The sequence below is a fragment of the Hemitrygon akajei genome, chromosome 20 (genome assembly GCF_048418815.1).
Source record: "Hemitrygon akajei chromosome 20, sHemAka1.3, whole genome shotgun sequence".
NCBI classification, from domain to species: domain Eukaryota; kingdom Metazoa; phylum Chordata; class Chondrichthyes; order Myliobatiformes; family Dasyatidae; genus Hemitrygon; species Hemitrygon akajei.
The window spans coordinates 65,979,147-66,123,325 of NC_133143.1; the positions used below are offsets into that span (position 1 = coordinate 65,979,147).

Genomic DNA, 144,179 nt, shown 5'->3' on the forward strand with positions numbered 1-144,179 from the left:
ATGGGTTAGGGATGAAAGGTGAAAAGCCTTTGGAGAACATGAGGGGAAACATTCACTCAGAGGTTGGTGAGAGTGTAGAACGAGCTGCCAGCATAAGTGGTGCGTGTGAGATCGATATCTATGTTTGAGAAGATTGGGTAGGTACATGGATAATAGGGGTATGGAGGCCTATCATCCCAGTGCAGGTCGATGGGAGTAGGCAGTTTAATTGGTTTGGCATGGACAAGATGGGGCAAAGGGCCTGTTTCTGTGCTGTAGTTTTCTATGACTCTACAAACAGTCCATGAGCTGGGTGGGTGGGATCCTTCATGATATTGCTGGCCTTTTTCTGCATTTACTGGGGGAGCTGCCCTGAATTGGATCATAAACTCTGCCACATGTATGTTCGGGTGCCATTTCAGATGGAACAGGTTATGTTTTTGGTAAATCAGGACCAAAAACTGTGCCATCCAATAATTATTTAATTTCATAGACGTAACTCGTGGCCTCCATAGTTCTAAGCATGTAGAATAAGTTCACTAAATGTCAGTCCTTAACAAAGGAAAGAAACCAGATGTTTTTGTGACAGCAGTACAGTGCAAAACATAAAATTACTACAGTACTGTGCACACTAACTATATGTGCCAAAGACTTTTGCATAGTACTATGTAGATATAAACTAAATAATGCAAAAAGTGAAGTAGTGTTCATGGATTGGTTCATCTTGCAGTCAGAGATCTGATAGTGGAGAGTAAGAAGCTGGTCCAACAATGTTGAGTGTGTCTTCAGGTTCCTGTAGAGATAGATTAAGCCCTTGAGTGGAAGATTAGCGGTGGGGTCCTGGTGCAATGCCATTCTTCAAACTATGGTTTTTGTTCTGCCCGCCCCTTTATAGGAAAGATTAGAGAAGGAGCAGAGGTAATTTACCAGGATGGTGCCTGGATTAGAAGGCATGGTTTGTGAGGGAGAAGTTGAGTAAAAAAGGGTGAGAAGTGGCTTGATAGAGGTCTACAAGATGTTAAGAGGCATGGATTGAGTGGATAGACAAAGACTTTTCTGGTGGAAATGGCTAAAGTGATTAGAAGAAAGTGCAACAGGGATGTTAGAGGGCAGCTTTTTTACACTGAGAGTGGTGGTTGGGTAGAGGCAGATGAGTAGACACATGTATGATAGAAAATTGAAGGGTGATGTGGGAGGGAAGATTAGATTAGTTAAAAGGTTGGCATAATATTGTGGGCTGAAGGGTCTGTACTGTGTTCTACTGTCCCATGTTCTGGAGAATCATGGCACTTGATGCTGTGGTCCTGATCCCAGAAGTGTCTTATACTTTCCTCCCACCATTGTGTATATGTAAAACCCTGGTAACGGTTTTACTGCTAATGTTATAGGCTCTTTCATTTAATAGTCTTTCTGTGGGAGCAGTGTTTGTGTTAAAGGTAAGGGATGCTTAGGAATGTGGGTCATCCAATCAGGAGAGTGGAATAAGGAGAAGGTTCTCGAGAAGGCTGGGGGAGTGGCATTTGTAACTGACGCCAGTGTGGGGCTTTGTCTTTATTCGGCGGGAGATGAAGAGAGAGGACCGGTCGTAATATTTGATCCGGTGGGAAAACGCATTTCGATGGAGCCAAGACACAGAGGTCTACCCAGAACCAGTGAATATGGCTTTTGGAAGACTTGAGCTCCAACCTGTGCATATTTGACTGTTTAATTATAATGGGCCCTTTTTGTTTTTTCTTTCTTTTCTTTACTAGCTCTTTCATTAACGTTCATAAATATACTAATTTCTAATTGTATGCAGCGTGTGATCTGTTATTTCATACCATGGGCTATTACAGGCGGTAAATCACACTAACTGGGGTTCGGATGGGTGAGACATCTCAATCTCATGGATTTGACAGGACCAAAGTTGTATACACCCTAGACATATGAAGCCGGATTTCTCAGCATTTATGTTAGCAAGGGGCTAATAAGCCACTTCTACATATCTGTCTTCAGTTTGTTCATTTACATCTCTTTTCTATTGCTTCCGTTGTGTTCAGGTCCTGCCATGTTTGTCCAGCCAACCCATAGATCCTGACTTCAGAGTTTGTCCAAGTTCCATTTTTTTAAATTATGAATGTTGCTTCTATCTTCTGCTCCTTTCCTTAATCCCAAATGTCCCCTTTCCCACCCCACCCTTTTTGGATCCTTGGCTCTTCAGCTAACTATTCAGTGAGTTAGCAAGCAGAGAAAGAAAGGCATTGGTTCGTGTTAACTCATGCAAATCCATTCTATCACAATCATTTGGGTACTGTACAGGAATTCTGAACCTTGCAAAAAAGTGACATACTGTACAAGGGCTTCCAGATACTTGTACTTCTATTGCGAAGGCTTGAATTAAATCTTGACTCACATCTACAGTGATGAAATGCTTTGAGAGGTTGGTCATGACTAGTCTGAACTCCTGCCTCAGCAAGGACCTGGACCAATTGCATTTTGCCTATCGCCACAATAGGTCAATGGCAGACGCAATCTCAATGGCTCTTTACACGGCTTTAGACCACCTGGACAACACAAACACCTACGTCAGGATGCTGTTCATTGACTAAAGCTCAGCATATAACACCATCATTCCCAGAATTTACAGAACCTGGGCCTCTGTACCTCCCTCTGCAATTGGATTCTTGACTTCCTACCTGGAAGACCGCAATCTGTGCGGATTGGTGATAATATATCCTTGCTAACAATCAACCCTGGCGCACCTCAGGGGTGTGTGCTTAGCCCACTGCTGTACTCTATATACACATGACTGTGTGGCTAGGCAGAGCTCAAATACCATCTATAAATTTGCTGATGATACAACCATTGTTGGTAGAATCTCAGGTGGCAAAGAGAGGGCGTACTGGATGAGATATACCAACTAGTGGAGTGGTGCCGCAGCAACAACGTGGCACTCAACGTCAGTAAGACGAAAGAGCTGATTGTGGACTTCAGAAAGAGTAAGACGAAGGAAAACATACCAATCCTCATAGAGGGATCAGAAGTGGAGAGAGTGAGCAGCTTTAAATTCCTGGATGTCAAGATCTCTGAGGATCTAACCTGGTCCCAACATATCGATGTAGTTATAAAGAAGACAAGACAGCCGCTATAATTCATTAGGAGTTTGAAGAGATTTGGCATGTCAACAAATACACTCAAAAACTTTTATAGTTGTACCATGGAGAGCGTCCTAACAGGCTGCATCACTGCCTGATATGGAGGGGTTACTGCACAGGACCGAAAGAAGCTGCACAAGGTTGTAAATCTAGTCAGCTCCATCTTGAGTACTAACCTACAAAGTACCCAGGACATCTTTATGGAGCGGTGGCTCAGAAAGGCAGCATCCATTATTAAAGACCTCCAACACCCAAGGCATGCCCTTTTCTCACTGTTGCCATCAGGTAGGAGGTACAGAAGCCTGAAAGCACACACTCAGTGATTCAGGAACAGCTTCTTCCCTTCTGCCATCTGATCTTTGCTATTCATTGAATCTTACTGACATTGAATCTTTGGACACTACCTCACTTTTTTTTAATATACAATATTTCTGTTTTTGCATGATTTTTAAAATCTATTCAATATATATAATTGATTTACTTGTTTATTTATTATTATTATTTTTATTATTATTATTTTCTCTGCTAGATTATGTATTGCATTGAACTGCTGCTGCTAAGTTAACAAATTTCATGTCACATGTTGGTGAAAATAAACCTGATTCTGATTCTATAGAAGCACACATAAAATGCTGGAGGAACTCAGCAAGTCAGGCAGTATCTGTGAAGAACAAACATCAACTATGGAGGAGAATAAATATTGGCATGGTAGCATAGCAATTATAATACTTTACAGAGCAAGTGAACAGAAGGTCAGAGTTCAATTCCTGCCATTGTCTGTAAGGAATTTATATATTCTCCCCGTGACTGTGGAGGTTTTCTCCGGGTGCTCCAGTTTCCTCCCAAAATCTGAAAAGACGTACTGGTTTGAGTTAGTAAGTTGTGGGCATGCTATGTTGGTGCTGGAAAATAGTGACACTTAGATCTTAAGTCAGATGCAAACAACACAATTCACAGTATGTTCCAATGTACATGTGACAACTAAAGCTAATCTTAAATATTAATCTGTTTATTCCACCTCATAGATGCTGCCTGACTTTCTGAGTTCCTCCAGCATTCTGTGTGTGTTGTTTGAGATTTCCAGCATTTGGAGAATCTCTTATGTTTATGCTTGACTACAGCAGATTGGTGGTGTGTACTTGGAGAGAATCCATACCACTCAGAGCCTGGAGTGTAACAGCCGACTCCAGTAACACCTGCTGGGAAAACCATTAGTTCCAAATATACAAAGATGGTTCTGAAAGGGTAAGCACTGAAATATATAAATATTATCAGCCAACATGAACAACATTTGATGCTCACTCAAATAGGAAGTTATCGTTTCAGCACAAAACTAGTAGCTGATCTGCTAGGCGAGAAGGAGTAGGAAGTATTTTAAATCAGTCAAATGTTACTGTGAATTAGCACTTCAGCAAGACTTCTGCTAATTTCTTGATGCAATTTCAGCAAAAATTAATGGAATCAAATTAGTTTAAGTAGCTTTACTGAACTATAGTAAGAAACTTGTCTTCAATACTGTTCATACAGATCAATTCATTACAACGGGGCATTGAAGTATAAGGGAAACACAATAACAATGCAGAATAGAGTGTTGCATTTACAAAGAAAGTGCAGTGTAGATAGACAATAAGGTGCAAGGCAACACACACAAAATGCTGGAGGAACTCAGCAGGTCAGGCAGCTTCTATAGAAATGAATGAACAGTCGACATCTTGGGCCAAGTTCCTTCTTCAGGACCAGAAAGGAAGGCGGAAGGGGAAGGCGCCAGAATAAAAAGGTGGGGTGAGGGGAAGGAGGCTAGCTAGAAGGTGATAAGTGAAGCCAGGTCGGGGAATGGGCTGGAGAGGAAGGAATCTGATAGGAAAGTGGACCATAGAAGAAAGGGAAGGAGGAGGGGACTGAAGGGGAAGTGATAGGTAGGAGAGAGAAGGTAAGAGGCCAGAGTGGAGAATAGAAGAAGAAAGGGGAGAGAATATTTGCTTTTACTGGAAGGAGAAATTGATATTCATGCCTTTAGGTTGGAGATGAAATACCCAGATGAAATATGAGGTGTTGCTCCTCCATCCTGAGTGTGGCCTCATTGTGGCAGAAAAGGAAGCCACGGACTGACATGTTGGAACAGGAAAAGAAGTCAGAAGTAAAAATGTTTGGCCACTGGGAGGTTCCGCTTTTGACGGATGAAACAGAGGTACTCCACAAAGCAGTCCCCCGGTTTATGACGGTCTCTCACCAATGTAGAAGAGGCCACATTAGGAGACCCTAGCAGATTTATAGATGAAGTGTTGCCTCACTTGTAAGGACTGTCTGGGACCCTGAATGGAGGTGAGGGGGGAGGTGCAGCACTTTGACCACTTGCAGGGATAAGTGCCGGGAGGAAAATTAATGAGGAGAGATGAATGAACAAAGGAATCATGGAGGGAGCAATCCCTGAAGAAGGCAGAGAGATGGCTAGCACAAGAGTGCATAATTTTAAGGTGCTGGGGAGTAGGTACAGAGATGTCAAGGGTAAGTTTTTTTATGCAGAAAGTGGTGAGTGCATGGAATGGGCTGCCGGCGACAATGGTGGAGGTGGAAACAATAGGGTCTTTTACGAGACTCCTGCATGGGTACATGGAGTTTAGAACTATCTAGGCTTACCCATAGCCCTCTATTTTTCTAAGGTAAGGACATGATCGGCACAGCTTTGTGGGCTGAAGGGCCAGTATTGTGCTGTAGGTTTTCTATGTAAAGATATATTTAGTGGTAGGATTCCTATGGAGATGGTGGAAGTTGTGGAGGATGATGTGGTGGGTGCAGAGGCTCATGGAGTGGTAGATAAGGACAAAAGGAACTCTGTCACTGTTAAGGCGGCAGGAAAAGTGGTGAGCGCGGATGGTTGAGAGACGGAGGAGATGTGGGTGAGGGCAGTGATGTTGTGGGGGTGGAACTGGACTCTCTGACGGTGGTGTCTGAAAAGAGGATGCTGTCCAAGTTGCATGCCATCTTGGACAATGACTCCCATCCACTCCATAATGTACTGGTTAGGCACAGGAGTACATTCAGCCAGCGACTCATTCCACCGAGATGCAACACAGAACGTCATAGGAAGTCATTCCTACCTGTGGCCATCAAACTTTACAACTCCTCCCTTGGAGTGTCAGACACCCTGAGCCAATAGGCTGGTTCTGGACTAATTTCCACTTGGCGTAATTTACTTATTATTTAATTATTTATGGTTTTATATTGCTATTGTTACGAATGTGCCACAGCTCTGAGTGGCCGAAGGGTGCGGGGTAGCCCCCTCCTTTGTGAGAATCGCAAGATCACTATTAAGTCAGTTCAGGGGACACAGGAAATGAGAGAAAGACATGCAGAATCCACAAAAGGGTTGGAATGTGTCCTGGCCTCCGAAAGGCGGACCCATTGATACCGTCTATTGTCTCTTGGAGACGGACTTGTGTATTGCATCCTGTACGATGCATCGAAGCCCCAGGCAATGAGCCGAGGGGGAGGTTGGTGGAGGGATTGCATCATCCCAACCTGATTGACACCTGAGACCCTGTGAGTCAGGATAAAAAGAGGGTCTGTGGGAACAGCCCCTCAGACGCACCAGAAGAAACGCTAACGATCCTGTAATAGCAAAAACCAGTGGAAGGCCATGTGCGTCCTTTTCCGTTTGCCCCGGAATCGGTGGGCCCTTTACCACGGCAGAACGGTTTTTAGCTAACAACGGGGAAATCAACTCCCAACGACTCTCGAAGGATTGACATCATAAAAGGAATGGGCAAGTTTTAACCCGTCTTTCTCTCCAACCCAAAAGCTGCAGCTTGAATGAACTGAGTGACTTTTATATTTCCATCGGACAATACATTATCCCCTAGACAACGATAGAGCTATTTCTTATTGATTACTATTAGACCCGCGCTTTTAGATTTAGTATTGACGATGTATATTATCTGTATGTTTGCATTGATATTATTTTGTGTATTTTTATCAATAAATACTGTTAAAAATAGTACCATCAGACTTCAACGGACCTCTCTATCTTTGCTGGTAAGTGACCCAGTTACGGGGTACGTAACACTATATTTCTACCCTATTCTTGGTTGGTGCGACTGTAACGAAACCCAATTTCCCTCGGGATCAATAAAGTATGTCTGTCTGTTTATCAATGGTGGAGGAAGGAAAACCCTCTGTTTGAAGAAGGAGGACCTGGAAAGGAAAGCTGCATCCTGGGAAAACTGCACTGGAGACAACGGAACTGAGAAATGGCTCGAATCTTGCTGAACTTTTGAGGAATAATTAGCAATTACTTCCCAATTGTATTGAGCCAGGTGGGGCTCATCAGCCTTGGACGGCAGCCCACATAGGAAAAGGAATACTCTTGATTTTAAACCTCATGGGAAAGGCTTTGGGAGTAAATCCTGAGGAAGAAATCTGGAGCCGGGGTCCCTAAGGCAGTTTGATGTTGTTTACAACCTCACTCTGGGAACCTCCGCGATGACACTGGTGCCAAACTGTATCGGTGCTTGCCCTTCCCTTGGACTACATCAGTGATGTGGAGAGGGGGATCCCGCTGCACGGGCAACAGCCAGTTCTTCAAATCTTCCCACCCAGGCTTGCGTTCTGGAGAGAGCACAGTCCACCAGAGGCACAAACCCATGATCCCCTGGGATCGACGGCTGCCTACTATGTATTGAGCCAGACTACTTTTTCATTATGTGGGTGAATAATTCCCATGTGGGCAAGATCAGAGGGGAAAGAAACATTTGTTCAGTTGTTAAGACTACCCATCCAAATCAGGGGAAGGGGTTAAGTTTTATTTCAAAGCTTGGATTAGCATACAACCATTAATATTGTAAAATATTCCAAATTTCTTCGTGCGAACATTATCAAACAAAATTTCACACCAGCTCATGGTTTAGATATTGGAACATATTAAAGGTGAGTTTTAAAAAGTATTTCAAAGGAGGAACCTTAAATAGACAGATGTGCAGAGGTTTTGGTGCAGAATTCCAGGATTTAAGGCCATGGCAACTATCAGTGATGTCATCAAAGTCGCGGGGGGGAGTGGTGCAAGATTCCCAAAGAAGCATCCCAACTTATCTTGCCTGGAAAGAAAGGAACTCATAAAATTGAGATGGGTAAACATGTTAAATAAATCAGTCATTTAATAATATTTATTACATTTTATTAAATGTATGTATATATTAAAATTAATTATTATATAATTAACAATAGGTAATAAAATAAATCACATTTATTAGTGAATAAACTCCTCTTGGGCTTCCAGCCAGGTGCAGGTATCAATTATAATTGACATTTTGATAACAAACTCTGCCATTTTCATGAAGAAGGCAGACTTTGCCATCGAAACTGTGGTTATAATTGACTGGAAGGCCGAGAAGAGTTTATTTGTCACATACACCAGGAAAACGCTAGATCCTTTTGCAAAATGTATTAACTTTAACTTTAATGACAGTTAATAATAAAACATATTAATTAAATAATTAAATATTCCCGATGAAGAGTCTCGACCCGAAGTATCAACTCTTTCCGTAGATGCTGCCTGACTTGCAACAACATAGCATGCCTGCAAGTCACTAACCCTAAACGTACATCTGGGAGGAAACTGGAGCACCCAGAGGAAACCCACACATCAAGTACTGACTTCTTACGTACAACAGTGAGAATTGAACCTGGTCTGCTGGCGCTGTATGGCGTTGCAAAGCCTGCTACACTTCCATGCTGCGCCCCGCCCCGCATTAGAAGGCGACTTAGAGAAAGTTGTGCCAGAGAAGCACAAAGTCTTCAGCAAAGTTGCACCACTGTTATTACTTAAAGCACTGAGACATAGAAAAACTCTCACATGTTGAAAATCACACTGGAAGAATCACAAGCCCTCTTCCAGGCATCAAGGGCATGCACTATAGATGTATAAAATGATAAGAGGCATAGAGTGGGCAGCCGGGGACTTTTTCCCAGAGTGGCAGTGGACAATATTTAGCACACATTATCTGTGAGCAATGACCATGGCATGAAGTATGTTTTTCCTGAACAGCATGCTAATGGAAAAGGTACAATGTGCTTAGTACTTACAGCTTCATATTTTCCATATTTTCACTGAAGCATTGGGCCGGCTGGTGTAGTGGCATCAGCACTGGACTTCAAAGCAGGTGGTCCCGGGTTCAAACCCAGCTGGGTCCCACCCTGGGAAGCAGCAGTACCTGCACGGAAGAAAGGCCTATGGACATACCCAGCAAAACTATAGGATAGTAACTACAACAGGATCAGTGAAAGATCAACCAGAGTGCAGAAGACCACAAACTGTGCAAATACAAATATATATTTATGTGCAAATAGCAATTAATAACGAGAACATAACACAATAAGGTAAAGAGTCCTTAATGTGAGATCATTGGTTGTAGGAACAAATTAATGATGGCGCAAGTGAGTGTAGTTATCCCCTTTTACTCAAGAGCTTGATGGTTGTGGGGTAGTAACTGTTCTTGAATGTGGTGGTGTGAGTCCTGAGGCTCGTGACTCTTCTACCTGATGGTGAGGATCTCTGATGATGGATGCTGCTTTCCTGTGACAGTATTTCATGTAGATGTGCTCAGTAGTTGGGAGAGCATTACCCATGATGTACTGGGCCAAATGTAGGGTTTTCCATTCAAAAGCATTGGTGTTTCCATACCAGGCTGTGATGCAGCCAGTCAACGCACTCTCCACTATAGATCTATTGAAGTCTGTTAAAGTTTTACATATCATGCCAAACCTCCACAGACTCCTAAGGAAGTAGAGGTGCTGCTGTGCTTTCTTTGCAATTGCATTTAGGTGCTGGACAGATCCTCTGAAGTAGTAACACCCATGAATTTAAAGTTGGTGATGTATACTGTACGTTGATAATAAACTTACTTTGACTTTGACTTTAATTAGGTACTGATCTGAACTATAGAGAAGCATGCAGTAAAACTGTCTTACTGATGAATTAATGTGTGTTGGATGCCAGTACTGGTCTGAGCCTAAAAGAAAAGGAAAGGTGAGGGAGATCAATAAGAAAAAACTTACTGATTTTTTTTGTATATTTTTAATTTTCGTGACTTTACACCATGATCCTGCCAGTGTTTAGCATGTGCCAAAGAGCGCAGTAACTAATACACAATGTGGATGTTGCTGTTTATTTGATTGTTAGTATATTTACTAGTAGCAAATATACCAAACAGGAAATATGCTGAACATGTCCTCACAAACTGTAGAAAATCAATAACAAAAGAATCATAGATTTCCTTATAAAATGCCAGATAACAGATTACTGGTACCTGTCTGATTTGATTGCATAAATAGTGTTCTCAACTACTGGATGAGGTTTTTATCTTGTAACTACAGTCTCTTTTTCTTTCTTTATTCCCTTTTCTAATCAAGATGTGTGGTAAGCTTTGCTTTGGACTGTTACAGATCACATGATTACATGAAGTATGTTAGTTGCCCTGCTAGGTTGATTTTGGCATATCATCCATATGATGAGCAATTAGTAACTGGAGTTTGGTAGCTTGTGGTTTCCATGGTAGTATACATTCAGTGGCCATTTTATTAGGTACACCTGTACACTTGCTCATTAATGCAAATATTTAATCACCCAATCATGTGGCAGCAACTTGATGCATAAAAGACATGGTCAAGAGGTTCAGTTCAAACATCAGAATGGGGAAGAAATGTGATCTAAGTGACTTTGACCGTGGAATGATTGTTGGTGCCAGACAGGGTGGTTTGAGTATCTCAGTAACTGCTGATCTCCTGGGACGTTCACGCACAACGTTCTCCAGAATTTGCAGAGAATGGTGCGAAAAACAAAAATTTTAAAAAATCCAGTGAGCCGGAGTTCTGTGGGAGAACTACTAGACAGGTATATGGAGGAATTTAAGGTGAGGGGCTATATGGGAGGCAGGGTTTAAGGGTCAGCACAACATTGTGGGCCGAAGGGCCTGTACTGTGCTGTACTGTTCTATGTTAAAAAGCCTTGTTAATGAGAGAGGTCAGAGGAGAATGGCCAGATTGGTTCAAGCTGACAATAACTCAAATAACCACACGTTTCAACAGTGGTGTGCAGAAGAGCATTTCTGAATACACAGCATGTCAAACTGAAGTTGATGGGCTACAGCAGCAGAACACCACGAACATACAGGAGATACGTAATAAAGTGGCCACTGTGTCTGTGTACTTATTCATCTTCACATATCAACATCCTAAACTGAAACAGCTTGTTACATGTAACAAACTACTCAAGGTGCTTTACAGGGACTGAAAAGGGGAAAATTGGGGAACTATCTGATTTATAGTCCTTCAAGAACTTCTATTTCTTACAATTTCACTTATAATTTCTATTAAAGAACAATGTTGGTGTGAAACAGAACCCTCCCACACAACGAAAAGACACATAATCTGACTCAATTTATCTTTCATTTTGAAACTACATGTATTATTCACCAATCATTATATTCAAAAAATGGGCTTTCATCACAAATACGAAGTGTTAAAACCTCTCTGAAATATTAGAGGAATGACTAAGATGATTTTCCATACAAACAGCAATGGCAACAAATAATAATTGTTTCCATTTTAATTCAACTTTCACAAAGAGTGAGACCAGTTTTAAAAGTTTAATCATAAAATTAAGTCTCTCCTGACTGCAGAAAGCATCTGTTTGGAAATTCAGTATGTAATATTTCAGGTTTTCCATGGCTTGTGCCCTAGAACAGAAAAGCCTAGAGAAAGTGATGGATGCACCTAGTATGTCACTGGAAAAGCCTCCCCCCCCCCCCCCCCCCCGCCACCGAGCACATCCACAAGGAGAACTGCTACAAGAAAGCAGCATCCATCACCAAAGACCCCCACCATCTAGGCTATGCTCTCTTCTCACTGCTACCATTGAGAAGGCGGTACACGAGCCTTAGGTCCCACACCACCAGCTTCAGGAAAAGTTGTTACCCTTTAACCATCAGGCTTCTGAACCAGTGTTGATAACTTTGCTCACCACAACACTGAATTGATCACTGAACACAACTTTAAAGAACTCTACAGCTCATGTTCTCAGTATTAATTAATCACTTTATTTATTTTTTGTACTTGTACAGATTGTCTTCTTTAGCATGTTGCTTGCTTGTCAGTCTTTGTGTGCAGTTTTTCATTGATGCTATTGTATTTCTTTGTCCTAATGCAAATGCCTGTGAGGTAATTAATCTGAGGATAGATGGTGACATATATGTACTTTGAACTTTGAGATCAAAGTTAAAGAAAATTTATCATCAAAGTGCATATATGTCATTATATAATGGCTTCAGATTCATCTTCTTGCAGATATTTACAGGAAAGTGAAGAAATACAAAGAAATTTACTAATGTATGGTCACTGAATTGTAAACCAAAGATCAGTGAGACCTGAACACCACAATATTGGCATGAACCTCATAGGTGATTGCTTCTCTTCGATGACTAGATCCACAACAGTCAGAATACTACAAATATTCTTGGTGTTACTACGCCTAGAAGAAGGAAAACAGCTGATATTCTCTGTTGGCTGGAATAAAGGGCAGGGCTATGGGCAAAAAAATTAGGATGGTGATGACTGGTACAACTATACTGAACATTAACAGATTTTTGTAACTTTATTAATGTGAACTTGCCTGTAATTTTTCCCTCCAGTTTCTGAATCTTATTCCCAGATGTTACAAATCATTAATGAAATTGTAATCCATGGTGCATGTCAGTTATTTGGCTAAATTTCTGTAGGTTGCATTTAACTGTAGATAGTGATTGTCAGTGAGCAGGTGAGAAAACAGAAGCTTTATGTTCAATACAGACAGCACCCTGACTGGCAGGCTTCAATGAATGAGATTGTGTGCTGAAATTCTGGAGTGTTACTTTCTCCCTAATTAAGGGGATGAACATTATTTTGTCCTGACATTCATGTTGATGCCTCAGCCAGGAAAGCTCACCAATACTCTACTTCCTCAAGATGCTAAAGAAATTTGTCATGCCCGTCAACCCTTAAAAAGTTTTATTGATATGCCATAGAAAGCATTCTGTCTCGATGCATTGCAGCATGGTGTGACAACTGCTCTGTACATGACCACTAGAAGCTGCAGAGGTTTGTAGCACAGCTCAGAAAACAGCCTCCCCCTCCACGGACTCTGTCTACACTTCTCGCTACCTCAGTAAAGCAGTCGGCGTAATCAAAGGCCCCACGCACCCAGGACATTCTCTCTTTTCCCCCTCCCAGGCTCAGGGGCAGCTCCTACCCCACTGTTATCAGACTGTTGTGCAGTCCTCTTGTACAATGAGACAGAATCTTGACCTTCCAATTTATCTTGTTTGGTTCTTGCCTGCACTGCACTTTCTCTATTACTGTTACACTTTATTCTGCATTTTGTTACTGGTTTACCTCGTTCTACCTCAGTAAACTGTGTAACAATCTGATCTGTGAACTGTATGCATGTTTTCACTCTATCTTGGTGCATGTGACAATAATCAACCGATACCAACCATCCTGGCTGTAATGGGCTAACTCACAAAAAAACTAAATTCCACTTGGTATTTCTGTTCATAAAATTATTTGAAGTTGATTAAGATTTTTAACTAATTATGTCAGTTCGAAGGCTAAAGGAATAAAGTTATATCAGCAATTAGATAAACATCCGCAACTCACATTACATATGAGAAACTGAGATCTTATTAATGTGGCACAAAATGCTGGTGGAACTCAGCAGGTCAGGCAGCATCTATGGAGGGGAATAAACAGTCTATGTTTCTGGTGGAGACCCTCCATCAGGACTGGAAAGGAAGGGGGCAGAAGCCAGAATAAGAAGGTGGGGGGGAGGGGGAAGTACAAGCTGGCAGGTGATAGATGAGACCAGGATGCAGTTAAGGTCAGAGGGGTTAGTTTCAAAGGATATGTGAGGGGGTTTTTTATACAGAGAGTAGTGGGTGCTTGGAACTTCCTGAAGAAGGGTGTCGGCCTGAAATGTTGACTGTTTATTCCTCTTCATAGATGCGGCCCTACCTGGTGAGTAACTCCAGTGTTTTGTGTGAGTTACTCTGGATTTCCAGCATCTGTAGAATTCCTTGTGTTTATGTATTGTGTGGAGTGGTGGTAGAGGCAGAAACATTAGGGACTTCCAAAAGACGCTTGGATAAGCATATGTATGTGAAGAAAATGGAACGATATGGACATTGGTAGTCAGAGGAGATTAAGTAGCTATTTGATTACTATTTTAATTGGTTCAGCATAACATTGTGGGTCGAAAGGTCTGTTCCTATGTTCTATACTATCCTAAGATTCATTTTCTTGCAGGCATTCATATTAAATGCAAAGAAACAATTGAATCAATGAATCAGAATCAAGTTTAATATCACTGGAATATGTCTTTGAATTTGATGTTTTGTGGGGATAACATTGCAATATATAATTTTAAAAATCTATAAATGACAATAGGAACTTCGAAAGATGTGTATATTGACTGGCTGCATTATGGTCTAGTATGGAACTACCAATGCCCTTGAATGGAAAATCCTACAAAATGTAGTGGATACAGCCCATTCCATCATGAGTAACCCCCCCCCCCCCCCCCCCATTGAGCACATCTACACGGAGTGTTGTTGCAGGAAAGCAGCATCCATCATCAGGGACCTCCACTACCCAGGTCAAGCTCTCTTCGCGCTGCTGCCATCAGGAAGAAGGTACAGGAGTCTCAGGACCAACACCACCACATTCAGGAACAGTTATTACCCCTCAAACTTCAGGCTCTTAAACCAGTGGAGATAACTTCACTTGCCCCATCATTGAAATGGTCAATCATTGAGTATGCCCGCAGGAAAATGAATCTCAGGCTTGTATATGGTGGCATACATGTAGTTTGGTAATAAATTTACTTTGAACTTTGAAGAAATATATATAAAAAAATAAATAAGTAGTGCAAAGAGGGGGGAAAAGTGATGCAGTAAAAAACTACACACGAAGACAAACAGAACAACTAATGTGCAAACATTGCTACACAAATGTCGAGAGGAAACGCTTCCCAAAATTTTACATCAAGCTGCCTTGATTGCTCATCACATTTTCAGAAACGTTTCTGTGATTTGCATAAAATGAATTACTGAGGTGCAGTGACTCAGTAGGCAAAAACAAGCAGGCTGAATTGAAGCATTTTCTGCCAAGATCTAATTAAAAAATATAGATTTCTGCATGTTTGTAATCTGTAAATAAAGTAGTGGGCAACTCTAAAGCATTTATCATGCCATTACTTACCTCTAGTGTAGATATTACAGATAGCTGCTGTATGTTAAAAGGTTATTTTGCAGATCTGATTTTCTTTACAGGTTTAATGTGCAATTTGCCAGGACAGCGCAAGCCATACTGTTGCATTCTCACACTTAGTATGCAGTGACATAGCTGTACATATTAAAGTTAAAAGCATAACTCGAGAAAGCAAAATTAAGAAGCCTGCATGTCAATTAATATCAAATTGCCAGCATTAATGACCAGAAGAAATGGAAATAATTCAAAATAATTCACTATTTTTAGAATACTTGTGCCATTGAGTCAAGCTAGAGTTTAAATTATTAAAATAAAATTTACATTTTGAAAAAAAACCATCAGATTTCACCTGTGATTACTTTTGGAAATGTTATCACGAGTGTTAGTGTGAAAGCTTAGATTTCACATGGAGGTGTTATTTAAGTGTAAATTTATCACTCTGAACAGACTGAACACTCCATGCATCTGCCGTACATTGCAGGTTTAATGTTGGGTTTCTATGTCATCCCCAAGCATTTTCAGATCAGTAGACAGATGAGTAACTTTTACACTTACCGGACATGCCAGCTTTAGTTTGAGGTAAGTTCATTTGATTATAATGCTTTCTTTAGGAAATGTTAGAACATCAAGGACATATATATATACCATGAAGGATCCCACCCATCCTGCTCATGGACTGTTCGTCCCACTCCAATCAGGGAGAAGGCTACGTAGCATCCACGCCAGGACCACTAGACCCAAAAACTGTAACTTTCCCCACGATGTCAGGGTGATCAACATCTCCACTCATTAACTGATCTCACCACTGCTACTTTATCATTTCCTGTCAGTCCCCTTATGTACAGATACTCGTTAACCTAGCGTCACTTTATGTGCATAAAATTGGTATATGTATGTATATAAGCTAATTTTATACATTTATGTTTATTGCGTTCTTTGTGCTGTTTTTCCATGTTGCAGCAGATACGGAGTAACAATTATTTTGTTCTCCTTTACACTTGTGTACTGATGAATGACAATAAACAATCTTGAATGTTGATTCATCAGCAATAAAAGTGAATTGACTTGCAACTTGGTGCATCCCCATACATACACTGTTCAATGTTCGATGAGGAAATGGTATCATGGTCAATCTTGTGCGATCGCTCATCAAGGAGGATTTGTGTGCAACGTCATGTTGAGGCAGGAAGGAGAAGCAGCCGTTCAGATACGAGCCTCCTAATTTGGATTAAAATGGTTCCCAAGAACACTTCTGCCTTCAGTGTCTCTGCCCCACCAATAATTCCCTTGAATAAATGCAGGAGATTCTGCATTTATTGTGTTTTTTATGCAGCATTGCATCCAGAGTAACAATTGTTTTGTTCTCTTTTTACACTTGCGTGCTAATGAATGACAGTAATCTTCATTTGACCTGGATTTTCCTGCACATTATTGACCATTTATTCTCACACAAACATCAATAAAATAAATACATTACACTATAGTGTTGGGTGGCATGACTCGGTGGACTGGAAGGGCTAAATAAATAACAGTATAGGCCTTCTACACATAATCAGAGGAAAACTTGATAAAAATCTCTGATCTGCTGCGTATTGATCTGATTTGAACATGGTATTATACAACTACATTCACAAGCTGACTCTCCTGTTTCTGATGACCAATGTGTGACTAATTTAGGGGAACTTCGAACCTCATCAGAAACCTGGGTACATGATAACAAACTGAAAGTTAAACAGAACTTGAATATCAAAACTGTTCTGGAAAAACACAAAAGTGAAAGCCATTTTATTCAAGTTTTTCTTATGTACTCATAATTGCTTTAGTATCAATTTACAATGCATATAGAGCCAACAATAGTCTTCAGATAAATCCAGATTCAGAATTCCAAAGCAATTACAGCTGATTAAATTAATTAAGATAGAATCCACTGATTAATACATTTAACTGAAAGAAATACTCTCCAACTCTATTATCAGGGGACTCTGATTGCAAGAAAAAAGAATATATGTGAAAAATGTTGTAACAGAACTTTAAAAAACCTCAAGTCCCAGTTGACAATTTAATAAAGTCTGCAGATCAAACATAACAAATTAATCCAGATTATAATCAATGAATTTTGTGGATGTATTCTTTCTGTTAGTTACTGATCTTGTGATGTGGCACGTGCTTGATTCTCCATGTTCAGCTACATGCTGCTCGGTACTTTCTGTTGTCTTTTCTTAGAAGGAATGCCAGTTCTTTGAAATTCTTCCCTTTCCTTCAGATATTGTTGCTTACATTCTTCATATAATGTTGAATCATTATAACTTAAGATGAAAAGAACAAGAAAAAACATTTTAGTGTAAAATAATATTCTAGTAAAATGTAATTGGGAAGCAAAACACATATATGTATTTGGTGAACACAGGAGATCCTGCAAATCCAGAGCAACACACACAAATGCTGGAGGAACTCCGCAGGTCAGACAGTATCTATGGAAATAAATGAACAGTTGACGTTTCTGGCCAGGACTCTTCATTAGGATTGAATATTTGATGCACACTGCAAGTAAATTCTTAAAACTAAAAATATTTAACAATGATAAAAAGTAACACGTTTTGGAAATTCATGTACATAATGAAAGAGAACAGTAATCTGACCACTGGAAGGACATAATTATTACAATCTAAAGATCAATATCCTAAGAAATAATTCTTCTCTTTCAGAAGTGCACGTGCATGTGCTAATAATTAGATTATAAAGCAGTCACAAAGTCCTTGAGGAACAGGCTTTAGGGTGGCTCTATACACAAACATGACATACCTAGAAGTGGGTGGAATAGATACTATCAGAGCCAGTAGGAACAATATTCTCTCCAGTGTAAATGCCAAGGTGTGTTTTACACAAGTATCTGCAAACTAATGATATCATTATTCTCCAGGTCTATACTTAGATGTAATAATATGTGTAACCTACATAAGCAGATATTGATTCCAAAATCGCTTGAGGCTAACATCTCATTCGTTTATTTATGAGCATCAGATGCCTCAAAGTTGTCATGCATTAAACTATGTGAAGTTCTGTATTCCTACAGTTGGGAATGATTTAAAATTAGAAGTTAATGCTTATCATTTCAAGTGGAAGTTTTATTCTAATAACAGTATAAATATTAATTAATGCCAACCAACCACTGGACATTAAATCCAGGTCTTGGCAGTGATGCCCAGACCATGAAATAATGACTAATAAAAATATTTTGATTCATATCCACATATTTGTAATTAATCTTACCGTGGAGCTTATGAACTTCCACTTAGTTGCTCACTGTTTGCCTTTTGCACTATTTACTATTTTTTAACCCATAGTAAATTTTATGTAATGCACTGTGTTGCTGCCACACAAAAAAAAACTTAACAATGTATGTTGTGATAATAAACCTGATTCTGATTCTGATAGACACGAGATTCTGCAGATGCTGGAAACCTTGAGCAACCCACACAAAGTGCTGGAGGAATTTAGCAGGTCAGGCAGCAGGCATCTCATTCTGATACATGAATTTGGATTCCATTTGTTCAAATTAAGGGTAGGTCAATGTTCTAAAATTACCTTTTAAACGACCATCTTATCACTGATAGATTTTGAAAATACTTAAAGATTTAAGACCGTTACACATTGGAGCAGAAATAGGCCAATAGGCCTGTCAAGACTGCTCTGCTATTCCATCATGGCTGATTTATTATCCCTTTCCACCCCATTTGCCCATACTAATCAAAAACTTATCAAACTCGGCTTTAAGTAGACCCAGTGAGTTGACTTCCACAACCGCCTGTGTCAGTGAACGCCACAGATTCACCAACCTCTGGTTAAGAAAATTCCTCCTCATCTCTGTTCTGAGGCTACACCCACTTGTCCTAGACTCCACTGCTATAAGAAACTGTCCATATCCACTCTACCTAGGCCTTTCAATATTTGATAGGTTTCAATGAGATTCCCCCTCATTCTTCTAATCTCCAGTGAATACAGGCCCAGAGCCATTAAATGGTCCTCATACATTAACCCTTTCATACCTGTGAACCTCTTCTGGACCCTCTCCAAAGCCAGCACATCCTTTCTTAGATAAGGGTCCAGAACTGCTCACCATACTCCAACTGGGGTCTGACCACTGCCTTATAAAGCCGCAGCATTATTATGTGTCTACCTGCATAAAGTATTCCCCAAACTACATTTGAGTATATTGCAAATTTTACCTACTGTTACTGAAAAGAACTTGGCTTCAACCACTAAATTAAACTGGTAAGGAAAATTATTTGCATGTAAGTAACGAGTTAATATTGCTGGTCGCTTTAAAGCACTCAGCTCAATGTGCTCCCAGAGAGAACATGTTAAGATGTTTGATAAAACTAGGCAGCAGCTGAGGCATAAGAACAAACCTTGACCTTTATTTACAGTCTGATTAAAGTGTTATTTTCACAGAGAGGAAAAACTTGTGAAAACTGAGCAGTTTATTATTTACAGGGCCAAATTTTCAATCATGTAAGCCAGCACATGTAATAAATCAGCAAATGAAAATTTAAAGAAAACCTGCAGATGCTAGAAATGTGAAATAGAATTTGTTGTGCATATGCTACAGGTCAGGCTGCATCTATGGAAAGGGAGACAGAGGTAATGCTCCAAGCTGGTGACCCTTTGTCACAGTTGGGAAGGAAAAGAGGAGAAGCTGTAAGGAGAGTGGAGTGAAGGGAGAACACTCGGGGTGACCAGAGGGATGAGTTATACACAAGGTTATCTAATCACTGAGTGAAGTTCGAGAATGAGAACACTGACAGTAGAGTGCAGCGGTTGCAAAAACATTCACTCATTTTGCATGTCATGAAAGAATAACTGAAATATAACTGATATAGAAACTGAAATAAAATTTAACAAAAGTATTTTGAAATAAAACTTATGAAAGTTTGATGAAAACTTAAAACTATAAAAATCATGTTTTAAAATATTAATTAGAAAATATTACAATCCTCTTGTTTATTTTCACTTCATTAAGGCCAGAAAATTTGCTAAATAAGAGTATACTGTTAAAAATTCACACATCATCCAAAAAAATGGAGGTATGTGTTGGGGAGCACTTCGGGTCCAGTGATCACAATGCCATTAGTTTCAATATAACTATGGAGAAGGATAGGACTGGACCCAGGGTTGAGATTTTTGATTGGAGAAAGGCTAACTTTGAGGAGATGCGAAAGGATTTAGAAGGAGTGGATTGGGACAACTTGTTTTATGGGAAGGATGTAAAAGAGAAATGGAGATCATTTAAAGGTGAAATTTTGAGGGTAATAGAATCTTTATGTTCCTGTTAGGTTGAAAGGAAAGGTTAAAAGTTTGAGAGAGCCATGGTTTTCAAGGGATATTGGAAACTTCGTTTGGAAGAAGAGAGGTATCTACAATAAATATAGGCAGCATGGAGTAAATGAGGTGCTCAAGGAATATAAAGAATGTAAAAAGAATCTTAAGAAAGAAATTAGAAAAGCTAAAAGAAGATACGAGGTTGCTTTGGCAAGTAAGGTGAAATAAATCCAAAGGGTTTCTGCAGTTATATTAATAGCAAAAGGATAGTGAGGGATAAAATTGGTCCCTTAGAGAATCAGTGGACTGCTATATGTGGAGCCAAAAGAGATGGGGGAGATTTTGAACAATTTCTTTTCTTCGGTATTCACTAAGGAGAAGGATATTGAATTGTGTAAGGTAAGGGAAACAAGTAGGGAAATTATGGAAACTATGATGATTAAAGAACAGGAAGTCCTGGCACTTTTAAGGAATATAAAAGTGGATACGTCTCCGGGTCCTGACAGGATATTCCCTAGGACCTTGAGGAAAATTAGTGTAGAAATAGCAGGGGCTCTGACAGAAATATTTCAAATGTCATTAGAAACGGGGATGGTGCTGGAGGATTGGCGTACTGCTCATGTTGTTCCATTGTTTAAAAAGGGTTCTAAGAGTTAACCTAGCAATTATAGGCCTGTAAGTTTGACGTCAGTGGTGGGTAAATTAATGGAAAGTATTCTTAGAGATGGTATACAGGTTCTCCCCCTCCCCCCATCCAAAGGTAGAGCGTTCCTATGAAACTGTTTGTAAACCGAAATGTCGTAAAGCAAAGAAGCAATTACCATTAATTTATATTGGAAAAATTTTTAAGAGTTCCCAGACCCAAAATAATAACCTACCAAATCAAACCAAATAACACATAAAACCTAAAATAACACTAACATATCGTAAAAGCAGGAATGATATGATATGATAAATATACACCCTATATAAAGTAGAAATATTGTATGTACGGTGTAGTTTCACTTATGAAAATTGGGAAGACAGCGAGCCAAAATCAATTTGGAGGAAAAAAAATCAGCATGTACACGCATGTGCACGTACACACCTACGCACTTACACGCATGTGCAAATAACTGCCCGCACAAGGTTTCACGGTCATTGTAGTCTTTCTCGGGGTAAACACACTTATAAAGCGGGCGTCTTTTTTTCGTAAAAGCGAAAATCCTCTTTGGTTAGCAAAAACAGGTACTAATGTAGGTCTTTCGTAACAGCGTGTTGTCGTAAAGCGAACATTCGAAAAATGGGGGACACCTGTATATAATTATCTGGATAGACAGGGTCTGATTAGGAACAGTTAAACAGTTAACATGGATTTGTGCGTGGAAGGTCATGTTTGACAAATCCTATTGAACTTTTTGAAGAGGTTACTAGGAAAGTTGACGAGGGTAAAGCAGCGGATGTTGTCTATATGGACTTCAGTAAGGCCTCTGACAAGGTTCCACAGGGAAGGTTAGTTAGGAAAGTTCAATCTTTAGGTATTAATATTGAAGTAGTAAAATGGATTCAACAGTGGCTGGATGGGAGATGCCAGAGAGTAGTGGTGGATAACTGTTTGTCAGGTTGGAGGCCGATGACTAGTGGTGTGCCTCAGGGATCTGTACTGGGTCCAATGTTGTTTGTCATATACATTAATGATCTGGATGATGGGGTGGTAAATTGGATTAGTAAGTATGCAGATGATACTAAGATAGGTGGCGTTGTGGATAATGAAGTAGGTTTTCAAAGCTTGCAGAGAGATTTAGAAGAGTGGGCTGAAAGATTTCAGATGGAGTTTAATGCTGATAAGTGTGAGGTGCTACATTTTGGTAGGACTAATCAAAATAAGACATACATGGTAAATGGTAGGGCATTGAAGAATAGACAATAGACAATAGGTGCAGAAGTAGACCATTCGGCCCTTCGAGCCTGCGCCGCCATTTTGAGATCATGGCTGATCATCTACTATCAATACCCAGTTCCTGCCTTGTCCCCATATCTCTTGATTCCCCTATCCATAAGATACCTATCTAGCTCCTTCTTGAAAGCATCCAGAGAATTGGCCTCCACTACCTTCCGAGGCAGTGCATTCCAGACCCCCACAACTCTCTGGGAGAAGAAGTTTTTCCTTAACTCTGTCCTAAATGACTTACCCCTTATTCTCAAACCATGCCCTCTGGTACTGGACTCTCCCAGCATCTGGAACATATTTCCTGCCTCTATCTTGTCCAATCCCTTAATAATCTTATATGTTTCAATCAGATCCCCTCTCAATCTCCTTAATTCCAGCGTGTACAAGCCCAATCTCTCTAACCACTCTGCGTAAGACAGTCCAGACATCCCAGGAATTAACCTTGTGAATCTACGCTGCACTTCCTCTACAGCCAGGATGTCCTTCCTTAACCCTGGAGACCAAAACTGTACACAATACTCCAGATGTGGTCTCACCAGGGCTCTGTACAAATGCAAGAGGATTTCCTTGCTCTTGTACTCAATTCCCTTTGTAATAAAGGCCAACATTCCATTAGCCTTCTTCACTGCCTGCTGCACTTGCTCATTCACCTTCAGTGACTGATGAACAAGGACTAGATCTCTTTGTATTTCTCCCTTACCTAACTCTACACCATTCAGATAATAATCTGCCTTCCTGTTCTTACTCCCAAAGTGGATAACCTCACACTTATTCACATTAAACATCATCTGCCAAGTATCTGCCCACTCACTCAGCCTATCTAAGTCACCCTGAATTCTCCTAACATCCTCATCACATGTCACACTGCCACCCAGCTTAGTATCATCAGCAAATTTGCTGATGTTATTCTCAATGCCTTCATCTAAATCGTTGACGTAAATTGTAAACAGCTGTGGTCCCAATACCGAGCCCTGTGGCACCCCACTAGTCACCACCTGCCATTCCGAGAAACACCCATTCACCGCTACCCTTTGCTTTCTATCTGCCAACCAGTTTTCTATCCATGTCAATGTCTTCCCCCCAATGCCGTAAGCTTTGATTTTACCCAGCAATCTCCTATGTGGGACCTTATCAAATGCCTTCTGAAAATCGAGGTACACTACACTACATCCACTGGATCTCCCCCGTCTAACTTAAGAATGCAGTAGAACAGAGTGATCTAGGAATAATGGTGCATAGTACCCTGAAGGTGGAATCTCATGTGGATAGGGTGGTGAAGAAAGCTTTTGGTACGCTGCCCTTTATAAATCAGAGCATTGAGTATAAGAGTTGGGATGTAATGTTAAAATTGTACAAGGCATTGGTAAGGCCAAATTTGGAGTATTGTGTACAGTTCTGGTCACGGAATTATAGGAAAGATGTTAACAAAATAGAGAGAGTACAGAGAAGATTTACTAGACTGTTACCTGGGTTTCAGCACCTAAGTGATGGAGAAAGGTTGAACAAGTTAGGTCTTTATTCTTAGGTTGAGGGGGGACTTGATAGAGGTATTTAAAATTATGAGGGGGATAGATAGAGTTGACGTGGATAGGCTTTTTCCATTGAGAGTAGGGGAGATTCAAACAAGAGGACATGAGTTGAGAGTTCGGGGGCAAAAGTTTAGGGGTAACATGAGGGGGAACTTCTTTATTCAGAGAGTGGTAGATGTGTGGAACAAGCTTCCAGTAGAAGTGGTAGAGGCAGGTTCGATTTTGTCATTTAAAAAAAAATTGGATAGGTATATGGACAGGAAAGGAATGGAGGGTGTTGGGGTTAATTCGAGACTGCCATTACAGGTCAGGAGTGGCTCACGTAACACACATAATGTTAGGAGGCCGGAATGCGAGGGAGGGGGGAGCGAAACTGGGGACCCCGCTACACCGATACTATTAGTGTCACGCGATTCAGTAAACAAAAGAAACAGGTAACTCGTGAGCATATGGCTGCGGGCCAATAAGATGGACACAAGTGCCCGATATTACCTAATATGTAGCGGGGTTGTGCTGGGGGGAAAAGGGGTATAAATAAGAGCAGATTGTAAGGGGAAAACAGAACGCCTTCTCCAGCGACTCCGTGGATTCGCTGTGCCAGTTACGAATTCTGCAATAAAGCCACGTTTTGTAATATTCCGGTGTTAGTTGTCTCTCTTCCTAAACGAACACAGGGCAGAATTTCAAGCCCAACAAGGGTTATGGGCTGAGTGCAGGTCGGTGGGACTAGGTGAGAGTAAGCATTCGGCACGGACTAGAAGGGCCGAGATGGCCTGTTTCTGTGCTGTAATTGTTATATGGTTATAAAACTACATTTTCAAGATAGTTTTCAGAGAAGAATATTTCATTAACTACATGAGGCCCTTGTTAGATCACTATTTTCATAAAATAAAACTGGAGAATTTTGCAAACGAACACTCTGTGAACAAAAGGAATCACTTCCAGCAACTTTAGCCGTGTTAAATATGTATTTCAGTTCTGATGTTGTTATAGAACATAGACTAGTACAGCACAGGACAGGCCCTTCAGCCCACAATGTGCCAAATCAATTAAATTAGCATCAAATGCCAAACCAAACTAATCCTATCTGCCTACACAATGTCCATATCCTTCCATTTTCCTCACATTCATGTGCCTATCTAAGCATCTCTAAAGTCTCTAATGTATCTTCCTCTACCACCACCCCAGGAAGCACATTCTAGGCATCCACCATTCTCAGTGTAAAAAAACTTGCCCTTCAAATCTCACCTTAAATGCAGGCCTCTGGTATTAGACACTTCAATCCTGGGAAAAGATACTGTCTGTCTACTCTATCTACGCCTCTCATAATCTTATAACTTTTTATCAGATTTCTCCTCAGCCTCCGCTGCTCCCGGCAACACACACCAAGTTTGTCCAGCCTTGCATTATAGCACATGCCCTCTAATCCAGGCAGCGTCCTGGTAAACCTGCACCTTCTCCAGAGCCTCAACATCCTTCCTATAATGGGGCAAGCAGAACTGTATGCAATATTACAGATATGGCCCAACTCAAGCTTTATAAAGCTGCCACATAACTTCCTGACTTTTGAATTCAGTGCCTTGACTAATAAAGGCAAGCATGCCATATGCCTTCTTAACCACTCTATCAACCTTTGTAGCCACATACAGCGAGCTCTGAACTTGGAACCCAAGATCCCTCTGCTCATTACCATCCTGTTAAGGATCTTACCCTTAACAGTGTACTACGCTCTCTTTGCATTTGACCTACCAAGGTGCAACACTTCCCATTTGTTCAGGTTAAACTCCATCTGCCATTCCTCTGCACACTCTGAACAGAAGGAATCACTTCCAGCAACTCTATCTGTATTTAAATATGTATTTCTGTTCTGAGGTTGTTCAAATGATGCTGACTTTCAAAGTGTAATGATAGCAAACACTCTTCCATCACCACAATTGCAAACTCCGAACAATGGTTCCCAGCAGTCCTCCATCTCAATAGCTACCTCTGTGTACATAAATCTCAACATTTATTTGAAGAAACTTCCTTAATTTCCACAATAACTGCAAATTTAAAAAACTGTCTACCGGGACAAATGTCAAATGCAACTTACTTACAGTGCAGGGTTAAGAGAACCACTCATTAACCCAAAAACAGGATTTGAATTGCATCCATATGATAGAGTTATTGAATAGGCTTAACGTAACAACAATGTTATCCACCACTCCTACTTGGAAGAAGGGAAATTGTTCTAGGGCACATAGTATGTTAGCTGGTGATTACAACTGAAGAAGTTAAGGTCCTCTAAAGACCCAGTCCGGTAGGGTGAAACAGGAGGAGGATTATTCTCCACTCAGTAGCAACTTTAATAGGTCCAGGAGTGTATCTAATGACGTGGCCCTAGGAGTGGGACCTGGTGCGGTCTTCTGTTGCTCTAGCTGATCTACTTCAGAGATGCTCTTCTGCACACCACTGTTGTGTCATGTGGTTATTTGAGTTTTGGTTGCCTTCTTGTCAGCTTGAACCAGTCTGGCCAATCTCCTCAGACACCTCTCATTAACAAGGTGTTTTTGCCCACAGAACTGCCACTTACTGGATTTTTTTTTTGATTTTTTTCCACCATTTTCTGCAAATTCTAGAGATAATGGTGCATGAAAATCCCAGGACATCAGCAGTTTCTGAGACACTCAAACCACCCCATCTGGCACCAATCACTTCACAGTCAAAGTCACTTAGATCATATTTCTTCTCCATTCTGATGTTTGGTCTGAACTTCATCTGAAACTCTTGACCATGTCTGCATGTTTTTATGCATTGAGTTGCTGCCACATGATTGACTGATGAGATATTTGCATGAACAAGCTGGTGTACCTAATAAAATGGCCACCAAGTGTATATTACACTGGGATTCATATGAGATATTAAAATGCAAAAGAGTTTTAATCCCAACAATGCAATCTCTCACTTTTAAAAATCCAACCAAGAATTGAGGACAGAAGGGAGCAAACTCACCCAAAAAGGATTCAAGGAAAGCATGGAAAAACTTTCAAATCAGAGGTCTGTACCATAAGACGAAGGAGAATTAGGCTATTCGGCCAAATGAGTATGCTCCACCATTCTATCATGGTTCATTTACTATCCCTCGCAACCACATTCTCCAGTCTTCTCCTTGTAACCTTTGACTCCCTGACTAATCAAGAACCTATCAACCTCTGCTTTAAATGACTTAATGACTTGGTCTCCCTAGCTGTCTGTACCAATTAATTCCACAGATTCACTATTCTCTGGTTGAAGAAATTTCTCCTCATCTTTGTTCCAAGTGGACAATGCTCTACTCTGTGGCTGTGTCCCCTGGTCCTAGACTCTCCCACTTCAGGAGACATCCTCTCCACATCCACTCTATTGAAAGATTTTGCTTAATGTCATATAAATCACATGAAGGCAAAAAAACATGCACATTCACCAATATTCAATCATCAGAGTATTTTTTTTTAATCTTTCACACCCTTCTCAAAGCTGCATTGCAGTCTGCTGCTGTTTGACACTAGCAATGCTCATTTGTCACGGTCTATATGCAAAATGAGACTTTTTTATTTTTTGACCATTTGCAGACAATAAGACATTAAATACATTTTTACTTTGCGTCTCACACCTGGTTAACTTATCTAGCATCTGTTACAGTTCACATAATTGAAAGTGGTAGCATTCCTTAAATCTTGTAACATTTCTGACCAACCCAGTATGCTTATTATTTTAACCTTTAATCTGCAGAATTGAATATGTAGAGAAAAAAAGGTATTAGGCAAGCTAGATATTAATTGTGTAATCCTGAGACAACCACAAAAATGAAACATGAAAAAGGTGTTAAAAATCTTGGTGTTACAGAAAAAATATTCATGAGAAAGATTATTGCAGAGTTAAGTACTTAGACTGTGAAGTATCCTGTAAACCCTTGGTCACCCTGCCCACTTTGCTGTTAGTCTGAACAACTAGGACAGTAGAGATGCCAGGCAGGATAGTTGAAAGCTCCTCTTGCAGGTTGCGGGAAGGCAGCGAGACCTCCAGTGTCCCTGATGACTACAACTGTGAGAAGTGCATCCAGCTGCAGCTTCTAACAAACTACGTTATGGAGTTGGAGCTGAAACTGGATGAACTCCAGATCATTTGGGAGGCTGAAGGAATGATAGATAGGACATATAGAGAGGTCAAGAAAGTTTAGTCACTCAGCATTCAGCATGAGGTAGTAAATTGGATTAGACATTGGCTTTGTGGGAGAAGCCAGAGAGTGGTAGTAGAGAGTTGGCTCTCTGACTGGAGGCCTGTGACTAGTGGTGTGCCACAGGGATCAGTACTGGATCCTTTGTTATTTGTCATCTATGTCAATGATCTGGAAGATCAAATGTTAACTGGATCAGCAAATTTGCGGATGACAACAAGATTAAGGGTGCAGTGGACAGCAAGGAAGGATATCATGGCTTCCAGAGGGATCTGGATCAGCTGGAAAATGGCAGATGGAATTTAATGCAGGCAAGTACGAGGTTTTGCACTTTGGTAGGACCAACTAGGGTAGGTCTTACACAGTGAACAGTAGGGGTACTGAGGGGTGTGGTAGAACAAAGAGATCTGGGAATACAGAAACATAATTCTTTTAAAGTGGTGTCACAGATAGATAGGGTCGTAAAGAAAGCATCTGGCACATTGGCCTCCATAAATCAATGTAATGAGTACAGAAGAAGGGATGTTATGTTTAAGTCATATAAGACGAGTCCATGCCAACTATTCAGCATCTATTCAGACTATCTTTCTATCTATCTATAGTCTGGTCCAATGAACCACATCACCCAGCCATTCACCTATTGAGTCTAGCTAATCACGAGACAATTTACAGTGACCTGTGACCAGTACGACTTTGGACTGAGAAGAAACCGGACACCCAGGCAAAACCCATGCGTTCAAAGTGAGGGATGCACAAACTCCTTACAGATGACATCGGAATTGAACTGTGAACTCTGATGCCCCAAGCTCAAATAGCATTGCGCTAAATGCTACACTACCTTGGTACCCCAAGTTTATAACAAATGTTCAGCCCATTAGAACATGGGAGAAAGTTGAAGCACCTGGACAAAAGTTATGGGGTCACAGGAAGAATGCACAAACTCAACATAGATAGAACTCAAGGTCAGGCCTGAACCTGTGAGACAGAGGCAAAGGATCTTCTAGCAGAACTGTTGTACCAAATAGTGTTTTTTATTTTAAATGCACTATCTTGTCCCAATCGACTATTACCGTTTGTGTTGCCTCATGAAACTTTTAAACAGCTCCATGAAATAACCCCATAATTCTGTGTCTTCTAATTCTGTCCACATATTTTTGGTGGGGATTTTTATCTCTTTACTCAAGGTGCAGGTCCTATCCCAGTAACTGGACACAATATACCAAACACATCACACCATTCCTTTAAGGCACAGCCCAAACATTCAAAGTCAAAGTCAAATTTATTAAAGTAAATATATGTTACTATATCTTATCTTGAGATTCATTTTCTCATTTATAGGAAAGTAAAGAAATACAATAGAATTTATGAAAAACTATACATAAACAAAATAAATGTTTAAATGTGCAAAAGACAAATTGTGCAAATGAAAAAAATTTGAGAACTTGAGTTGTGAAGAGTCCGTGAAGGTGTGTCTGTAAGTTGTAGAATCAGTTCAGAGTTATAGTGAGTGAAGTTATTTACGTTGATTCAGGAACCCGAAGGTTATAGGGGTAATAATTGTTTCTGAATCTGGTGATGTGGGATCTAAGACTTCTGTAATCTCAAATCTATTCTTGTAAAATAATTTGTTTGGATTTACTATTACATTTCAACTTTTGTATTCCATAAACCCAATATTTTGTTTGAAAAAGATGTGAGGGGATACAGAGGGCCACCAACTATGATTCTCCAAAAGGAAAATGCTGCCGATGCTGGAAATCTGAAATAAAAATGAAAAAAGTTGGAAACCCTCAACAAGTCACATAGTGCTTGGAAAGGTTTGGCAGATCCTTCATTGCTTCACCTGCTCCCTCTTTTCCAAACTCAAGAATATAACTTTCTCCATTCACAGAACTTATTGTTTGGTGTTGTTTACAAACAGATTTAGTTTTTTAAAATAAAGTTAGGTTCGTAAAACCTAAGAGAGAGGTTATGGCTATTTGGTAGGAATTCCCTCTGTTGCTTCATGCAGTTGGAGGCTCAGAGGGAAAGAACAAATAACATTATTGTAAACAGAAGATATTCTGCAGATACGGAAATCCAGAGTAACACTTACAAAATGCTGGAGGCAGCATCTATGGAGAGGAATAAAGAGTTGGTGTTTCAGGCTGAGAAATTTCATCAGGACAATAAATCTCATAATTTCTCCTATCTGAAGTGCTTATCTTCTATTGTTATCTCTTTTTAATCACAACAATACTTCTAACTAATTTATGGTATTTTTGGTAAGAATTTTTAAAATTTAACTTTGATTTGATTAGCTGAGGCTTACTGTTGAAACATGAAGATGGCAATAAGTTTCTCCAGTTATGTGGCAACAAAGCAGAGGCTAATCTTTGAGGGAGAGTAGTTTCAAAGCTGAAGTAAACATGGGACATATCAAAAGGATTAACTTTTTTCTCCATCTTGAACTGGAGATTAGCATACTATTTATTTAATGTATAATTAATGAAGCTTGTTTTATTTTGATTACTTTATGATTATGAAGGGAATACATTGATGCATGAAGATTTCTTAGCATGGCTGTTCTTACACACACAAGGAACAATGAGGAAATCCCCTCATTTTCTGAGGTACAAGCAACAAAGGGAAGTCCTTCCAAACAGTCATAACCTAATCCTTTTAATAAACTGATCTTGAAGATTTGGAAACAGGAGATCAAAGCTGAGCATCCAGGAATTTGGCCAATCTTCAGGAAGAATTTAACTTAAGTAACTTGTTGCCTCCTTCACATTTATGGACATCAGGTTCTGTGGATATTAGTGGTTAGTGCAGTGGTACTACAGCTTGGGGGATCAGAGTTCAGAGTTCACTTCTGACATCATTTGTAAGGAGTCTCTGTACGACCTTGCTGTGGAATTTAAGGGATTTCTCTGAGTCCTCCCACCGTCCAAAGACATACTGGGTAGGTTAATTGGTCATTGTGAACAGTCCCATTATTATGTTAGGATTAAGTCGGGGTTGACGGGGGTTGCTGAGCAGTGCCTATTCCGTGGTACATCTCTAAATAAATAAAGCAAGTAAATACGTAAATAAATCTCCACCTAAAATATCTGACTGCACACACATATCCCAGAGTATATGCATAAGGTTGCAGCTCATACTCAGTGGTCTAGTATAAACAGGTATGAAATATTTTACTTGCACTAACATTAGCATCACATAATGCTATGTGATGAGTTGCAATCTACGGTCAGTAGTGGTGTTGAAGAATCCCATTTTCACTTAACCTAGCTTTTGGAGCCAGATAGTGGGGTAAGTTAGATCTACTAAGATCATCTCATTGCAAAGTCTGCAATATATTGGTGGGAACCAGACAAGAAAACAACAACCTCCTTTCCTCTCACCTGGACTCACCTATCACTGCTAACTTGTGCTCATCCCCCTACCAACTTCTTATTCTGTTTTTTTCCCTCTTCCTTTCCAGTCCTGATAAAGAGTATCAGCCCCAAAACTTCAGATGTTTATTCCTGTCCCACAGATACTGCTTGACCTGCTGAGTTCATCAGGTATTTCATGTGTGCAGATTTCCAACATCTGCAGGATTTTTTGTGTAAACAAACCAACAAGCTGGGACAGGCAACATTTTTAGATGTGGAAGTTGATCCAATTTGAGTGACACAAGAGACTGTGGAAATTCTGAAACTAATAATCTGATCAGATGCTACTCGATCTGCTAGATTCCTCTAGCAGATGCAAGCTAGTCCACTTTCAACTGAGCACTCTTAATAATTTTCCAAAGGGGCAGGCCTCCTTGGCTTAAAGGCTTTCTCAGTGATGTGCTAAGTAAAATCTGCATGAGACAATTAGGAAAACTTGAATCTTTTTTATCTCAGGCACCAAATTGGAGTTGAACTTTAGCAGGCTACACACTTATTCTTACATTGGAAGCAGGAAATTCTAACAGATTACATTAAATCAGAAAAACTTCACAATCCAACTACCTATACTGAGAGACAACAGTGAGAAATACAGGATATGTTTATTAAGATGATTATTACAATGAAACACCCAGTAAACATCACTTACTTAATATCTTTATTTTCTTTCAACTGTGGTTCTACTACTGTTGGAGCTTGTGACCTACTGTTCAATGCCTGAGATTTACACTCTGATGGTATGTTTTCGGGTCATTGAGTGATCTGGTTCCATGAGGCTTCGAGCGAAGCATGCGACCTCGAGGCCAAGAAGCGAAGAGACAGAGTGTGAACCCATAATCGACTCCATTTCTTGCCGTTTAAAGCATCGAGGAAGATTGAAAACATCAAGGAGTGAATGGAAGGCGAATGGGTGCTCAGCGCTTATCTACCAGCCTCTTGCTTGCAGCTGCAAGAGGAAGGTGTCTGCATGTGATGGTCTCCCTCTTCCTCTCGGTTGCTGCTCCCAAGGAAGGTTTCTGCATTCCGATGATCTCTCTTTCCCTCGCTGCTTTCAGAGGATGGTGCTGGAGCAAGGTAAATCGATGAGGTTTGTGGTTTGGACTCTGTAGTTCACGTTATGATGTGTTTCTGGTTTCTGGTTGCTTTTTTTTTGTTGCTATTTTGGGTGGTTTTGTATCAGGGTGGCCTGCAGATAATGAACACTGAACTGAACTGAATATGCCTTGACTCCCACTTCGATTTTGTGTTTTATATTCTGTGCTTTTTTTTAAATTGCTGTTTGTGCATTTTTTTTGCACGTGGGGAGGGAGGATTGATGTTTTGCTTTGAACGCATCCATGGTTTTTCATGGCTGTCTGTGGGCAAGGCGAATCTCAAGGTTGTATAAGGTACACATACTTCGAAAGTAAATGCACTTTGAATCTTTGATAAACATTTCAATGTCAATACTTTTATCATATATCACAATACTTACTGGCCAGTTAAACATTCTTTTAGTGCAGCATTTTCTTTTCGACATTTTACAACCATTAAAAACCCATTTTTCTGGCAGCATTGGGTAAAATCTGTAATGAGACAGTGTAAATTAAAAGTACATGATTCTCATAAATACCAAAACAAAGCCAATTAAGTATTTTGACTGTGCTTCATAATGAATGTGGTAGAATTTCTTAAAATCATCACAAACACATACACAAAACACATGGAAAATGTCTTCATCTAAAGTAAACCAGGAGGCAATTAAGCACTTACAATATTTAATAAATTTAAAGAATTTACTTTAACTGTTTGAAAAAATAATTAAATTTGCTTAATAAAACTTGCTGTCTTAAAGATTTAGATTAAAAGATTAAAACCAGTTCAGAGTAAATTTTATTATCAGAGTACGTATATGTCACCACATACAGCCCTGAGATTCATTTTCCTGCGAGCATACTCAGCAAATCTATAGAATAGTAACTAAAACAATAAAAGATCAACCAGAGTACAGAAGACAACAAACTGTGCAAATACAAATAAAAATAACTAGCAATAAATAATGAGAACATGAAATAATGAGAAAAAGAATCCTTAAAGTGAGATCATTGGTTGTGGGAACATCTCAATGAATGGGCAAGTGAGTATAGCTATCCTCTTTTGTTCAGGAGCCTGATGGTTGTGCAGTAGTAACTGTTCTTGAACCTGATGGTGAGAGGGTGAGAGTCCTGAGGCTCTTATACCTTCTACCTGATGGCAGCAGTGAGAAAAGAGCATGGCCTGGGTGTTCAGGATCTCTAATGATGGGTGCTACTTTCCTACATCAGCATTTCATGTAGATGTGCTCAATGGTTGCGAGGGCTTTATTTGTCACAGATACATCCAAAACATCGAAACACACAGTGAAATGTGCCATATCAAATCAGCAAGAATTGTTCTGGGGAAAGCCCAAAAGTGTAGCCATGCTTCCAGTACCAACATAGCATGCCCACAAATCACTAACCCAAACCCATACATCTGTGGAATGTGGAGGAAACCAGAGCACCTGAAGGAAACCCATGCAGTTATGGGAAGAACATACAAACTCCTTACAGAGAGCAGCGGGAATTGATCCCCAATGTTTTAAAAACTGAGGCTGTAAAGCATTGCATTAACTGCTACGCTACTGGGCTTACATCTAGAACTGCTATATTCTTTAGCCAACATAGACAGATATTGTCTTATCAAATAACAAATGTCATGAGATTAGAAAATCCAGTCATACAGGCGCACAACCCAACGTACCACAGCAATACACTATTAACTGCTTGTAACACAGGCTAAATGCATTTCACTGCAGTGCAACTGGAACATATCCAGAGCACTCAGCTTGTACCCACATTGTCATGTGCTCACACACAGGAGGAAAAAGATGAGGAGAAAAAAATAGTTAAAATCTGAGAAATAATATAATTATTAATCATATTATGGAATATAAGGCAGCACCCACCTGATATAATAGAACATATAGAAAATCCAATACAATGCAAAAGTATTAAACACACACACACACACACACACACACACACACACACACACACACACACACACACACACACACACACACACACACACACACACACACACACACACACACACACACACACACACACACACCTCTGCAAAGTCTTAGGTACCCTGTGTAGTACAGCACTGTGCAGGCTTTCAGCCCATGAAGTTGTGCTGACCTTTCAATCTACTCTAATATCAACTTAACCCTTTCCTCTCGCATAACCCTCATTTTTTCTACCATCCATGTGCCTATCTAAGATTTTCTTAAATGTTCCTAATACATCTGCCTCTACCACCACCCCTGGCAAGGTGTTCCACACACTCACCACCATTCTGTAAAAAACCTACCTCTGGTATTTCCACTATCTATTCCTCCAATCATATTAAAATTATGCCCCCCCCCCACTGTATTAGCCATATCTTGGTCAAATACTAAGTATTATCAAAGCTACTCTACATAAAATAAAGAAAATCACTTTCTGACTGCTGTATTGAAAATTAATGTTAGTACCAGATGTTGCTCCGAACTTCGGTTCTTTTTGACATGGTCACTATGGTTCTTAGCTTGTAGGTAAAAAGTAGGAACTGCTCCATACTACTGGTTTATTATCTAGATAAATCTTTTCCAAGAATTCCCTTTTAATTTTCTAAAGTTTATTATATTTTTTTTGTAAAATAATTGTGAACTGTCTAACTTTTAAAGCTTTGGAAGCTGTGCTGTGAGAAACCACAGTAGCCATTTGAACGCGATCTCAAAATCTGATTGCAAATTCGGAAACTAATAATGTAATCTGAGGCAGTATATGCTCACTCAGCAGGCGAGGCAGTATCTATGGAAAGAGAAATAGATAATGTTTCAGCTCAGGGACTCATCATTTTCTACATGAAACCCCTTTTTTCTGGGCATCTCTGGAGATGTGGCTCATTAGCTCCTTGCTAACAGCCACTGGACTAGGTGTTAAGAAAACCACCTTTCTCAGACTGTACGCCTAGAGTCGAAATGACTTGGGTCCCGCCAAACCCGTGAGGTTGAAATGTCTTGCTGCTGCCCCCCCCAAGCCCTGGTTTGTGTGAATGCAGTGATTTACTGCCCCATGCAATTGCCCATCAGCAAGAAATAACAGATCATACACTGCATACAATTATAAAGAAAGTATATTTATGAATATACTTAACCAGTTATTAAAAAAAGATAAAAGCAAAAAGGGCCCATTATAATTAAACAGTCACATGTGCACAGGTTAGAGGTCAAAAGCCAATGTGTCCAATGTATTCATGGCACTGATGCACTATCAATAACTCTCTGAGACGTGAGGCGAGATATCGGCTTTTATTGACTGGAAGAAAGAACAAGCAGCAATTGACCACCATGCTACATCCTGGAGACTGAGGGCAGGGCTCAGGCCCCAATCGCCTTTATACCGGGGTCCGTGGGAGGAGCCACGGTCAGTGGGAGGAGCCACAGGAGCAGTCAGCGGGGGAGGGGGGGCATGTCCAGACAGGTATATGTAGTTCACCACAGGCACCAACTCATATTTACCGATCCCTGGCAGAACTCCCCCTCTTGGGCTCCATCGGATCGTGCCTTCCACCAGATGGAATCCCATGGCCGGTTCTCTTGAGCTTCTTCTCTCTCCATCTCCCGCTGAAAAAGACCTCGACCCACCTCAATGTCCGTCAGGAAACCTCTTCTCCAGCGTTCTCTACAACCTTCTCCCAGTTCCACCCTCCTGCTTGGATAACACAACATTTCTAAGGATCCCTTATCTTTAACGGTAACCCAAACACTACCAGCAGAAGACACTGCTTCTACAGAAAATGATTACATGAAATACCCTGCAACATTAGCAGTAAAAATCTTTCATAGGATGTTACGTACAGATGATGTTTGACCTTCTGAGCGTGTTCAACATTTTCTTTTTTGTTTCAGATTTCCAGCATGTTTTTTTCACATGATTTAAAAGACTGCAGAAATAGATTTGTCTTGGTAAAATTTTTTCTGTTAACAATCGATCTTATGGTTTCATTTTACAACTGAAAGTTTAACAAAAGAACTAGTACTAAATTTCATGGAGTGACAATGCAACATCCCAATGAAATAGGTTACTGTACTAATTTTATAGTTCTTAAAATAACCAAAACAATCTCGATGCATAGGCTTGCATGCTTTGAAGCTTGGGGAAATCTATTGACACCATTTAAATTATTTTTAAATGCCCTTTTTGTACCACAAAAGGAAGAGCAAAATATCCCTGCATTTTGAAAGGGCAAGTGATTGAAAAGACATATTCCCTTCCTTGACACTTTTTAGCACTGACGATAACTTTGAAATAGAATACAATGGGTTCCTAAAATTGAATTTATGAATTCAAATTTACAATGTCCACAAACTGTCAAAATTTTGCTTCAATTATGCAATGGTAATAGCCATTAACTAACAATTTGAAAATGTTTAACATGTCACAAATTTGACTTAGCACAAGGCAGAAAAAAATTCCGGAGTTTTATCATGTGTAAGAGTGTCACTGGAAATCATGTGATCTCGAGTACAGAGATGACAATTTTTAATGAGTGACATTAATAAACAATGAGTGATTTACCAGCACATTCAAGTGGAATAATAATTCAATATCCTTCAGAAAACTCTGCAAATAAGCTTTCAACTTTTAATAATACAGTGAAAGTAAAATGAAAGCACAGCTTTAAGTACAAATGTTTTAACTTTAAAAATACACAGAATTTAAATGCAAGTGATACACTAACAAGGGTTAAAACACAAATTGTATTCAGCAGCTGATCAGGGCAACACTAAAGTTAGAACTTGACTGCAGATTTGTTACAATTCAACTAGGTCTGTGGCTAATTTATTTACTATTTTTCAAATTTAGAGATGCAGCATGGTAACGAGCCTTCACCACCCGATTCCACCCATGTGACCAATTAATGTGGAAGGAAATCGGAGCACCCAACAGTAACCCATACGGTCACAGGGAGAGTCCATAGACTCCTTACAGACAGAAGTGGAAATGAACTCAGGTCTCTGACGGTACAATAGAGCTGCGCTAACCGCAATGCTACTGTGCTGTAAACAGTGATAAACTTTGAGAACTCCATTCCATTATTGTATGTGGAAAGTACTAAATTAGTTATTTTTATGATATGCACAAATCTTGTCACATATAAACTGATGTGATACTTTACAATTTAGATATTTCGAGGATCAAGGATCAATTTTATTGCCCTATATATTTACATGTATTAGGAATTTGTTGTGATGTGCTGGTGCGACATGCATCAAAAAAAAACATTCAACAATTAGACAAAATAAAAAAAATAAAGATAGAAGTTAAAGTACAGATATGGAATGAAATGAGCATAAATACATAAATACCAGCATGTAGTTACGATGTAAACATCAATATAAAAGGTAGTTTAAAGTGCTTACAGCGCAGAGCACTGACTGAGTTAATAGATGGGGAAGAGGCTATAAAAAGAAATGGTTGATATGATTAACTGCTTGGGGAAAGAAACTCTTAAGATGGCGTGAAGTTTTTGTTTTAATAGCCCTATAGTGCTTTCCAGAAGACAGCTTTTGGAAAAGGCGGTTTGCTGGGTGGGGAGTGTCCTCAATGATTTCTCCTGGACATGTACATGTCCTGCAGTGATGGTAGACTGCAGCCAATGACCTTTTTCTGCTGACCTGACAGTTTGCTGAAGTTTTTGTATATTGTGAGAAGATGCTGAACCAAACCAGACAGTAATGGCTGATTGGCGCAGGATCCTCTTACAACCTATACAAAAACTACTTTTTGGTCATTTTACTGGGAAAATGCATTATCAATTTATAACAGTGACTTTAAAACTTATCATTCACAACTCATAAATTCAGAAATTATGTAACTGAATTATAATTACTTATTTTGGATTGGGTAGAAGAAAATGTGTCCTGTGTTACTTCCTCAGAATTTAAAACTGAACTGATGAATAATTGAAATTACTTTCAGTAAAATAATGGTCTGATTCAACAGGAATAGATGACTTTAAACATCTCTGTCGTCAGTCTTTAGGAAATTTATGTTCTGTATATTTGTTCTGCAATCCCATGAACCCAATGTTGATTAACCAAACTGATTCAATTTCATCGTCAAAAAAGACTACATGACAAAACTTTTTATGACCTATTTAATATCTAACATATGCCAGTGGTAGATCTTAAGCCTTAAATTAGCTATTATCAATGTTTTGTCACTTATTTAACAACCAGGTTTTAATTAGTTTTTTCTCAGTAATCTGATAATTTGTTTGCCAGGAAGATGCAGCAAGACTGCAGACCAATTACCAAGATCGCACACTGCATGCTAATCCAATTTAAATTTCAGCAAATTGCTGTCAAACCTGATTAATAAAGAATTTTAACAAACCCTCTTGCTCCATGTAAATTCCTAATTTACTTTCCTCCTTCCTTTCACAATCTACTACAGTATTCCAACCCACATTCAAATTGAACCTGAACCAGATGACAGACAGCCTATTCACATTGTTTTACACTGAAACTGCCAGATGGAAAAATAAAAAGGAAAATCAGCCAATTTAAAATTAAACAATAAATGCTGGAAATATTTGGCAGGTCAGGCTGCATCTGTGGTAAGGGAAACAGAGTTAGACCATGAGACATAGGAGCAGAATTAAGCCATCAATCATGGCTGATTTATTTTCCCTATCAATCTCAGTCTCCTGCCTTCTCCCTGTAATATTTCATGCTCTTACTAATCAAGGGCGTATCAACCTCCACTTTAAATATACCAATGACTTGTTCTCCACAGCCATCTGTGTATATGAATTTCACTGATTCACCACCCTCTGACTAAAGAACTTAATTATCTCTGTTATGAAGTGATTCTGAGGCTGTGTCCTCTGGTCCTAGACTTCCTATCACAGGGAACATAAAACCATAAGACATAGGAGCAGAATTATGCCATTCGATCCATCAGGTCTGCTCTGCCATTCCATCATGACTGATTTATCATCTCTCAAGTCTTTAAGTCAAGTCACTTTTATTGTCATTTCGACCATAATTGCTGGTACAGTACATAGTAAAAATGAGACCTTTTTTTCAAGACCATGGTATTACATGACACAGTACAAAAACTAGACTGAACTACGTAAAAAAAACAACACAGAATAAAAAACTACACTAGACTACAGACCTACCCAGGACTGTATGAAGTGCACAAAACAGTGCTGCATTACAATAAATAATAACCAAGACAATAGGGCAGTAAGGTGTCAGTCCAGACTCTCAACCCTGTTCTCCTACCTTCTCTCTGTAACCTTTGGTGGTGTGACTAATCAAGAACCTTTCAAGCACTGCTTTATCCTCTCCATCTAAGCCTCATTCAATAGGTTTCAATGAGATCCCTCTTCATTCTTCTGAACTCCAGCGAGTACTATTCACTGACTGCAGTGGCCTCTGATCCTAGACTCTCACTATTGGAAACATCCTCTCCACATCAACTCTATGCAGACCTTTCTCAGCTCAAAGGGACTGTACAAGTGAGTTGAAATTTGATTCAGACTCGAACTACTTTTGAATCAGAATCAGGTTTATTATCACTGACATTCTGTACATCATGAAACTTGCTGTTTTGTGGCAGCAGTACAGTCCAATACACAAATATTATACTATAAATTACAATAAGAAATATATTTAATTGAATTGAATGATCTTTATTGTCATTATACATAGGTACAATGAAACTCTGTTTGGCTTCCTCTCAGGCAATCAAACAAAGCGGTAGATAAAAACAAGACAGTAATAGAAAAACAGTATTAAATAGAAAGTATGTTGCAGCAGCACCAGAATATCACAGTAATGCAGAAAGTGCTGTTAGTGCAAGTATTTGAGTCCTTGTGTGTGCATGTGTGTGCTCACAGTTTCAGTCATTGTTCTGTGGGAGTGGTGTGATGGAGACCACAGCTCTGGGGTAGAAGGTGTTCCTCAGTCTATTTGTTCTGGCTTTTAGTGTCCTGAACCTTTTGCTAGACGGCAGTGGGTCAAATAGGGAGTGGCCGGGGTGTGTGGTGTCTCTGGTTATGCTAAATGCTTTCCTCCTGAGTCTGCTGGAATAGATGGTGTCCAGTCTTGGGAGCTCCATCCTGACAATTCGCTGGGCCGCCTTCACCACGCGATGCAGGTCTTGTTGCTCAGCAGCTGTGCAGCTGGCACACCACACTGCGGCGCTGTTGGTCAGGATGGTTTCAATTGTGCTGCTGTAGAAGTTAAGCAACAGCTTTTGTGGGAGTTTGGCCTGTTTCAGCTTTCTGAAGAAGAACAGTCTTTGTTGTGACTTTTTTACAAGCAATGAGGTGTTGGTGGTCCATGTCAGCTGCTTTGACAACATAACTCCAAGGAACTTTAGGTTTTCCACACTTTACACTACCTCTCCATGTATATGGAGGGAGGTGTGTACTCTGTCCTTTGATCTCCCGAAGACAATGATCGTCTCTTTTGATTTAGAAGTGTTAAGGACCAGGTCGTTGTGCTTACACCACTCCGTCAGATGATCCATCTCGAGCCTGTAGGCTGTTTCATCCTCGTCCGAGATCAGGCCAACCACTGTGGTATCGTCCACAAATTTAATTATGGAGTTGGAGGTGTAGATGGGGGTGCAGTCATGTGTGAAGAGTGTGTAGAGCATAGGGCTGCCTGTTTTTCAGATGAGGGTGGTGAAGGTGTGCTTACCAACTCTGACTTGCTGTGGTCGGTCTGTGAGAAAGTCCATGACCCTTGAGCAGAGGGAGGAAGCAAGGCCAAGAGTGTTCAGTTTGCTGACCAGTTTATGGGGGATGACTGTGTTAAATGCAGAACTGAAGTCCACAAATAACATCCTCACATAAGTGCTCGGTTCCTCTGAGTGAGTCAGAGCAATATGGAGGGCTGTTGTGATTGCATCCTCTGTGGAGTGGTTTGCCCAGTAGGTATGTAAAAATTAAATAAGTAGTGTAAATAGAGATCAAAAATAGTTGAATATTTGGAATTAATAAAGAGAGTAATTAAAAACTGTGGATGATTATAATAAAATCAAAGGGCTGGCAAGCTTTGATTGTGTTTTGTTGAGAGGTTTCACAACCCACAGAAGAGTAAAGTATTCAGTTTGCAGACTACACATTGATGGCTGCAGTTTTTACTCATGGGGTTTACAAATTTTAAAGGGTTAAACATAGCAAGATGAACTAACAAGTTTTCATACATGCCAGTATTTTTGCAATATGTACAACATACAGGAATACTCTAGAGAAAATTCAGTTTAACAAGCCAAGAGTGGGTGCACAAATTTGGAAGAACTGGATAAGTGTCAAACTTGGAACCAAAGAAGGAGGAGTTAGGACTTGCAACAAGCAACAAAAAAAATAATTTATACTGAATTATTAATGCAGGTCACATCTCACAAAGTACTTCGTAAGATATAGGAGCAGAATTAAGCCATTTGGCCCACTGAGTCTGCTCCACCATTTCATCATGCCTGATTCATTTTCCCACTCAGTTCCAATCTCCTGTCTTCTCCCCATATCCTTCCATGTCCTGACTAATCAAGAACCCTTTAAATAAACCCAACGACTTGGCCTCCACAGCCCCTGTGGCATCAAGTTAGAGGCAAGGTACTAGATTAGGTAGAGATTGGGTGACTGACAGAATTCAGAGAATGGAGATAAAGGAGTCCTTATGGCTGCTTGTGACTAGTGGTGTTCCACAGGGGTCAGTGTTATGGCTGCAGATTTTCACCTCATTCTTCAATGATCTGGATGAAGGAACTGATGACATTGGAGCCAAGTTTGCAGACGATACCAAGATAGAAGGAGGGACAGCTAGTGTCATGGAGGTAGGAAGTCTGCCCAATGACTTGGACAGTTTGCAAGATTGAGCAATGAAGTGACTGGTGGAATATAGCATAGGAAATTTTGAGGTTAAGCACTTTGGTAGTAAAAAATAAAGGTGTAAAATGTTTTTTTTTAAATGGGAAGAGAATTCAGAAATTAGATGTGCAAAAGGATTTGAGAGTCCTCACTTAAGATTCCATTAAGGTTAACTTGCAGTTGAGTTATTAGTAAAGAAGGCACATGCAATGTTGGTATTTATTGTGAAAGGTTTAGAGCATAAAAGCAAAGATGCTGAAGCTTGAAAAGGCATTGGTCAGACCTCACTTGGATTACAGTGAGCAATGTTAGGGCTCATACCTAAGGAATAATCTGCTATACTTGGAGAGTCCAGAGCAGATACACGAGGATGACCCCTGGAATGGAAGCCTCGCCTTATAAAGAGCATTTGATATCTCTGGGCCTGTACTTGATGAAGTTCAGAAGGATGGGGAGGGTGGGGTCAATCTCATTGAAACCTACCACATACTGCAAGGCCTGGATAGAGTGGACGTAAAGAGTAGGAGAGTCTACGATCCAAAGACACAGCCTCAGAATAATATCAGTAATATACTGATGCTCATAATTCATTTGTACCTAGTTTAACAACTTGGGTCTTAAAAAAAGTTAATTTTTTAAAAAAGTTAATTAAAGGCAGCATTGTAGTGTAGAAATTAGCATAACACTATTGCAGTGCCTACAACCTGGGATCATTTCCGCTGCTGTCTGAAAGGAGGACTCTCATTCTCCAATGACTCTGTGGGTTTCCTTTGGGTGCTCAGGTTTCCTCCCAGGTTCCAAAGATATACAGTTAGTAAGATGTAAAGTTAGTAAGATGTGGACATGCTATGTTGGTGCCAGGAGCATGGGGGCACTTGCAGCCTGCCCCCAGCACATCCTTGGACTATGTTGGTCACTGATGCAGATGATGTATGTTTCAATGTTTTGATGCACATGTGACAAAGTAAGGTAATCTTTAAATACTGTAAACATTTTTGGATATTGACAAAGCAGTTGTGTTGCTTGAAGGGTCAACAATCATCCCTCTAAAAACTGAGATGAGATGGTGCATGGATACATGACAAGGCTGTGTGTTTAGCCCCCTGCTCTACTCACTTTATACTTATAACTGTAAGGTTAAGCACAGTTCTAATGCCAATGACACCACTGTTTTTGACTAAATCAAAGGTGGTGACGAAATAGCATATAGGAAGGAGAATGAAAATCTGGCTGAGTGGTGCCACAACAACTTCTTACTCAATGTCAGCAAGACCAAGAAGGAGGAAGCTGCAGGTCCATGAGCCAGTCCTTGATGGAGGATCAGAGGTGGAGAGAGTCTGCACATTCAAGTTCCTCAGTGTTATCATATTGGAGGACCTGTCCTGGGTCTGACACACAAGTGCAATTACAAAGAAAGCACAGCAGTGCCTCTACTTCCTTAGGAGTTTACAAAATTCATTATGACATGTAAAACTTCGAATAACTTCTACAGATATGTAGTAGTGAATACAGCCCAGTCCATCATAATGAGCACATTTACACTAGAGCACTGTCACAGGAAAACAGCATCTGTCATCAAGGACCCTCAACACCCAGGTCATGCTTTCTTCTCACTGCTGCCATCAAGAAGGTGGTACAGGAGCCTCAGGACCCACATCACCAGGTTCAAGAATAGTTATTACCCTTCTTGGACTAGAGAGGATAACTTCAATCACCCCATCACTGAACTGTCACTTTGAACTTTGAATTTCTTCAGCTTGAGGCAAGTGAATCTGTCGAATTTATTGCTGTAGGGGCTATGTCATTGAGTGTGTTCATAGCAAATATTGACAGGTTCTGAGAATGGGGTTAAAAATAAAATCAGTCATAATTGAATGGCAGAGCAGTCTCAATGGGCTAAATTGCCTAATCCTGTTCCTATATCTTATGGTCTAATGTTTTTTTGCTGGACATACAGACAAATATTGAAAGATAGTACAGGAAGTGGCCTAGAAACTACTCTGCTACAGTACTTTGCATTTGAGCAGTGTTTTGTTACCTTGATGCTGTTTGTGAAAGTCACATTATGTGTGAGAAATTAAACTGCAGTGTTCAAAGAACAGTTTTGTTGAATGTCCCTATGCAATGCCACAATGAAGTTCAGTTCAGCATGCTCTACCATGGTCAGGTGTTGCAAGTTCTCACACTTCTCAACATACAGTTATTCTTAGAAGGCCATAAAGTACCACAGTTGGGGTATCCAGGGAGGAGTAGAACCTCTGGTGAAGGGGCTTGTTGACTCTATTCTGGGGTAGCTCCCTCACCTTTGGACCCCATCAGACACTCAGCTTTCACCTGTGGCTCCAAGTAGCTGTTCACATGCAACAAAAGCCACATCCCAGTAACCACTCCAACAGTTGGGCTAAAAGGTAAGAGACTAGTGAGGTTTAGAAACAGTGCTTATTAATTATGAACGTGCAGTTGCAAGAAAAAGTTTGTGAATCCTTTGCAATGACCTGGTTTACTGCATTAATCACTCATAAAATATGGTCTGATCTGCATCGAAGTCACAATAATAGACAAATACAATCTGCCTAAACTAATAACACACAAACAATTGTAATTTTCATGTCTTTATTCATTTTTCATGTTTAATCATTCACAGTCCAGGCTGGAAAATGTATGTGAACTCTTGTGTTTAATAACTGGTAGAACCTCCTTGAAAAGCAATAACCTCCACCAAACATTTCCTATAGCTGCTGATTAGACTTACAGAATGGTGAGGAGGAATATTAGACAATTCCTCCATACAAAACTGTTTCAGTTCATCAATATTTCTGGGATTCCTTACATGAACAGCCATCTTCAGGTCATGCTGCAGCATCTCAATTGGGTTAAGAGATCTGGTCTCCAACTTCACCATTACAAAACATGAATTTTCTTCTCTTTAAACCATTCTATCATTGATTTACTCTTCTGTTTCAGATCATTACCTTGTTGCATCATCCAACTTCTATTAAGCTTGAGGTGACAGACCGCTACACTGATAATCTCTGTAAAATGATTTGATACAATTAGAATTTGTTGTTCCCTCAATGATTGCAAGCTATCCAGGCCCTGAGGGAGAAAAACAGCCCCAAACTATGATGCTCCTTCCACCATGCTTCACAGCTGGGATGTGGTTTTGGTGTTGGTGTGCAGTGCCCTTTGTCCTCTAAACATAGAGTCAAAAAGATTCTGCCAAAAAGATTAACTTTTGTCTCCACTGTCCACAGAACATTGTCCCAGAAGCGTTGTGGAATATCCAGGTAGTCTTTTGCAAACTTGAGATGTGCAGCAATGTTTATGTTTCGAGAGCAGTGGTCTTTCCATGAACACCATTCTTCTTCAGTGTTTTTCTTACAGTGGACACATGAACAGACTTTAGCAAGTTCTAGAGATTTCTACAGGTCTTTGCTCTTATCCTTGGGTTCCTTTTCACCTCCTTCAGCATTGCATGTTGTGCTCTTATGATCTTTGCAGGGAGAGTCACAACAGGACTGAATCTCCTTCATTTGTAAAAAGTTTCCCTTACGGTGGACAGATGAATACACGTCTTTAGAAATATTTTTTGTAGCCTTCCCAGCTTCATGCATCTCTACAATTCTTCTTCTAGGGTCCTCTGAAAATTGTTTTGACATGGTGCACATAAACGCGGAATAGCCAGAGGCTTTTTCCCAGGGCTGAAATGGCTAACATGAAAGGTGATAGTTTTAAGGTGTTTGGAAGTAGGTACAAGGGGGATGTCAGAGGGAAGTTTTTCCACACAGAGACTGGTGGAATGCACTGCCAGCGATGGTGGTAGAGGCAGATACAATAGGGTCATTTAAGAGACTCTTAGATAGGTACATGGAGCTTACAAAAATAGAGGGCTATGTGGCAGGGGAAACTCTAGGCAGTTTCTAGAGTTGTGGGCTGAAGGGCCTGTAATGCACTGTAGATTTCTATGTTCTACATGAAAAGATCTTCCTTGAGAAGAGCAGGCTCTGTCAGTAACCTGACTTTGTGTGTCTTTTTTTTATAGGGCAGGGCATTTCTACAACCCATACTTCCAATTTCATCTCACACCTGACTCCAAATAGTTTTTGTGGAAGGCATTACCCCAGATTGTGTTTGTCTATTATTGTGACTTAGACGAAGATCACACCACATTTTATGAGCAACTAATGAAGACAACTAGGTAATTGCAAAGGGTTCACAAACTTTTTCTTGCAAATGTAATTCTATTACTGATGCTATTTGGGGAATTTTGGACTTTGGAAAATGTGAGACTTTAAAGAGGGTGCAGAAGAGGTTCACACAATGATGCCTGGATAGAAGAGTATTAGCTACAAGGAGAGATGGGTACAACTAAGGTTGTTTTCTCTGAAATATCAGAGGCTGATAGAAGACCTAACATAAAGGCATTGAGAATAACATCAGCAAGTTTGCTGATGATACTAAGCTGGGTGGCAGTGTGACATGTGATGGGGATGTTAGGAGAATTCAGGGTGACTTGGATAGGCTGAGTGAGTGGGCAGATACTTGGCAGACGACATTTAATGTGAATAAGTGTGAGGTTATCCACTTTGGGAGTAAGAACAGGAAGGCAGATTATTATCTGAACGGTGTAAAGTTAGGTAAGGGAGAAATACAAAGCGATCTAGGAGTCCTTGTTCATCAGTCACTGAAGGTGAATGAGCAAGTGCAGCAGGCAGTGAAGAAGGCTAATGAAATGTTGGCCTTTATTACAAAGGGAATTGAGTACAAGAGCAAGGAAATTCTCTTGCATTTGTACAGAGCCCTGGTGAGACCACACCTGGAGTATTGTGTACAGTTTTGGTCTCCAGGGTTAAGGAAGGACATCCTGGCTGTAGAGGAAGTGCAGCATAGATTCACGAGGTTAATTCCTGGGATGTCCGGACTGTCTTACGCAGAGAGGTTAGAGAGACTGGGCTTGTACACGCTGGAATTAAGGAGATTGAGAGGGGATCTGATTGCAACTTATAAGATTATTAAGGGATTGGACAAGATAGAGGCAGGAAATATGTTCCAGATGCTGGGAGAGTCCAGTACCAGAGGGCATGGTTTGAGAATAAGGGGTAGGTCATTTAGGACAGAGTTAAGGAAAAACTTCTTCTCCCAGAGAGTTGTGGGGTCTGGAATGCACTGCCTCGGAAGGCAGTGGAGGCCAATTCTCTGGATACTTTCAAGAAGGAGCTAGATAGGTATCTTATGGATAGGGGAATCAAGGGATATGGGGACAAGGCAGGAACCGGGTATCGATAGTAGATGATCAGCCATGATCTCAAAATGGCTGTGCAGACTCGAAGGGCCGAATGGTCTACTTCTGCACCTATTGTCTATTGTGCTGAGTTTCTCCAGCATTGTGTGTGTATGTTGCTCTGGATTTACAGCATCTGTAGAATCTCGTGTTTAACATTTAAATGAATATATTTCAAATGTATGGTGAACAAAATAAGACCATAAGACATCGGAGTAGAATTAAGCAATTCAGCCCAACAAATCTGCACAATCATTCCATCATGGCTGATTTATTATCCCTCACTACCTCATTCTCTTGCCTTCTTAAACCTTTGATGCCTTTACTAATCAGGAACTTATCAGTAAATTCTGCTTTAAGTATATCCAATGACTTTAGATCTTCAGAAGTTTTCTGATGACTCTGCCATAGTTGGATGCATCAGCAAGGAGATGAGGCTGAGTACAGGGCTACGGTGGGAAACTTTGTCACATGGTGCGAGCAGAATCATCTGCAGCTTAATGTGAAAAAGACTAAGGAGCTAGTGGTGGACCTGAGGAGGGCTAAGGCACCGGTGACCCCTGTTTCCATCCAAGGGGTCAGTGTGGACATGGTGGAGGATTACAAATACCTGGGGATACAAATTGACAATAAACTGGACTGGTCAAAGAACACTGAGGCTGTCTACAAGAAGAGTCAGAGCCGCTTCTATTTCCTGAGGAGACTGAGGTCCTTTAACATCTGCTGGACGATGCTGAAGATGTTCTACGAGCCTGTGGTGGCCAGTGCTATCATGTTTGCTGTTGTGTGCTGGGGCAGCAGGCTGAGGGTAGCAGACACCAACAGAATCAACAAACTCATTCACAAGGCCAGTGATGTTGTGGGGGTGGAACTGGACTCTCTGACGGTAGTGTCTGAAAAGAGGATGCTGTCCAAGTTGCATGCCATCTTGGACAATGGCTCCCATCCACTCCATAATGTACTGGTTAGGCACAGGAGTACATTCAGCCAGAGACTCATTCCACCGAGATGTAACACTGAGCGTCATAGGAAGTCATTCCTGCCTGTGGCCATCAAACCTTACAACTCCTCTCTTGGAGTGTCAGACACCCTGAGCCAATAGGCTGGTCCTGGACTTATTTCCACTTGGCATGATTAACTTAATAATTTATGGTTTTATATTGCTATATTTCTACACTATTCTTGGTTGGTGCGGCTGTAACAAAACCCAATTTCCCTCGGGATCAATAAAGTATGTCTGTCTGTCTGTTGGCCTCCACAGCCAACTGTGACAATGTATTTCACAGATTCATCACTCGCAGACTAAAGAAATTCTGCCTTGTCTCTGTTCTAAATGGACATCCCTCTATTCTGAGGCTGTGCCCTCTGTCCTAGACATCCCCACTCTTGCAAACATCTTTCCATATCCACTCTATCTGGGCCTTTCTCATGAACCTTCTCTGAACCCCCTCTAATGCCAGCACATCTTTTTTTAGATGAGGGGCCTAAACTGTTCACAATATTCCAAGTGGGGTCTGACCAATGCCTTATAAAGCCTCAAGCATTTCATTCTTTAAGGTGGAGGGTTATATGGGAGGCAGGGTTTAAGGGTCAGCACAACATTGTAGGCTGAAGGGTCTGTACTATGCTGTATTGTTCTATGTTCAATGTTTTATTCTTGATATAATGACAAATTACAATTGTAATTTAAATTCTACACAAAAAAACAATTTCATAAAGACTGAGTACATAATATTTGGACTTTTTAAATCATATATTTTATAAAACAACATTTCAGTGCAACTTGAAAAATTAAGCCTCCTGTCTCATTGGCCTAAAATCACACCATGTGAAATTGTCCAATAATAGAAATACATTACACTATTTAAATTATGGGGTTAAAACTATCCAAATGTACATTTCTGGTAAAGATGGCACCTGTGTACAACACTCCTTCAGTTGACATCTTTTGGATAGATCATGAAACCATGTATTTCACTCCTTTTATGTCTTATAATTTGTTTTTTGTCTTGAATGCAATTCTGGAACTGTTGGGAGCCTGTGATTTGCAGTTCGGAGATGGTTTGGGTGTTTCAGTGCTCTGCAGTCTCTGAGGGAATTCCAGGAGGCAGAGGCAGCTTGTGGGAACCTTGTGGTGAGAAGGCTGCAAGCTGATGTTTGACTCCATTTCACCGATTAAAGCGACGAGCGAGATTAAAACATCGGCTGCCTGCCTTTTTAATCGCTGAAGGATCACTCTGCTGCCGGAGAGGGGGAGCCTGCCATTTTATCGCTGGTGAGATTGCTCTGCTATGGAGAGGGAGAATGTTGCCCAACTTTTCTGGACTTTGGATGTGGACTTGGACTGTGGGCTTTTTTTCCAGTCTTAATAGTTTTTTTATTGTGTTTTTCACCTGATCTTTCACGTTTCTTTTCGTGTGCAGAGGAGGGGAATTTGGGGTCCATGTGCCTGTTCTGTTTTGTTCATTTTTTATGCAGGGAGGAGGGATTGGGGGGGGGGGGGGTTGATGATCATGTTGCATCCTTTTACTTTTGGCTTTGTGGCTATCTGGAGAAGAAGAATTTCAGAGTTGTATACTTTGATAATAAATGAACCTTTGAAACTTTTACTGGTCCATTATAAAACTTAAATAAATATTTCATCTGCAGCAAAGTGGCCAAGGACACCCTGAGGTTAAGAAAGGTGGATACAAATGCAAGGAATCATTTCTTCTCTTTCCTATATTAAGTTTTATTATTACAGGGAACTGAGCCAAATAAATAGTGTGGTGATTTTTTTTAAAAAATACATAGTGTTATAATTAGAACATACAAGAGACAAGCCATCGCTCCTCTCCTTTGGGCCAGCTACAAATCAGACAAATAAGACAAACCCTAAGATTGCCAAAGTATTTGTTTTTTTTTCAATGATTCATTGACACCCTCAATTAGTAGACCAACACCCTTAGGCAATTGTCAAATGTCTCTTATATCATGAAGACTAGACTCTGGGTGCAGTTTTTAAAAAATCTGCCTCTGCTACCAACTTCACACAGGGAGGTTTTGACACACAGCATAGTTGGGATACATTAGTATGTCTGCTCTGTTACTGAAAATGGAAAGATGTATTTCTCCATCGGTCAGGCAGATTACATTTTTTATTCTGTTGTGCCCTGCTGTTTAAAGCATTCACAATAAATGGTGTTTTATCAGAAAGAAGATGCCCCAAATAGAACATATTTTTCAAAAAGTCATTGTTCTTCTTAGACATGTGATGTTTTATACAAGTATACAACTTTTAAATCCATTTTAACAGTTAATTCAAAAATTGTTTTTCCAAAATATAGTTTATTCTTGAACTTTAATTCTCATTCTGATCAGTAACAGCTTATTGTTGTTGTGAAGCCCTGCATTAATGAACCTGCCTTTAGCAGACCCTTCATATGACAGGAGGCCCCTTTTGCTTGTTCATTGGAGCTGGACCACCTCCCCAGATTTGATTGGTGAGGAAGTATGATTCCGAAAAACAAGACTCAGGACACAATACCCTCTGTCTTTAGCTCCAGAAGGCACTGTCTGTTGGTATATAAGCAAAACCGTTTGGAAGCTAGTCTCCCAATAAGCCTTAGATCATTAAGCATGGTAAAATAGCTCCAAGCTATGAAAGGAAATAATAATCAATGCATTCTAAAAAAGAAGAGGGATGCACACTGCAGCATATAAACACAATGCTGCTTTAATTACTCATTTCACTTCTTCTCTATTACGTTGCTTAATCCATCAGATAATGACTCACAAATAATCATCGTAAAACAAGCTCATTAACAAATGATAATCAGTAGACAAGAAGCTGGGCCCGTTTTGTCGGAATATCATATGGTCGCAGAGTTTTAACTTATGATTTTCTTGTTTTAAATTCATAAATAAAGTCTTAATTGTCACTATTTTAAACTACCAAATGTTTTTTTGTTCAATCAATGCAAGAATTTTAATGATGCAAGAGGAAAAAGATAAACTTTGTATCAAGTAAAAAACATAGTGATTCAGAATATTGAATGCAGTATTTTTCTGGTTTAGCATTCAAATGTTTCCTTACTTGTAGTGACATTTCAATGCATGCAAAGTGACAAATAAGCAAACTTCATGCATTCTTCCACTTAGTGATGTATTTGAAACTTTCCTTTTCTAAGTTTACAGTGCTAATTGGGTACACACAATAGCAGCAGAGCAATAATGCTATTACTATATATACTCTGAGTTTGGGAGTCACTTACTGAATAAATTAATAAATAATATTTCAAAGATAACATTTAAAATGTAAAAAATAATTTATAAAGGAAACAATCTGGCAGCTACCACTGTAAATATTTAAGATCGAACATTTTATAACAAATGATGTGGTTGAACTCATACTTATTTAAATATAAGATACATTGGTAAAAAAGTTGAAGATAACAATAAGTTGTTATTTGGGTGCCACAGTAGCAGAGGCAATTAGCATGATGCAGCTTGGGGAGTTGGAGTTCAGAGTTCAATTCTTCATTAAGTGACTCCCAAACTCAGAGTATATATAGTAATAACACTATTGTTCTGCTGCTATTGTTTGTACTCAATTAGAACAATAAACTTAGGAAAGTTTCAAATACGTTACTAAGTGGAAGAATGCATGAAGTTTGCTTATTTGTCACTTTGCAAGCATTCAAATGTCACTACAAGTAAGGAAATATTTGAATGCTAAACCAGATAAATACTGTATTGTAGTGGTGTGCTACACGCAGCGCTGAAATAACGACACGTAGTCGATGAGCTGCAGTTGCAAAGAGAGTTTATTCAAACTTCGCGGCCTCGCTTTAAAGCCTTCCTGTTCCCGCCCTCCCCAGGCGGGAATGCCGTAGGGGGCGCATACTCACAGTCCCATCCCGCATGCGGGCTTTTCCCCTTGCTGGTGAAGAAGGCTTGGCACCCTCTTTGGAACAGGCCTCAATGTCGGCGCGCGCCACTTTGTGAGCCGGTTCGAGTGCACTGGGAAGTGGGTCGCCACAGTATTCAATATTTTGAATCACTATGGTTTTTACTTTATACATTCTGTACATTCTCTCTGTGACCATGTGGGTTTTCTCCAGGTGCTCTGGTTTCCTCCCACAGCCCAAAGACATATTGGTTAGGCTAGGATTAAATAGGTGGGTTGCTGGGTAGTGTGGACAGCATTTCTAAATAAAAATAGAAAACTACAAAAAATATATTTTAATGATGAATACAATACTAACTGTATTTACTGAAAAAGAATGACTGCTTACTGGTAATGTAGTAACATATGGAAGGTTATTATATATTGCACAGCAGAAACTATTTGACATTTTCAATGCCACCACAATCATAGCTTCTAGATTGATCAGGGTTCACTTAACATCACTGAATATCTAATACCCTCAGTCTATTAATTCTTACCTGATGATGAAGAAGATATTCAAACTAAATCAGCTCTCCAGTCAAGTAGAAAAGGATATTTCTTATCTTGTTTTTAAATTAGAAAATAATAAAATATCTCCATGTTTGGTATGGCTTGAGTAGTGTTTTCTATTCTAACTTATCATAGCATGCATAAAGCTACTTATTACAAGACTCAAGATTAATTTGAAAAAGAATGAAAGACCAGAAGAAAAGATTAATTTGATTGAACACAAAAACAGAATTAAGTTATTATATTCATCATACAATAAGCCAATGCAGAAAATTAATAATGAATTCAACACAGTGCTTATGAGAAATAAAATTCATGTAAATAAAGCAATGTTGTGATACCTAATCAGAATTCTGTGTATAATAGCAGAAAAAGCATTGATTTTTCTTATTGGAACACCGTTCCTTTCTCCAAATGAAAATATCAAGATGATAAAAAAAACAGTATCAGCCTTGATGAGAAGCCATGATTTTTTTCAGCTGCTGAAGGACAATAACAAATGGGGGAAATCAAACATACAACATTTTTTCCAATAAGTAAAACTGTTCTCTGACACAAAATGTTGGAGGAATTCAGCAGGTCAGACAGCATCTATGGGAAGGAATAAACAGTTGACGTTTCGATTAGAGACTCTCATCTACACTGACAAGAGAAGTTGTCGTTCCAATCCCAGTATTTAATGTGGTTACCACTGGAAGGGGCTTAAGGATAGTTTAGGGTTTGGTAACAAAAGGGAAAAGAAGTAACACCTTCAAAGTTGAGAACAAATGATTATACCACATAAGATTGCAAAAGAATATTGCAGCATTCTGAATTCTTAACTGCTTGAATTGCATTTATAATCATGTTTGCCACAATGAATTTATTAAGTTTAGTTAGAACTTACAAAAAACAATTTTTTATGCCTTCCCAAACATTGCATCATTTTATGTAGGACTGGGAAAGGGTTTCAGCCCGAAATCTCTTTATTCCACTCCAGATGCCATCTGATCTGCTGAGTTCCTGCACCATTTTGTGTGCGTTACTCTAGATTTCCAGCATCTGCAGAATCTCGTGTTTATCTATTAATATATTCTGCATTGAGTAACACAGTGCTATGGCAAGTTGCTGCTAGACAATTTCAGCCATCCAGGTTCAGTCCTAACCTCCAGTGGTGCTAGTAGACTCTGAATTTACTCACTGTGAACACATGGGTTTTTCCTGCATGCTCTAGTTTCCTCTCAATCCCAATTATAACTGTTTGGTAGGTCAATTGGCCAATGTAAATCACAGATTTGGAGATGAGTAGTAAAATTTGGGACATGCTGACAGGAGTGTTGAGTGAGTTTGGAAAATGTGACTGCCAATATTCAAACCTTCAATATTTTATTTGCTCTGGTGAACCTGTTCTACAAAGCATTAAAGCAATCTCAAATCAGTGATAGCACAGTTCTTGATGTTAACTACATGTAAAATAGAGAGTTGTACTTAGTGTACGAGGCAGTTTTTCCAATTCCAGCACACATCAACGTGTTGGATAAAGATTACTGGGTTTCCTGGCTGAAATTGATTTTTGATATGGTGCTTTAATAGATAATACACTCAGTGGCCACTTTATTAGGTACACCTGCTTGTTAATGCAAGTATCTAATCAGCTAATCATATGGCAGCAACTCAATGCATAAATGCATGCAGACATGGTCAGAGGTTTAGTTGTTCAGATCAAACATCAGAATGGGGAAGAAATGTGATTTAAGTGACTGTCTCTGTGGAATGATTGTTGGTGCCAGAAGGGGTGATTTGAGAATCTCAGAAATTGCTGATTTCCTGAAACTTTCATGCACAACAGTCTCTAGAGTTTACAGAGAATGGTGTGAAAAACAAAAAAAAAATCATCCAGTTGAGTGGCATTTCTGTGAGGAAAAAATGCCTTGTTAATGAGACAGGTCAGTGGAGAATGGCCAGTCTGGTTCAAAATGACAGGAAGGTGACAGTATCTCAAATAACCACACATTACAACAGTGGTGTGCAAAGAGCATCTCTGAACGTACGAGTCAAAAGTTGAATGGATGGGCTACAGCAGCAGAAGACCACAAATATACACTCCCTGGCCACTTTGTTAGGTACACTCCTGTACCTTAAAGTGGCTACTGAGTAAAGGTGATTTATTTGATCCTATCAGAATAACAGCTCAATAATTATAGGTACCAGAAAATAATCATATCAGGTCTACTAATTAGCACCATTATAACTCATGTGAACCAAGCTTGGTTTCAGCTAGTTTTAAAAGAACATATGTTTAAAATAAACAAATACAATGCTATCAATGATCTGAAATATGTCTGCAGCTACACATCGACTCAGAGATGCTTTGGCATCTGTACACCCCTAGGGGGCAACTATGTTTCAGCTGTTTGCATTCTTTAGTTTCCCAAATTTTAATTCTAGACAATGCTATACCTTAAAAACTGCCATGATTTGTTCAAATAAATAGTGATCATATAGTGTGCAAGCTCTAAAAATCACCACATAATATGCATTATCACACTGTACATTAGAGAAATTAGACCAGCTTGGTATTTTAGAAGGTGAAAGAGAGTGAGAATGCAGCAGATTCCCTTGCCACTCATAGCCACATTTATCCAGAAGCAGAATGATAGCATATTTACTATTTTGTTAGTTACTCACATGTCTGTCACATGCAAGGATCAATATCTTAACAGTAGTGGAATAATGAAAAGAAAAGGGAAATTAATTTCAGAATACTCTATGAGTAAGATGGACCTACTTTTGGATGTTATTACTTTATGACGGTCTACCTACTGTACTTTCCCAGGACACCTGGTAGCAATACTGCTGTATTCTAAGAATTGCTAGTGACCAGAAAATGCAATTAATGAATGATTTTGTGAGTAAAACTTACTTTGTAAAGTCTGAATACCAAACACAAAGTATGCCAAGAGTTTGAAGGAGACTCTCCGCTTTCCACAACTACAAATTCAAATGGAGAATCTATTCTTAAGACTCCTAACCAAGTCAGTCACAACAAGTTCTAAAGAGTTTGGTCTAATTCTGTAAGGAAGAGAACTTTCATAGAATTTAAAGATACTGTACCTATGAAGGGTATTGGCAGTGTGATTACCTTCCTTCTCTCAAGAACAACTCTCTCTGGAGTGAAGGTGGATGAGAGATGATGATGGAGGTGTACAAGATGATAAAAGGCATAGATCCAGTGCATAGTGAGACTTTTTTTCCCAGGGCAGAAATGGCTCATACAAGCTGGCATAATTTTAAGGCGATTAGAGGAAAGTACAGAGGAGAGGTCCGAGGCTAATTCTTTACAAAAAGAGTGGTGAGTGCATGGAACGAAAGCCCTGTCAGGGTTAGTGGTAGAAGCATATATATTTGGAGTATTTTAAAAAATCTTAGATAGGCATATGGATGATATAAAAATAGAGGGTCATGTAGGTGGGAAGGTTTGGACTAATCCTTGAGTGGATTACGTGTCACGGGCCAAAAGGCCTGTACTGTGCTGAAGTGTTACATGTTCTGACTCACAATTATGCCTCCATTTAAAGATTACAAATTTTGTTTTGCAAAAAGCTAGATGGTGCCTTTGTTGAATAATTGTATTAAGGGATATTATACTTAAATTTTTATCACTAAGAATATAGACATCTTACAGGCAAAATTAGACTTCAACAAAGAATTGGTATAATGGGCAGAATGAATCACTTCAGATAGCAGAAACTTTATTGAAATAGAAACAAAAATGAGTGAACATGTATTCATGAAGATACACACAAAGTTAGATAAGGTTTGCATTTGATCATTTTGTACTTTACCATCAGGGGTTTAATCCACTTCACACTTTACTTGGGTTTGTTCCCCATCCTAAATCTTAATTAGCTCAGGCAACCCACACAAAATACTGGAGAACTCAGCAGGCTAGGCAGCATCGGTGGAAAAGAGTACAGTCAATGTTTCTGGCCAAAACCCTTCAGCAGTCCATCGATGCTGCCTGGCCTACTGAGTTCCATCAGCATTTTGTGTGTGTTGTTCGGATTTCCAGCTTCTACAGATTTTCTCGTTTGTGTCTTAATTAGCTCAAGCCATTTTGGACTAAGCATCAATGGTCTGGATTACGAAGAAACTAATTAATGCTATCACATTATTTCAAGTCAAAATCAATAATGGCCAGGTTAAATGTTCCTTGGTAACTAATGTCTACTGAACCATCGCCTTGAATTAGTCGTTGTAGCTACCTTTCCTTATAGAAGCCCAAATAAACTCACTGTGATTTCATTAACAATAGAATTGAAAAATTAGTATTTTCAAGATTTTCCAAGGGTCCAGTTTGATAGCAGTAGCAAATATAAAACTTTTATAAACTTTCAGAAAGCCTTTGATAAAGTCCCACATAGGAGATTAGTGGGTAAAATTAGGGCACATGGTATTGGGGGCAGAGTACTGACATGGATTGAAAATTGGCTGGCTGACAGGAAACAAAGAGTAGCAATTAACTGGTCCCTTTCGGAATGGCAGGCTGTGACCAGTGGGGTACCGCAAGGTTCGGTGCTGGGACCGCAGCTGTTTACAATATACATTAATGATTTAATTGAAGGGATTAAAAGTAATATCAGCAAATTTGCTGATGACACAAAGCTGGGTGGCAGTGTGAAATGTCAGGAGGATGTTATGAGAATGCAGGGTGACTAGGACAGGCTAGGTGAGTGGGCGAATGTATGGCAGATGCAGTTTAATGTGGATAAATGTGAGGTTATCCACTTCGGTGGCAGGAACAGGAAGGCAGATTACTATCTAAATGGAGTCAAGTTAGGAAAAGGGGAAGTACAACGAGATTTCACCCCATCCAAGCCTTCTGCTCTATGGGAGACCCAGTTAATGTAAATCTCTCACCAATACAATGGAAGTACAATGAGATCTAGGTGTTCTTGTACATCAGTCAATGAAAGCAAGCATGCAGGTACAGCAGGCAGTGAAGAAAGCTAATGGCATGCTGGCCTTTATAACAAGAGGAATTGAGTACAGGAGTAAAGAGGTCCTTTTGCAGCTGTACAGGGCCCTGGTGAGACCCCACCTAGAGTATTGTGTGCAGTTTTGGTCTCCAAATTTGAGGAAGGACATTCTTGCTATTGAGGGAATGCAGCATAGGTTCACAAGGTTAATTCCCAGAATGGCGGGACTGTCATATGAAAGATTGGAGCGACTGGGCTTGTATACACTGGAATTTAGAAGAATGAGAGGGGATCTGATTGAAACATATAAGATTATTAAGGGATTGGACACGCTGGAGGCAGGAAGCATGTTCCTGCTGATGGGTGAGTCCGGAACTAGAGGCCACAGTTTAAGAATAAGGGGTAGGCCATTTAGAACAGAGATGCGGAAAAACTTTTTCACCCAAAGAGTGGTGGATATGTGGATTGCTCTGCCCCAGAAGTCAGTGGAGGCCAAGTCTCTGGATGCTTTCAAGAGAGAGTTAGATAGAGCTCTTATAGATAGTGGGGCCAAGGGATATGGGGAGAGGGCAGGAACGGGGTACTGATTGTGTATGATCAACCATGATCACAGTGAATGGCAGTGCTGGCTAGAAGGGTCAAATGGCCTACTCTTGCACCTACTGTCTATTGTCTATTTTAGGTGCATAGCAGATGAAGTGGATATGGAGGCACTCAAGCCAGAAAGAGAAGGGAGCAAAGGTGAGAGTTAGGGGTTGCTGTGCATTGGAAGATCACACGTCAGACAAAAGGAGTTTGTGGGAAAATAAAAGTAGAGAAGGAGGAAGAGAAATGCTGGATGGGAGAGCGAGTGGAGAATGATAGTTCAAAAAAAAGGGAGAGGGAATGAGTGAGAAGCAATAATGGATGGAGATAAGAAAGCATCTCAAAACTGGAATTGGGTTGGAGAAATCTTGTACTCAAAAAAGAAACTTTATTACACAAAGTAAAAAATAGTACAAAATTCCTTATATTCTTAGTATCATTTAGTCAATACATTCAATAGTGTTTTGTTTTAAATCATTGTAGCATTGCCATTCAAGTGGCCACTTGAGGCAATACACTCTTTCACTTTTTGAGGGGTTTCCCCACTCAAAGCAGCTACTCCATGTTCTGTAGCAGAAGCATCCAATACTGGTCTTTCCTCACAGATACTTTGCATTGCCTTCCCCAAGCTTCAGTGCATCCCTTGGCACATACTCCTGCAGTCTGGAATATGTTAATCTGCAGCCTGGAATATGTTAATCTGCAGCATTCCCTTTCAGAAACTTACTGTACTGGAACACCAGGTTTCAGTCAGACCAAAGTGTATCTTTCACTGAGGTAATGATCTTCCAGCAGCACTCTGTTCCTGGGAACAGCCTGTAGTTCAGAGAACCCTCTTTTATGGGACAAACCAAGACAAGGAGCCTTGCATCCTTCTTAACACCCTCATAACAAATCCAGTCTGCAAAGAGGTGGGTGACTTCTCCACAATACTTTAGTTCCAAGGGAAGTATGCATTGTGTATGACTATATGGGGAGGATCTGACCAGATGGGACCATTCTCACTACCAACCAAATGAGGTCTTGATGAGCTTTGGCAATGTGACATCCTGCCATATGATTTGGACAATTTGCTCGGGAAACCACCTCTTAGCATCTGCAACACCAGGTAGAGCATCAACCTGTAGTGACACTTGTTGCCCACACACTTTGGTTCCTCGCACTGCCTGATGCAGCCACACACAAAGGTGGTCATTAGGAAGGGGGCATTGTTGGGTTCACTTTCTCCCCCGTTATCCATGGACTTGTGCATTGTGACCCATCGGAACTATTCTATCTTGGACTTGGGTGGGGGAAGTTCCTATAAAACTTGGTAGAAGTTTTATAGAAACATAAAATAAGCTCAGTAATGAATATACATTTTAAAGTAAAGCCAAAGGAAATGGACGAAAGAAGGAGAAAGAAGACTGTTATAATAGAGCTTTGCACTTTATTGCCTCAATGTGACAGCTTGGGTGAGGCATGAAAGAAGGAGGGGGGGGTGTTTAGAAAAGGTAAGCTATTACTACTAGGTTCTTTAAGGAGCTTGATGTAATTGGAGAGGCGCAAATTAAACCATGGATTACATAACCTTACCTATTAAGTAATATCCACCCAGAATACTGTAAAGCTCAAAAGAACATAAGACATGGGAGCAGAATTAGGCCATTCAGCTTATCAAGTCTACTCCACCATTCTAGCACGGCTGATTTATATTCCCTCTCCTGCCTTCTCATAACCTTTGATGCCCTTACTAATCAAGAACCTATCTACCTCTGCTTTAAATATACCCAATGACTTGGCCTCCATAGGCACCTGTGGCAGTGAATTCCACAGATTCACCACCCTCTGGCTAAAGCAATTCTTCCTCATCTCTGTTGTAAAGGGACATCCTTGCATTCTGAGGCTGTCCCACACTGTAGGAAATATCCTCTCCATGTCCACACCATCCAGACTCTAGGATGAGAGGTTTCATGATGGAAGGTGGGAGAAAATCAGCAGCCACCCAACATCTCTACAACTCTTCTGCACCCACAGAAAGATAGCACTGAAAATGTTAAAAATGAATCAAAATTGGGTTTATTATAACTGGCATGTATTGTGAAATTTGTTAATGAATGCATTGACGTTCTGATGATTTGCATTTTCTGCAGTAATGCCCATTATCATCCAGGTCAAGGAATTGCACTTGAGGTGTAGTGTGAGCTTTTCTGTAATTGAAAATCACCCAAAAAAATGGTTTCATGGTTAGATGCTGTACTATTTTGCATATAACTGTAATGATCACCAAGCTTTTTCATTAGTATAGAATTATAGTTATGGCATGGTAGCAAAGCGGTTAGATTACAGTGCTAGTGATCACCGATTGGTGTTCGACTCCCTCAGACGTCTGTAAGGAGTTTACACATTTTCCTCATGACCAAGTGGGTTTACTCCGAGTATTCTGGTTTCCATCCACATTCCAAAGATCTACAAGTTAGTAAGGGTTAGTAAGTTGTGGGCATGCTGTGTTAGCACCAGAAGCATGGTGACACTTGTGGGCTGCCCCAACACATCCTCTGACTGAACTGGTTGTTGATACAAAACGATGCATTTCATTGTATGTTTCAATGTAAATGCAACAAATAAAGCTATCTCTTTAACGCCATGTAAAATTTAAGCAAAGGTTATTACTACAGGTATTGGAATCCTGGCTGCGTTTCATTGCTTACTAGCCTAATTGAAGTATGGATGTCCATCTGTCAGCCTGGTTGATACCAGTGAGCACAGAAGAATCTGAAACAATTTAACCTGTATGGTTCACAATATCTATATATAAACTTGCTTATTCAACTCTTAAATGTTGCTGCTAAAGAAGGTGGTGTTGTTAAACCGTAATATATTACACCTTTTTTCACAACTACTACAGTATGAATACATTGCATACATCCAACTCAAACTCATCAATTCAAAGAATAAATTGTTACCTTCCACTTTATCTGAACAAAGTTCCTTGGCCTTCTCTCGCACCATTTTAGGAATAAGTACATCCTTCTCCACGTGCCGCAAATATTGCGTCTCTGAGAAATAAAAGTGGAAACATTAACAGCTGCTGTGCAGAAAGTAGGCAGCAGAAGAATGCCGGGATTTTACTCCAACAATCAGATTTGCTGATTAAGCAACTGTGTGACTCAGTAAATTATAGAGTGTTGATTTAGTGCCCAAAGGCCTTAAGACATAGGAACAGAATTAGGCCATTGGTCTATTGAGTCTGCTCTGCCATTCAATCATGGCTGATCCTTTTATCCCCTCCTCAGCCCCACTCCCCGGCTTTCTCCCTGTATCCTTGTAACCTTTGATGCCGTGTCCAATCAAGAACCCATCAATCTCTGCCTTAAATACACCCAACGACCTGGTCTCCACAGCTGCCTGTGGTAACAAATTCCATAACTTGACCATCCTTTGGCTAAAGAAATTTCTTTACATCTATTTTAAATGGATGTCACTCGATCCTGAGGCTGTGCCCTCTTATAATACACTCCCCACCATGGGAAACATCCTTTCCACATCTACTCTGTTTTGGCCTTTCAATATTCGAAAGGCTTGCATGACATTCCCCCACCTCATCCTTCTAAATTCCAGCAGGTTAAAAACCCAGAGCCATCAAACATTCCTTGTTTGATACCCCTTTCATTCCTGGAATAGCCACAGCTCTACACACTGTCCTGACATATCTGGAGAAGGATGCTTATCTGAGAATGCTGTTCTTGGACTACAGTTCAGCATTCAACAGCATAATTCTCTGCAGTCTTGACAAGAAGCTCAGGGACCTCAGCCTTGTGCAACTGGATCCTGGGCTTCCTGACAGATCGCCGGCAGGTGGTAAGAGTGGGCTCCCTCACTTCTAACCCTCTGACCTTCAACACAGGTGCATCTCAGGGTTATGTCCTACACCCCCTCTTTTACTCTCTGTATACCCATGACTGTGTTACCACCCGCAGCTCCGATCTGCTAAATAAATTTGCAGATGATACTACATTGATTGGCCTAATCTCAAATCATAACGAGGCAGTTTACAGAGGAGAAGTCATCTCCCTGGCACAGTGGTGTCAAAAAAACAACCTCTCCCTCAATGTCATAAAAACAAAGGGGCTGGTTGTGGATTACAGGAGGAATGGAGACGGGCTAACCCCTATTGACATCAATGGATCTGGGTTGAGAGGGTGAACAAGTTTCTCGGCATCCACATCACCAAGGATCTCATGTGGTCTGTACATACTAGGAGTGTGGTGAAAACAGCACACCATCACCTCTTTCACCTCAGACGGTTGAAGAAGTTTGGTATGAGCCCCCAAATCCCAAGAACTTTCTAAAGGGCATCCTGACTGGCTGCTTCACTGCCTGGTATGGGAACTATACTTCCCTCAATTGAAGGACTCTGCAGAGAGTGGTGCAGACAGCCCAGCATATCTGTAGATGTAAACTTACCACTATTGGTGTTGTCGTGCTGTTTTCAGGATATTTACAAAGACAAGTGTGCAAAAAGGGCCCAAAGGACCATTGGGGATACGAATCACCCAAACCACAAACTGTTCTAGCTGCTACCATCAGGGAAACTATACTGCAGGACGAACAGGTTCTGGGACAGCTTCTTTCACCAGGCCAACAGTCTAGTTAATTCATGCTGATACAATTTCTATGTTATATTGACTGTCCTGTGGTACATACTATTTTTTACAAATTACTATAAATTGCACATTGCACATTTAGACAGAGACGTAACATAAAGACCTTTACTCCTCATGTATATGAAGGATGTAAGTAATAAAGTCAATTCAATTCATCCTTGTGAACCTCCTCTGAATGCTGAATGCCAGCATATCTTTTCTTAGATGAGGAGCCCAAAACTTCAGAATACTCAAGGTGAGGACTCACAGGTGCCTTATAAATCCTCAGCATCATACCCCCACTCTTGTAATCTAGACATTTTAAAATGAATGCTAACATTGCATTTGCCTTCCTCACCACAGATACAACCTGTTCTACACAAGGACTCCCAAGTCTGAATTTTGGATTTTCTCCGTTTAGAAAATAGTCTGCACAATTATTTCTACTTCCAAAGAGCATGATTACACATTTTCCAACTTTGTATTTCATTTGCCACTTTCTTGCTCATTCTCCTAATGCAGCCCTTCTGCAGCCTACCTGTTTCCTCAAAACTACCCGCCCCTCCACCAATTTTCATATCATCTGCAAACTTAGTAACAAAGCCATCTATTCTATCATCTAAATCATTGATATACACCATATAAAGAAGCGGTTCCAACACCGACCCCTGCGGAACACCTCTAGTCACTGGCAGCCAACTAGAAAAGGATCCTTTTGATCCTGCTCGCTGCCTCCTACCAATCAGCTAATTTTCTAATCACGCCAGTAACTTTCCTGTAATACTATGGGCTCTTAACTTGGTAAGCATTCTCATGTGCAGTACCTTATCAGAGGCCTCTGAAAAACCAAATATACAACATTCACTGCATCCCCTTTATCAATCCTATTTGTAATCTCCTCAACAAATTCCAATAAGTTCATCAGGCAAGATTTCTCCTTAAGGAAACCATGCTGACACTGTCCTATCTTGTCCTGTGTCACCAAGTCAGTGTCACTTGGGTCCTTAGGAAATGAATCACCCACTACCTTTGGGTGTTCCAGTTTTCTCCCACATTTCAATGATGTACAGGTTGGGGTTACTGCGTGGTGGGCATGCTATGTTCATGCCAGAGGCGTGACAGCCCCCAGCACATCCTCATACTATGATGGTTGTTAATGGAAACTACGCATTTCACTGTACATATGACAAATAAACCTAATATTTACATTGTTCATTCAATTAATCTGAACATTAACTGTGCCAACAGTTTCTTAAATAATTTTTCCAACCCACCACCATTCAATCAAAAAACTTAACAACCTACAATGCAAATGGAATGCAACCTACAATGCAAATGGAATGCAAATGGCCAAAAAAGTCACAGTATACAGTTAATGGAATTATTAATGTGCACTGTAATTAAACCTCAAAGTTCAAAGTAAATTTATTATCTAAGTACCTACTAAGTTGCCATATACAATCAAGAAATTTGTTTTCTTGCAGGCATACTCAGAAAATCCAAGAGACATAACAGAATCTATGAAAGACCACACTCAACAGGGCGGACAAACAATTTGTAAAAGACAACAAACTACGCAAATACAAAATCCTGCTTATCTATGCATTTCATTAGAACAATTTAGCTCCAGACTTCAACATAACCTTGGCCCAAATGTGAGGCAAAGAGTTAGTCCTCCTTTTAATCAATACAGCATTTCATTGAAGGTGCGATCAAAGGGCCTTGATAAAACTGCCATCAATGAGTATAAAAAGCATTCAATGGCTAGAGTCACACTTAGCACAAGGATGATGCTTGGAGTAGCTAAAGGTTAATCAGCTCCAGAACAGCAGTGCAGGAGTGACTCAGAGAAGTGTGTAAGGATCAACCATCTTAATCTGCCTCGTTAATTACCATGCCTCCATCAAAAGATCAATAGCTAATAAATGTACCTTGTTCATAACTGCACAATGTTTTATTCTATTCACAACTATTCAGAGAATGAAGCCTTCCATTGCTACAAGCAATAAGATTTGAAATAATATAAGCATGGGCTAGAGAGGCACAAATAATATGCAGACTAATCTCAGACTACGACGATGCCTATGGATATACTGTGGTGAGCGACACACTGCCTGACTCCTTACCCGGATGAAAAAACTGCAACAACATGGAGAAGCTCAAGGCCATCAAGGGGCAAAGAAGTCCACTTGATTAGCAATCCATTTAACAACTTGAAACACTGATTCCCTTCCCAATTGGTGCACTGTGGTGCAGTGTGTACCATCTATAAAATACCCTGTGGTTGGTTATTCAATAAGGCAATTTTGACAATACCTCCCAAAAGTGCAATCTTCACCCCAAGATGGCCAAGAGCAGCAGTGACAAGGATTACCTTCACCTGTATGTTCACCTCCCTCCAAGAGGACCACTACTTTGTTGTGGTTTGGAGGCTTGCATACCTCAATGATCTGGAGAGCTATGTTGGCTGGAGACAGCTATGATTTGGCTCTTGGTAGGGTCACCCATGACAAACAGGTTAAAGGGCAGAGAACAGACTAAGAGTCCTCCAGGTTCAGGGGTTCAGCTCAGAGCTAACAACCCTAAATGGTAAAACAAAATTGTTATGGAAACAGCGATTACGAATCCTTCTACACTTGAGTGCAATGGTATTCCTGAGACTCCACCTGCGATTTGCATGACTGACAATAGTGAAAACAGCGAGGAAGCTACTTACACAATTAAGGAAAGCCTGAACACTGCCACAGAGATAGAGGACCTTTATTGGAACCCTAGACACCAGTGGTGTAACAGACAGTAAGTATATTCACCTCTAGGTCACACATAATCCTTACATCCTTATATAGCACCGGTCTACTAGTCATTGGGTCCACAGCTTAGAACTTCTCCCCCAAATGCATCATGGAAGTACTTTCATCAGAGAGACACAGAGGTTCTCCACAATATTGGCTGGCCTTCTGAACAATGCCTACAATTAGAAAATGAATTAAAAACAAAATGTCCTACCGAAAAAGTGCGATATAAGAATAAACAGCCATTCATTACACGATGAAAATGAGTACCATTTACATTGCTCAACTTTAAATTAACAGAAACTGTATGGACAAAAATTACTCTGAAAGTTTTCAGAAGGACCAGATTTGTGATTACATCAATACTGCTCACAGTTGAATTTTTAATGCTCATAACAAGGATAGCAGTATTTTTAATTTAGACTGCTAAAGTTATTTAAAAAAAAGCTCTGCCCAGGAAGGATCACAAACATTAAATTGTTTCATTTAGCACTTTGAGATTAAGTTAAGTGTTCTGAAACTGAACACACCCTAAAACATAAAAGTAGCTAAGTCAATCAGACACAACCACAATCTTACTTAGAGGAGTGATTTAGCACATTAGCCTCAGTGAACTTTAAGACTGGAGGCTTCAGTGATAACAATGAAGAAACATAAACTCACCGTTTAAATTAAGGGTTCCCAACCTGTTTTTATGCCATAGACTCTTACCATTAATCTAAAGGTCCATGGACTCGAGGTTGGGAACACCTGATTTAAATGAATTCAGTAAAAGGCAAATAAAAACTGAATTCTTAAAAACAGCAGAAAATGCTTCAGTTTCATGAGAAGCTGGGAAGCATCAGAAAGAAAAAAAAGGTGTATTTCAACTGAATTATATTGAACAAATCTATTTAAGTATGTGCTTTTTTTCCATATTAGGATTAGTTTGCACTGCAAATCCTGATGGAAAATTTCATAGAACTCAAGTTTATCAACACTTAATCGTCACTTCTAATGAAATTTTCACCCTTGGTACTGAATTTATTGCACATTTTGTTCTGAAGAAGATCTGTAATCTGGTTAAAATAGATTCTGACTATGCTCAGCCCAACTAAATATTCAGCTTTTGTGTAAAATGTGCATGGGAAGTAACATTCAACTAACAGTGAAATAGATTTGTTGAAGGTATTTAAAATTATGACTGACCTGGAATCCTTAATAACAGAATGAATTGTCTACTGCAAAATGCCATGGCAACTGAGTCATTGAATACAACCATAGCTGATCTAGATTTTGCCATCAACATCAAGAAAGGAGACAAGTCCAACTGTGGTAATTACAGAGGGGTCTCTTGGATTGGAATATATAATTGTTATTTTCCTTCTAATTTAACTCATACACATATAATTGTTGAGTGTATTTTTTCTGGATCTTTCTGGAAACAACCTGGTTTCAGTGGTGGGTATTGCTTCGCTTGAATAGGGGCTGTCTTATTGGTTAATTAAAGCAATGAAATTTGAATTTATCACCAGGTGCCGCCACGACCCAGGCTATGCTCTTGACTTGTTGCTGCCATCAGGAAAGAGATACAGGAGCCTCAGGACTCACACCACCAGGTTCTGGAACAGTTAATACCCTCCAACCGTTAGGCTCTTGAACCAAAGGGGAAACTTCACTCAACTTCACTTGCCTAATCATTGAAATGTTCCCACAACCAATAGACTCACTTTCAAGGATTATTCTTTTCATTTTCTCAATATTTATTGTTTATTTATTTATTATTTCTTTCTTTTTGTATTTGCACAATTTGCACATTGTCTTCTGCACGTTCGTTGAATGCCCTAGTTGGGCAGTCTTTCATTGATTCTGTCATTGTTATTGTTTTATAGATTTATTGAGTATGCCCACAAAAAACGAATCTCAGGGTTGCATATGGTGACGTATGTGTACTTTGATAATAAATTTACTTTGAATGAAATTTACTGTTATCAGCAATCTGCAATCTAGTATAACAGGACCTGATCACATTGGTTCTTTCTCTGTTTCTACATCTACCCCTTCTGCAACCGTGTCTCCCCACCACTCCCCCCCCCCCCCCGTCTCTGTCTGTCACTCTCTCTCTCGCTCTTTCCCCATACATCTTCTTCATTCTTGTAATGCTTAATAAACAATCATAACCTACAAGTTTTATGCCTCATCCTTGACTTCCAAAGAACCTCAGACCAAAAACATGAGGATCCAACAGTCTCTCTGCTATCTGATGCAGGGAAAGCCTTTGCAAAGATCCTTCATAACTCCCTTCTTCATGAAGAAAGTTCTCCTCCTATCAAAGACTAGTATGAACCTGATTTTCATCATATTTTTAAGGTAATCAGAGGAAAGTATGAGGGGGTGTCAGTTGGATTTTACAAAAAAAAGGTAACTGCATGGAGTATAGTGGCCCTGGGTGATGGTAGAGGCAGAGACATTAGATACATTTAAGAGACTCTTAATTAGGTACATAGATGATTATTAAAAAATGGAGGGCTATGTGGAAGGGAAAGGTAGGATTGATCTTGGAGTAAGATAGGCAGCACAGTAACATAGTAGTTAGCACAATGCTTTACAGTACAGGCGACCTGGGTTCAATTCCCAGCGCTGCCTGTAAGGAGTTTGTATATTCTCCCTATGACTGCAAGGGTTTTTTCCAGGTGCTCCAGTTTCCTTGCACCGTCTAAAAACATACTGATCAGTAGGTTAATTGGTCATTGTCAATTGTCCAGGGATTAGCCTAGGGAATTGGGGGATTGCCGGGTGGCATAGCTTGAAGGGTTGGAAGGGCCTATTCCACTCTGTATTTGAATAAAAATAAAAAATTAAATTAAATGCCGGCAGAGCAGAATGGGCTAAAGGACTTGTATTGTGCTGTACTGTTCTGTGTTCTATGACAGAACACAAGAGAGCAGCAGCATTCATAGTACGTGGCCTTTCTTGACCCCACAAAAGCCTTTGATTTTGTTAACCAAAATGGAGAATACTTCTTCAATTTAGTTGCCTTCATAAATTTATGAACTATTACATGATTTTACACAAGCTATGACCCTAAATGAAGGGCTCTCTGCTGACCCAATGCCAGTCTAGACAAGGCTGTGTCATTACTCCAACTCACTTCTTGACCTTGCATGCTGTAATAATTGCATCTCATCTCCAACAAGATTCCAGCTAGAATGTAATTAGTCTACACAAAGAATGTCATTGTTCATTCCTGATTTAGTCCACTTCAAAACCAACAACACCCCAATCTCATTCTTTTGAATTACACTATGCAGACAATGCCTGAGTATGTGAACACTTGGATAGGTGTTAAATCACTGCTCAGTGCTTCACTAAATTGTACAAAAGGAGTGGTCGCATTCTAAACATTTGGAATACAGCAGTCCTCCATCAATCTGTCCCTGCTACACAACATTGCCCCCGAAAATCAAGATCCATCATGAGAACCTAAAAGATGTGATCCCTTTCCTTATCTTGGAAGTCACTTTCAAATGCCAGCAGATATGAGAGGCAAAAATTCATAATCAACTCCACTGCACCAATTCAGTTTTCAATTTACTGAGGGAAAGGGGATTCAAAGAACAAGATCTCAAAGAAGTTTCATGGACTTCTGTGCTACTATGATCCCTGATACTATGATCCCTGCCCTGCCATATGCTAAGGAATCATGGACAATCTACAATTGAAAATCTCAAAAAACTAAGGGAATACCATGAACATCGCCTTCGCAAAGTCCTACAAATCAACTGGCAGGGAAAGGGAAACTGTTATGCTTTGTATCTCTAAAACATAAAGCTATTTGAAAAGGGAAAAAAACAATTCTAGTCATTCTTAGTTTTTACTGTAAGCAAGCCACACATATATCATGTGGTGGTGTGATGACATGTGCCATTTATGTACTTTTACAGAAGACCCACAATGCATTATGTAAATAACAAAATGCAAACAATATACTTACAATATCACTCAAATATTACTGGAATATTAAATACACAACACTCCTACCTGCTTATCTATAAACTTAACCCAATATAGAATGCATCTCAATTATATACACAGTATACTATATAATACAACTAATATGCAGACATCCACAGCATAGTAAATTTTAAATTGTCCCATTCAGGCCTAAAGATTTAATTGCTAAGGAGGATTTCTTACTCATGGGATCACATCTTTTTCTTAAGGGAGGTCACTCTGCTTGACAGGTGAGACTTGTGACTGAAAACTTTCTTAGATTCAGATTCTCCGTAGTGGTCATAGGAGTTGACTCTGAGTCTGCAGGAAGTGGTTCTGACAGGCTGGGACATCTTTCTTCTCCTTTTGTATGTTTTTCTCCCTGGATCTAGTTTGATCCTTGCACCTCCCCCAGTCCCCATTTCTTTCTTTCTCTTTATCCCACTCTTTTTTTTCTATTTCACACTCATCCTTTCTATCTCTCTCTCTCTCTCTCTCTCTCTCTCTCTCTCTCTATATATATATATATATATATATATATATATCTTTTTTCTTTTCAACTTCTTGCCTTTCTATTTCTCACCTTTCTTTTTCTTCTTTTTGTTTCTTGTATCTCTGAATTTGCTGATTTCATGAGAAATTAGGTTTTGTCTACCATTTTCCATTTCCATAGAATTTATGGCATTCTCCTCTTTCTCACCTTTTTCTTCTCCTTTGATCTTGGGAAGGTGCATTTAGTTCACTGGAGTATTCTCTTATTAATCCTTCTATTGCTCCCTTCACGATCTGATCTCTCCTCTTGGTCTCCTCATTCATAAATCCTCTGTTTTTGTATCTCCATTGACTCCTTTCATTTTGCCTTCAATTTTCCAGCTGGACTTTGGTCTTTGCATCTGCCTTTACAAGCATCCCTTTGTCTTTCACTTGAAGTTCATGCAATAATCTTAATGTACGCAGAGTAGATTATGGTTCTTTATACTCACAAAAACCAAATGCTTGCAACTTTCCTGAAGCTCCTTGATCTTTTGTCCAGCTTAAAACCAAGCCAACACAGATGCCTTGTGCAGGAAGGCACAGAGTCGACTGTACTTCCTTAGAAGGTTGGCGTCATTCAATGTCTGCAGTGAGATGCTGAAGATGTTCTATAGGTCAGTTGTTGAGAGCGCCCTCTTCTTTGTGGTGGCGTGTTGGGGAGGAAGCATTAAGAAGAAGGACGCCTCACGTCTTAATAAGCTGATAAGGAAGGCGGGCTCTGTCGTGGGCAAAGTACTGGAGAGTTTAACATCGGTAGCTGAGCGAAGGGCGCTGAGTAGGCTACGGTCAATTATGGAAAACCCTGAACATCCTCTACATAGCACCATCCAGAGACAGAGAAGCAGTTTCAGCGACAGGTTACTGTCGATGCAATGCTCCTCAGACAGGATGAAGAGGTCAATACTCCCCAATGCCATTAGGCTTTACAATTCAACTGCCAGGACTTAAGAACTTTTTTTTAAAGCTATTATTAATGCTTTTTGAGTTAGTGATTTAGATGCATATCATATTATTACTGAGTTAAGTATTGTATGTAATGAGTTTTTGCTACAACAAGTGTATGGGACATTGGAAAAAATGTTGAATTTCCCCATGGGGATGAATAAAGTATCTATCTATCTATCTATCTATCTATCTATTTTGCAACTAATTGCCATGAAAAACATATTAGAAGCTTTCTTCAATATGTTGCCTCCAAAAACTGTTGTAACCGGACCACTACTTTCATCACTTTCAGTTCCTCTCAGCAGCATGGTCCTTCCTTGGTCCAATATGTTTTTGAACCAGAGGCAGAGAGGTTGGCACCAACACTTGTTTGCCCTCAGCTGGACAACAATTCATGATGTACGCCATGGAGACAGTTGTAGCATTATCTAGTACAGCTCTGAATTCACTTTCAATTGACTCTATTACAGGGGATGTAGCATGCAAATTGTGGATGGATCTCCAATCAGTTGCACTTATCTCAGCCATTCACATCCCCACAATGCTGGTTCTCCTGTTTTACCAAGTACAAGCCCAATGCAGCTTGCTGGTTACTGTATTTCACTGTTACAGATGTCATACCCATAGGAGTTATCTCTTCTCCAGTGTAAATTCTTAGTTGGATATCTGCAGGCTTCAGTTCACTATTTTCGAAAAGCCGTTCAAACTCATTTTGTGGAATGACTGAAACAACCAAGCCATGTCCAATTCCATTTTAATTAATTTGTTGTTTCTTTGTAATTTCTTTGTAAGCTTCTCTATTGTTACTTTTCCCTTTGTAAATCTCAAGGCTACCCAGTCCCATGTCACTCAAAGTTCAAAGATTCAAAATACATTTATTATCAAAGTATGTATGCAGTATACAGCCCTGAGATTTATCTTCCCACAGACAGCTATGAAACAAAGAAAAACATGGAATGTGTTCAAAGAAAAATATCAAGCCCAAAACACGCAAAAAAAAACAAATTATCCAAACAGTCAAATAAAAGGGGGGGGGGGAGAAAAACACAGAATATAGAACATCAAGCCACCAAGTCAACAGAATGGTCCAGGAATATTCGCTTTCAGCTCATTTCAGTTCAATCTAGCACTGAGTTGTTCATTGACTGCAGGGCACACAGCCAGTCTGGTCTGATCAAAATTGCACACAATAGCAACAAAACAGGAGCAAGCAGACACTAGAAACACGTCATAACATGCACTGCAGAGTTCAGTCCACAAACCGCATCGATTAAACCTCGCTCAAGGCCCACGACTCCGGCACCATCCTCCGGGAGAGAGGGACCAATCAAATGCAGCCACCTTCCTCTGGGAGCAGCGAGCGAGAGCAAGAGAGAGACCGGTCACTCACAAGCAGACAATGCCAAACACCCACTTGTCTCCTGCTCACGTCCTTGTTGATTTCAACCTTCCTCAACTGTTTAACTAACAAGATCAGGGGAAATGGAGTCTCATCTTTATCACATTTTTCATCAACAGCATCCAGAGTAGTGCTCTTTTTGAAAAGGTAACCTGACTTTTTAAATCTTATTCTGTTCCCCATGCAGTCCATTTATTTTTGTCCGCCCACCATGCTCCCTGTATGTGTCCTACTTAGTTGCATTTTCTGCAAGTTTTGCCTTTAAATTAGCATTGGTCATGTGTATGTGAGCCCCTGCCACAATGTTAACATAATTTGTTCAGCTAGGAAGGTTTCTGTTCAGACACTGCATTTGTTCACACTCACTTTTATTCCTGACTGCAACTCAATTGCATCTTTATCTGCAGTTTCTGTTGTTACTGCTATTTTAACTGCTCTTTTAAATATAATTTGTGCTTTGGTTAGGAGCCATTTTTGAATGCTTTCTTGTAAGATTCCAGAAACTAAATGATCTCTCATTAAGCCCTTTACTGAACAGACAATGCTCAGACAATCCCTTCAACTTAGACACATATGCTGAAATGAACTCCCCTTCCTTTTGATTCTGTAAAACAATCTAAAATCAACAATGATTTCAGTTCTAAATGTTCTTGCATTACTTTCGCAATATCAGCAAAGCTCATTTCAGTTGGTTTGGTTGGAGCAGTTACATTTCTAAGAAAACTTTAAATCAAATTACTCAGCAAAGCTAGTACTTGTTTCTCATTGGCTATTCCATTTGCTTTATGTAAACAACAAAAAATGCTTACTCAAATAATATATTTACAATATTCAGATATTACTGAAATATTAAATGCACAACAGAAATAATTTCAGCATCCTTTTCTCATTCAATACTCAAGCAATAACTTAAAATGATGGAAACACTCAACAGGTTAGCATCAGTCAACTCCGATGGGTGGATCATATTATCTGCATGCTTGACTTAAGCGCTCTATTCAGAGATTTGTCAAGGAAAGAGATTATCAGGTGTATAGAGAAATAAAAACTACAGACACATTCTGATGAAGGGTCTCAGCATGACATACCAACTGTTTATTCTTTTCCATCTCTGATTCCTCAGCATTTTGTGTGTTGCTCTGGATTTCCAATATATGCAGAATTTCTTGTGTGTACAAGTAGGTTCTTCGTTATTTTGAAAAAATAATGATGGTCCATGACAACTCAAAATAGAAAAAGAACACTCAGGAGGCCACTACGCACACGGAGCAGTGGAAGGAGTGCAGGACATCCCAAACTGCAAACACCTGCAATATCAATCACTCACTGTGGCACAGTCTGCTGCTCTCACACAGCAGACTTCTGCCAACTCCAAACCTACAGGACTGAGTGGAAGCAAGACATCCTCAATCCCTTGAGAATGTCTAAAGAAGAAATGTAAGGAAGAATGTCTAAGGAAGAACTGCAGCCATAATTTAAGTGAGTGCCAGAGCATGCTCCTATTTCTTCTAATAAAAGGCAACTAGGCCAAGGAACAAAAGTAAGTGTTACACAATTAACAAAGGAAATTCTAGCTGTACCCATTAGAGTAGAACTAAATGCAAATTACAAAATGAGCTTTCCTGTGAAACCACGTCTCACACAAAATTCTGAATTACAAAGCTTCTGATGAATGATAATGCAAATAACAAACTCATATTTACATAGAGCTTGTCACATTCTTGTGAAGGCAGTTAAATAAATACCTTTTCAAATGTAATCACTGGTATTGCGGAGACAAATGCAGTGGCCATTTGTTGAATTGTAAAATCCAACAAACAACCCCTGAGGTTGTTTTATTTGTCCATGTTTCTGAACTGAAGAACATGACTGCAGAAACACACACAAAATGCTGGCGGAACGCAACAGGCCAGGGAGCATCTATAGGAGAAGCACTGTCGACGTTTCGGGCCAAGACCCTTCGTCAGGACTAACTGAAAGGGAAGATAGTAAGATGTTCCACCAGCATTTTGTGTGTGTTGCTTGAATTTCCAGCATCTGCAGATTTCCTTGTGTTTGCTTTTTAACATGACTGCAGAACATTGTTGGATCCAAGGAAGGCAAATGCAATTTAATGGAAGCTCAAGATGTAATAACTACATTTATTCTTGAGCAACATAAAGAAGATAAAAAATGCCAGAGACACAAAGACAGTACAGATGCTGGAATTAATTAATTTATTTATGGAGATTCAGCGTAGACTAGGCCCTTCTGGCCCTTTGAGCTGTGCTGCCCAGCAACCCCTAATTAAACCTAAGCCTAATCATGGGACAATTTACAATCAAACAGTATGTCTTTGGACTATGGAAGGAAACTGGAACACCCGCAGGAAACCCATGCAGTCATGGGGAGAATGTACAAACTCTTACAGGCAGCAGCAGGGTTCACCCTTTTGCTGGTACTGTAAAGCATTGTGCTAACCACTATACACCATGCCACCCCACAAACCTGGAGCAAGTTAGCAGATAACTCAAGCAACTCTGCAAGACAAAAGGAATTAACAGTGGTTTGGATAATGGGTAGCACAGTCAAAATATTGGGCTAAGATCCCATTCAAAGTTGCACTTTAACAAACTATATCTTGACTGCAAAGAAAGGCTCCTAGAAAATCTAATAAACTACACACTTCAGAGGTCCTTCTACCACAATACATCTTTATCATTGAACTTATGCCTTGAACTGTATTGCTGCCTTAGAATAATAAATTTCATGACATACGATGAATTACAGCTCATTTTCTTGTCTTACTTCTGTTCTTTCTTGTAAATACTTCAATTTTTGTGTAATTTGCGGTTTTTTTTCTTGTGGATTCTAGGGAGGAAGAAATCAGCGATCCAAGAGCTCAGTCCTCAAGGGTCAGTAACTTTAAATTCCCTGGCGTTATCACATCATTGTCCTGGGAACAGCATGCAAGTGGCAGCACCTCTACTTTCTTAGATGTTTGCATAGATTTGGCATGTCATCTTTGAAAGTGGAGAGTGACCAGTTGCATCATGGCCTGGTATGGAGATACCAAAGCCCAAGAACAGCAAACCCTACAAAAAGTGGTGTCTCCAGCCCAATCCATTAGAGATAAAGCCCTTCCTGCCATTGAGGACATCTACAAGGACAGCTGACACAAGCAGCATCCATCATCAAGGGCCCCCTCCATCCAGGCCATATTCTCTTCTCTCTGCTGCAATCAGGAAGGAGGTACAGGAGTCTTATTTCCCACTATGAACATGTTCAGGAGCAGTTATTAGGCTATAACCATCAGGCTCCTGAACCAGCGTGGATAACTTCACTCGCCTCAACAATGAACTAACTCCACAACCTATGGATTCTTTCAAGGACTCTACGACTCATGCTCACAATATTATTTATATTTTTTTTTGTTTGTTTATTTTTGGTATTTGCACAGTTTATCTTTTGCACACTGTTTACTTCCGTTTGTGAAGTTTTTCATTGATTCTATGGTATTCCTTTGTTCTACTGTGAATGCCTGCAAGAAACATATGGTATCATATACCTACATCAATAATAAATCTACTATGAACTTTATATGATGCTATGTGCCTGTGAAGCTGCTTCAGGCAAGTTTTTCATTGCATTTATGCTTACAGTACATGTGATTCTAAAACTGACTTTGACTCAAAGCATGTTGAGGGCATTGGAACCCTTATAGAAGTGTTTAAAATGAGAGGCAGAGATAAGGAGGATAGTACAGTCTCTTTCCTGGGGTAGGAGAGACTAAAACTAGGGCCACAGATTTTGGATGAGAGGGGAAATATTTAAAAGGAACCTGAGAGACAACTTTCCACACAGAGGATGGTGAGTATATGGAATAAGCTACAAGAGGAGGTAGTTGATGCCGGTACAATAGTATCATTTAAGATGTACTTGGATAGGTACATGGAGGGGTGGGACTTGGAGAGTTTGGGCTGAACACAGGAAATTGGGACTAACTATGTGGGCATCATGGTCAGCACAGACTCAGTGGGCTGAAGGGCCCAACACGTGCTGCATTGTTCTATGACTCTATATGTCAGTGATGACGAACTTCATTCTGATTCTTCGTATCAAGTCACTCAGCTAACATTATGCAAGTCAGTCCTTGCTACTCAAAATTTAAGTCCTCAAATACAGTAATGCTACTTAACACTTAAATCCTTAAATATAATAATCAGCAAAGGTTAAATACTGTATCATACAAGAACATCTTAATCTCACTACATTATCTAATGATCCTGAAGCAGTGATCGATGGTCAATCGAATATTGCAACCATCAATGTCAGCTGCTATCCCAATAATAAGCCCTGGATCACTAGTCACATCAAAGGCCTCCTAAACCAGAAGAAGAGGGCCTTTAAAGATGGTGATCGGTTGGAGCTTAAAAGAGTTCAGAAGGAACTCAGAGTACAGATAAGGGGGGCAAAGGAGCAGCATAGGAGGAAGCTAGAACAAAAGCTGCAGAAAAAAAGCATGAAGGAGGTGTGGGATGGGATGAAGATCATCACCAGATGCGGTGCAAAGCGGGGGGCGAACATAAGTGGAGATGTGGAGAAAGCGAACCAGCTGAACAACTTCTTCAACAGGTTCGACAGCTCAATCTCATCCTCACCGCAGAAATCCACACCAGGCTTACTTCCCTCACAGGAAAATAGCCACTCACAGGAGACCTTGCCCACGCCCAGGATTACGGCTGCACAGGTGGAAGGTCAACTGAGGAAGATCTGTACCAGCAAGGCGGCTGGACCGGATGGAGTTTCCCCACGATTACTGAGGGCCTGTGCGACTGAGCTGGGAGAACCACTACAGCGTATCTTCAACATGAGCCTGGAGCAGAGAAGAGTACCCAGACAGTGGAAAACATCCTGTATTGTCCCGGTACCGAAGAAACCACAACCAAAGGAGTTGAATGACTTCAGACCTGTTGCCTTGACGTCGCACGTGATGAAGACCATGGAGCGACTGATAATACAGAATCTGAGGCCACAAACCAGGCACGCCCAGGATCCTCTTCAGTTTGCGTATAAGGAGAAGGTGGGAGTGGAGGATGCTATCACGTATTTGCTGCACAAATCACTCTCTCACCTAGATGGGGCCAGTTGTGCTGTGAGGATTACATTCCTTGACTTCTCTAGTGCCTTTAACACCATCCAGCCCAAGATCTTAAGGCACAAACTAACGGAGATGGGAGTAGACTCTCACATGGTGGATTGGATAGTGGACTACTTGACAGATAGACCTCAGTATGTGCGGTTGGGAGACTGTAGGTCTGACACGGTGGTCAGCAGCACAGGAGCGCCGCAGGGGACCGTGCTCTCTCCGGTCCTGTTCACCCTGTACACATCGGACTTCCAATATAACTCGGAGTCCTGCCATGTGCAGAAGTTCGCTGATGACACAGCCATAGTGGGGTGTGTCAGGAATGGACAGGAGGAGGAGTATAGGAAACTGATACAGGACTTTGTGATATGGTGCAACTCAAACTACCTGCGTCTCAATATCACCAAGACCAAGGAGATGGTGGTTGACTTTAGGAGATCTAGGCCTCATATGGAGCCAGTGATCATTAATGGAGAATGTGTGGAGCAGGTTAAGACCTACAAGTATCTGGGAGTACAGTTAGACGAGAAGCTAGACTGGACTGCCAACACAGATGCCTTGTGCAGGAAGGCACAGAGTCGACTGTACTTCCTTAGAAGGTTGGCGTCATTCAATGTCTGTAGTGAGATGCTGAAGATGTTCTATAGGTCAGTTGTGGAGAGCGCCCTCTTCTTCGTGGTGGCGTGTTGGGGAAGAAGCATTAAGAAGAGGGACGCCTCACGTCTTAATAAGCTGGTAAGGAAGGCGGGCTCTGTCGTGGGCAAAGTACTGGAGAGTTTAACATCGATAGCTGAGCGAAGGGCGCTGAGTAGGCTACGGTCAATTATGGATAACTCTGAACATCCTCTACATAGCACCATCCAGAGACAGAGAAGCAGTTTCAGCGACAGGTTACTATCGATGCAATGCTCCTCAGACAGGATGAAGAGGTCAATACTCCCCAATGCCATTAGGCTTTACAATTCAACCGCCAGGACTTAAGAACTTTTTAAAAGCTATTATTAATGCTTTTTGAGATAGTGATTTAGATGCATATCATATTTTTTACTGAGTTAAGTATTGTATGTAATTAGTTTTGCTACAACAAGTGTATGGGACATTGGAAAAAAAGTTGAATTTCCCCATGGGGATGAATAAAGTATCTATCTATCTATCTATCTATCTATCTAGAGCATCCAGCATATCAAATAAAGGGAGTGTCTCACAAATGTGCTAGATGCTACCAAACATAGTAAAAACTTGGAACACAACAATAAGTCATTTAACCACATTTGTAAGCCTGCACACAAGAAAATATATTGTTAAATATAGACAGCTTCCTGTGGCTTTTCTTGACATTTAATTATCTGGCTTTGCATCAAACTGTCACTTTCCCAGCACACCAGATTTCAGAAGGAAGAATATTCTTTCTCTTGCATTAAGTTAATCAAACACTAGCTTTCTATGAATCTTCACGACAACACTCTTCCTTGGAAAAGAAAGTGCAAAGGAAGAAATGTAAAATGTTCATAATTTATTCAACCATTTCTCAGCATTTGCTAGAAACTCTAATTTCTAACAGAGGAAACTTGCTTTTAAAAACAATAGTAAACCTGCTCTTAAAAGCAAAGGGAAGTTAAAGAATGTTTCTCATATGAACTAAAACATATTTAAATCCCTCAGATTTATTATCTTCTTTTTAAATGTCTCAAAAGAAAATATTTAAGACTGGGGGAGTTATAGGAGCTTGAATTTGCACATTCAATATTTCAGGAACAGCTGCCATCAGATTTTCTGAATGGTCCATGAATACTACCTCACTATTCCTCTTTTTGCACTATTTATTTTTATTGTAACTTATAGTAATTTTTATGTCTTGCACCGAACTGCTGCTACAAAACAACAGATTTCATGACATGTCAGTAATAATAAACATGACTCTGGTTCTAAAGTGCAATAAGATTTCTGTATTTACTAACAGCAAATAATAAAAAGTTGAATGGATCTCAATAACACCTAGGAAGTTTCAATTCTTAATTGAAATATAATAATTAAGCTCCTTGTCTCCTTAATGGAGTGATCCACTAACATAAATGTAGGCTAAAAAGCAGACTTTGTATGAGAGTTTGCTAATAAATGCCAGCAGGTCCAGGACTTCAATACACGTGTGGTCCTACAGAGTAACCAAATACAGGTTTACTCCGCTATTCAAAGGTAGACCGTTCCTATGAAACGGTTCGTAAGCCGGAATGTCGTAAAGTGAAGAAGCAATTACCATTTATTTATATGGGAAAAATTTGTGAGCATTCGCAGACCCAAAAAATAACCTACCAAGTCATGCCAAATAACACACAAAACCTAATAGTAATATATAGTAAAAGCAGGAATGATCTGATAAATACACAGCCTATATAAAGTAGGAATACTTTTCTGCAATTACTGCAGCACTGTCCACCGCAGCGAAAATCTCACGCAAGCGCTCTCGGCAGCACTCGCGGCAAAAACACTCGGCGCAAGCGCTCTCGGCAGAAACAGTGTCGTTTCGCTTACTGGAATCGGGAAGACAACAAGCACACTGATGATGATGGTATGTTAGGCAGAGTTGTCGGAGGTTGGGGTGGTGGGACACTGGGGTGTCATCTTATCATCGTCTGTTTCCATCAGGGCAGGCAGGTCACCTTCTTCTATGTCTACCTGCCTCGATGTCGAAGGTCGAGGTTCGTCATCTGCTGTGGCTGATGTGGAAGGCTTGAAAATTGGCCTCGCGCATTTTTCTATCATACAGTTCTTTGTAAGCACTCAAACCATCCTGCAAATATGCCCTAAACCTACGTATCCTTTCAAAATTAAAGTCATACTTTTCTGAAATCATTGCAGTGTTGTCAATCACAGCGAAAATCTAATGCAATTGCTTTACGTTCAGTTCCTGGACGACTTCACTTTCAGGCCGTTTGCTACTGTGTTCGGTTTCAATTGTTATCCTTTCCTCTTCCTCAGCTCTTCATCTGTCAGTTCTTGGGCATGGGATGCCAAAACCGCTTCAACATCATCTTCGTCAACTTCCACAAACCCAGCCTCCTTAGCCAAATTCACTATGTCCTTACTTCTTTCACCACGATCAAAACGATTAATTATGTCTAGTTTTACGCTAAGTGTAACACCCTTACGTGCTCTTTTAGGCTTTTCCGATACCTTAGAATTCATCTTGCTAACAGATGCACAAAATAAATCGACATAAAGCACAGATGCTCACAGGCACGTGTTTAAGCAATGCCGGCTAGAATGCAGTTTCGGGGGAGGAGCTTGGCTCGGGATGCACGCTGCCTTTTTATCGTAACAGTGAAAACACCATCTGTTAGTGAAAATAGGTAACCAATGTAGGTCTTTTGTAACAGCGAGGTGTCGTAAAGCGAACATTCGAAAGACGGGGGGGGGGGGGGGGGACACCTGTTTACCCATTAACAATTGGTGTCATAGCTTTCAACATTCTTCACCAATGGACTCATGAAATCCAGTGATGAAACTGGACCTTGCTGAAGCTCTCAACATTAGCACTTGGATTCAGTGCTTGATTAAACCTGACAAGCATGTTGATACTAAAAAGTTCTTTATAATTTGTTTTTAAACATTTCAAATGTTCCTAAATGGTGCAAACTATCAATAGAATATGGATAATTTGTAAGCCTAAGGATAGAAATGGAAATGACAGGACATGTTGCCTTTTCCAAACTCCATTAAAATATATTTTATCTGCCTATTATTGAATGAGGATAGAAAATGAAATATAATGAGGGCTTAGAGCCAAGAACAAAATTTGAACAATCAAAAGGTCTGAATTTGAACTCTAGGTTGAAAGGTGCCTTGTAACAACTTCAGTAATTATATATGGATTATTACTACTTGCTATTACAAAACCTGAAAACCCTTACAGAATTAGTATCAGATTTAGTATCACTGGAATATGTCATGAAATTTATTAACTTTATGGCAGGAGTACATGATAAATAAAAATAGAGAAAGAAACTGAGCTACATTAGTGTTCATGGTTCAATGTCCATTTAGAAATTGGATGGCAGAGAGGAAGAAGCTGTCCCTGAATTGCTAACTGTGTGCCTTCAGGCTTCTATACCTCTTTCCCGATGGTATGAAGAGGGCATGTCCTGGGTGATGGGGATCCTTAATAATGAACACTGCCTTCCTAAGGCACCACTGCTTGAAGAGGCTAATACCCATGATGGAGCTGACTAATTTTACACGTTTCTGCAACTTAAATTGATCTTGTGCTGTAGCACACCCGCCCCCCCCCCCCCCCCCACCAATATCAGACAGTGATGCAGCCAGTCAAAATGCTCTTCATGGTACATTTGTAGACATTTTCAAGTGCTTTAGTTGACAAACCAAATCTTCTCAAACTCCTAATGAAATATAGCCACTGTATTGCCTTGTTTAGGTGGCATCAATATGTTGCATCATCCAAGTTAGATCCTTAGAGATATTGACACTCAGGAACTTGAAATTGTTCACTCTCTCCGCTTCTAATCCCTTTAGGTTTGTGTTCTCTCGTCTTACCCTTTCTGAAGTCCACAATCAGTTCTTTGGTCTTGCTGATGCCGAGTGCAAGGTTGTTCCTCCAACAGCATTCAACTGGTATATCTCGCACCTGTACACCCTTTTGTCACCACCTGAAATCCTACTAACAACGGGTGTATCATCAGCAAATTTATAGATGGTATTTGAGCTATGCATAGCCATGCAGTCATACATGTAAAGACAGAGTAGTAGGCTAAGCACACATCCCCGTGGAGCACCAGTGTTGATTGTCAGTGAGGTGAAGATGTTATTTCCAATCTGCACAGATTATGGTCTTCCAGTTAAGTAGTAGTGGATCCAGTTGCAGAGGGTGGTACAGAGGACTAGGTTCTGTAGCTTTTCGATCAGGACTGTAGGAACGATGGTGTTAACTGCTGAGCTATAGGTATTTGTATTGTTTGGGTGATCCAAGACTGCATGGAGACCCATTCAGATCATGTCTGTTGTAGACCTATTGTGGCAATAGGCAAATTGCAGTGGGTCCATGTCCTTCCTGAGACAGGTGTTGATTCTAACTACGACCAAAGCATTTCATCACCGTAGATGAGAGTGCTACTGGACAAGTCATTGAGGCTGCTCCTCAGGTATAATTGCTGCCCTTTTGAAGCTGATAGGAACTTCTGACTATAGCAGTCAGAGACTGAAGATATCTTTGAATACTCGCTCCAGTTGGTTGGCACAGGGTTTCAGAGCCTTACCAGGTACTCCATCAGGCCCTGCTACCCAAGAGGCTTCACCCTCTTGTAAGACAGCCTGACTTCGGTTTCCAAGACAGAGAGCATAGGGTCATTGGATGCTGCAGGGATCCTCATAGCTGTGGTTTTACTCTCCCTTTCAAAGTGAGCATAAAAGGTGTTGAGCTTGTCTGGTAGTGAAGCATCACCGTCATTCATGATGTTGGGTTTTACTTTGTAGGAAGTAATGACCTGCAAATCTTGTCAGAGTTGACGTGCATCCAATGTCACCTCTATTTTCCCGGAATTGTTTCTGGGTTCTTGAAATAGCCCTCCACAAGTCAGACCTAGTTTTCTTATACAGGCTTGGATCGCCAGACTTAAATGCCACAGCCCTCAGCCGACCATGAACCTCCTGGTTCATCCACGGCTTTTGTTTTGGGGATGTATTGTAAGTTTTTGTAGGCACACGCTCATCCACACATTTTCATGAAGTCAGTGACAACTATGGTACACTCATCCAGATGCAAAGATGACTCCCTGAACACAGTCCAGCCCACCAATTCAAAGCAACATACTAAATTAACTTTTCCATGCTTTATGAACAAAGAATGGTCACATTTATAATATCTTGAGCTACTCCTGTTTAGAGTTTGCTTGATTCAAAATCAAAACTTCAAACCCAGCACAAAGTTCATGGTTTACTAAATCAAGATCTAAAGATTAGCTTTATTTGTCACATATACATAGTGACATATAAGTATCAACACTGGTGCACCTCAGTGGTTTGTGCCTAGCCCACTGCTCTACTCTCTATATACACAAGACTGTATGGCTAGGCATAGCTCAAATACCATCTATAAATTTGCTGATGATACAACCATTGTTGGTAGAATCTCAGATGGTGACGAGAGGGCATACAAGAGCAAGATATGCCAACTAGTGGAGTGGTGCCACAGCAACAACCTGGCACTCAATGTCAGTAAGACGAAAGAGCCGATTGTGGACTTCAGGGAGGGTGAGACGAAGGAACACATACCAACCTTCATAGAGGGATCAGAAGTGGAGAGAGTGAGCAGTTTCAAGTTCCTGGTGTCAAGATCTCTGAGGACCTAACCTGGTCCTAACATATCGATGCAGTTATAAAGTAGGCAAGACAGCGGTTATACTTTATTAGGAGTTTGAAGAGATTTGGCATGTCAATAAATACACTCAAACACTTCTATTGTTGTACTGTGGAGAGCATTCTGACAAGCTGCATCACTGTCTGGTATGGAGGGGCTACTGCACAAGACCAAAAGAAGCTGCATAAGGTTGTAAATCTAGTCAGCTCCATGTTGGGTACTAGCCTACAAAATATCCAGGACATCTTCAAGGAACGGTGTCTCAGAAAGGCAGTGTCCATTATTAAGGATCTCCAACACCCAGGGCATACCCTTTTCACACTGCTACCATCAGGTAGGAAGTACAGAAGCCTGAAGGCACACACTCAGTGATTCAGGAACAGCTTCTTCCCCTCTGTCATCCGATTCCTAAATGGACATTGAATCTTTGGACACTACCTCACTTTTTAAAAAAAATATACAGTACTTCTGTTTTTGCACGTTTTTTAAAAATCTTTTCAATATACGTATACTGTAATCGATTTACTTGTTTATTTATTATTATTATTTTTATTTTATTTATTATCTTTTCTCTGCTAGATTACATATTACATTGAACTGCTGCTGCTACATTAACAAATTTTACATCACATGCCAGTGATAATAAACCTGATTCTGATTTTGATATTAGGTGAAGAATACAGGTCATGGCCGTGTGAGAGAATGAACACAATCTAGCATTGTGGTAGCACTGAAGGTATCTGGTATCAAACATTAAGGAAGAAGATGAAAATCTGATTCATCAACCCATCTGTGAACTACAATGCCTATGTTAGCATCTGAAAGGATCTTGATCATTTGCCTGGATGGGTACAATCGCAAGAAGTACTAAGATTGTACATCACCAAAATATTTCATTCATCAGTATTCTTGGCAATGGACTCAACTTTCTCTCCCTGCATGTTGGGTGAAACACATCTTATTTAGCATAGGACATGCTGTACCACAACAACAGATTATACTCACTTTGATAACGTTGCTAAGTCTCAAAAAAAGCATTACGGACGGCCTTGTCACAAGAGTCTTTGAGTGTCATCGTGGAGGCACCTTAGAACACTTGAATTCCTCTGTAAGGCCAGTGAAAGGTAGTTTGAGGATTCCTTTACCATAGACTGATGTTACTGATACACCTCAGGACACTGAGCCACTTCTTTACGAACAACGTGATGGTTTGCTTGAACTTCTTCACAGTTGTTAGTGAAACCTCTTAGACAGTGAGTGTCCAGATCACCTGGGGTAGGAGTCCAAACTGTAAGCAGCAGAGCTTCAGTTTTCCAGGTAGCATGGTCTTGTTGATGTTATCCAGGCCATTGGTGAAGAGCTCCTTTAGTTTCTGCACTTGCTCTTTGTCTGTGAGGCTGGTGTTGTACCATCTACCTAGGCTTTTCAGACACTGTTGGAATTGAGTCATCACTAATTGTTATGAACCCCGTAACTGGGTCACTTACCAGCAAAGATAGAGAGGTCCGTTGAAGTCTGATGGTTCTATTTTTAACAGTATTTATTAGTAAAAATACACAAAAAATGTCAATGCAAATATACAGATAATATACGTCGTCAATACTAAATCTAAAAGTGCGGGTATAATAATAATCAATAAGAAATAAGCTCTATCGTTGTCTAGGGGATAATGTATTGTCCGATGGAAATATAAAAGTCACTCAGTTCATGCAGGCTGCAGCCTTTGGGGACCGCTGAGTTTTCAATGGTTGGAGAGAGAGAGAGTTTTGGGAGAAAAACTTGGCGATTCCTTTTATGATTTCGATCCGTCGGAGTCTCGTTGGTGTGGCCATTCACTTGTGGCCTCTTCTTTAGCTAAGCCGTTCTTCCGTGATGAGCCCGCCCCCTGGCAAGGGAGGACGCACACAAGCCCTCACCGGCGTTCGCTATAAAACGCTGTCACTGGATTTCCAGCGTTTCTCCTGGTGCGTCTAAAGGGGTTGTTCCCCAGACCCTCTTTTATCCTTACTCACGGGGTCTCAGATGTCAATCAGGTTGGGATGATGCAATCCCTCAACCAGCCCACTCTGGTCATCCCCGATGGGCTTCAATGAATAGTACAGTACTCAATACACAATTCCGTCTCCAAGAGACAATGGCCGTTATCAGTGGCTTTGTTTCGCTGAGGCCAGGACACATTCCAAACCTTGTGGATTCTCTCTCATTTCCTGGGTCCCAGACCCGAATTAATAGCGATCTTGCGATTCTCAAAAAGGAGGGGGCGACTTTGTATCCTTTGGCCCCTCAGAGTTGTGGCACATTCGTAACATAATAAAGAACTTCCAATCTCTGCCTTGTTGTGGTAAAATCTGCTGTTGTGAAGCAAAATTGTAGGTCTTGAAAGTACAACTTCACCAGTGTTGTGATGGGCTCTGCTATCTGGATGAAGTCAAATGCTTCCCAGAGGAGTGCATGGAGAATTGAGCTGAATGCATTGGCGAGGTCCAGGAAGATCACATAGAAATTTCTTTTGTCCTTCCTAGCTGCTTGGATCTGGTGCCATTTCATACTTGTATGTTCCAAACACCTGAAGAACCCTGGAATTCCTGCTTTCTGTACAGATGCATCAATGTACTTGTTTCTCACCAGGTAGCTGGCCTGCCTCTGTGCTATTACAGTGAAGAAGACTTTCCCTTTGACGTTCAGAAGGCAGATTGGTTAAGACAGACTGATGTTTTCTGCATCCTTATCTTTTGGAATCAGGACACCGCCAGTCCTTCGCCACGCTTTGGGTATTATTCACCTCTGCCACACCACCCTCATAAGCCCCCAGAGAAACCTCAAGACGTCCCTTGAGTTCTTATAAAGCCTAGATGGTACTCCATAATGCCTGGAGCAGATGCCATTCTTGCTCATCAGACTGCCTTCTCCACTTCTCTTCATTTTGATGGGTTAGAATCCAGGTGGTAGGTGGGGGGCTGAATTGGCGGGATGTCGGATTGAATTATCATATGTTCTTGCCTTTTCAAGTCAGTTTGAATCTTTTCCAGGTGCTCTTCCAGTTCCTGTTTTGACATTTTCAGTTTCACTTTTTTCCCCAGTGTGGAAAGATCTTTAATGAATTTTAAAGTCTATAGAACTGTGTTCTTTTTTTTTCTTTCTTTCTGCACAGCTTCCTTAGGTTCTCAACTCTTCGTAACTGTGTCAGCTGGCTCTTAATGACCGCTTGAATTTGGTTGAGGCGTTCCCCCTCACTATCTGGTGCTTTCTTCCATTGTTTCCTCAGCTGTCTTCTTTCTCAAACCAATCGCACTATCTGCTGCTGCCTCCTGGACTTTATTGGTGGTGATGATGTCTTTCCACTCTTCCTTGCGCTAACTCCAAAATGCTCTTCCCCATGGCAATAGATGATGTGTCCCATTGTATCCAACTTCTTTTCCATTTAATTGCTCCAAAACTTGTTGATGGTTTCCCAAAGTTTCTTTTCAGCAGCTTTGGGCTACTTCTCAAGTGGTCTGTGCCCTTTGATCTTTCTCTCCTTAGAGATGTTGGTGGTTGGGTGGGACCCTAAGCTAGGATTTCTATGCTAACCTCCTCAATGACAGGAGTGCTAATGCTCTGTGAACTTTGGTTTGTGTCCGGCCACTGTGCTTCACTTGAATTAGTTGATTGACTTCGCAAGAGGTACAGGTCAATGCAAGGCTGCTCACTCAAGCACCCTTTCCTTTCCTCCCTTGATGGATCTTCGACCCCTTTTCTGATGTTACTTTCTCTCACCCACACATGAACACCTGACGCTGTGTCCCACTACTGCTGCTGGTGTTTTGGTGATCCCTTGTGCAATACTCTTTTTATTCACAGTAGATTCCATTACGAAGTCTGTAGCCATGTTATCAGTCATTGAGATATCTTGCAGGCTCTAGGGGCATCTTCCTTTTTCATAGCCATTAATGGCTGTCTCCAACATGCTGAGACAGCATTGAGGACTGCCACCATGGGTAGCTAGCCCATGTCAGCCCCATTGGGGTCGATTCCCTCCTGTCAGCTGTTTTTCCATGCTGTCACAAGGTCTTGCCCTTGTCGTCAGCTGCCCTTTCACAGCAGTCACTGGACAGGTCCAGTTAATCAAAATCAAAAAACACAGGATAAGATGTTTATAACTCTCGTGCCAAAGGGTCTTGAACATTTGCTTGAGATTGCCTTGATGTTGGGAGTGGCACAGGGTTGACACACAGGGGCTTTTAAGTGGGCACCCTCCTTTAATATTTTATGAAATACAGAGAACAAGACAGTATGAGTACTCCAACTTGAACATCTGTCACTATTCTTTCACCAATACAAAGCCAATAGTCTAGAATATCTATCCTGAGTCAAGCTGCAAGCACTAACACATTAAAAACTAATTCCAAGGAACCTCCCCAGCATCATTTACATTTTCAGAACAGAATGGAAAAACTACTGTTCATTTTTCTTTTTATTGCTCTGAGTTTTCTCACTGCTTAGTTCATACAAGTATCTTTTCCCAACATCTTTATTCTCAATTTCTCTGCAGTTTTCCCCCTATAATGTGTCTGCATCACCTGTATACCATTTTTAATTCAAAATATCTTCTTGTAATACATGGTGATTGGCCACATGCGCACTTGCCACATTCTCACAATTGATCTGACACGGTAGTTTGGTCATTATTCAATCCTGTTATTGATCAATCTGTTGAATCTCTTTTATCTTTGTTCCTCTGCAATGTGACAATCATTAAATGTAGTTTGCAGAAGCACATGAAATTTTCACCTGTGTTAATCTATCCAACAGATATATAAAATGAAATAATTAAAAAACGTTGATTCCTGGAATCTAACACAATAATGTCATTCTTAATGGTTATAAGCATGTGTGTAAAAACAGATATTTGAAACAGCCCCAAGTAAAACAAATTGCAGTTCAGTGTCCAGTATATAACCACCAATGACAAAAAGTATATTTAATTATACAATATGCTTTTGCACACTGGTTGAACATCCAGTTGATGCAGTATTTCATTGATTCTATTATAGTTATTATTCTATTATCGATTTATTGAGTATGCCCACAAGAAAATGAATCTCAGGGTTGCACTTGGTAACATATATGTACAGTCAGCCCTCCTTATCCGCGAGGGATTGGTTGCAGGACCCCTCGCGGATACCAAAATTCGTGGATACTCAAGTCCCTTATTCAACCTATATCAATGCAGTGGACCTTAGGACCCAGCGGAACCCAAGACCTTATTTAACCTGTCTCAGTGCGGTGGACATTAGGACCCAGCAGCAGAGATCTGAATCTGCAGTGTTTCTGTTAATGAAAATTATGGTTTTATATTGCTATATTTCTTCACTATTCTTGGTTGGTGTGGCTGTAAGGAAACCCAATTTCCCTCGGGATCAATAAAGTATGTCTGTCTGTAGCTACTTCTGACTCCATGGCTCTTTTGAGTCACAGCCATCTTGAGGCCCTCTCTGCCACATCGGTGGTACTGTGGATGGCTCTCCTCTTCCTCTCTCCCTCGATGCCCAAATTGCTGAAGGCTCTGGCTAAGGAACGGGCTGCGAATCCCCTACATCCAACCTCATTTAGGAGGCACCTCGCTCTCCATCCAGCCTGCTGACAGTTGCTGACCAGTCCTGCGCACAGAAATAGGCCCTTTGGCCCATCAAGTATGTGCCAAACTATTAATCTGCCTAGTCCCATTGACATGCGCCCACCATAGCCTTCCATACCGCTTCCATGTACCTATCCAAATTTCTCTGGCATCTTATTCTACATTCTCACCACTCTCTGAGTGAAGAAGTAGACCAAAAGGCATAGAAGCAGAATTAGGCCACCTGGCCCATCAAGTCTGCTCCACCATTCAATCATGGCTGATCCTTTTTTCGTTATCTGCTCCTCAACCCCAGTTACCAGCCTTCTCCCTGTAACCTTTGATACCGTGTCCAATCAAGAATCTATCCATCTTTGCCTTAAATAGACCTATCTGCCACAGCTGCACGTGGCAACAAATTCCACAAATTCACCCCCCTTTGGCTATAGAAATTTCTGCGCATCTCTGTTTTGAAAGAACGCCCCTCTATCCTGAGGCTGTGCCCTCTTGTCCTAGACTCTCCCACCATGGGAAACATCCTTTCCACGTCTACTCTGTCTAGGCTTTTCAACATTCAAAAGGTTTCAATGAGATTCTCCCCCCCTTCTGAATTCCAGTGAGTACAGACCCAGAGACATCAAACGTTCCTCGTATGATAACTTTCATTCCTGGAATCATTCGTGTGAACTTCCTCAGGACCTTCTCCAATGCCAGCACATCTTTTCTATGAGGGGCCTAAAACTGTTCACAATACTCAAGGTGGGGCCTCACCAGTGCCTTATAAAGCCTCAGCATCACATTCTTGCTCTTGTACTCTAGACCTCTTGAAATGAATGCTAACATGACATTTGCCTTCCTCACCACTGACTCATCCTGCAAGTTAACCATCAGGGTGTTCTGCACAAGGACTCCCAAATCCCTCTACATCTCAGACTCCAGGATTTTCTCCCCGTCTTGAAAATAGTCCATACATTTACTTCTTCTACCAAAGTGCATGACTATGCATTTTCCAACATTGTATTTCAAGTACCCCTCATTGTTCCTTTTAAACACTTCACCTTTCACCTTTAACCCATGACCTCTACTTCTAGTCTCACCCAACCCAACCTTACCTGATTTACACTCCCCATAATTTTGTATCCCTCCATCAAATCTCACCTCATTCTCCTGCACTCTAGGAAATAAAGTCCCAACCTATTCATTCTTTCCCTATATCCCCGGTCCTCAAGCTTTGCCAACATCTTTGTAAAATTTCTCTGTACTCCTTCAATCTTATTTATATTTCTCCTGTAGGGAAGTGACAAGAACTGCATATAATACTCCAAATCCAACATCTTGTACAATTCTGATCTAACTCCATGCAAAGGATCAAAAAGTTCAGAATTCTTTGGCACAGTGAGTGGTTTTCCTTCTGCACAGTAGTGGTAGAGTGAAAGAGAAGTGTTTTGGATATCTTAAGATACAACTTACAAATTATGTAAGACCAGGGGCCTTATGATTTCTCCAGGTAAACTAAGACCATAGGATATAAGAGCATCATTAGGCTATTTGGCCCGCTGATTCTCCTTTGTCTATCCTGCTTGTTATTTCCTCAAACAATTCCAACAAATTTGTCAGGCAAGATTTGCCCTTAAAGAAACCATGCCGACAATGGCCTATTTTATCATGTGCCCACCCCACAAGTACCCCAAAACCACATCCTTAATAAAAAAAGAGGAAAATCTACAGATACTAGAAATCCAAGCAACACACACAATATGCTGGGTGAACTCAGCAGGCCAGGTAGAATCTGTGGAAAACTGTCCACGTTTCAGGCAGAGACCCTTCATCAGAACACATCCTTAACAATCGACTTCAACATCTTCTCGACCACTAATGTCAGCCTAACTGGCCTATAATTGTTTTTTTTCTCTTTCCCTTCCTGAAGAAAGAAGTGACACCAGCTCTGATCAAAATTAAATTCTTGATCCGTGTTGGTGTCCTACTACCATTCACAACAAAGTTGGGTGCAGACCCCCAGCAGAAAACTTTGTGAGACTACTTTGAAGGTCCAACCTTCAGTTGCAGTGGAGTGGAGCAGCAAGATAAACGGCCACATGGGCGACGTGAGACCACCGGCAGCCCACGTCACCGCCTCCCCTAAGCCGCTGAAACCAGTGATAACAGGAAGTAGGAGACCTGATCCACCCACGGCTGCAGAGCCAGGCCCTTCAAATTACCTTTTCCGCCGACCTCCATAGCTGCTCCGCAAACGCGTCGGCCGCCGGCGACCTTTCACCCTGGTAACGAGCCGCCACTTCCGGGGCGGGTGTGGGGATCCCGCCCAGGCAGGCGCTGCCGTGGAGCGGCTGTGGCTGCTGGTGCTTCCCCTCTCCGGCTCCACGACTCCGGCCGGAGCAACTACTGTACTAATCCTGTTTATCAGTACTCGTCCTTATGTGTCAAAGTTACAGTTAATTTATTGTCAAGTCATAACCAGATTTATTATCACCGCATGTGCAGTGTACTTTGTTAACTTAGCAGCAGCAGTTCAATGCAATACGTGATAATATAGAAAGAAGAAATAAACCAATTACAGTAAGTATATACGTATATTGAATAGATTTAAATACTGCAAAAAAAAACCCAGAAAATATACATTTAAAAAAGTGAGGTAGTGGCCATGGGAGGTACTCATATATAGTAACAAATACTACCTTGAGATTCATTTGCTTGTAGCAATGTCTCTCTGCCGTCAGGCTTTTTCATGGTCCATGAACTTAACTCACCCCATCGCTGATCTGTTCCCACAATCTGTGGAATCGCTTTCAAGGACTCCATCTAATGTTCTCGATATTTATTTCTATTATTATTATTAATTTGTTTTTTTTTTCTTTTGTATTTTCAGTTTGTTCTCTGTCATGTGTGTTGGTTTTCATTGATTCTATTGTGTTTCTTTACATTTACTGTGAATGCCCACAAGAAAATGAATTGCCAGGTAGTATACCGTGACATGTACAGTATGTACTTTGTTAACAAAGTAGCTAATTTACTTTGAAATACTTTGAACACTACCTCATTTTTTGCACAATTTATTTCTTTTGTAATGTAGTAATTTTATGTCTGCACTACTGTTGCTGCAAAACAACAAACTTCACATGATATAAATAAGTGACAATAAAACTGATTCAATGCCTCAACTAATACAGGCAAGCATGCCATTTGTCTTCCTAACCACTCTGTCAACCTATGTAGTCACTTTCAAGGAGCTCTGAACTTGGACCCCAAGATCCCTCTGCAATGTGACTTTGCACTTTATCTACCAAGGTATAACACTTCATATTTGGCCAGGTTAAACTCCATCTGCCATTTCTCTGCCCATATCTGCAACTGATCTATATCCTGTTGCATTCTTTGAAAATCTTCTATGCTATCCACATCACCACCAATCTTTGCAATATCTGCAAACTTACTAACCCACCCATCTACACTTCATGAGGTTATTTATATACATCAGAAACAGCAGAGGTACCAGTAACAGATCCCTGCAGAGCATCACTAGTCACAGACCTCCAACTAGAATAGGTTCTTTCAACAACAGCCCCCTGTCTTCTATGGGCAAGCCAGTTCTGAATCTAAATGGCCATTTCACTAATCTTCCGGATGAGCCTCCCATGAGGGACTTTGCCAAATTCTTTACTAAAATTGACAACATCCACAGCTCCACTTTCATCAGTCACCCCCATAACCTCATCAAAAAACTAAATCAAGTTAGTGAAATAAGACTTGCCCTGCACAAAGCCATGTTGGCTCTCTCTAATTAGGCCATGGTTTTCCAAATGTTCATAAACCCTAACCTTTCAGTGGCACAACTTTATGGGCTTTAGGGCCTTACTGTGCTGTAATGTTCTGTGTTTGGCTTACAGGAAAAAAGGAAATATAACAGAATTTTACAAAAACAAAACTACGTATTGCTTGGATGTGGAGGATCTACACAATGTCCTACATGAGTACTCTACATCAAGGAAAAGGTTGTGGGGGGATAGGGATATTAATATGCTAGGGCATTTTGAGGTGAAAGAGAAGGTGGTGTTGAGGCTCTCAAAGAGCTTTAAGGTGGATACGTCCACAGGGCCTGATTGGATAGACCCCCGTTTATTCAGAGGTAGGGATTGAGATTGCTGGGGCCTTGACTAATGTCTTGGTGTCCTCTCTAGCCATAGATGAGGTCCTAGTGAACTGGAAAGTAGCTAGCGTTGTTCCATAATTCAAGAAGAGAGCCAGGGATAATCCTGGAAACTATAGACCGGTGATTCTCAAGTTAGTGATAGGTAAGTTACTGGAGGGAATTCTTAGGGATATGATTTGTGAGCATACACACAATCCTAGAGCAGGAGTTTAAACGTTCAAAGTCCAATTTATTATCAATGTAGGAATAGGCTTACCTTGGAATTCATTTTCTTTTCGGCATTTACAGGAAAAATAAAGCAATACCAAAAAATCTGTGTCAAACCATCCATAAGCAAAGTCTGACAAGCAACTAATGTGCAAAAGAAGACAGACGGCAGATGAAAAAAAAATACTGAGAACAGGAGTTGCAAAGAGTCCTCGAAAGTGAGTCTTTAAGACAGAGAAAATTTTGGTCAGGCTAGACTTGTATCCACTGGAGAACAAAAGAATAAAATTTATAGGAACCTGGGGGTTCTCAACTGGTTGGTAGTAAAGAGGGTATTTTTGCCTACTGAAGAACCTTGTACTCAGTGTTATGTTTAAAAATAAGGGGCCATTCATTTAAGACTAGGATTTTTTTCTTTTCAGAAGGCTCTGAGTCATAGAGCTCACTTCCTCAAAGGGCATTGGAGTACTTGAATATTTTCAACCAGAGTTAGATATTTACGTGGCAAGCAAAGGAATGAAAGACTTCATGTGAATCAGAGTCCAACTCAGGTTTATTGTCAGATTCGGATTCATTTATTTATCAAGTTCATAGAAACGTACAGTCAAATGCATTGTTAGCATTAACAACTATCACACCCAAGGATGTGTCGAGGGCAGCCCACAAGTTCACCATACATTCTGGCGCCAGCATAGCATGCCCACATGCTAGGCAGAACAACACAGAACACAAGAAGCAACACAACAACAGTAAAACAAGCACCCTCCCTCCCTCCCACTCACCCACACACACACAGATAGTCCTCCAACTCCAGGTCAGGCCTTCAATCTCCAGCCTCCAGTCTCTGGGCTTCGGCCATCCGGCTTCAACTTCCAGCCTTCCGATCGACCCTTGGGATTTGGTCTTCAGTATTGACCTCCAGACAAGCTGATGATGGGACCCCAAACTCCAGGCTCGAATTCTGGGCGTGCTGAACGACTGTCCCTTGTGCCTCCTTTGATTACATGCGCAGGTGCAATGAAAAACTTAACTCCAGCAGCATTATACAGCATTAGAGGCACAATATTCACAAGAAAAACATAACATATACATCATACAAAAATATGCAGGAAAGAACAGATTTGAAGAAAAAATACAGAGTTCATTGTAGCACAAAGTGCTGCTATACTGAAGTACTGATAAGGGTTGTGCTATTGGTTTTGTTGTGTTTATTTGTGTTACTGTGTGGTTGTGATTAGGGATTGGAATTGAGCTTGCAGTCAGATCAGTCATGATCTTAGGTAGAAGAGCTTACTCGACAACTGAATAGTTGGTTGTAATTTGTAGGATGGTATGTTCACATATATTTAAATATTCTTCTGGCATGTGGAGTAGTGAGACTATTTGATGAGAGAGCCATATGTGGGAAGTCTCTGCAGTCTGCTAGGGAAGACATTGCATCGGAGCATGCCTTGCACCTACGCCACAGCAACAGCTAACCTGCAAACCAGAAAAGGGAATAAAACACAGAAACGTAGAAGCTTCAAGCTTGGCAGTTGAATTATATATATTTTTAAAGATATTGGATTAGGGCAGGTTTTTAATCATGACTTACTTACTTACTAGCCGTTATGCTGCTGACGTTTAGGACAGCAATGATGGTCTTCCATCTCTGTCCGTCCTTGGACATCTTCTCTATCGTGCCCCAGGTGTGGTTCAGGGTCTTCATTTCTGCCTCTATGGTATGGCGCCAATTGGGCTGGTCTCTTCCATTTCCTCCACCCTTCAGGAGTCCAATCACGTGCTGTATTGATGAAGGAGCTGGCCTCTCTTCTCATCACGTGTCAAATGCATCTCAACGTTTCCTTATGATGATTGTGGCCATATCCTCTTGATAACAATGAAGGAGCAGGGCGTGGTTGGAGATCTTTCTTAGGCAATCAGTATTCCACTGTAAATTGTAACTTGACTGAGGGGAGCTTTGCAGATAATATATGTAACCCTCTCGTATGCAAACTTGGCTCGATAGCTACCAGCCCTGTGACTCAGCGGTGAGGCCACCTTTATAACAATATACATCTAGGGTCGGTATGATTTGGGTTTCAACCAAACAGTCCAAGTTGAGATGTTCCAATTAACGGGACCTGGATTTGAGCGAGTGCTGTGTAAGTACTGCCTATACAGAATTACCGGCCACCGAGGAATGACATCATACACCACCATAAAATTATAAAGACAGTATATTTACCAATTTCAGCTTTATCAAACAGTTGCTAAGAGAAAGAAAAGAAAGGAAAAAAAATAAAAGGGCCCTTTATAGTTAGACCAGTCTAAATGTTCATATGACCGTTGGAGTTCATCTCACCGGTAGAACTTCCCACCTTGGACTTCTTCATGTCACGAAGCACTTCTTGCATCGCATCTTCCCGGTGGATTGAATCTTATGGGCGTCTCTCCTGATCTTTTCTGAATCTCCCGCCAAAAGACCAAGAGCCCCACCAGTGTCCATCACAAATCTCTTTCCACCCAACTCTCTCTAGAACTTTCTCCTGATCTCACCATCCTGATTGGCTGACACAACATAGCCCTTTATCTTTAGCCAAAACCAAAACACTATACCAGCAGGGCACATTGCTTTTACAGAAAACTACTAAAATGAATTTACTCACAGCATAGCAGTAAAAATCTTAACCAGGGCATTACATTAAAAATATTCAAACCTTTTGCAAAGGCTCGGTATTCCAATATATTCAGTCCTTACTTTGATGTGGCTAAATTATTTAGAGATGTGCACACCTGAGCAATTTTGACAAATCTTCAATATCTGTATTCAATGCTTTTTCATTTTCCAGTATTCAGATGCATGGTTGAATGACAATTAAACCTGAGCTCAAACTTCACTTTCCATAAAAGTAAGGGCTCATCTCTCATAATGAGGGAACTAGCACAAAAACAATTCATAGTGAACCTGTAGATAAGACAACCGGCTCCTCTATTCAGAATAGAGAGATCATAATTATTTGTCCCACATACATTGAAACATCAAAACACAGTGAAATACATCTTGCACATCAAAGACCAAAACAGTCTGAGAATGTGTTGGGGGCAGCCTGCAAGTGTTGCCATGCTTCTGGCACCAGTATACCATGCCCACAACTTACTAACCCTAACCCATACATCTTTGGAATATGGTTGGAAACCAGAGCACTCAGAGGAAACCCTCATATTCTCAGGCAGAACACCCAAACACCTTACAGATAGCAGTGGAATATGACATAGGAGCAGAACCAGGCCATTGAATCTGTTCTGCCATTTCATCATGGCTTATCCATTTCCCCCTCAATCTCATTCTCCTGCCTTTTCCCAATAACCTTTCATGCCCTGACTAATCAAGAACCTACCAACCACTGCCTTAAACGCACCCAGTGACGTGGCTTCCACAGCTGCCTGTAGCAGTAATTTCCACGGATTCACCACCAATTCTCCTGTGAATTGAACCTAGGTCACTGGCACTACAATAATGTTACACAAACAGTTACCCTACTGTGCAGCACTTAGACTCTCAAACCCAAGCTACGCAAATAGACCCAGAAACTCCATTCTTACCAATTCACTCACCACAATGAATCTGAGCTTCAACACACATTAGTATGCAATTTATTTTACATATATGAACTTTATTTAAGATATATACAAGAAATACATTTGGTACATTTCTTCCTTTCATATTATCATCTAGTCAATGCCTTCATTGTGACAGTAATCCAATATATTGTATTTACAAAGGACTGATACTGCTCATGTGGTCTCTTTGAACAACAATCAAGTGCTTGAGAAGCTGGTACACAAAACCCAACCCCTCTGTGAACAATGTTAGTAGAGTTTTGGATTGTGCTTTTCCCTAGGTTACACTGAGCTTAAGTGTATCTAAGTAGCACACACACCTGCATCCAGAAATGTGCCAGGCAGCAGCATTCGTGTAAGGACATCTTGTTGCACTGGGTAACCAACAGGTTTTAGACAGACCAAAGAGCATTATTCACCAATTTGTTGACCTTCCAGCAGCAGTTGACGTTTTCCTCAGTCTACTTCTCTGGAAGCAGCTGCAGATCAGAGAGGCTTCTGTTACACAACTGCTCGGAACAAATCTCCACAAGGAATGGAAGGGTTAATGTTTGAAGAACATTTGATAACTCTGAGTTTAGAAGAGTGAGGGGGGATTCTAAACTTGCTGGAGTTTAGAAGAATGAGGGGGGATTCTGTTGAATCCTATGGAATATTGAAAGGTCTACATAGAATGGATATGGAGAGGATGTTTCGTATTGCGGGGAAGTCTAAGACCAGAGGGCACAGCTTCAGAACAGAGAGACGTCCCTTTAGAACAGATGAGGATGAATTTCTTTAGCCAAAGGATGGTTACTCTGTAGAATTCATTGCTACAAACTGTTGTGGAGGCCAAGTCATTGTGTATGTTTAAAATGAAGGTTGATAGGTTCTTGATCAACTAGGGCATCAAAGGTTATGGGATGAAGGCAAGAGAATGGAGTTGAGGAGGAAAAACACTCAGCTGTGATTGAATGGTTAAGCAAACTTGCTGGGCTGAATGGCCTAATTTTGCTTCTATGTCTTTTGGTTTTATTACCTAAGGCAGTATGCTTGTGATTCTCTGTCAGTTTAGATTTAACGGTGCTAACAATGGCATAGGCGTTGATCTACAATCTGCAGTGCTTACCTAAACCCAAAACTAGTCGGTTTATTCGTGAACCTAAAAGAAGATGAAGAAGCTACCTGGCACCTATGATATTTAAAAAAGTCTTCTCTTCTGGTATCCTCTGTAGCTGACAGACATGGACTAATTCAAGCTTGATAGGTTTGCTACTGGGGACAAATGTGCTGATAATCGCAGTCTGTGTGGCAAGGAACACTTCAAAATTGCCATCCAGCAACCAGATGGTCACAAGTACAGCCAAGGGCCAGCGGTAACACCTCTCTCCACCATATGACTGCAGAATGAAGTTGAATTCTGACAGGCACAAAATTGAGGGTCATCAGTGATTTCTGCTGGGAGTTCTGTAACACGTTACTAAAATCCATTCAGATGGAATGAAAAGTGACAGCAGTTCAGGACAAATGTGTCGGACAGGAAGAGGTATTGGACATAATATTTGTGTCCCATACATATTATATCCAATATTCCACTGCAGTAGTGGGCGAGTCAAAGAACAGAAGGCACAGCTTCAGAATACAAGTACATCCCTTTAAGAAGGGAGCAGAGGAGGAATTTCTTTAGCCAGAGAGTGGTGAATCTGAGCAATTCATTGCCACAGATGGCAAAGCAGACTCGATGGGCTGAATGGCTTAATTCTGCAGCTACTGTATGTCTTATGGTCAGAGCATCAGCGAGCATTGCTATTCAATAGCAGTGTTGACAACCTGTACTATCTCTTTGTTTTTGCCCAAGAAGGTAGTAATTGGCCAAATTGAATCTGTGAATATTATTCAAATTCATGGACACACTTCAGCAAGAATTATCAGTAATTTCAAATACACATGCAGACAAGGGTTTAAATTTAATGCTCTTATGTCCTATGGCAACACAAGCTAAGTCACACAATATCTTTAGGTTGCAATGACTGGGGAATTAAAAATGTTTATAAATGTCACATGTACCCAGGTACAGTGAAAAGCTTGTCTGGCATATTGTTCGTACACATCAAGTCATTACATGGTGCATTGAGGTGGTTTAAGATAAAACAACAACAGAATGCAGATTATGAGAAAGTATAGTGCAAGATCATGAGGTATATTCTGAAGTGAAGAAGCCATCTTATCATACAAGAGATCCATTCAGTAGTCTTTTAACAGTGGGGTCTTAAACCTGAGACTGCTTTCATGGAAATTCAAAGATCAAAGTAATTTTATTATCAAGTACGCATATGTCACCACATACAAACCTGAAATTCACTTTCTTGCAGGCATACTCAATAAATCCAATAACCATAATAGAACCAATAAAACACCACATCAACCAGGTAGACAACCAGTGTGCAAAGTACGTCAAATTGTGCAAGTACAAACAGAAAAAAATTAATACAGCTACTACTACTATTAATAAGTAAATCAGCAATAAATTATAAGAACATGAGATGAAGAGTCCTTGAAAGTGAGTCCATAGGTTGTAGGAACATGTCAATGATGGGGCAAGTGAAATTGAGTGAAGGTATCCCCTCTGGTTCCAAAGCCTGATGGTTGAAGGGTGATAACTGTTCCTGAACCTGGTGGTGTGGGTCCTAAGGCTCCTGTATCACCTTCCTGATGGCAGCAGCGAGAAGAGAGCAGGAACTGGGTGGTAGGGATCACTGATGCTGGGTGGTGCTTTCCTGCGCCAGTGCTCCCAGTAGGTGTGCTCAGTGATGGGGAGGGGTCTTTACCTGTGATGGACTGGGCTATATCCACTACTTTTTGTAGGATTTTCCGTTCAATGGCATTGGTATTTCCACACCAGGCTGTGATGCAGCCAGTCAATGTACTCTCCTACACACATCTATAGAAGGTTGCCAATGTTTTAGATACCATGCCGAATCTTCACAAATGCCTAAGGAAATAGAGGCACAGCCATGCTTGCTTCGCAATTATACTTACATGCTGTGCCCTGGACAGGTCCTGTGAAATGATAGCATTGAAGAGTTTAAAGTTGCTAACCCTCTCCACCTCTTATCCTCCAATGAGAACTTGCTCATGGACGTCCAGTTTCCTCCTCCTGAAGTCGATATGCAGCCCCTTGGTCTTGCTGACGTTGAGTAAGAGGTTGCTTTTGTGGCACCACTCAGCCAGATTGCCAATCTCCTTCCTATATGATGATTCAGTAACATCTCTTGATTCCGCCTACAAAAGAGGTGTCATAAGCTAACTTAAATGTGGCATTGGAGCTGTGCTTAGCCGCACAGTCATAAGTGTAAAGCGAGTAGAGCAGGGGGCTAAGCTGACAGCCTGTGGTGCACCTGTACTGGTGTAGACTGTGGAGCAGATACTGTTACCAATCTCAATTAACTGGAGTTTGCAAGTGAGAATATTGAGGATCCGATTGCACACAGAGGTGCTGAGGCCAAGGTCTTAAAATTTATTGTTTTGAGCGGATGACAGTATTGAATGCTGAGCTGTAGTTGATAAAGAGCATCCTGATGTATGCATCTTTGCTGTCCAGATGTTCTAAGGTTGAATGAAGAGCCAATGAAATGGCGTCTTCTGTAGACATATTGTGCTGGTAGGCAAATTGGAGTAGATCCAAGTCGCTTCTCAGGCAGGAATTTACATATTTCATCACCAACCTCTCAAAACAATTCATCACTGTGGATATAAGTGTTACTGGACGATAGTCATTTGGGCAGGTTGCCACATTCTTAGTTAACGGTATAATTGAAGCCTGTTTGAAGCAGGTGGGTTCCTCAGACTGCTGAAGCAGGAGGTTAAAGATCTCAATGAACACTCCTGCCAGTTGATCAGCACAGGTCTTTAGTACTCAGCCAGGTACCCCATCTGGTCCGAATGCTTTCCATGGGTTCACCCTCCTGAGGGATGCTCTCCTGTCAGCCTCAGAGACTGAAATCACAGGATCATCAGGGGCTGTGGGAGTTTGTGATGGTTCGTCCATGCTTTGACTGTCAAAGCGAGCATAGAAGGCATTGAGCTCATGTGGAAGCCAAGCCCTGTTGTCACCTATGTCGCTTGATTTCAGTTTGTAAGAGGTGATGAGCATCCTCCTGCCATAGCTGTTGGGCATCCTTCATTAATTTAAGTTCAGTCCGGAATTGTCACTTCACCGTGATGTGTCTTTTTGCACATTGTACCTGGACCTCTTGTAACTTTTTTGGTCACCAGACTTGAATGCCTATGATCTGACCCTCAGCAGTTTGCAGATCACATGGTTCATCTGGGGCTTCTGGTTGGGGAAGACTCTGAATGATTTTGGGGGGACACACTTGTCTACAATTGTTTTTATAAAGTCCATGACAACCATGATATACTCATTCAGATCCTCGAACAGATGAGTCCTTGAACACGGCTCAGTCCACCAACTTGAAGCAATCACGTAGCTACTCCTCTGCCTCCTGCAATCTTAGACTGATTCAGAAGAATTCAGACTCTTGCATCATGGCTGGGGATTAAAAAGGTTCAAAATCTCACAATAATCGAGTAAACCATTCTCTAACAAATTATTGAGTTCCTGAACCATTACCTTGAAGAAGTGACAGCAACTCCAAGAGCCTGCAATGCTGTCACTCAGGAAGGAGGCATTTACCCGTCCATGCCACCCCATACGGTCAGTGTTCCTGCGTTATCTGTCAGGAGCCCATGCTGACTGCTGTAACTGAGAAGATGCAATGCTTAGAAGAGTATTTAGACTCAAAACTACTTGAAGTGATCCTTCAAAACTGAGGCAAACACGAGGAAATCTGAAGATGCTGGAAATTCAAGCAACACACACAAAATGCTGCTGGAACGCAGCAGGCCAGACAGCATCCATAGGGAGAAGTGCTGTCGACGTTTCGGGCAAAGACCCTGATGAAGCATTTTGTGTGTGTTGCTTCAAAACTGAGGCTACCATTGGTCAAAGTCAACGATAGGTTTGTGTCCTTGCTGCCCACATATGCAAGCCAGGGCAGTATGATATGGAGAGCAAGCTGTTGCCCAAGGAGCAGGCTTCCTCTCTTCACACATCAGATAAACTTAAAGGAATAACAGAGACTTATACAGTCTGGCATCAGCAGCATCACAAGAGTTACCTGTCACCACTGAATTCAAAGTAGGACTGCCTTAGGAACTTCAGCTCCAAATTTTTCCCTCAGGCTTTTCTCCTTCAAAACTAATTAACATGTTACCAGTTTAGAGGAGGAATTTCATTAGCCATAGAGTGGTGAATCTGTTGCCACAGACAGCTGTGGAGGCCAAGTCACTGGGTATATTTAAAACAGAGGTTGATAGGTACTTGATTGGTAAGAGCTTGTGTGAAGGCAGGAGAATGGGACAGCATGGTAGTGCAGCAGTTGTCATAATGCTATTACAGAGCCAATGACCCAATTTCAATTTTCACTGCTGTCTGTGAGGAGTTTGTACATTCTCTCTGTTAGTTTGCTCCGGGTGCTCTGATTTCCTCCCACATTCCAAAGACGTATGGGTTAGTAGGTTAATTGGTTACATGGGTGTAACTTACTGAGGACTGCTGCACCATCTGGAGGCCACGACACTCAGGGACTTGAGCTATATACAGTGCCTATAAAAATATTCACCCCCCTCTCCTCCAGGGTTTCATGTTTTATTGTTTTACAACATTGAATCATAGTGGATTTAATCTGGCTTTTTTAAACACTGGTCAACAGAAAAAGACTCATTCGTGTCAAAGTGAAAACAGATCTCTACAAGTGATCTAAATTAATTACAAATATAAAACACAAAATAGTTAATTGCCCAAGTATTTACCTCCTTTAATATAACACACCAAATCATCACTGGTGCAGCCAATTGGTTTTAGAAGTTACATAATTAATTAAATGGAGATCACTGTGTGCAGTCAAGGCATTTGAAGTGATTATAGTAAAAATACACCTGTATCTGGAAGGCCCAACTGCCAGTATCCTGCCAAAAACGACACCATGAAGAGAAAAGAACACTCCCAGCAATTCCACAAAAAGGTTATTGAGAAACACAAGTCAGGAGATGGATGCAAGAAAATTTCCAAGTCACTGAATATCCCTTACAGTTAAGTCAATTATCAAGAAATGGAAAGAATATGGCTCATCTATGAATCTGCTTAGAGCAGGTCATCCTCAAATACTGAGTGACCATGCAGGAAGGGGAATAGTGAGGGAGGCCACCAAGAGAGCTCTGACAACTCTGGAGGAGTTACAAGTTACTGTTGTGTTTGTTCTTAATAAAGATAAACAGCGTGGGTAAAAATGCTAGCACATATTTATTTACTGGAAACTACTTCAGCCCGACAGGAGCGTGTTCGACCAGCTCACCAATGTCACTTACGGTTCTGGGGTAAACAGCCCACATTGCCCACTGGGAACAGCAGTTCTTTATTATGTAAACACATGATAACGTGATGTTGGTGAGATGGTGGCATGCACTCGTGTTGGGCTGAAGCCTTTCTGTAAATAAAATGTGTTAGTTTTACCCACACTAAGTTGGTCTTTTGTGAAGAACGAACATAACATGGTGTCAGAGGTTGGCATGAGGTCTGAAAACGTAGTGTAAATGAATACCGTGAGTGACTAAGGAAGAGGTGCTAGTCCAATGGGGAAAAGAGAAGATGAAGCAAGTGAGTCAGCCAGCAAGGTGATAGAGCACATTGTGTCCAGAAGTTCTCTGGATTCACCAAGAGAAATCCAGGTAAACGCTTGTCCTGAATAACCTAAATCCTGCTGCACCTATGCAGTTTACCAACAATCTAACTGATAGCTAGGAACACCGTGCATGATTCAATACATATTTAGCGGCAAGTAGAGCTGGAGGGGAGGATGAAAAACTGAAAGTGTCTAACTTTCTACAGATAATTGACGAAGTTGCTTTGGACAGCTACAACAGCTTTCAAATTGATGAAGCAGCCTTTACATTACTCCGATGACAAGGCTTGAGGAGTATATTGTCCCAAGAAAAACATCACATTTGAAAGACATGAGTTCTTTTCCTTTGACCAGAAACAAAGTGTTAGCTTTGATCAATACTTAGATGAGCTTCACATACTGAGTAAATCCTGTGAGTTTGAAGATCTGAGAGACTCACTAGTTAGAGACAAAATAGTTTACAGAACTTCAACTAATGGGCTCAGAGAAAGATTACTCCACGGAAAAGATTTAATGCTGGAAAAGGCTGTAAATGTGTGTATTGCAGCATAGAAACATAGAAACATGGAAAATAGGTGCAGGAGTAGGCCATTCGGCCCTTCGAGCCTGCACCGCCATTCAGTATGATCATGGCTGATCATCCAACTCAGAACCCTGTACCTGCTTTCTCTCCATACCCCCCGATCCCTTTAGCCACAAGGGTCACATCTAACTTCCTCTTAAATATAGCCAATGAACCGGCCTCAACTGTTTCCTGTGGCAGAGAATTCCACAGATTCACCACTCTCTGTGTGAAGAAGTTTTTCCTCATCTCAGTCCTAAAAGGCTTCCCCATTATCCTTAATCTGTGACCCCTCGTTCTGGACTTCCCCAGCATCAGAAACAATCTTCCTGCATCTAGCCTGTCCAATCCTTTTAGAATTTTATACGTTTCAATAAGATCCCCCCTCAATCTTCTAAATTCCAGTGAGTATAAGCCTAGTTGATCCAGTCTTTCTTCATATGAAAGTCCTGCCATCCCAGGAATCAATCTGGTGAACCTTCTTTGTACTCCCTCTATGGCAAGAATGTCTTTCCTCAGATTAGGCAGAGATCGCACGATCTCAAGCTTAGGAGCTGCAAAGGGCAGAAACAGTGCATGCTGTGAAAACAGAGGGGCAGAGCACAAGGCGTTTCTCAAAGCAACACAAAGCAAAGCAGAAGTAGGCCCAAACAGCGAATGTGGAGGTAGGCACATTCCAAAGATGTGTCCTGCTTATGGAAAGTCCTGCAATAATTGTGGGAAAAAGAATCATTTTGCAAAGTGTTGCAAAGCATGACCTACCAAAAGAAAGGTACACATGGTTGCTGAGGAAGTGGAGGAAGACTGCAGGTGCTGGTAAAACTGACTAGTGCCTGTGAATGAGGCAGTAATTCCATTCAAGCTTGACACTGAAGCCCAGGTGAATCTGTTGTCTATGGATGACTACAAGACTCTCAAAGTAAAGAGCAATATTTATCCAGTGAAGTTAAAAGTGACAGGCTATACTGGAGAGAACATTCTAGTAAAAGGGGACTGTATGGTGACTTTCAAGCACAAGGGACAGCATCTAAAGGCACTGCTACTGATTGTTAAAAAGTGAGTACAACAAATATTAGACCTGAGTGCATGAGAAAGGCTCAACCTAGTGAAAAGAATTTTTGTAGTGGCTTCACAGACCAAAGATGACCACACTTCACTTGTGAGAGGGTACGCAAATGTCTTTGAGGGACTCGGATGCTTACCTGATGTAATTTGAGAAACTCGTAACAGCATCCATGTGAGCTCCAGAGAGGTTATGCAAGAAAAACCCAAGAACTCCACTTTCCACAGACATCTGTACCAGCTACACTAGCAGTACAGTCAGGAGCACAGTGACCATGATGAAGAAGTCACCAGTCTTACTTCAACAGCAAGGCAGCTTTGATTCAAAATCTGTCTCTCATTGACTTCCAGTTAAAGAATGGAAATCAAAATGGATATCTCTATGATCCTCCTCAATGTTGGAAAGGAAAAATAAAAAGAAAGATGGGAAGATTACAAAGACCCCAAGGACAGAACAGCATCAGTTCAGCACAAACCAACAGGAGGCGTTGCTATCTATGATATGCAGCCAACAGAAGGAGCTCTGCAAATTGAGACAGAGTCACTTGGAACTTGTAGTAATATGAATTCCAAAAGACATTTTGGCTCACCATATCTGATGCACCATCAATAACTCTCTGAGACGTGAGGCGAGATGTAGGCTTTTATTGGCTGGAAGAAAGAACGAGCAGCAAGTGACCACCACACTACATCCTGGAGACTGAGGCCGGGGCTGTGCCTCCAATTGCCTTTATACCGGGGTCCGTGGGAGGAGCCACAGGAGCAGTCAGCAGGGGTGCGTGTCCAGACAGGTAGATGTAGTTCACCACAATATCTGTGCTGGCTATTAAGTATCTATCCACACTAATTTCATTGTTTAGTCCTCATTCACGACTTCCTATTCCATGGTGTTTGAAGAACTTCTCGAATTACATTTTAAACAGTGTGGGAGTATCCACCTCCACCACTCCCTGGGCAGCATGTTTCTGGTTTCAACCATGCTCTAATTTCCTATAGCTCTCCTATAACACTGCAAAGGGGTAAAGTTTCTCAACAGCGATCTATGTCCCTCATCATTCTGTAAACCTTGATCAGTTCCCCTACTCCAGACTTTCCTAGTCCAAGGAAAATGTGCAAGGCCTCCCCTTGTCATGGAAGTATTTCCTACCAAGCAAAATCCCAGCAAATCTCCTCTCTTTCCTCTGCAGGGGTGACCAGAAGTGCACACAGGTCTCCAGCTGTGACTTAATGAATGTTTTATGAACTTGAATCATAACATGATTCTTCTTATATTTTTGCCTTGGCTGATGAAGGTTATTATCCCATTCCAAATGTGAGTCCACTGGGGAAGTCGAAGGCCCAGTGTCTGTGAGTTTGAGTCCACTGGGGGCTGAAGACAGCCTGCCCTGGGGTTGGAGGCTGTGTGGTGGGTGGTTGGGTGGTCCCATATTATGTTTTGCTTTGTTGTGTTCTGTATTGTTCCACTTAACATTGTGGGCATGTTATGCTGGCACTGGAATGGGTGGTGACACTTGCAGGCTGTCCCCAGCACATTTTTGGGCGTGTTGATTGTTAATGCAAAAGACACATTTCACTGTATGATTTGATGTACTGAATATATGATAAATCTGAATATGAACCTAAATCTGAATCTGCCTTCTGATCCCCTTTATCTACTTCTGTTGTTGCCTTCAGGAACCCTTGGACATGTACACAAAGATCTGGGAAATATATAGAACTGCAGAAGCTGGTATACGAAACAAAAACAGAGAAATATTGGAAGAATTCAGCCAGTTAAGCTACATCCAAGGAAAGAGAAAGCACTTAGTGTGTACCAAGGTAGTGTAGTGATTAGTGTGATGCTATTACAGTCCGAACACTCCGGTGTTTGGAGTTCAATTCCAATGCCATTCTGTAAGGTGTCTCCGTATGTCCTTCCCATGGAATGGATGTGTTTTCTCCATTTTCCAGTTTCCTCCCACAGTCCAAAGATGTACTGGGTAGGTTAGTTGGTCATTGTAAATTGCTTCATGATTAAGTTAGGGTTAATTGGGTTTATTGGGGGTTGTTGAGCTACTGTGGCTCAAAAGGCTGGAGGGCCTACTCTGCATTCTATCGCTAAGTAAAATAAAAGTTAATAATGTGGCAGGTCAAAGGCCCTTTGTCAGAACCAAAGTCCATTTGTGCTTCCTCTGGTCAATTATTCAATGTGAGTTTATTGTTTATATGCTAGTTCAAAGTTCAAATTTCAGACTGAGGATCTTATTGTAAAGAAGGGTCATCATGAAGGGCTAAATGGCTTACACCTGGTTCAAATTTCAAAGTAAATTGATTTCAAAGTACAGTATGTATATATTACCATATACCACCTTAAGATTCATTTTCTTCCAAGCATTTAAAGAGAAAAAAATAAATAGAATTTACATAAAAATATGCATAAACAAAGACTGACAAACAATGTGTAAAAGGTCCAAAGATTCAAAGGTTGATTTATTATCAAAATATACAACTCTGAATAGCAGCACGATCATCAACCCCCAAATTCCTCCTCCCTGCACAAAAGCTGAACACATTGACCCCCTACAATCCCCCTTCCCCACACACAAAAATGAGAAAGATCAGGAGAAAAACACAGAATATAAAAACTATAAGACTGAAAAAAGTCTACAGACCAAGTCCATATCCAAAATGCAGAAAACCTGCAAAATTGTCCAAATAAAAAATTCTGAATGCTATTTCCTGGCTTGCTTTTGTTGTTTGCATAATTTGTTTTCTTTTTTGCTGTACTTTGGGTGTTTGATGGTCTTTTTTTAATGGGCTCCTTTGGCTTTCAATTGTTTTGTGGCAGCCTGTAAGGAGACGAATTTCAAGGTTTCATAATGTATACATGTTTTGATAATAAATGTATTTTTAACTTTAATACATGAGAACAAGAGTTGTAATGAGTCCTCAAAAGTGAGTCTATAGGTTGTGGATTCAGTTCAGATTAGTGGTGATTGAATTTATCCATGCCAGTTCAAGAGAAAGATGATTATAGGGTAATAACTATTCCTGAACCTAGTAGTTCTGGGACCTAAGGCTTCTGTACATTGGAAGCCCTGTGGAAATGCTTCACCTCACACTTTTGAGGATAAAACTCACACAATTCTTCAATTTCTCTGGCCTTAAATAATTTGCTGGATAATGCTTTTAGAATCAATGATTTTCTGGAGTGCAGTCTGTACTGACAACTCAGAAACTAAGTGAGAAAACCCGCAAAGCTGATAAAGTCAGAAGAGAAGCATTTAGTTTCAACATATTATCTACTGAAGGTTTTCAGATTTAGCACACTTCCATGCTGTCTCATCAGGAAGTGGGGTCTCAGAGGAGTTGCTCCACAATGATTCACATCTACAGGGCCAGAACTTTTGATGGGTTGAAGTAAATCCATCCATTAAGTTGTCAAACATCTAATTAATTAAATGCAAATAAATTAAAAAGCAGAATGAAGACTGAATCCCTTTATAAAAAATAATTACATTTTCCACTCAATTAATTTTAACTAGCATTTACCACAAGCTAACAGAAATTCAAATTTCATAAGATGTTTCCTAACTGCATTTTTCAGTTGATCTGTGTTTAGACACAAAATCAAAGCTTACATGAAATACTTTGCAGCTCAAAAGAAAGAAGTTACTCAGCTTTTCCAAATATTTATCCTTTAATTTAATTTAATGGGGAGTTTTGTACATTCTCCCCATGACCACATGGGTTTCCTCCAGGTGCTCCAGTTTTCTCCCACAATCCAAAGGCATACCATTTGGTAGGTTACTTAGTCATTGTAAATTGACCTGTGATTAGGCTAGGATTAATTTAGGGATTGCTAGGCAGCCGGGCTTGAAGAGCTGGAATGGTCTATTCCACACTGTATCCAATAAAATAAAATAAATTCCAGGAAAAGCTAATGAGCTGTTTTTTGTAATGGACTCCAAACTTCTTCATAGGTGACAGCACTTGAGTAATCAATGTCATTTCATTTGTATTATAGAGGGGAGGAAAGGGAGTGAGCTGGAGAGAGAAGAACCACATGGATTGCAGTTTCCATCTATAGAACCATTTAGAGAGAGTGATGTTAACCAGACTTGAAAATTACAAATAATCACGTAGACCACCCTTATTGATTCTTCATTATTCATCACCATATTTTATCTTTGTACATACGGTATTTTGGGCAATTAGTTAAATATTCTGAGCTTGCAAGTATAGCTTTGACTTTTGTTTGGCTGTAGAACAGTAATACGTACTTTGTCCTTACATTCCGTTTGGGTAGCCTCCAACCTGGTGGCATGAACATTGATTAGTCAAACTTCCAGTAATGTATACTTCCGGTCAAACTCCCCCCTCCCACCCCAGTTCTACATTTCCCATCCCTTTTCCCTCTCTCACCTCATCTCACCAATCAACTTCCCAGCACTTTACTTCATCCCTTCGTGCTCCACGTTTCACCTATCACCTGGGGACTCTCTCTCCCCTCCCCGCACCTTTAAAATCTACTACTCAGCTTTTTCTCTCCAGTCCTGCCGAAGGGTTTCGGCCTGAAACATCGACTATACTGTTTTGCATAGATGCTGTCTGGCCTGGTGAGTTCCTCCAGTATTTTGTGTGTGTTACTTGAATACATTGTCCTTGATCACTGAGGCACAGTTTGCCAGTGGGATGAAGATATGGCACTGCCCTTCCAAAGCTTATGTTCACAACATTTCTGCCACTCTCTATCTTCTTTGGTGGAGTTCTTACCTCCCTTTTTTTTCTCCAGTCCTCTGCTCTTCATCCACCACTTTTCACACAGGGCGAGAAGAAGTTAGAATGGGAATAGAAGAGTTTTTTCCCCTACTTATGCAACTGTGCTAATACCCATTCAACAGAGCCTGGTCTCCAGATGTCTTACCTAAGGCTTCATTCTGTCAATTTCCTATGGTAGCTACTGTGAGACAGTGGACAATCCAGAGAATTCCAGAGATTACTGCAAGAAAAGGGAGTGAAAACATTTATTTACATTTTGCTAATACAGTAATTTCTTCACCAATTTGAGGAAAGCTTGAGCATTAATTACAAGTTAATTTACACTCAGCAGCCACTTTATTGGGTGCACCTGTACACCTGCTCATTAATGCAAGTATCTAATCAGCCAATCACGTGGCAGCAACTCAAAGCATGCAGACATGGTCAAGAGCTTCAGTTGTTCAGACCAGACATCAGAATGGGGAAGAAATGTGATCTAAGGGACTTTGAATATGGAATAATTGTTGGTGCTAGATGAGGTGGTTCGAGTTTCTCAAAAACTGCTGATTTCCTTAGATTTTCATGCACAACAGTCTCTAGATTAGGCATTCCCAACTATTTTTATGCCATAGACCAATATCATTGAGCGAAGGGTCCATGGACCCCAGGTTGGGAACCCCTGCTCTAGAGTTTACTGAGAATGGTATGATAAACGAAAGAAATATCCAGTGATCGGCAGTTCTGTAAACAGAAATGCTTTGTGTATGAGAGAGTTCAGAGGAGAATATACAGACTGTTCTAAGCTGACAGGAAGGTGACTGTAACTCAAATAACCATGTGTTACAACGGTAGTGTGTAAAAGAGTATCTCTGAATGTACAACACGTCGAACAAGTTGATGGTTTACAGCAGCAGAAGACCATAGGCATACACTCAGTGGCTGTTGTGTATTTAATATTTAAATAGTATGGAAAAATACATTAATTGCAAATGTCATTGCTCTACCATGTGATAGGTGGACGCTTTGCTTAAAGTAACTTGAACTACACCCGTATTTTCAGACTCTGTGTCTTCCTTTCAATTAATTTAATGTTTTGAAGTTATAAAACATACATTGGCCACTTTATTAGGTACAGAAGATATCTAATAAAGTGGCCACAAAGTGTAGAACTATGTTCTGGGAATCAAGGGAAATGAGCTAAGTGTCACTCAAGAAAGTGTAACTGAGACCGAGGATCTTATTGAAAAGAAGGGGGCATCATGAAGGGCTAAATGGCCTACACCTGGTTAAATCTGGGTTTTTTTTGTTGCTGTTAATGTAATCACACTGCAGTTAAAGTAGATTCAGAATCTTCACAGTGAGCCACAAATCCTTTGAGTTTAAATGTTCACTGCAAGTTTCATAATGTAGGCAACTCTCAAAGTGACTGCTGGCATGGAATTTTTTAATATTTGCATAATTTTAAATTCATAACATTATCAATCTCTGATTAAATATATAACGGTTAGAGTAACACTGTTACAGCAGCAGCAACCTGGGTTCATTGCCACTGCTGTCTGTAAGGAGTTTGTATGTTCTTCTCATGACTATGTGGGTTTCCCCCACGTACTCTGGTTTCCTCCCACTTTCCAGAAATGTATGGATTAATTGGGTGGTGTGGGTTCATTGAAGGGATGGGTCTGTTTCCGTGCTGTATTTTTAAATAAAATTCCTCTTGGGTTATGAATCTCATTGAATCATCACATGTTGGCTGAGGAGATTTCTTCAAATCCATATCCTGACCAGACTTATTTTATGACTCAAGATGTCCTAGAGAAGAAAAATATCATTCCCACATCATTCCTTCCTTATTACACAATTCTAGAATTCCAAATAGCCTGTACCCTCATCAGTTCCTCAACATATTGACACAGTAATCGATCTGTACACTCCATGAATTGATCTTAAGCACTGTTACTGTTCATTTACTTTGCCCATCCATCTATCATTAACAACCCTCACTATCTGGGACATGCCCTTTTTAATTAGCAGATTAAGACCTTTCATGATTATTGAATTTCTTTGTAACATTCACCTTCTATTTCCTGATTCATATCTGTTTGTTGTCCCAGAACAAATCTTTGACTCATGACAAGATATTGCCCCAAAACTCTGTGCTCTGATTTTGTCTAATCTCTCGTGTTATCAGAATCAGAATCAGACTTTAATCGCCAAGTACCTATGCACATACAAGAAATTTACTTCCGGCAGATGTTGTCTCTCTGCTCATAACAATAATAATGATAAATATAAATGAAAATATAGATTATACATACAGGTAGTGCAATCCAAGTAATAGTTAGCCGACAGTTAACCGGCAGTTAACTGTTCAGCAAAGTGACCGCAGTAGGAAAAAAACTTCTCCAATGCCTATTAGTCTTAGTCTGGAGGGATCTGAAGTGCCTACCAGACGGAAGCAGATCAAACAGTCCGTGCGCAGGATGGGAGGAGTCCTTTATGATGTTCCCCGCCCTCTTCTTCAACCTGGAAGAGTACAGGTCCACAATAGAGGGCAGGGAGGCTCCAATGATGCGCTCGGCAGTCCTCACTGTGCACTGTAGTCTGGTTCTATCCTGCTTGGTGGCGGCTCCAAACCACACAATGATGGAGGTGCACAGGACAGACTCAATGACTGCAGTGTAGAACTGCAGCAGCAATTCCTGAGGCAGACCGTATTTCCTCAAGAGCCACAGGAAATACATCCGCTGCTGGGCCTTCTTCAGGATGGAGCTGATGTTCTGCTCCCACTTCAGATCCTGAGAGATGGTGGTTCCCAGGAACCTGAAGTTCTCCACGGTGGACACAGGGCTGCTGAGGACTGTGAGGGGAGACATAGCGGGGGGATGTCTCCTGAAATCCACTATCATCTCCTTTGTCTTGAGCGTGTTCAGCTCCAGATTGTTCCGACTGCACCAGAGCGCCAGTTAGTCCACCTGCTGTCGATATGCAGACTCATCACTATTCTGGATGAGTCCGATGACGGTAGTGTCGTCTGCAAACTTCAAAAGCTTCACATAGGGGTTGGAGAAGGTGCAGTCATTGGTGTAGAGGGATGTTATACCTTAATTAAGATCCTTTTGAACTTCAACATACATCACATTAATCGTTTCACACTTAGCTATTCTGCTGGTTGCAACGTTAAAAACTTCCAACAGATTTTTTCAAAAATTATTTCACTTTCATAAATCTAAGTTTATGAAATGTACTGAAACTTCTTGAAGAGCGTCTTTCAACTTCCTTAGTAATTGATTTCAGAATTATCCCTGATACGGATGTCAGTCTAACAGAACTATATCTCCCAGATTTCTCTCTCTTTCCTTCCTTTAATGGTGGGACTGTGTTTGCTACTTGCCTGTCTGTGAGAACTATTCCAAGATGCCATGGACTTTGCCAGATGCTCATTGATGCAACCACCATTGTCAGAGCTGTCTTCTTCAAAACCCTGGAATGTGGGAGACCAGATTCCTTTTTATCATTTCATCAATTCTTGTGAGCTGGGCTCTGCCACCCATCCTTAATTGCCTTTGAGGTGCTGGCTGTGTTTCTTTTTCCAGGAATTTACAACTGTGCAGTTCGTTCATTCACTCATTAGATGTTAGCTATTACCTGCTTAAGGCGAGAGGGTGTAATTTTAAAGGAGATGTAAGTGGCAAATTGTTTTTACACAGAGATTTGTGCATGCCTAGAATACACTGCCAAGGGTGCTGGTAGAGGTAGATATATTATGGACTTTTATGAGATGTTTAGATCGGTATATGGATGTGAGGAGAATGGAAGGATACAGACATTGAGCAGCCAGAAGAGATTAATTTGGTGGGCCATTTGGTTACTAATTGAAGGGTGCCTGATGAAAGGTCTCAGCCGAAACATCGATGATACTCTTTTCCATAGATGCGGTCTGCCCTGCTGAGTTCCTCCAGTATATTGTGCGATTACTACTGTATTTGGTGTGGCACAACATTGTGGGCCGAAGGGCCCATTCCGTTCTAGTGCTGTACTGTTCTATGTTCTATGTTACCTTTATGTTTTTGACTTGGCTCACTAATAAATTCTCCCCTCAAACCTTCTTGATTCAGGGCCCTTATTTCAGATTGAACGACTTTATTTTTGATTTTGATCAGAATCAGGTTTATTATCATTGTCTTATGTGACGTGAAATTTACTTCTTTGTGGCAGTAATTACAAAGACATAAAATTACTATAAATTGCAAAATAAATAAATAGTGTAAAAAAAGGAATAATAAAGTCATGTTCATGGATTCATGGGCCATTCATAAATCTGCATAGTTGAGCGTGGGTCTTCAGGGTGCTGTACTCCCAGATGGTAGTAATGAGAAGAGGACATGGCCTGGGTGGTGAGGATCCATAATGATGGACACTGCCTTTTTGAGGTACCGTCTTCTGAAGATTGCCTCAGTGGTGGAGAGGTGTCTGCCCGTGGCTGAGTGTCCAACCGCCAGCAGCCTCTTGTGATTTGTCCAATGGAGACCCCTTACCAGGTTGTGATGCAAAGGCTTAAATCTTTAATCCTAACGACTCTATATCCCAGAATTTGATGGGCCTTGCTGGTGTTTAGTTCCCTATTCCTTTTTCTCTATATGTCATCTTCAAGAAACATCAACAGCCAAGGTTCCCTGAACTTGTTACCCCTGGCTTTCATCCTTATAACATGTTGGCTCTGAATTCTTCCCACTGTGCAGATTTAGACTTGCCTAAAAGTAGCTGCTCCCAGTCAATCTTACCCAGATCCTGTCTTACTCTAAATTTAAATGTTTATTTCTGATCCAACCTTATCTTTTACCATAGTATCTTTGAAATATGTGGAACTAAGGTCACTATTCCAAAAATGCTCCCCCACTGACACTCCACATGACAAACTTCTTTCTGCAATTAAGACCATAAAACAAAGGAGCAGAATTAGGCTATTTGGCCCATTGAATCTTCTTCACCATTCCATCGTGGCTAATTTATTTTCCCTCTCTACTCCATTCTCCCATCTTTTTCCCATAAGATTTAATGCCCTGACTAATTAAGAAGCTATCAAACTCCACTTTAAGTGTTCCCAATGCCTTGGCCTCCATGGCCATCTGTGGCAATGAATTCCAAGGTGCAGTAATGCTTCTTGTTGGTTTATCTGTGTACTACATTACTATGTACTGCAGTCAAATGCTGTCTTGTTCGACTGTATGCATGTATGGTTTGAATGATAATTAAACTTGATTTGATTTGATTTGATGAAGAAGCTCTCTTGAACACATCTCAAAAATTTCACCCCCTCTGATCCTTTTTGATCTACCACTTAACTCAGTGTTTTGCTGGAGGAGAGAGCAAGGAGAGAAGGCGAAGGTGGTGGAACAACAGCAAAAACACCCTCTATTAGTTTTGAAATATTATTTAGCAAACCCTTGTCTCACATCTTATTTAATCAGAGAATCTTCTTGCTGTCATGTGAAAAGAAGAGCTTCTATCCTCTAGATTGCTACATTTGGAAATACTTTTTTTTTAAATGCTTACTTTGCACCCGCTTCCAATGTTTAGGACAGACTGCCATGGTTTACTTCGTCCCTGACAAAAAGCTACAACATAGTGGTTAGTGCAACTGCTCTACAGCATCGAAATCGGTGACCTGGGTTCAATTCCCAATGCTGTCTTTAGGAAGTTTGTATGCTCCCCCCCATGACCATGTGGATTTTCTCTGGGAGCTCTGGTTTCCTCCCAGATTCCAATGATGTTGTCGTTGGGGTTGGTGAATTGCTGGCATATGCTATGTTGCTGTCAGAAGCATGGTGACACTTATGGACTGACCAGCACAATCCTCAGACTGTGTTGGTGCAAAGTCAAAGCATTTCACTTTATGTTTTGATGTTGTGATGTACACATGACAAATAAACCTAAGAAAACTCATCATTATTGTCTTCATAGTAGCAGAATATCAGGACATTAAATGTTTGGCCTCTCAGCACCATGCCAGCTGCCGCAGAACAATCCCACTCCCCCTCTCCTTATATGCATTAACCCTTGTATCCTTCTCTTACTTTGCACATCAACTTCCCTTTTGATTGTTTGTCACCACTTACCCACACTAAAGGGTAGCTTACAGTAGCCGGTTTTTCGAGCAGTACACCGTTGGGATGTGGGGGAAGTCAAAGTATTTCACTGCTGAGGTCAGGGCACCTCAACAAAAAGCAAATTTCATAATGTGAGAATGATGATAAACCTGATTCTGATATGGGTCTTTATTGTGGACAGAGAGTGGGAAGGGAGCAGTGAGAGGGGAATCACGGTTGGAAAAAGAGGAAGGGAGAGAGGAGGGAGTGGGAAGCACCAGAGAGACATTCTGTAATGATCAATAAACCAATTGTTTGGAATCAAATGATCTAGCCTGGTGTCTAAGGGCTGGGTATGTCTGCACCCACACCACATCCCTCTGCACCATCCCCACCCTACCCCCGGCTCCAGCACTCCTTCTCTGCCATCTGTCCCACACCCCTCCCGTGGTGCTCGATTCTCACCATTCCCAACATCCTTTGCTCCTGCTAGATTGACAAACTCGCTCTCTGCTCCACGTTGACAAATACAGCACTGTGCAAAGGTCTTAGGCATCCTAGCTATACCATATACATGTACCTAAGACTTTTGCACAATACTGTATATTGATCACATCATGTAACAGGTAAAGTAAAAACATCAAGTGCTTTAGACCAGGCTGGCAGCAGATGAGTGATGATATTTTCAGTTTATAAAAGTTTCATAGCACAGTGTAGGAAAGGAATATTCTCAGAGGATTCAATAATTAGGGAAAAAGAGAAGCGTTTTTGGGTGGCGGGGTAGAGATTGGTCTCTACTCTGCTAGCCTGCAGGTCACCCTTGGGCAAGGTGTAGCACTTGCTTAGCCCTTCGGTCAGGGTCATGTGAGGCCATGGGAGCAGGTGGTGGATGGTCGTACGAGCAGCTGGTGCATATCACAAGTCCTGGTTATGTGACCACTGAAGATTATTGATAATGGCTGGGGTCACCTGTCTTGTAAAGACACTGCCCAGAAGAAGGCAATGGCAAACCATTTCTGTAGAAAAATTTGCCAAGAACAATCACCGTCATGGAAAGACCATGATCGCCTAAGTCATATGTCTCGGCACATGATGATGATGATGAAGAAGAGATAATTCTTGCAAGGTAAGGTGCTAACAGGACGTGGCCTCTTCTCATTGCTACCTTCAGAGAGGAGGTACAGGAGCCTGAAAACACACACTAAGTGCTTTGAGAACAGCTTCTTCTGTTCCGAGATCAGATTTCTGACTGGTCAGTGAACCCACAAATGCTGCCTCACTATTTTGCTCTCTTTTTGCACTACTTTTAAAATTTTATCTTTCTTTTTCTTTCTCTGTTAACTATTTGATAAAATTGAAAATTGATAAATATACTTTATTTATAATTTTATACTGATGTACGATTTGTCATTTCTGGGCTACCAAGAACTGTATATGGGCAGTTTTTACACAGCATTTGCTCAAATCGAGGCTTTTTTGAATCGGAACGTCTGGATGTTTTTGTTTGTTTGAACCCCAAAACATACGTGTTTTGCGTATGAAAGGTAGTCTTCTCACTGCTGAATCACGTGGCTGTCGGCAGAGTTAGCTGATGAGCCAAGTTGGTATAGGAGCCCTGGTGAGAGGATTGCACTAGTACAATTCCAGCAACTTTATTTCAGTACTTCTCCAATGCCTGATATCTTTCTCTAAACATGGTACCCAGGATATTCCAGGATTTTGCAAACCTGAACGGTTTAAACAAAACTTCTTTGCTTATGCATTCTATTGCAGCCTTAGCAAATTAGATGACCCTTCACATGTTATTAACAGTTTTCTCAATTTCTGTTCTTTTAAGCCAAATACTAACCTTATTTACCCAACAGTTCTGAAACTCATTTGTTCTGGCAGCAATTTAGATTGCTATCTTTGAATCCTGTTCCTTAGCGATTAAAGATAGTGATTAGCCTCATTTGCAATAATGAGATGACATTCCTGAGGATGGGTGACAACATAAAAAAACTAGAAACACAACTAAATACTTTATTAATAACACGTTCTGTAAAAAGAATTATTGTAGCCAATCACCGCAAACAATGAAGAAGCAAGCGAAAGGCAAGAGTCGAAGCATGTGGGTGCGAGGTGAAATTGGGCTGAGGTCGAGGCATGTTCAAGAAGAAGCTGGGCTGAGGTCAAGGCAAATTCAAGACAATTTGGGGTGAGCAGAGTGGAGAACAGTCAGAGAAAAGAAGGAGAGGCAATTTCAGGCCCCTTCCACCATCCATGAGCAAGATTTGATCAATGGGCTGATTTGGAAAGGTCAGGTACAGGCCGAAACGTGGCAGCGGGGTCCAGGCTCAGAGAGTTTCAATGCACCAGGGCCTGGGTTCTAGAATGAGGAACAGAGTGATGTTTGGATGATCTCAAAGCCAGACCAGATGGATTGAAAGGCAGGGTGTTGGCACCAGGGTCAGGTTTTGAGCCGGTTCTGCTTGCTGCTCCGCCAAATTCATTCGGCTGTTTGGTGCACTGAGGCTGAGCCTGCTCTGGCTGCTCTGGGCTTCGTGCCTGTGGGCTTTGCGGTGTTCATCCTGCAATGTGCTGAACTGAAGCTGAGGCTTTGGGCCTGTTCCACCTGCTCTGGGCTTCATGTCTGAAGTCTCACTTTCATTCTCAATGCTATTTTATTGCTTGGAGCATTTGTTTTTTTCTCTCTCTCTGCACCTTGGGTGTTAGTCAGTCTACTGATCTTTAATGGGTTCTTTTGGGCTTCTTATTTTGTGGCTCCCTGTAAGGAGACAAATCTCAAGGTTGCATAATGTATATATACTATGGTAATAACTGTACTTTGAACTTTGATGTATCTCAAAAATCAAAACATACAGTGAAATGTGTAATTTGCATCAATGACCAGGACGGTCCAAGGATTGTGTTGGGGGAAACCCACAAGTGTTGCCGTGTGTGTGTGTGTGTCCTTGAGCAAGGCACTTAACCTCACACTGCCCCTACACATTTATAGCCCAGTGGTGGCGGTTAGTGCAGTATGGACAAGACAAGACAAGAATGTTTTTTGGGATGTAGGAGGAACTTGAGCCCGAAGGAAACCTACACAGTGACAGGGAGAATGTACAAACTCCTTACAGACAGCAGCAGGACCTGAACTCCCGATCTTACAGCTGGTGCACTCTGAAGCGTTACACTAACCATTATGCTACAGTGCCATCCCCTATGTTATCATGCTGCTCCTCTTGGTGAAACAACAATAACTCGACAACCAAATACCACACACTAAACTAACAAATAAAAGAACGGAGAAAAGATGTTGATGTTCTTGTTTCTATTTGCATGATCTGTGTTTATGTGCATTGTTGGGGGAGGGGTTGTTAATGTTTTTCTTTAGAACAGGTTCCATGATTTTGTGGCTGTCTGTGGGAAGACGAATCTCAGGGTTGTATATTGCATACACACTTTGATAAATAATGTACTTTGAATCTTAAGCAGTTTATCAACATCTCTTCTGTCAGAACATCTACCCTTCTAATTCCTCCCAGGTTCTTAAATGTTTTAATAAAACCGAGTTCTCCAAAACTCCAGGGAACACTGCTCCATTTCTGCTCCTTATTTTGAGAGTTTATTTGTTCCCTTTTTCGTATTTCTAAAGTACTTCAATAAATGCAACAAACAAGAACACCCTCAGTGAAATGTAGAAATAAACCCTGAAAATTATAGACGGGGAAATAAATTTGCTTTTGTCCAATTCCATTGTAAGATAATCAGCAGTGTGAGGACCCAAAATCACTCATCTTGCTGACTTCCTCCAGCAGATTGTTTGTTACTCCAGTTTCCATCATCTGCAGTCCCCTTTATCTACATGATAATCTCACTTTTCTGCTTCCTCGGGAAGGAAATCAATTTAAAAGTGTTTGTGTCAACCTGATTTAATGTTTAAGAGGGTGATATTTTTATTCTATTTATTTTTATTCAAATCATCTCTTCAGCTACCAAGACTATTAAACTCCCATAATTCTCTTCAAAAAAAATCTGGAGTCTTGTTGGTTGTGCTCTCATATTTGACACTTCTGCCTGATCCCAAACTATATGTTTATATCTTAAACATATTTTTCACCATTTGATCTTGCTAACTGATCTATTTCTTCAAATTGCTGCAGAATGTTGGCTTCTTGACTAATATGGTACCTCAAGTCCAAACAAAGGCATGGTAGCATAGCAGTTAACGCATCGCTTTACAGCACCAGCCAGCAATGACCGATTGGCGTTCAGTAGGCTGGTCCTGTACTTATTTCCACTTGGCATGATTAACTTATTATTATTTAATTATTTATGGATTTATATTGCTATATTTCTTCACTATTCTTGGTTGGTGCGGCTGTAATGAAACCCAATTTCCCTCGGGATCAATAAAGTATATCTGTCTGTCTGTCTGAATCCCCAGCTGCTGCTTGTAAGGAGTTTGAACATTCTCCTTGTGACCTCGTGTGTTTCCTCAAATACTCCGGATTCCTCCCACATTCCAAAGATCTATGGTTAGGATTAGTGAGATTTGGGCATGTTATATTGGGGTCGGAAGAATGGCAGTACAGTCCTCACTGATTTGACTTGACGCAAATGACGTATTTCACTGTACGTTTCGATATACATGTGATAAATAAAGCTAATTAAAGCTCAGTTTCACAGCTGCCAATATGATGCTGATTCGGTTTTCTGGTTTGTTTCTTAGGTAGTGAAACATAATAAGTGAAGTATAAAATCATAGACCTGTTACAGCTCCCTTCAGTCACTTGAGTTCTTGCTGACTTGTGGTAGAGCAATTGGGTTAATGCCACTACTCTTCTCTTTTCCTAGTCCCCTGCAAATTTTTCTCTCCCAAGTCATCATCTAATTCACGTTTGAAGGTAATGAAACACTTTTGATTAACGTTTCCATCAGTATTCTGGGCAATGAATTACATATTGTTACTTTTCTACCGGGGCAGAATGTACAAAAGCGTGAAAGGCCGTATCATCTGGCTCAAGGACAACTTCAACCCCACTATTGAATGTTGAATGGTTCCCTGGTATGATAAAATGGACTCTTGACCTTGGAATCTATCTCTTCATGACCTTGCATCTTATTGTCTACCTGCACAGCACTCTCTCTTGTAGCTTTTACATTTTACTCTGCATTACTTTCTTTTATCTTGTTCTATCTCAATACATTGTGCAATGATTTGATCTACTTGGACGGTTTGAAAGATAAGCTTTTTGCTGTATCTCAGTACATACAGTATGACAATAATAAGTAAATTTCAATCCAAATTCCAATTCACTGTGTGAAGATCTTTCTCACAAACCCCTCATATCTTTTACTGAAATTTTAAAATCTATATTCCCTGATTCTCCCCACCATGTGAAGTGTAGTGACAGGAAAGTAGTATCCATCATCAGGGACCCCTATCACCCAGGACTTGCTCTCTTCTCACTGTTGCCATCAGGAAGGAAGTACAGGAGCCTCAGGACTCACACCACCAGGTTCAGGAACAGTTATTACTCCTTAACCAGCAGGCTCTTGCACCAGAGGGGATAACTTCACTCAATTTCACTTGAAATATTCCCACAGCCTATGGATTCACTATCAAGGACTCTTTGTCTCACACTCTCAATATTTATTGTTCATTTTTTTCTTTTTGTATTTGCACAGTTTATTGTCTTTTGCAGACTGGTTGAATGCCCAGGTTGGTGCCGTTTTTCACTGATTCTATTATGGTTATTATTCTGTTATGGATTTATTAAATATGCCCACAAGGAATGAATCTCAGAGTTGTATATGGTGACATGTACTTTGATACTTTGAACTTTAAAGTTTAAAATCTGAATGTGGTTAGTAAGTTGTCGGTCTGCTATGGTGGTGCCTTCAGCATAATGCCATTTTTGGACTGCCCCCAGTACATCTTTGGACTGTGATAGTCATTGATGCAAATGACACATTTCACTGTATGCTTTGATGTACACGTGACAAATAAAGCTAATTTTTAATTAAGCTTCCACCTGTTGAAAGGTACTGGAATCTATTCATGAGAATTCAGCTGTGAGATCACGGCAATCGTTAAAGCACTTTGTTCTTTTCAGACCTCAAATTGAGGTCCCCTCAGCAATCCCAGATGTAGGAAAGAGATCCCCGGCACTATTTCAAAGACCAAAAGAGTTCTCCTGTTCTGTTTAATTAGCTGCCACATCTCTTATCCCATCACTGTGACTACTCTTCCAAAGTAGTTAATTTGCTGTAAAGCACTTTGGGACACCATGATTCTGTGAGCGACACTGACCTAGAAGTTCAATCACTCGTAAATGCAAGCACTAAAATGTCACTGGGCAGAGATCAGCGCCAGTTTGTCCCAGTCTTGTTAGTGTGATTGTGACTTCTTTATGTACAGCAGAACTAGAACCAGAATAAGGATCAGGTTAATATCACTGGCATATGCTGTGAAATTTGTTGTTTTGTGCCAGCAGTACAGAGCAATACATTATAATTTTCAAAACTATGAATTGCAATAAGAAATATATTTTCAAAATTAAATTAAATAAGTAGTGCAAAAAGAGAGCAAAAAAAAGAAAAAATATTGAGGTGTTGTTCGTGGGTTGGTTCATTGTCCATTGAGAAATCTGACGGTGGAAGGGAAGAAGGTGTCCATAAAATGTTGAGTGTGTGTTTGTAGGCTCCTGTACCTCCTCCCTGATGGTAGCAATGAGAAGAGAGCATACCCTGGGTGATGGGGGTCATTAATAATAGATGCCAACTTTTTGATGCATCACATTCTGAAGATGTCCTTGATGCTGTAGATGCTTGTACCCATGATGGAGCTGGCTGAGTTCATAACATCCTGCAGTTTCTTCTAATTTCTCAATACTAAACGGTGATGCAACCAGTTAGAATATTCACCATGGTACATCAGTAGAAATTTGCGAGAGTCTTTGGCACCATGCCAAGTCTCTTTAAACTCAAAACGTTCAAAATTTCAATGTTCAAAGTACGTTTATTATCAATGTTTGTAGACTATATACAACCTTGAGATCCGACTCCTTACAGGCAGCTACAAAACAAAGGAACCCAATAGAACCCAGTAAAAAAAAAGAAGCCCGTCAAACACTCAATGCGCAGAAAGAAAACAATCATACAAACAACGAAAGTAAACAAATAACAAACAAGAGAAAATCAGCAGATGCTGGAAATCCAAGCAACACACACAAAATGCTGGTGAAACTCAGCAGGCCAGGCAGTATCTGTGGAAAAAAAGTACAGTCGACATTTCGGGCCGAAACCCTTCGGCAGGACTCAAATAACTCCTAATGAATTATAGCCACTGCGTGCTTTCTTTGTAATTGCATTAATATGTTGGGCTCAGGATAGATCCTTAGAGATGATGACACCCAGGAATGTAAACCTCTCAAACTTCTTTTTTGCCATATTCATTTTATTTCTTATTGTAACTTATTTTATGTGTTGTACTGTATTGCTGCTACATATGACAGTGATAATAAACCTGATCCTGATTCTGATTCATATTATAGAGGTTCAGCAATAGTTCAAAGACAGAAACAGAATTTGCTTTGCATTTCAAAGTTGAAGTTATTTCTTCAAGTCCATGTATTCCCAGGTGCAATGAAAAACTTACTTGCAACAGCATTTAGCATCTTATAAGCAGCACTCAGAATCAGAATCCCCTCATTGGCATATCATTTGCATACATCATTAAATTTGTTAACTTTGCAGCAGCAATACAATGAAATACATTATAATAAAAACTGGAAATTACATTAAGAAATACATAACTATTAAAAAGTTAACTTAAATAAGTAGTGCGAAGAGGAAAAGAAGTAGTGACGTAGCATTCATGGGATCAATGTCCACTCAGAGATCTTGTGGTGGAGGGGAAGAAGTTATTCCTGAGGAGGTTCAGGCTGCTGTACCTCCTCCCTGATGGTAACAACGAGAGTAGAGCATGTCGTCGGTGAAATGGGGTCCTTAATGATGGATGCTGCCTTTTTGAGGCATCGCTCCTTTAAGATATCCTGGATGTAGGGGAGTCTAATGCCCAAGATGAAGCTGACTGAGTTTATAAATTTCTACAGCTTATTTCAATTGTGTGCAGTTCCCCCCTTCCCCCTTACCAGACAGTGATGCAGCCAGTTAGAATGCTCTCCACAGTACACCTATAGAAATTTGCGAGTGTCGTTGGTGACATTTGAAATCTCCTCAAACTCTGAATGAAATATAGCCCTCTTTGTAACTGCATCAGTACGTTGAACTCAGGATAGATCCTCAGAGATGTTGACACCCTGGAACTTGAAATTGCTCGCCCTTTCTACCACTGATCCCTCGAATAGGGCTGGTGAGTGCTCCCTCATCTTTTCACAAGCAATACATAAATATCACAAGCAATACATAAATATATACAATTTTCACAAGAAAGAACACTTAGTATAAAAAAAACAAGCTCACTTCAGAGCAAATGGTCAAAATGGTCATAAATTTGCTAAACCTTAGTGATTAAACCTTCAGCCTACACCCTTTTGGTCTGTTTTAAAGAATATCTTCTTCTTTTTTGTAATTTTGTCCTATGAAATCATCGTTGTAAATGATGCTTTTTGTTATGTTTGTACTGACCAAAATAAATTAATTTTATTCATTCATTCATTCATTAGGGTTTTTCCAGTAGGTTCAAGAACCAAATGGCTGAAGGGAAGTAGCTGTTCCTGATCCTGGTGGTGTCAGACTTCAGGCTTCTGAACCTCCTACAGATGGTAGCTGTGAGAAATTGGCACATTAAATCTGTTTTATAATACTGTTTACATTGTAAATACATGCTAGTATGTACGCACTGCACATTTTATTCCATACCCGTACTTTAATTTCTAACATTATTTTTATAAATTTCTTTATTGTTCAATCTTAATCTTATTGTTGAATGCTCTTCTTTTTTGTTGCGTGCTGTGCCCAGACCAACACACCACAGCAAATTCCTAATACATGTAAATGCAAATTACAAGTAAATTTGATGCCCTGAATAGTGGGGTCTTTGATGATCAATGTTGCCTTCTTGAGGCAGTAACAGATGGCTGTCAGTTAGTTAGTTCAGAATGCAGATGTCCTACAAGCTACCGTTGTCCATGTTGAAACACGTTAAGGGCCAAAAATGCTTGTGGCTGCCTCTGCCACCTATGACCTGCAATTCACAGGAGCAAAAATCCATCGGCTTGGTTGCAGTGTCAGGGGGAAGTAAGTGGTGTGCAAGGTAATTTGGCAAATGGACTTAAGTTAAATTGTAGCACTTAATGAAAGTTTGGATAGGTACTTGGATGAGAGAGGCATGGAGGGCTATGGTCTGGATGCAGGTAATTCAAAGTTCAAATTAAGTTTATTATCAAAGTACATATATGTGACCATATACAACCCTGAGATTCGTTTTCTAACAGGCATGAGCAGTAAATCCAAGAACCATAATAAAATCAATGAAAGATGGCACCCAACAGGGCAGACAAACAACCAACGTACAAAAGACAACTAACTGCATAAATACAAAAGACAAAAAATAAGCAATAAATATCGAGAACATGAAATGAAGAGTCCTTGAAAGTGAGTCCATATGTTGTGGGAACAGTTCAGTGATGGGGCAAGTGAAGTTGAATGGAAGGTAGATAGGACTAGGCAGAAAACTGTCAACACAAACTAGATGGGCTGAAAGGCCAGATTCTGTGCTCTATGACTCAATGCTTCGAAGTATGGGAAACAATATGTATAAATATTCTGACACATTGATTTCCTTAGTTGTGACTTCCATGGTTTCTGTAAAAGGTGACAGACACTGAGATGATCTGAAACCTCTTCTGCAAAAATTGCAAAAATACATGGAAATTTTGTTTTTATATATCTTTATATTCTTTTATGCATGGTCATGTCGATGGGGTAAATACAGCAAAGGCTAAGTATTAAGCGGTTAAGCATCTTGGAATAAGCATAAATCATCGGTCCTTGGTGAAATATAGCTTAGGATACTCAAAAGAATTAAGGGATGAAGTTGTAGCGGTTCTCATCGTTAACACAAGAGTTTCTGCAGATGCTGGAAATCCAGAGCATCACATACAAAATGCTGGAGGAACTCAGCAAGTCAGGCAGCATCTATGGAAATGAACAAACAATTGGTGTTTTGGGCTGAGACCCTTTTTCAGGATGGGAAAGGTATGGGGAAAATACAAGAATAAGGAGATGGGGGGAGGGAAAGGAGGACAAGTTAGAAGGTGATAGTTGAAGTCATGTGGATGGGGGAAGGGGGATAAAATAAGAAACTGGGGGGTGATAGATGGAAAAGGCAAAGGGCTAGAGAAGAAGGACTCTGATAAGAGAAGAGAGTGGACTGCGGGAGAAAAGAAAGGAGGAAGGTTTAATGTTTTGTAACTTCAAAACATTAAACTAATTCAAAGGAAGACACAGGAGTCCGAAATGCGGGCTGAATTCAAGGTTCTGTAAAGCAAGGCACGCACATCATGTGGTAGTGCAATGACATATGCAATTTATGTATTTATACATATAACCCGTTATGAATTATTTAAAGGAACAAGAATGCTTAATGAAACAATATATTTAGAATATTACTCAAATATTATTGAAATATTAAATACACAACAGAGTGTCTCCAGGGGGTGGTGATAGGCAGCTGAGGAGATGAAGAAAGAGGCCAGAGTGGGGAATAGAAGAAGAGGGAAGGGGGAAAAAGAAAGAAAACAATTACCAGAAGGAGTAATTGATGTTCATGCCATCAGGTGGGAGGCTACCTGGATGGAATCTGAGGTGTTGCTCCTCCAACCCAAGGGTGGACTCATTGCAGCAGTAGAGGAGGTCATGGACTGACATGTTGGAATGGGAACTGGCATTAACATGGCTGACCACTGGGAAATTATGATTTTTGCAGATGGAGCAGTGGTGTTCAATAAAATGGTCCCCCAATTTACATTGGGTTTCACAAATATAGAAGAGGCTGCATCGGGAACACTGGATACAGTAGACGGACCCAACAGATTCACAGGTGAAGTGGTGCCTCGCCTGGAAGGACTGTTTGGGGCCATGAAAGTAGTTGAGGGAAGAGGTGAATGGGCAGGTGTAGCATTTGTGTTGCTTGCAGGGATAGGTGCCAGGAAGGAGATTAATGGCGAGGGATGAATGGACAAGGGAATCACAGAGGAAGTGATCTCTGCCAAAAGCAGAGAGTAGGGGTGAGGTAAAGATGTATTTGGAGGTAGGATGCCTTTGAAGATGATGGAGGATGCAGAAAATGATGTGTTGGATGCAGAATCTCATGAGTTAGTAGGTGAGGACAAGAGGAACTCTTTCCCTGTTAAGATGGTGGGACGATGGAGTGAGTGCGAATGCCCAGGAAATGGAGATGTGGGTGAGGGCAGCATCACTAGTGGAGGAAGAGTAACCCTGTTCTTCAAAGAAGGAGGACTGATGTCCTGGAAAGGAAAGCATCATCCTGGGAAAAGATCTGGCAGAGATGAAGGAACTGAGAAAAGAAAATAACATTTTTACAGGAGAGTGTGTGGGAGAGAAATAGCCAAGATAATGATGGAAATTGGTAGGTTAATAAAAGGTACTGGTAGACAGCTTTCTCTAGAAATGGAGACAGAGAAATCAAGGAAAGGGAGAGAAGTGTCAGAAATTAACCAAGTGGACCAAAGGGCAGGGTGGAAGTTGGAGATAAAGTTGGTGAAATTGATGAGCTCAGTATGGATGGATGAAGCAGCACCAATGCAGTCATCAGTGCAGTGTAGAAAGAATCGGGAAGCATTACTAGGGAAGGCTTGGAAAATGGACTGCTCCCTGTACAGTAGTCAGTGAAAATGCAGGTATAGCTGGGGCCCATGCCTATCTCTTTTGTTGTGTATTCAATATTTCAATAATAATTGAGAATATGTATATAGTTTGATTATGTATTCTTGTTCACTTAAATAATTACTTATGGGTTATAGGTATAAATATATGAATTGTATATATCATCATTCTACCACATGATATGCACGTGCCTCACTTAAAGTAAACTTGAAGTTGGACCCGCATCTTGGACTCCCATATCTTCCTTGAATTAGTTTAATGTTTTGAAGTTACAAAGCATTGGTGATCAGGTATTCTTAAAATGAACCCGAAACGGCTACCGACCTGTAGAAGTGCAGCAAGACATATACATTTTTTTAAAAATGTTGAGTAAAATACACAGCCCAGCACGTGGAGAGACGTCAAGTTTAAAAAAAGGCCATAAACAGAAGAATTCAGGATTCATAAAGAGTGAGTACTGGGGGATAATAATCATTAAAAAAAAATCAGAAATGGCTGGCTACATCGGAAAAATTGATTAGCTTGATTGCACAACAGATAATTGGCTCATGTATACTGAACTATTGGAATAGTATTTTGAAGCAAATGAAATAGCCCATGCGACGTGAGTGCCAATTTTACCGATTTCATTGGATTTAAAGGCATACAGTTTGCTTCAAAGTTTGACTGCTCCAACCAAACCATCAGAAATGAGCTGAAGCCGTTAGAACTGAAGGCAGTGGTGATTGCAGAACGCTTCAGGTTTCATAAGCAGAATCAAAAGAAGGGCAGTCCATTTCAGCATATAAAATTGAATTCAACTGAAGAGATTGTCTGAACATTGTGAGTTCGGTAATGGTCTTAATGATACACTGAGAGATCATTTAGTTTGTGGAATCTTACAAGAAAGCGTTCAAAATAGGGCTTCTAACTGAAGCACAGCTTACATTTAAAGGGGCACTGGAAATTGCTGTTTCAATGGAAACTGCAGAGAGAGACGTGATTTGAGTTGAAGTCAGGAATGGAAATGAGAGTGAATAAAATTACAATGTCTAAACAGAAACCAGCCTGGCCAAACGAATTGTGTTACTGTTGAGGCAGGGGCTCACGTACACCAAACAACTGCAGGTTTAAAGGTGAAACTTACAGAAACTGCACCAAAGTATGACACATGCAAAGAGCATGTCAGGCACGCAAAAATAAATGGACTGCACAGGGAAGTGAAAAAGCTGGAAAGTCAAGTTACATTTTCAAAAATAGCACTAATCTGTATGCTGTTGATGAAAAATCTGATAATGATGACAGTGACCCGGGACTGTGTAGCTGTGAGATTTACAGAATGTAAATTAACAATAGAGGCTTAGGTCAGACGTGAACTGGAAATTAGCTAAAATGGAATTGGACACTGGCTCAGCTGTTTCAGTCATCCTACAAAATGAGTTTGAGGGGCATTTCAAAGACACCATCATGCAGGTAGTCAGCTAAGAAAAAGGATCTAGTACTTTCCCCGCATATATATATCCTGGCCTTCATGAAGATGGCTGAGTTTATCAACGAATTGTCACTTATAATCAATACCAGTATCTGTCTGGAAGCCCAAGAAGAGTTTATTCATCCAGCTGAGAACTTACACTAAAGAAAAGATAACTCCTGTGGGAGTGACATTTGTGACTGTGAAATACAACAACCAACAAGCCACATTGAGCCTGTGTATGTGGTAAAAAAAAACAGAAGGACCAGCTTTGTGGTGATGAGATTGGCTAAAACAACCAGAACTTGATTGGAGATCCATCCATATTTTGCTTGCCACATTCCTGCAATGAAGTCAATTGAAAGTGTATTAAGAAAGGTACTGGCTGATGCCACAACCGCCTCCAAGCTGAACACCATGAACCATTGACCAAGAGAGGAGAAACAGGCTGCGATGCCACCCTCTGTGCCACTGGTTGGACCATACTGCTTAGAGGAAGTGTGGGAGCGACAAAAGCAGTGGTCTGACTACAACAGGTTCTATTGGCATCATGTCTGAGAAAGCTTCTGATATCTTAATAAACACCCCTATTTGAACCAAGGTTGGTCTCCTAACCTGCTGGTGCTAAAGAGGGTGAAGGAGCATGAAAGATCAGGGGTTTGCAACCTGGGGTCCACAGACCCTTAGTTAATGGTAGGAGTCCATGGCATTAAAAGTTTGGGAACCTCTGTGTAAGATTATGAGGTTAAAATTTATGATGGAATATATTCTGCTGCTGTTTATGGACACAGCAACCCCTAGAAAGCCCAGTTCTGGCCTTCATGAACACAAGTCAAGAACACATTTCTTGGATTATTTTAACAGTGGTTGTGGCTTCAAGCAAAGTGAATCAATGACAGATGCGATAAGCCATGGAAGCATATTGGTTTGCACGATATGATTAAAGCTTGGGCCATTGGAGCTCGGAGTTCAGTTCTGGCGCCCTCTGTAAGGAGTTTGTGTGTGGGTTTCCTCCAGGTGCTGGCCAAAGATGTCCCAGTTAGTAGGTTAACTAGCCATTGCAAGTTGTCCTGCGATTAGGCTAGGGTTAAATCGGTGGGATGCTCAGTGGTGTGGAAAACGCTGTTCCATGCTGTTTCGCGAAATAAATAAAGACATAAAATAAAATAAAATAAAAATCAACCACCATTTAGCAGAATGACTTACAGAGATTAATAAAACCAGAAAACCATAAGATATGGGAGCAGAGTTAGGCTATTTGGACAATCAGTTCTACTCCACCATTCAATCATGGTTGATTGATTATCCCTGTCGACTCCCATTATCCTGCCTTCTCCCATAACGTTTGGTGCCTTTATTAATGAAGAACCTATCAATTTCCATTTTAAATATACCCAGTGACTTGGCTTCCACAGCCGTCTGTGGCAATGAATTCGGCAGATTCACCACCCTCTGGCTAAAGGAATTCCTTCTCATCTCTATTCTAAATGGATGTCCCACTATTGGAAGCATCCTCTCCACATCCACTCTGACATGGAAAGAATGTTTCCTATTGTGAATTCATAATTATTCATGGAAACCTCTTGAAAGTGAATTCTAAGCCCAACCTGATGCCTTTCAAATCATCAAGGGAACTTCAATCGGGCTTGTTTGAAGAAGTATCTGGCCATTTATCATTGATTGACATACTGTGTAACCTGCAGCACTAGGAGTCCCAACACACTCGACATCTGCTATACTACAATTAGGAATGCCTACTGTTCCATGTGTAGAGTGCATTTCGGGAAATCTACCTACATATAGTCAGAGGCCAGAGCGAGACTCCAGACATAAGGACAACAAAGAGGTGGTCGTGGAAGGCAGTGGAACAACTATGGGATTGCTTTAAGTCGGTAGAATGAGCCATGTTCAAGGACTCATCAGAGGATCTGAACGAATACGCCACAATTGTCACGGGCTTTATAAAAACAATCGTAGACGAGTTTGTCCCAACAAAATCATTCAGAGTCTTCCCGAGCCAGAGGCCCTTGGAATCATGAGATACACAATCTGCTGAGGGCCAGGTCAGTAGCATTCAGGTCTGGCGACCAACCAAGGCGCAAGAGGTCCAGGTACGATCTCTGGAAAGCCGTCTCGCATGTGAAGTGGTAATTCCAGACTGGGATGCTCAACAGCTGTGGCACGGCTTGAATGCTATTACCCCTTGCAAAGTGAAACCAAGTGACATAGGTGACAACTAGGTTTCGCTACCAGATGAGCTCAATGCCTTCTATGCTCACTTTGACCATCAGAGCATGGAGGAGCCTTCATGAACGCCCACAGCCTCCAATGGCCCTGTGATTTCAGTCTCTGAGGACGACATTGGAGAATCCTTCGTGAGGATGACCCCAGGGATAGAATCTGGCTCAGATGAGGTACCTGGATGAGTACTGAAAGATCTGTGCTGAACAACTGGCTGGACTGCTTACCAATATTTTTAGCTTCTTGTTTTGGCAGTCTGAGGAACCCACCTGCTTCAAGCAGGCTTCAACTAGAACAGTGTCTAAGAGGAACATGGCTACCTGCCTCAACGACTATCATACTGTGATGAAGTGCTTTTTGAGGTTGGTGATGAAACACATCAACTTCTGCCTGGGAAGCAACTTGGATCTGCTCCAATTTGCTTAGTGTCACAACAGGTCCACAGCAGATGCCACTTCATTGGCTCTTCACTCCTCCTTGGAACATCTGGATGTTGAAAATGCATACATCAGGATACTCTTCATTGACTACAGCTTGGCACTCAAAGCTATCATCCTCTCAAAACTTTGGCCTTAATGCCTCCTTGTGCAATTTGATCCTTGATTTCCTCACTTGCAGATCCCAGTCAGTTCGGACTGGCAACAACATCTCCTTCACAATCTCCATCAGCAGCTGTGCACCACAAGGCTGCGTGCTTAATCTCCTACTCTTTTTCCTTTTATACTTATAATTTTGAGGCTAAGCACAGCTCCAATGTCATATTTACATTTGCTGATGGCACTACCGGTGTTGGCCGAATCAAAGGTGCTGACGAATCAGCATACAGGAAGGAGATTGAAAATCTGGCTGAGTTTTGTCACAACTACAACCTCTCGCTCAAAGTTAGCAAAAACAAGAAGCTGATTATTGACTTCAGGAGAAGTCCCTTTTGTCCCTTGCTTATCCCTTTGCTTGTAATATATCTGTAGAAGCCCTTAGGATTCTTCACCTTGTCTGCTGGAGCAACCTTATGTCTTCTTTTAGCCCTCTTGATTTCCTTCTTAAGTGTTCTATTGCACTTCAGACACTCAAGTACTTTATTTGTTCCTACCTGACTATACCTGCTATGTACCTCATTTTTCTTAACTAGGGCCTCGACATCTCTCAAAAACCAAAGTTATCCTTGTCTTTTATTCTGACAGGAGCATGCAAACACTACTCTCAAAATTTCACCTTTGAAGGCCTCCCACTTCCAAATACACCTTTGCCAGAAAACAATCTGTCCCAATCCACACTTGCCAAATACTTTCCGATATCATCTAAATTGGCCTTTCTCCAATTTAGAACATGCGACACTTCATTTACCATTACCTCCTGATTATATTTCAGGTCCGACCTTCTCATCAGAACAACATGTTATGACTTTGATCATTAGTCTTATCTCTTACCCCGACCACCCCAACCCTAAGCATCGTCCTGTATCAGAATATTTTCATTATTTTGGGATATTGCCCATCCTCCTTAAGATGTTTATATCTGCAATCATGACACTTAAATCAGGTTTAAGAATATCATGTTTTCAGCATTTATAGGCATAATTCACACACCACATCATCGGTTTCAGAATAGTATAGGTAGCCTGCAACCATCAGTCTCCTGTACCAATGTGGATAACTTCACTCACCTCAACACTGAACTGACTCCACAATCTATACAAGGACTTTACAACTTGTTCTCAATATTATTTATTACTTAATTATCCTATCTATACCCCTCATTATTTGGTACACCTCTATCAAATCTCCCCTCAATCTTCTACATTCTAAGGAATAAAATCCTAACCTATGCAATCTTTCCTTCTAACTCAGATCCTCCAGTCCCAGCAACATCCTTGTAAATTTTCTCTGCACTCTTTCAACCTTGCTTATGTCTTTCCTATAGGTTGGTGACCCAAATTAGGCCTTGCCAACATCTTATACAACTTCAACATAACATCCCATCTCCTGTACTCAGTACTCTGATTTGCGAAGGCTAATGTACCAAAAGCTTTCTTTATAACCCTATCAACCTGTGACACCACTTTTAATGAAGTATGGTCCTGTATTTCGAGATGCCTCTGCTCTACCACACTCCTCAGTGCCCTACCGTTCACTGTGTAAGACCTACCCTAGTCGGTCCTACCAAAGTGCAATACCTCACAATTGTATGCATTAAATTCCGTGCCCTTTCAGCCCTTTATCTTTTCATACCTATCACCCCCCCCCAGCTTCTCACTACACCCCTCCCCCACCCACCCACCTTGCCCCTCGCCTGGTCTCACTTATCACCCCCCAGCTTCTCACTACACCCCTCCCCCACCCTCCCACCTTCCCCCTGGCCAGGTCTCACCTATCACCTCCCAATTTGTCACTACACCCCTCCCCCACCCTCCCACCTTCCCCCTTGCCTGGTCTCACCTATCACCTCCCAATTTGTCACTACACCCCCTCCCCCACCCACCCACCTTCCCCCTCGCCTGGTTTCACCTATCACCTGCCAGCTTGTACTCCTTCCCTTCCCCCTATCTTCTTATTCTGGCATCTTCCCCCTTCTTCTCCAGCCCTGATGAAGGGTCTTGGCTCGAAACGTTAACTGTCCATAGATGCTGCCTGACTTGCTGAGTTCCTCCAGCATTTAGTATGTGCTGCTCTGGATTTCCAGCAGAATCTCTTCTGGTCTATGTTGTAATATATTTTACTTGTTTGTTAAATATCATGGATGTTACAGTCACTCTATTTCCAATTGACTCTAAATTGAAATGTGTATTGTAAACAGCGCATGAAACAATAAAGTGAATGTATAACGTGTTACATTTGTTCATGATGTCCAATTCCTGTATCACTGTGGCTTTGAATTATCTACCATTACTTTTTATTAACAAAAACAGAATAAAGTCAATGAGAATAAAAAGTAAGCCATGTTAGTCTGACATAACCATTTTAGTCTGTACTGCCTGCTAGGATATTTCTTCAACAACATCCTGACAGCATCTGGCTTTCCACATAAATAAGCTTCACCATTTGTAATGAAAGGATGAGTCATTCTTAAAAGGCAGTGACAAGTCCTTACTAATATTTAAACCACTAGAGAGCCAGTGCAATAGGACATGACAGGTTGAGTGGATATTAGAATCCATGGGTTACGGTATTAGAGTGACTGGGAACATCAAAGTTGCCTGTGCCCTACCCCTGCTGGAACTGTGATTGTTTTGAACAGAATGTTGAAACCATATTGTATTGTCAGAGGGCGAAAAGCCAGTCATTCTCGCTGAACACGTAGTGCTGACACGCTGGCATGACAGGGAATTGCACTAAAGCAGCACAGCTGAGTTACTATTTTAGTCCAGATAAACATGCCAGTTTGTAAGCATACGCCAGGAATCCCACAGCAAGATTCGCAAAGAAGCTAGCTTATTAAACTGAAAAGCAGATTAACACCTAGTGTGCTGATGTGCACTGGTTCTTTATGTTGTAACACTCACTTGGGAACAGAGCAGAATAATTATTTTTAAGAAATAAGCAAAACATAAACCTTACTCTGAGGACAATGTGATCTAAATTGAACCCTCAGAAGAAATTATCTCAACTGGGAACAATACATTTGAAAACTAAGCACTAAAAATTTAAAGATCAAAGCGAGGTTCGAGGTGAGCTTTTTTTGTCACATGTACATCAAAACGTGCAGTGAAATGTGTTGTTTGCATCAAGTCAATTCAGTGAGGATTGTGCTGGACACAGACTGCAAGTGTCACCACACATCCAGCGCCAACATCGCATGCTCACAACTTACTAAACCTAGCCTAAACATCTTTGGAATGTGGGAGGAAAGCACAGCATCTGAAAGAAACCCATGTGGTGACAGGGCGAACATGCAAACTCCTTACAGACAGAGGCAGGGAATGTACCCAGGTCACTGGTGTGTAATAGTGTTACGCTAACCTCTGCGCTACTGTGCCTCGTGCGAATGTGTTAAGCGGTTATGAATGGCAGCAAACTTAAATGAAACACTGAATGTTATGCAGTCCTTCTAAAGTCCAGCACATACTCATGGGAATTTAGAAGAATGAGAGACATCTCACTGAAACCTACTGAATACTGAAAGGCATGGATGGAGTGGATGTGGAGAGGATGCTTCCAATAGTGGCAGAGAGTACACAGCCTCAGAATAAAAGGATGTCCTTTTAGAACAGAGATGAGGAGGAATTTCTTTAGCCAGAGGTTGGTGAATCAGTGGAATTCATTGTCACAGTTGGCTGTAGCAATCAAGTCATTGGGTATACTTAAAGCAGAGTTTGAAAGGCTCTTAATTAGTAAGGGTGTCAAACGTTGCAGGGAGAATGTGGGAGAGTAGATAATAAGACAGTCATAACAAATGCAGGACAGACACCATGGGCTGAATGACCTAATTATGCTCCTACAGTGTTATGCAAAAGTCTTGGGCACATGTATACAGTATAGCTAGTGTGCCTAAGACTTTTTTCACAGTACTGTACGCCATAAGGTTTTATGGATTATTATGTTTGTAAATTTACCAATTAACTTCAGTTCCAAGTATTTCTGATGTTATGTGGTTAAAGAGAAACACAGGTCACACTGGAAGTCTGAAAACATAAAAGAAAGTGCTGAACTATTTTCTGTTGAATTGTTAAACAGAATTAGTTTGCTTATGTTCATAGTTACTTCGCTAAGTAATAGCAATTCAGCATTGTTATTGATACATCACAGGTTTGCTGTTGTTGAAGAGATGATAAATTTGCATTTATTTATTTTTAATTTATATGGGAAAAGGTTATTTGGTGGTCTTGCAGTTTGGAATCAGCAGTCAACTTGCACTCTGACCTCTCCTTTTTTAAAATGTAAATTTCTGAACACAGTAAGCAGAAGGCAAGAGCAGGAAGCCTAAACAACAACATACCATGTCATCCCAAAGCAAATGGAGGATAAAATACACACTAATTTTATTCATTGAAACTTTGAGATTTTTAAGACTATAAGTCCATAAGATATAGGAGCTGAATTAGGCCATTTGGTCCATCGAGTCTGCTCTGCCATTTCATCGTGCCTGATCCATTTACTGTACCTCTCAGCTCCACCTTCTACCTTCTCCCCGTATCGCTTCATGCCCTGACTAATCAAGAATCTATCAAGAACTCAAGAGCCCTCTGCCTGAAATCTACCCGGTAACTTGGCCTGTGGCAGTGAGTTCCACAGACTCACTACTCTCTGGTGAAAGACTTGAGTTAGAGTGGGTGGCAGGGTGACAGCAGAAGCGATCACTAACCGGGATTCGATTCCCACCACTGTCTGTAAGGAGCTTGTACACTCTCCCTGTGATGGCGTGGGTTTCCTCCGGGCGCACTGCTTCCCACCCACATTCCAAAGACTCAGGGGTTAGGGTTAGTAAGTTGTGGACTCGCTATGTTGGCACTGGAAGGGTGGCGACACTTATAGGCTGCCCTTGCCCAATCCTCACAGCTTTGATTTGATGCAAACAGCAAATGTCACTGTACATTTCGATATTTTGTTGTACATGTGACAAATAAAGCTAATCTTCAGGCAAGAAATTGAAGGATAAAGTTGAGCAGGGGTGACCTATGAAGTGAGAATGGATTTGTGTGGATTAATAGGTCATTTTAAAACATCTCATGGTCTATGCCCTCCTTGCCATCATATCCAAGAATAAAAACGTCAAATAAAAGAATACTCGCACTTAGAGTATTGTGTTCAATTCTGGTCACCTCATTATAGGAAGGATGTGGAAGCAATGGGGAGGGTGCAGAGGAGATTTACCAGGATGTTGCTTGGTTTGGAGAACAAGTCATATGAAGCAAGGTTAGCAGAGCTGGGACTTTTCTCTTTGGAGTGTAGAAGAATGAGAGGGGACTTGATAGAGGTCTACAAGATTATGAGAGGCATAGATAGGGTGGATAGTCAGTACCTGTTTCCCAGGGCACCAATAGCAAACACCAGAGGGCATATGTACAAAATTAAGGGAGGGAAGTTTAGGGGAGACATCAGGGGTAAGTTTTTTACACAGAGGGTTGTGAGTGCCTGGAATGACTTGCCAGAGATGGTGGTGGAGGCTAAAACATTAGGGGTATTTAAGAGCCTCTTGGACAGGCACATGGATGAAAGAAAAATGGAGGGTTATGGGGTAGTGTGGGCTTAGTACTTTTTTAATGGATTATATGGGTCAGCACAACATGGACCCATATTGTGCTGACCCATATGGGCCTGTACTGTACTGTGCTGTAGTGTTCTATGGTTCTAATAAAAGTGGTGCATGCAAACTCGATTTCAAGGTTTAAGAGAAGTTTAGATAGGTACAGAGATGGTAGGGGTATGCAGGTCTACGGACCCGGTGCAGGTCGATGGGAGTAGGCAGTTTAAATGGCTTGCCACACGGCTGAAAGGGCTTTTTCTGTGCTATACTTTTCTCTGACTCTATGGCTGTATGACTCTAAACTTAAAATCCAGTTGCAGTTGATGCACCATCAATAACTCACGCTGAGACTTAGGAAGTGAGATATCGGCTTTTATTGACTGGAAGAACAAACAACACTACATCCTGGGAAAATAAGGGAGAGCAGCAGACCACAGTCGCCTTTATACAGGGGTCTGTGGGAGGAGCCACAGGAGCAGTCAGACAGGTATATCTAGTTCACCACAGCAGTGTTTCTCTGGACACCAGGAATGGGGATAAAGCCATTGTCTAGGATTTCAGCAGTATACAGACACAGGCCAACAAAGGCTTGTGATAGTATAATGGTGAAAATCAGAGTCTGTCTATAGGATTATGAGAATGTGGAATTAGTAAGTTAATTTGGGGTGAAAAGGAAAATGAGGTAGTGAACAGGATGTTCAACTTTGAAATGCGTAGTTTCTAGGGAGAGAGTTAGAATCAATGATGAGGACTGATATTGTGGTAGCATTACACAATGCCGTACTGCCACATCTGTCCTAAAATTGAATAATCTGTCCTTAAGCAAAACAAAAATTTCCTATGTAGTGCACACAAAATGCTGGAGGAACTCAGCAGGTCAGGCAGCATCGATGGAGAGGAATCGGCAAGATTGGAAAGGAAGTGGGAAGAAGGCAGAATAAGGAGGTGGTGGAAGGGAAGGAGTATGAATGAATGAATGAAATTAATTTATTTTGGTCAATACAAACATAACAAAAGCATCATTTACAATGATGATTTCATAGGACAAAATTACAACAAAAAACATAGATATCCTTTAAAACAGACCGAAAAGGTGTAGGCTGAAACATAGAAACATAGAAAATATGTGCAGGAGTAGGCCATTCGGCCCTTCAAGCCTGCACCGCCATTCAGTATGATCATGGCTGATCATCCAACTCAGAACCCTGTACCTGTTTTCTCTCCATACCCCCGATCCCTTTATCCCTTAAGCTGAAGCTACAGCTTATTACGCCTACCCCTCTTACTTATACAACAACATGTTTGACGTCAATCATCACATCAAAAACAAAAATTTCATTATCTTTTAAGACAAATTCCAATTCCAAATATCATTTATTTACATTACTCCCGTTCATTTAAAATCATACATTTTATATTTGTTCATTAAATAATTTTTTTAACTTGTTAAGTGTAGTGCATGTTTTTAACTTCTCAACTGTTCCATAGATTCACCCCTCTGACTGAAATACAATGATTTTTCATATTTGTTCTTATCCTTTGTTTTGAAATATACATGTTCCTCTCAAATCACGTTGACTTTCTCTCATTTTAAACAACATTTGGATACTTTGTGGTAGCTGTCCATTTTTTACTTTATACATAATTTGTATTATTTTAAAATCTACGAAATCTCTGAATTTTAAAGTGTTTAGTTGAATAAATAGTGAATTGGTTGGCTCATAATAACTTGTCTTATTTACAATTCGTATAACTTTCTTCTGGAGTAGAAAAATTGAATTTGTATTTGCTTTGTATGTATTTCCCCATACCTCTGCACAGTATGGGACTATAAGTGAACAGTATAATGAATACAAAGCTAGAAGGTGGGTAGGGAAGGAGGATGAAGTGAGAAGCTGGGAGGTGATAGGTGGAAGAGGTAAAGGGTTCTTGAAGAATGAAAACAACAGGAGTAGAGATTGGACCATGGGAGAAAGGGAAGGAAGGGGGGCACTGCAGCAAGGGTGATGGCCAGGTGAGGAGAAGAGAATAGCAAGTGGGAAATTTCCCTATTTTAAGGAAAAAGAATAGCTGAAACATTCAGTTAGAACTAATCGGATATTTTGCTGGTTCTTCGTACCTGAATTAACTCTTATATGTGTTGGCAGTGATGCATCATGGGGATTAATATAATCTGTCTCTTGAGGTCCCTCTCAACCCATAAGTGACATTATCATTTCTTAATTTATGTGTCACGGTGCTGTTGTGAATTGCTTAGTGACGTGACTCAAGCATCAGAACGTCATCCTTGTGTTATTGTTAATGTTGTCCTGACCAACTGGAAGCTCCAACTCTGGACATCAGCCTGGTCTTCAGTGCATGAACACTCACCAAAATGTTTCACTCCGTTAGTGAGTATGGTTAACATTATGAAATACTTGGCTAGCATATTTACAAAATAATTTTTTTCTTCAGGAAAAGAAATGCATCATTGTGAAGCAAGATAGGTCGACAAGAATCTAGTAGTCTCCTTTAAGCAAATTCGTATGATGTATTTATTTTTCACATGTACATCAGAAACACACAGTCAAATGTGTCAATTGCATTAACGATCACTGCAAACAATAGCCTGTCACTTCCTTGTCAGAATTGTGCTTTCAAACCGCTTGCTCGACCTGGCACTGAAAAGTTGGAGGAGCAGGACGGTTGCAGTTATGTCCAGGCTGAGGAGAAGAGGATTGCTGGAGCGGATCTGGAGACAATTTGATACGACATAACTGAGGAGAGGAGGAGTCAAGGTGTAGCCCGGGCCCGAGAGCAAAGAAAGACCTGAGGTTTGATTGATTTAAGCACCGAGCTGAATTGGGCTGAATTGAAGCAGTGGGGCTCGGACCCGAGAGCATATTGAAGCGGTGAGGCATGAGCCCGAAAGCGAGGAAAAACTCGAAGTTTGGACGATTTATGCACTGGGCCAGATCAAAATGGTCAGGGTGTCAATGCCGGAGATGAGGGCCTGGCCAGTTCAGTATGCTGCTCCACGTGGTTTACTCATCTCTGTGTTGAACTGAGGCTGTGAGCTGCAACTAATAGACTTCTGAATTGGCTGCAGTGATGCTTGACTTTGTGAGCTTCTGAATGCAATTTGCTTACATTTATTGCTTGCACAATTTGGTTTTTTTTCCTTTCTAAACATTGTTTATTTGATGGTCTTTTTTTAAAAATGGATTCTATTGGGTTTCTTTGTTTTGTGGCTGCCTGTGAGGAGAGGAATCTCGAGGTTGTATAAAGTATACGTACTTTGAGAATAGATGTACTTTGAACTTTGAATTTTGAACAACCAACACAAATGAAGGAGACCCTGGGGGCAGCCCGCAAGTGTCACCATACATACTGGCACCAACAAAGCAAGACAGCATCTTCAGCAGGACAACAGCAACAACAAAACAAAACAATTTTGTGTTGAAATCAATGAGGAAGAAAGCAGAAGGCAAGCAGGTGCTTAGCACCGTCTGTCTGCCTACATTTGACTGGTCTCCCTTTCCGTCCTGTCGCTACTGCCGGAGGAAACTCTTGGGCTAAGTTCGATCAGCGCAGTTTCTAGATTAGATTCGTTTTTAGAGGACTCTGTAGTTCATGTTATGATGTGTTTCTGGTTATTTCTTTTTTATTGCTACTTTGCATGATTTTGATCGGAGTGGACTGGCTCTACGCCTGCAGTCAACGAATGACACAGCGCTAAATTGAATGCAGCTTAACTAAGCTCAGCATTGCTAGACTGTTTCAAGGACTCTCTGAATTGATGTTTAATATTCTGTGTGTTATTCACTTGTGTGTTAGTTGTCACTTGTGAGATTTGTTCTTTTTTTTTGCGCATTGGGTCTTTGAACAGGTTCCATGGTGTTTCTTTGTTTCATAGCTGTCTGTGGGAAGACGAATCTCAGACCCTGGAGGGACCGCTGGGTCCCAATGCTCTCAGAGATGTTATCAAAGTTCTGAGATTTATGGATTGGCCTGTAGTTCGTATTGGCCTTTTGAGTTCTATGTTTTTTTTGTGTTCTCGCCCTTTCTTTCTTGTTACCGATATGCAGTTTGGGGGTTTGAGTGATCTGTTAGTTTTTGTGCAAGGGAGGGGTTGAGTGTGTTTGGGCTGTGCAAGATTTTATTTCTTTTTCTTTTCATGTGGGGAAGGAGTTTTGTTGTCCGTCTTTCACCTAATATGGTTTTCTGTATTCTCTGGCTATCTGGAAAAGACAAGTTTCAGAGTTGTATTCTGCAAACATACTTTCATAATAAAATGAACCTTAGAACCTTTGAGCCATAGAATATTTGTTGGATCCTGATATTTTTGATCTCATGTTCTTCGGAAGTCAAGAATGAGACATAAAACTTGCTGCTTGTCGCCATTTTCAGTACTAAAAGAATGAAGGAAACGGCAAAAGCAGAGCCTGTTAGTGAGGGAAGGTGAAGGTGAAGAGAGGCTGGTCCAGTGTGGGCTGGCTTTCTTACACCAATTCCATTCAAACTCAGTTACTTGAATCAACCTATAAACTAGCCCCCACTGAAGTAATGTGATACCAAAGAGGCTTCTAGAAAGATACAGAGGGACTACAACCATGAAGAAACATGATGAACAATTGCATATACAGTATGTAGGTAACTATATAACTATACAAACAAGCATAAGAAAGTTCCTTCTACCACAGTGCATGATCATTCACTTCCCTGTGTTATATTCCATATGTTACCTTTTTGCTCATTCTCCCAATCTGTCTAAGTCTTTCTACAGATTCCCTGCTTCCTAACATTCCCAGCCCCTCCACTTATCTTTGTATCATCTGCAAACTTGGCCACAAAGCCATCCCAGTGTGGTCTGACCAATGCCTTCTAAAGCCTCAGCTCTACAATATCAAATATAAAAGGGACCCACTGGCATCACACCTCATCTTCTGTTTGTTAAA

At 40.7% G+C, this 144,179-nt stretch overlaps 1 protein-coding gene across 1 annotated transcript; it reads right to left on the bottom strand.

The window, feature by feature from the left end:
- Positions 1 to 17,159: 17,159 nt before the first annotated feature.
- Positions 17,160 to 92,723, bottom strand: cmc1 (C-x(9)-C motif containing 1). Its single transcript, XM_073024507.1, has 4 exons — positions 92,579 to 92,723; positions 61,947 to 62,039; positions 33,271 to 33,361; positions 17,160 to 17,710 (listed from the first exon to the last, which is right to left on the bottom strand). The coding sequence occupies exons 1-4, from the start codon at positions 92,595 to 92,597 to the stop codon at positions 17,590 to 17,592; spliced, it is 324 nt and encodes a 107-aa protein (XP_072880608.1). The 5' UTR covers positions 92,598 to 92,723; the 3' UTR covers positions 17,160 to 17,589.
- Positions 92,724 to 144,179: the final 51,456 nt, after the last annotated feature.

Coding starts and splice junctions, on each gene's coding strand:
- cmc1 (XM_073024507.1), bottom strand. Junction 33,362..61,946: donor TTGTTCAGATAAAGTGGAAG/GTAACAATTTAT, acceptor GTCTCATTACAG/ATTTTACCCAATGCTGCCAG. Junction 17,711..33,270: donor AAAGAATGTTTAACTGGCCA/GTAAGTATTGTG, acceptor TTTCATCTTAAG/TTATAATGATTCAACATTAT.